Source organism: Enhydra lutris, unplaced genomic scaffold (assembly GCF_002288905.1).
Source record: "Enhydra lutris kenyoni isolate GAN:26980312 unplaced genomic scaffold, ASM228890v2 scaffoldscaffold39, whole genome shotgun sequence".
In the NCBI taxonomy this organism is placed as follows: Eukaryota; Metazoa; Chordata; class Mammalia; order Carnivora; family Mustelidae; genus Enhydra; species Enhydra lutris.
Genome location: NW_019154123.1, coordinates 3464646 through 3608824, shown reverse-complemented (window position 1 = coordinate 3608824; position 144179 = coordinate 3464646).

Genomic DNA, 144179 nt, shown 5'->3' with positions numbered 1-144179 from the left:
CTCATCTTGTTAGCTGAGTTTAAGCCACACTGACCTCTCTGCTGGTTCTTAAATAAACAAGGACTGCCCCTGCCTTTGCCCTAGCTCTTTCCTCTGCCCATAATGAATTTTCTTCCTGGTATCTTCTCTCACTTTTCCTCCAACTCAAAATCCTCTAGTCAGTGGTGCCTTGCCTAAAATTGCTTACATAAAATTCAGCCACCAGTCCAGGAGCTCACGTCTCCCTTCTTGTTAAGGTGTGTCATTATCTCACATCCTTTCTGATACATGTTATTTATGCCCTATTTCTCCCATGAGATGTAAGTGCCACTGGGAAAGTAACTTTCCCTTTTTGCTTTACTATGGCCTCAGGTTTTAGATCCACATTTGTAGGAGTAAAAAGAAACAGGTGAAAATAAGTTTAAAATATATTGTATTTAACCCAATCTACCCAAAACATCATCATTTCATGTAATGTAATTATGTAATCACTATAAAAATTAGTAATGAGGGGGCGCCTGGGTGGCTCAGTCATTAAGTGTCTGCCTTCAGCTTGGGTCATAATACCAGGGTCCTGGAATTGAGCCCCACATTGGTCTCTCTGCTCTGTGGGAAGACTGCTTCTCCCTCTCCCACTCCCCCTGCTTGTGTTCCCTCTCTCACGGTCTCTTTCTGTCAAATAAATAAATAAATAAAAATCTAAAAAAAAAAAAAATAGAAAGTTTAAAAAAAGACTGCAAAATGCATACTTTAAAAAATTAGTAATGAGATAATTTATATTTTTTTACTTGTTTACATTTAATTTTATTTTAATTAAATTCAATTAATTAACATATAGTATATTATTTGTTTCAGGGGTAGAGGTCAGTGATTCATTAGTCCTATATAACACCCAGTGCTTATTATGTCACGGGCCCTCCTTAGCGCCCATCACCCAGTTAACCCATCCTCCCACCCCTCTCCCCTCCAGCATCCCTCAGTTTGTTCCCTATGGTTAAGAGTCTCTTATGGTTTGTCTCCCCTCTGGTTTCATCTTGTTTTATTTTTCTCTTCCTTCCTCTATGTTCCTCTGTTTTGTTCTTTAAATTCCACATATGGGTGAAACCATATGATAATTGTCTTTGTCTGATTGACTTATTTCACTTAGTGTAATACCCTTTATTTCCATCTACATCGCTGCAAATGGCAAGATTCTTTTTTATGGTTTAAGTAGTCAAAGCCTAGGGTGCATTTCACACCGACAGCACACTTAATTTGCACCAGGCCTATTTCAAGGGCTCAATAACCACATGTGGGTAGAGGCTGCTGCACTGGACAGCTCGGTGAGGCCTGTGGGCCATGTTAGGATTGGGACATTTTTCTTAAGAAGTGGGATGTTATTGGGGGGTCTGGGTGGCTCCGTGGGTCAAAGCCTCTGCCTTCAGCTCCGGTCATGATCCCGAGGTCTTGGGATCCAGCCCTGCATCAGGCTCTCTGCTCAGCAGGGAGCCTGCTTCCCCCACCTCTCTCTCTGCCTGCCTCTCTGCCTACTTGTGATCTCTCTCTCTCTCTCTCTGTCAAATAAATAAAGAAATAAAATCTTAAAAAAAAAGAAGTGGGACGTTATTGAAGGGTTTTAGGTAGAGTTTAAGAGTGACACCATCAGTTTTGTATTAACACAAATCACTGCGTCAACAGAGCAGAGAATGAATTGGAGGGAATCAAGAGTGTTTGCAGGGAGATGGGTCTAGAAGCCTGAGAGACAGATCAGCTGAGAAACAGATGTGTTACCTGGACTAGGGTGCTGGCAGTGGGAGCCACACAGAAGATCCAGGAGACTTTTAGAACATTCCACAAGGCTTGACAATTACTGGGTCTAAAACAGTAAGCTAACTTGGTAAGTCAGGTCATAGCTTGAGGATAATAATCTTTTGTCCCCTGTCAGAGATCAGGTTTGACTGAAACTCTGTTTTGAAGAGTTTCCTCTTTATTTCCAGGGATTGGTTATGATTTGTGCGGAGTTGTGGGAATACACTGGTTACGTTGGCACTTACTTTAGTTTTTAATGACTAAATCTAAATGGCCACATGATGGTGCCAAAACCTTGGTAGTTAGTATGGCTTCTCAGACCAGCTTGCAAACTCCTTCTACAGAAATGCTGCCATCTTCCCTTAGTTATTTTATTTTATAAAAAACAAATTCATTGAAGATAAGTGAAATTTTTTCAAAGTGATGTTTTATTCCTCATGTTCTTAGGTCAATAGGTAAAACTGGCCTTCTCTTATTTTATGCTTATAAAATTGGAGTTTTCTGACTTAGAATAGCACATTCTCAGAGAGGTGCACAAGAAAGTTAAAATTCCATATTTATTTAAGAATGAGACCAGTAGGATCTGTGTATAACACCATTCTCATTCCTTTGGAAATGCAGAAATTTCTCCAGAGTACTTTGGAAGATATACCACGTTTCAATAAGAGATATTTATAAAGCTGTGAACCCATATACCTCGATACAACATTTGAAATGATCGGTTAGAGGAAGTAGTATACCCTGTACATGATAGATTCTCAGCTAATATTTTCTAACATGGTGACTGCATGTATGAATTAATGAATACCCATGCCACCTGTTGGCCAAGGTCTGTCACTTTTTCCAAATTAAGTAGCCAGTTTTTGTTGAATACAAAGCATGAAGTAGAGAGATTGTAAATATTAGAGATAGAATTTTTAGCACACCTTGAAGACTCCTGAAGAGGTCATTCATTCAATCAACCAGCATTCTTTGAGTGTTTACTATGTGCTCAGGGCTATGACTTCAGGATTGGCAAATGACCCTTAATGCCATTAGATAACTCTTCTAGAAATGTAAATCCCACTAGCCCTCACAACCACAAGAATCATCAAGCATAAAACCTCAAGTGCTATCAGGGTCTAGAAGCGTAAGTGCCACCAAGTCCCAAGAAGCCTTCCCCATGGGCCGGTATCACAAAGTACCAGAAAGCACCAAAACTGAGATTGTATGTGCCACTGAAGTATTATCAAGTGTTACAAAGTACGAAGATACTGACATGAAGAAGTGCAAGCAAGTTCCATCAGCTTCTAGACCAGCAGTCAGCAAACTATGGCCTGCAGGCCTACCATCTGCTTTGGTAAATGAAGTTTCATTGGGACATAGCCTCACGTATTTGTTTACACTAGTCCGTGGCTGTTTCTGTGCTGTTAACAGCAGAGTGGAGGAGTTGCAACAGAGACCTTTTGCCTGGAAAGGCTAAAACCTTTACTAAATGGCTATATAAGAAAAAATTCTCCTGACACATGTTCTAGACTCACATATGCCCCCATTCCATAACCACAGGTATCCTTAATTCCTGGAACCAGATTTGCCTCAAATACTGTAGATCACAGTTGCTACCCAGTGCAATAAACACCTAGAAGCATGGTTACATCAGTGAGTAAACTTAGAGAAAACTGTCTTGGGAGGTCCGATTAAGAGCTGATAAGAAAAGTTGGTAAAGTCTATCTTTGTGTTTCTTTCAGAATAAGATTATAGAAAATAGAGATTATAGGTTTTGTCAAAATTCTGATGGCAATTATTCTTGCCTCTAATTGTGACCTTTCTTGGGGATATTGTTTTTGTAAAGGAAGAAAGAAAGAGGAAGAAGTATTACATTTATTTTTCATATGAATTCTTCTTGGATATTAATTCTCAGTTTCAGGAGTCCTGATTTCATTAACCTTGAAATATCAGAATGTGGATAAAAGATTATGAATATAAATGAACTCAGAGTTAGAACTTGTTGACATCTCCTTTAAAGCAATCTGAATGCTGTCAGAAAGGAAACTGCTGTGGCAAGTTTAGGGACCAGGCTGATCGGAGGGCCTGAAGGCAGAAACATTATGGTGTGGATATGCTCATCTGTTACTTGTTTAATTTAGGAAATAAAAAGGTAAAAGGTATTGCCTCTGGGTTTGGGTAGCAGATTAGAGATGGACCAGTGGGGTCCAAGAATCTGGAAGGAACAGATTGGCTGATATCTGGGACTTAGAAGTCAGACTGCAAATGAAATGCCCTGGAGAGTGAGCAAGAAATCAAAACTATTTATATACCCAAGTCCCAGGAGATCCTCGGGTGCCATCAAAAGGAAACGGCACATTTGCAACGACGTGGATGGAACTAGAGAGTATCATGCTAAGCGAAATAAGTCAATCAGAGAAAGACGATTATCATATGATCTCTCTGATATGAGAATTTGAGAGGCAGGGCAGGGGGTCGTGGGGGAAGGGAGGGAAAAAATGAAACAAGATGGGACCAGGGAGGTAGACAAACCATAAGAGACTCTTCATCTCAGGAAACAAACTGAGGTTGCTGGAGGGGAGGGGGGTGGGAGTGATGGGATGGCTGGGTGGTGGACATTGGGGAGGAGAGGCTATGTGCTGTGGTACGTGCTGTGAATTGTGTAAGACTGATGTACCACAGACCTGTAGCCCTGAAACAAATAATACAGTATATGTTAATATAAAGCCTGGCAGGGACAAAAAACAAACCAAAAAAAGGAAAAGAGAAAAAAAAAGGCATAAATTTGAGTCTGAAGTGCTCTTTACCAAGTATGTGGCTTTAGGCAAGACACTGGACTCTGAACATCTGTTCTCCCCAGATAAACTGGAGCTCAGCTTCACTGTCCTAACACCCTCATCACCACTGTTACCAATCCCATCATCAGCATCTCACAGCATCTGCACTGGTGTTTGGCAGTTGCTTATTGTGGTTCAACTTTACATATATTTTCTCTTTTCATTCTCGCAGAAGACATAGATTATGTTCCTCTTTTGACAGGTGGCATGATTCAAGCTTTAAGTAGAAGTGACTTCCCAAGGTCACACCAGAGTCTGTGACAGAGCTCGGCTACTCCATGGCCCATTGTTTTAACCCCGTGCTAATGAAAACTTCTTTGGTATAAGTTTTTTGAAAAGAATGCCCAAAGCATATTAATAATCAAGTTAATGTTACTTTATCTGGTGGTACTGTTCTTTATCTGGTAATCTCCTTTCTGGGACTATCAAGGCAATATTCCTATAAAAGTAAAGTGAGTGAAGATATTCATTGCAGCATTCATTATTTATTATGGTAAATAACTGGAAAGTTCCTCAATGTCCAACAAAGAAAGGATTAAATAAATAATGGCATATTACACAGAAGCTTAAATATTCACCATGAGGCTTATTTAGGAATATGCTGTAATGCATAGGTCCACTATGGAAAGAACTGGAACATACCATTTTATGTGCATTATATTTTATCTACCAATTCAGTAAAGAATAGAGAAGTATAAAAAAAGGTCAAATATTTTTTCCTGAGGTGGTGATATTTTGGGCAAATTTTTCTTCTGCTGTTCTTATAACCTGTACAAAAAGTGAACAAATTTGAAATGCAGTATACACATAGACCTGCTCTGTGTGTCCAATAGGATCATCGTGAAGAGCCAACAAGAGAATATGAGTAACTGGGTAAATTTGAACTGTAAGACAGTTCAAATACTACCATTAGAAAGCCAGACCTGTGAGTTGGGAGATCTCTTGTATTCAAATTGGAAGGAGCTCTGGGGTAGCAGGACAAGCAGGATTGGCCACTCTTCTTATCTGCCCTCACCATCTAGATCAGAAATCAGCAAACTATGGCTCCTGGGTCAAATCCTGCCCTCCACCTGTTTTTGTATGGCCCTGGAGCTAAGAATGCTTTTTGCATTTTTAAATGGTCCCCCCCATCCCCTCCCCCACCGCCCCGCAAAAATCCAGGAGTATTGTTTCATGACACAGAATTATATGAAATCCAACTTTCAGCGTCCATAACTAAAGTTTTACTGGAACAGAGTAACACCTCTGTATTTACCTATTGTCTCTAGCTGCTTTCCTGCTACAACAGCGGAGTTGGGTTGTTGCCATAGAGACTGTATGGCCCACAAAGTTCAAAATATTTACTATCTGGCCTTTTACCAAAAGAATTTATTTATCTCTGACAGAGGTCAACTCAGTTCTCTAAATCTTGTCCAGGCCGCATGAGATTTTATTCTAAAGATTTTTCTCAATTGCCCTTACATAGTTATAAATGCTATCTTTTCTTAATATTTAGATTTTTAAACGTGTTTTCCAAATGTTAGGGATGAAGGTCCGTGGGAGGCTATGACACTGACCAGGGTTATATGGCAATGTTTGCTAACCTACAAATATATGTTCTGATAAGCGCTCATTGGAAGGTTAAGACCCATATTGGCATCAGGAGATACAACGTTGATCTGTTCAAAGTTTGACCCACCTGGGCTACTTTTCCTCCAACTGTAATAACAGAGTTGACTGGATGATTTCTGAGGCCCCTTCCAGCTCTACCTTTCTGCAAGGACTTGGGTCATTTTAATACTTGGTGGTTCTTGGCATTGAGTGTTTTGCTCTTTTTATTATCTTCTTGACTCTGGGACAAGTATCCAATCAAGTCTAAGGCCAGGAATCAAGACTAGCCTGGCCTAGACAGTTCAAGTAAATGAGAGAACCCACCTGAGGTAATAAAGAGGTTGTGTCAAGCATGGTGGCAAGCTACAGAGTGAAGGGAATGGCCGTGCCTAGGCTCCAGCAGACTATTATGTTTTGCTAGAGTTCTTCTATTTTCAAGAGCTAATACAATATATGGGTTTTAATATGAATTCTTCTAATGTTTGAATGCATAAAAATACAATGGAGCCCCCACCCCCAGTCCTTAAATACAGAATGGGCCTGTGGGTCACCATTTTAAGAATTCTTACCTCTCTCTGTGTAGGAAATTCTTACATAGCTTCCCACTGAGACAGCACAGCAACGTTTCTTCGGGAACCCTGTCAATCACGGTACCCTATCTTTAGGGTGTGACATCAAGCTGAGGTAGCTGAGTTTCTAATGTAGACTTGGGTGTTATAGTCACTTAGAACTTGAAGGATTTAAAAAGGCTTTTAGTTTTTATGGCTCTGATTCGCTCACGATACGGTTTCCAACATTTTCAGGCCAGTAATTCTGCCCAGACCCTCCTACCACCCCCACCTGTGTACCCACTTTGAAGATGATCTTGTCTTTGTTTGGTTTCATGCAGTTAGCTAGACAGATTGTTTAGCTCAGGTAGAACAGAAGCAGAGAGCCTGAGCCTGCCATGTAAAGCACTTCTAAACACACTGTCCTTTTATTTCTTATTTTCTGGGTTGTGGGCATATGCAGTGGGTTTATTTATTCAACAGATGTCTATTGAGTGTCTGCTGTGAATAATAGGAATTGCTGCAGGTACTGGGGACATGACATTGAAATAAAGTCTTAGTCTCATCGGATTTACATTCTGGAGGGAGAGATAGGCAATGGGTAATTACATATAATGTTGGATATTGACAAGTGTTAGGAAGAAAAAATGAGGTCAAATAAGGGGATGGTACACAATATTTTCAATGATAAGGTCCTGGAGGGCCTCTCTGAGGCAGTGACATTTAAGCAGGGACCCAAAGGAAGTGAGTAAGCCATTAGACTATTTCTAAGCAGAGGAACAGCAAGTACAAAGGCCCTGATATAGGTTTCTTGTTGTGTTTGAGGCATGTCAAGCGTGCAAGTGTAGATGGAGAGCAGTGAGTCAGGGGAAGATGTATAGGAAATGGAATTGAATAGGTAGCCAGATACCAGATCATATCAGTTCCTAGAGATATGGCAAAGACTTTTATTTTAAGGATGTACGAAAGTATTAGAGGAGTGATATCATCTGATTTCCCTTTTAAGAGGCTCCCTCTGGATGCTGTAGGGGCCTGAGTATATAGCTGCGAGACCCGTTAGGAAACTCCTGTGGTGACCCAGGTAAGGGGATGATGGATGTAGCTAGTAGAGGTGGGTTTGTGGAGAAGGAGTTGGATTTGGATATATTCACAGTAGGTGGAAGTAACTTCCGTTCATTGTTTAGGATAACTCAAAGGCCATTTTCTCTGAGAAAACTTCTTGTACTGTTCTTCCATGCTAGTCTAGGTTTCCCTCCTCTGGGATTTCTCCAAACAGCCCATGCACACCTCTATTAGACACATGATATTGTATTGAAGTGCTCTGTGTGTGTTTATATCTGTCCATAAGTTCTGTAGTTTGAGATCCAGGACCAGGCTTTATTTCCTTCTAGTGCCTGGATTGCCTCTGACCTTCTCGTTGTGTGAGAAAAGTAACCTCTACTTGGTTTTCTATTATTATTTCTATTGTGCTTGCACATAATTGGTGTTTCGGGAAAGTCTGTTGAATAGATATGTAAATCAATAAATTAAGAGGAAACATTGTTGGGAATAAGGAAATTTATAGGGAGATAGCTGAATTGAGTGTTATACTGCCAGTGCTTGGCAATTTTGGTGGAAAACATTCGTGAACCTCAGTGAGCCTGGATTTGCTTCATGGATCAGGCTTTTTTTGGTGGCCTTCTTCCATCCCAATCGAACAACTAATTGAAAACTTCCCTTTGGGTAAATAGAATCTCAAGACCCCTTCTGTGTCCAGGACTTTATGATATAACAAATTACCAAAATATACAACTTCTGAAGTTTCATAAAAAATACTTTACTATTTTCTCCACTTTTGAGAGTAGATAGTAATTTGAAGCGTATTGATTGTGCAGGCATAATTATAGGCATGCCATTTATCTCTCAGCTCCCCTGAAACTGTACCATTTTAAGTAATATGCTATATGTTTATACAGCCCCAGCCCATGTGTCAGATTTTCCTCCTCTTTGTATACGAGACATAGAAGAAAAAAGTGTCAAAAATGATCTTACTAGAGAAATGCTTTGCTTGTTGTTCACTTTCATCTGGCAATACTGTAAAAGGAATAACATGAATCTAGTTTTGAAATGAAAAAGGGGAGAATAAAGGGAGCAGACTTGAGGCAAGGAGTGGGCAGTCAGGGACCAGACTACTTTTCAGGGCTCTATTCCTTATTACTGGCTGCATTTCTGGATTTGACCAGGGAATGTTCGGTCACATCATAGTAAGAATGGTCTTTTATTTATTTATTTATTTATTTGTTTATTTATTTATTTGACAGACAGAGATCACAAGTAGGCAGAGAGGCAGGCAGAGAGAGAGAGAGAGGGGGAAGCAGGCTCCCGGCTGAGCAGAGAGCCCAGCGAGGGGCTTGATCCCAGGACCCTGACCTGAGCTGAAGACAGAGGCTTTTTTTTTTTTTAAATATTTTATTTATTTATTTGACAGAGATCACAGATAGGCAGAGAGGCAGGCAGGGGGCGGGGGAAGCAGGCTCCCTGCTGAGCAGAGAGCCCAATGAGGGGCTCTATCCCAGAACCCTGGAATCATGACCTGAGCTGAAGACGGAGGCTTAACCCACCGAGCCACCCAGGTGCCCCAAGAATGGTCTTTCATTCCTCCATTTAGTCCATCAATTAAATTAACAAACAACGGCTGAGGCACCGAATTTGCATCAGGCATAGTGAGTACCATCTGGGGGATTCTCTCAATGAGGGTTGATGTTCCACTGCACATAATAGAAAACCAAGTAGGGGTTACTTTCCTTACACAAGGAGAAGGTCAGGGTTAGGCAATCCAGGACAGTCATGACTGCTCCATGAAGGCTCTTTCTGGCTCTCTTCTGCCATCCCTTGGCTCCTTGCTCTCATTTTCATGCTTCCAAGATGGCTGCTTCACCTCCAGTCCTGATATTTTTCAGGTATACTTTACCAAGCACCGTGCGCAGCTCAGGGCACGCACTCGAATATTTATTGAATAAATGACTAAATGGGGATTCAGTGAAAATATCTGAAGCACAAAAGTGTATAAAAGCAAAAGCTAAGCACTCTAAATTATTTAATAGCCTATCATTGTCAGATGATCGGAGCAATTTATTTTCTCATTGTTGCAGGCTATGTTCTCTGGAAGTAGATGCAGACATGTAGTTTGGGATGCAAGATATTTATCAGGGATTAGTACTTTGAAATGAAGAGGGTTGGAAGCAGTGTTAACCAGGGGACAAAGGTGACATGCACTGGTGGCCCAGCGAAGCTCCAGGGCAAGCTTTGCTTGTTACAGTTGCCTGGCATTGGGTTGAGGGGGCTGGGTCTCCATATTCCTACCCACCCACTCCGGACCCTGCAGGTCTGCTGCTCCGGGAAGGGCATGGGCGTGAGCGAGGTGGTTCTTTGTAGCTGAGATTGTGAAGGAGCTGACAGCTGCCCTCTGATGACTGCGGTCTTCATAGCTGGACAGCCAGTCTTTTCCTGAAGAATAATCTGGGTGGCATATCTCCCTATCTGCTATTGCATGACATTTCACTTTACTTGTCATAACACAAAAATAAAATAACGAGATCCAAGAAATAAAAAGAAAGAAGAAAAAGGCGGGAGGCAGAGAGCTCAGTTCCCTAGCAGAAAGCTCAGCTTGAGGAAAGAAAGTGATGGCTGTGGCTGCTGCAAGGCAGAGGTGACTTTGCCTGTATAGATGCAACATCAGTAATGAGGGGTCCTCAGTGGACAGAACTCTATAGTTGCCTAAAGTCTTTGGTTGGCAGCAAGTCCTATGTAAACCTGAATTGACTGGGGGAGCATGGTCTATGGATGGGGTTTCTCTACTGCAACCTTCCCACTGTTTCAGGTCTAAACATGCAGTCTGAGTTTGCAGATTCTAAGGAGAGCCCCGCCTTGTGGTGAGAACAGGAAGTGGCTCATTTCAGCAAGTGAGTGGTTTGCTTTCTGTGCTTAAGACAATGGGATCCAGGGGATGCTTCCTCGATCTTAAAAGGGCATTGGTTACTTTTCTCTGGAATTTGATGATTATATCCATTATCTGTATATGGATACCTAGCCGTGCTTCCATGATCCTTTCACTTTGCCTTTTGCTCACTGTATGGCTTCCCATATGTATGTCCTTCCTATACAGTCCCCTCACCTTGTATGTTTGTCTTGCTTACTTACTCACAGCTAAATAAGGATTGAGCTGAATTTGGCTCAGAGAATATTTGCTTTCAGGTAATGATTGATTCTTGGTAAATGCCTATAGGACCCCAGGAAATTACTCAGTAATGGTGTATTTTGGCCCCTTTGGCATAAGGTGGCAGAAATACTTGGGAAGGGGAGCAGAACAGGAAGAGAGGGGCCAGACTTGCTTAAACCTAACTCAGTTTCACAGAGGGCAAACTCATAGTCACCAACGGAGAGGTGAGTGGGGAGATGAGTCAGATAGGCGATGGAGATTAAAGAGTATACTTACCATGGTGAAAAAAATAAAATAATTTTCAAAAGCCCCTAATTCAACTTATACTGTCTCTATGAAATAAAAAATACAGTACCTTTTAAAATTAATTACCTGCATATAGTATGTTTTGTTTCATTTTTGAATATTTTACTTTTTTAAAGATTTTATTTACGACGGACAGCAAGAGAGGAATCACAAGCACAGAGGAGCTGGAAAGGGAGAAGAAGGCTCCCTGCTGAGCAGGGAGCACGATGAGGGGCTAGATCCAAGGACACCGGGATCATGACCTAAGCCGAAGGCAGACACTTAATGACTGAGCCACCCAGGCGCCCCCTGTTTTTGAATATTTTAAATAATATGTTCCCTCTTCTACCAGTCATGCTCCTCAACCATGGGAATGCTCTTAGAGCTATCTACACCCGGTCATGAAAGCATTATCAGAGGAAAATGAAGTCACTTTGACACTGGCATTCTCCAATCAAAGCTATTATTACAAAAAATAAAGTCCTTCCAATGAGACCCTGGACATTTTCAACAGTAATCCCTTGTTATTAATGAAATGACCTTGTATTTGATCCTTTTTTATTGTATGTTTATTCTGTTTCTATTATTTGCATTATTGCCTTTGAGGATTCTGAATAATGTCTTAATTTTTTTGGTAGGAATTCATCATCAAAAGCGAATTGCTCTTACTAGAAATGTACGGTTGTGTTTTGCTCTGGGAAGGAATGTTTAAAAAGGCTCCACAAATTTATAGATAGGACAGTTACTTACAGCCACTCAGGATGAGCTGCTGTCTTTGTGACCTCCTCCAGTGGGATCAAAACCTGTTTGAGTCCATTCTGCACATAGACTAGGTGAGCAGAAATTATGCCTTCTCTTTGGAAGATTTGCATTTTTTATTTTACAGTCATCATTTTCTGATTATAAAAAATAATGCAACTTAATTTATGATGGAAGCTGTGATAAAGAGAGAACAACAACTATACGTACAGGGTGAAAATCTCCCATAACCCTATGCAGAAAGAGCTATTGTTAATATTTTGGTGTGTATATGATGAGAACTTTAAATTATTTCTATTACGTGTTATATATAATATATAATGCTTGTACATCTGAAATTGTATACATAAGTAAACATAATCTCATAATTTACCCTTTTCATTTAATTAGAGCATTTCTATTTGTTAGAACGTACTTTCTGGTGGTTGCAAAGAGTTATGACATGGATGGATCAACTTTAAGCAGTTGTTATTCTTGGCTGGCAGGTGTTTTCAGTTTTCCCTGATACTTGGGTATAAACACATTACTGTTTATAGTCTTTGAGATCTTATTTTTGTCTTAGAATACATTCCTAGAAGTGCAAGTGTTAGGTCAAAAGGTAGACAGATGTTCAAATTTTTGATGCTATTGACTAACCTTGTTCCAGAAAATGCATACCATTTATACATTCACTTGCAATATTAAGAAAGCACACTTCCCCATATTGTCCACAAACCCTGGTTATTGTTACTAAAAAAAAGAAAGAGAAAACTTACAGCTGGATAGACAAATCCTAGAATTACTAATAAAGATGGACATTTTTTCATAAGTTCTCTGCCCTTTTGCTATATAGAGGCATTTAATGTTTTCTTATTGTATGGCCTCTTTAGCTATTAAGAATAGTAACTGTCATAAATGTTACACATGATTTCCAATTTAACCTTATTTTTGGTATTACTTGCCTAAAAGTAACTTTCAATTTTTCTGTAATGTGATATATCTTGTTTTTCCCCTTCATTATTTCTTCTTTGCTTTTAGGTTTGAATATTTTCATTTTACTCGACACCAAAGTTTTTCTCTTGGAAATTTCAGGCCCTAGTAAGTGAACAGGGCAGTATTTTGGGGGTACACATGTAGGTGGGTAGACAAAAAATTTTTTTTTTGGTGTCATACTCTGGCTCCAAATGGATTATTGTTTCATCTTTGGACTTCTATGTAGTATTTACAAAAAACCCAGCACCTCATGGCTTTTTACAAGGCTATTTTATATGCTCTAGTGTTTTTGCTAAGAATTTCATGCCAAATCTTGAACACGTGGGGTAATTATGTTGTGGGGAAAACATAGGCTTTGGACTCAGACATACCTGACCTGGAATCCTGGTTCTACTTACTAACTGGTGGTCTTGGGTAGTTTATGGGATCTTGAGTCCAGTTTCCTCATCTGAAAAAAGATTGATAATCCCTGCCTCCTGAAGTATGTATGACATGGTCGGGGAGATTTCCCTTCCTCCCTCTCTGTCTTTCTCATTCCCTTCCTTCTCTTCTTCCTCTCCCTTCCCTCTCACCAATTTTCCCTTACCACCTTTCTTTCCTTGTATATTTCTGTTGCATGAGCGAATGAGTAAATAATACTTGAGACTAAAAGTTACTCAGTAAATAAAAAGTCTCCTTTCATCTTTTAGGTCATGGGAATCTCTCAGGTCTTTATCTGTTTGAAATTCTCTTCAGTGCATCCAAGATTATGCTTCTTTGATTTCTTATACCTAATGGATTTAGATCATTTGTATTTATTTTGCCCTGATTTTATTACTTTTCCCTTACACACACTGAAGTTTATCTGTTGATATTCTATTCCTGTCACCTTGGCTTACTTATATTCCAGAGAATATTTGTCCAGATGCAAATGTGAATTGTTTGTTCTTTCTTCCTTCCTTCCTTTTTTCCTCCCTCCCTCTCTCTCTTTCTTTTTTCTTTCTATCTTCCTTTCTTCTTTCTCTCTCTCTCTCTCCCTCCGTCCCTCCATCCCTCCCTTCCTTCCCTTTCTGAGCACTCACTCTTTACATAATTTAGAAAAGTATTAAGTGCAGAAACTATCATGTAGCCTGGGGAGATGTTTTTTAGACATTGTCATTTATTCAGGGCAGGTATTATTCTTCTCTAAATGAAATAAATGGAATAAAATGAAATAAAAGTATCAGAGCTACTTTCTGGGGCATATTCTCAACTCACAAATGGCTCCTTAACTTCCTCCTTGACCCACAAAGATGGGTCTGTGCAGCCATGCTTGGACTATGTCATTGCTGCCCAATACCACTGCTGGTTGCTCCCAAGCGGGCCAATCATACAGTGTCTCTTGAAGCTAAAGACCTGGAGCTAAGGGACTCTAGCTTTTTCAGAAAGTAAACTCAGGGTTGTGAAGTGCCCCTCATACACAGTTGTGTGACCTGAGAAATAGCAAAATGGGAATGCCAGAGAGAGAGAGAGAGAGAGAGAGAGAGAGATTGACAGAGGCTAACATACAGAGGGAAGGCATAAAGGTTTTTAAGGTTGGGTCTCAGCCCCTTCTGGAGGCCAGACAGCATTTTTGTACTTGGAGTTCATAAGTTTGTCATCATTATGACAAATTCTCATTTTTCTTTCTTTTTTTTTTTTTTTAAAGATTTTATTTATTTATTTGACAGGCAGACAGTAGGCGGAGAGGCAGGCAGAGAGAGAGGAGGAAGCAGGCTCCCTGCTAAGCAGAGAGCCCGATGTGGGGCTTGATCCCAGGACCCGGGATCATGACCTGAGCTGAAGGCAGAGGCTTTAACCCACTGAGCCACCCAGGCGCCCCCAAATTCTCATTTTTCTTAATCTAGCTCTAATTAGCTTCCCTCATATGCAGCTTAAGAGACCTTTTATCTTTTTTCTCCTTTAGCTCAACCATGGACTCTTTGGTTAGGCTTTAGCTAAGTCTTCTGTTACCTTTCCATATCTTGATTCCAGAAAGTACTCCCAAATGGACTTTCTCTTTCTCCCATTCCATATAAACTGCTTTCTTTAATGATGATTCTCTAAAACCAAATAGAATCATTTGCACACAAGAAGAACTTGTCCAACTTGGGTTTGCCTCCCATGAATATTGATCTTAATGACATCCTACCTGGATAAAGTTGAACTGAAGTATCCATGTGTTTATTTTACAAAGAGACTATAGGAGGGATGACAACAATCTTGAAGCCTGATTACATCTAGTTCTCTCTGTGCATATCCCTGTTCATATCTCCTAGGGTCTTGCTTTACATACTTATGCTTTTCATAATTGTAGAACTTGCATTTAGATATATTGTTTGATGACTGGTAAGTCCATGTTCTGTTTTCTGAGAATTGTTAGGCCCATCTTGAAGCACCCTGTGACTTTGTCCCTCTGATCATGGCTTTTTAGACCAATGGTCTCTTGACTCAAGTTTGGCATTTAGATTTTCTCTTCTAAGACTCGAAATGGTAACTCAGGGACATGAGTGAGTTGGAACTGAATATCGAAATGGAATGGTCATATCAAATTGGAACACCGTAGCTGGGACAACTGTGATCAATAAGAATCTGAGCCAGGAATGCCTATGTGCTGAGAAAAAATATTCAAAAAGACTGCACAGAGAGAATCTGAGATGAGCTATGTTGTGTGATAAAGAATTTGGTCTTTGTTCTAGGTTCTGGGCACAGAGCTTCTTGAAATTTTCCAAGTCATAAAGTGCCTTTGTTATTCATGAACCCCTTGGATCACACCTGAGTTTATGCAAATAAGATGTCTCAAGGTTAGCCTCTAAAATAGCTTCAGGACGGGGGCTGGCCAGCAGAAAGACCAACTATATGATTAGGAGGTTAGGACTTTGAGCAGTCTGACCTCTAGGAAGAAATGAAGGACTAGAAATGGAGTTCAGTCATGTGGTTGATGATTTAATCAATCCTGCCTATATAATGAAACCCCAGGAAACACTCTGCACACTGAAGCTCAGTGGAACTTCCTGGATAGATAAGTACATCGATGTACCAGGAGGCTGACATGTCCTGATCCCGTGGGAAGAGGGCATGGATGTTCTGTGTTTAGGAACTCCCCAGACCTTGGCCTTCACGTCTCTTCATTTGACTAGTCCTGATCTGTATCCTTTATAACAGAATCGTAATAATAAGCATAGCACTTTTCTGAGTTCTGCGGGTCAGTCTAGCAAATTAGCAAGGCGGAGGGGTTTGTGGGAACCCCTGAATTTATAGTCAGTCAGTCGGAAGTGCAGGTGGCCCGGGGACCCCTGATGTCTGGCTGGCATTAAAATGACGTTAGTCTTATGGAGGACTTAGTGCTTAACTTGTGGGCTCTGTGCTGATTCCAGATAGTGGCACAATTAATTTTCAGTATATCTGATGTTACGTTTAAGCACCTTCTGAGGCTTGGTTATACTTCTTTCTATTGGATTCTTTGTGATCTGGTGGTAGTTTTCTAACAGACTACAGGTTTTTGCTTGAGATGGCTGGAGTTGGCTACTATTTCCACCATCTCTTACAAAGAGAAAATAGAACTTTGAAGGAATGGGGTATGATGTATGTGAGGCTGTAATTTGCTAATTCTTCTTTAGCTTCATGTATCGAATTTCAAATATTGTAATTCACATTTTCCTTCTGTTTGTGTTACTAAGAAATTAGTTTCCACATTACCCCTGCCCCCCCCATGGAGATTTTTGCAGAAAGCATGATTCTACAACCATACAACCTTGAACTACTACTGCAGTTAAGTTTTATGGGCCTCAGAACTTTCTCCAATTTGGTATTTTGACTTTGAAGTTTTAGTTGCTCCTTGTCTATGTCCAGATTGTCATAAACTCTTAGAATGTGAATGCAGAAGTAGACCTGAGGGATCATCTTTATTATTACAAACAATGACTCTAAAGAGTAGAAAAGTGAGACCTTGGCCTCCAGATCATATTACTTATTTCTGGGCAAGTCTGAATTTGAATGATTTCCTTATTTTCTGAGTCAACAGATTTATTCTGACTTCTCAGTGGTAAACCTGTTTACTAAGAATTTAATTATTATTTCTTCAGTGTTATGTGTGAACATGAATATTTCTGTTATAAGTTTTTCAAAAATGGCTAAGGCTGTGTATTAACACCAGATCTCACCAGGGAAGCTGCTTCCCATGGGAGGCTGCCACATCCATGTCTGCTTTTGGGGACTGGTGTTCACGTAAGTCTTAACTTAAAACATCTGTGAACCCTTAGGATTTGAATCTACTTTTTTCCATTGCTTCGTTTGTTTGAGTTTATTGCTTAGTGAGTCTTGGCACGAATTCTTATTCTTTAAATGAAAATGCCTGTTTTGTTCTGTTTTCTGTCTGTGGAGACCTCAGAAGAGACTGATTTTTTTTTTTTTTTCAAATGTCAGACCCTGAGGTATAATTTACATACAGTATGATTCTCCAGTTTAGGTGCACAGTTCGGTGAGTTTTGACAAAACAGTTTTGTAACCCCACAAGAACGGAGTTATAAAATATTTTCATCACTGCCCCCCACAAATCTCTCATGCTTTTTGTAGTTGATACCCTGTTCTGACCCTCATTTTCAGAGAAACAAAACCAGAGTTTACTACCAACATTACTGAAGGAATGTCTGAAGACATAGTTCAGAAATCAAGAAATAGCTGAGATACTCATTATTCTTTCTATTTTTAATTTCTTTAATAATTTACAGCACAGAGTTTACAAACATTTTTAGGTTGTAAAGTTTTCCATTATTTTTGTATGCTCTCTCTCTTTCTGCCTCATGGTTGTTCATTTCCTTATGTGACTTGCAATTTTTGATTGCGAGTTTATCTTTAACTTGATTTTATCATGCTGTCAAAGTCTGAGTTGCAGTGAGTTGAAACATCACTTCAGTGATTCATGTTTCATCACTTCTAGATCAACTTTCTCGTGTTAATTTCTTTGCTTGAAATTCCTGCAATGTGGGGGAGTCCCTGTAATTCCAGGTACTGACTCCACTACCATATAACAAGCTGCCCCAGAAGCTATGGATGAAAATAACAATTTATTATCACTCACATGGTATTCTCTTGACTTCCCCTGCATGTAGGGCAAGATTGGGTTTTAAAATTTTTTTTAGGAGACTTTCTTTTTTTCCCCAAGTTTCTAGAACACTTTGCCTTCCATGGGGACAGTCTAGTTTCTATTTCATGGACTGGATGCCTGGGTCTGGTTTCTGGTTCTCTGTAGGGGTCCTGGTTCCTGGTCCCTGACTTCATGAAATGCAGTTATCTCCTAGAGCCTACAGTTGTGTCTAATACGACATGGGGCTGCTGGAGTGCCAGAAAGAGCTATCTTCACCCATGTCTTGAATTTTTGTAGTGTGTAATGGGAAGGGGGCCCATCTTAGCCCAATCTACCCTGTGTCTAGTGATGTCCCTGATAACTGTTCTTCAGTGGGTCTTCCTTTCTAAAGGGCTTTGTCCAATTTTTCAGACATCCTACTTCTTCTTTCATATTTATTTGATTATCAGTATGAAACAACCTGCTGTTTTCCCTTGGTTGGAACTGAAGTACAGTTGACACACCATGTTTCAGTTGTACCTCCATAAGATATGCTGTGCACAGCATGTGTAGCTACTATCTGTTACCAGACAATACTGTTGAAATACCACTGGCTATATTCCTTGTGCCGTAACTTTCATTTCCATGACTTTTACATTCCATAACTAGAAGCCTTTATCTCTCTTTCCTCTTCACCCATATTGCCCATTTCCCCTCCCCTTCCCTCTGGTAACCACCACTTTGTTCTCTGTCTTTATGGGTCTGTTTCTGTTTTTTGGTTTGTTTAGATTTCACATATAAGTGAAATCATGTGTTATTTCTCTTTCTGATTTGTTTCACTTAGCATAATACCCTCTAGGTCCTTCCATGTAGTTGCAAATGGCAAGATCTCATTCTTTTATTAAGGCTAAATAATATTCCATTGTATTTATATACACCACATCTTTATCCATTCATCTGTCAATGATACTTGGATGGCTTCCGGATCTTGGCTATTGTAAACAATGCTGCGATAGACATAAGAGTGCATATATATTTTCAGATTAGTGTTTCTATATATTTGGGAGGGGGTATATTCCCAGTAGTGGAATTATTTGATCATATGGTATTTTTATTTTTAATTTTTTTGAGGCATCTCTGTACTTTTTTCCATAGCCGTTGAACCAAATTACATTCCCACCAGCAGTGCACAAGGGTGTCCTTATCTGTATGTCCTCACCATACATACTTGTTATTTCTTGTCTTTATGATAATAGCCATTCTGACAGGTGTGAAGTGATATCCTATTGTGTTTTTGATTTGCATTTCCCTGATGATTAGTGATATTGACCATCTTTTTATGTGTCTGTTGGATATCTGTATGTCTTCTTTGGAAAAATATCTATGTAGGTCCTCTGCTCATTTTAAAATCGGTTTATTTATTTATGGTGTTGAGTTGTATAAGTATGTAAGTATATATATATATATATAAGTATATATATTTATATATTATTGATATTTATTTATATATATATTTAAAGATTTGATTTATTTATTTGGCAGAGAGAAAGAGAGAGAGAGCACAAGCAGGGGAAGAGGCAGGGAGAGGGAGAGGGAAAAGCAGACTCCCACTGAGCAGGGAGCCTATGTGGGACTTGATCGCAGGACCCTGGGATCATGACCTGAGCCCAAGGCAGACACTTGACTAATAGAGCCACCCAGGCACCCTCTTTATATTTTGGATATTAACCCCTTATCAGACATCATTTGTGAATGTCTTCTCCTATTTAGTAGGTTGCCTTTTCACTTTGTTAATTTTTTCCTTCCCTGTACAAAAGGGAAGAGTACCCAATTTTATTTTGGTAGAGTACCCAATAGTTTATTTTTGCTTTTGTTTCATTTACTTAAGGAGATATATCTAGAAAAATTCACTAAGGCTAATGCCCATGAGATTACTCCCTATGTTTTCTTTAAGGAGTTTTATAGTTTCCCACTCTTTATAGGTCTCACTTTTTTTTCCTTTATTTTTAGAGAGGGGAAGGTGGGGTGAGGGGCAGAGGGAGAGAGAGAATCTGAAGCAGGCTCCATACTAGGCACGGAGCTCAATCCCATGACCCTGAGATCATGACCTGAGCTGAGATCAAGAGTCAGATGCTTAACCAACTGAACTACCCAGATGCTCTTCATTTAGGTCTTTAATTCATTTAGAGTTTATTTTTGTGTCTGGTGTGAGACAGTGGTCCAGTTTCATGCTTTTGCATGTAGCTGTCCAATTTTCCCAGCATGGTTTACTGAAGATGCTGTTTTTCCCCACTGCATAATCTTGCCTCCTTTGTCATAAATTAAGATGGGATTATTTCTGGACTCTATTCTGTTCCATTGATCTATATGTCTATTCTGTGTCAGTATCATACTGTTTTGATTATTATATATTTGTAATATATCTTGAAATCTGGAATTGTGGTACCTCCAGCTTTGTTTTCTCTCAAGATTGTTTTGTTGATTCAGGGTCTTTAGTGGTTCCAAACAAATTTTATAATTATTTGCTCCAGTTTTGTGAAAAATGGTATAGGTATTTGGATAAGGATTGTATTGACTCTGTAGATTATTTTGGATAGCATGGACATTTTAACAGTATTAATTCTTCCAATCTATGGATGGGGAATATCTTTCCATTTGTTTATATCATCTTTAATTTCTTTCATCAGTGTTTTATCGTTTTCAGAGTAGAGTTATCTCACCTCCTTGGGTAAGTTTCTGCCTAGGTATTTTATTACTTTTGGAGCAATTGTAAATGGGATTGTCTTCTTAGTTTCTCTTTCTGTTATTTCATTATTAGTGTGTAGGTTTCTGTATATTAGTTTCATATCCTCCAACTTTACTGAATGAATTTTTTTAGTTCTAATAGTTTTTTGGTGACGTCTTTAGGGTTTTCTAGATATAGCATCATGTCATCTACAAATGGTGACAGTTTTAATTTTTCTCTTCCAGTTTGGATGGATTTTACTTCTTTTTCTTGTCAGATTGCTGCAGCTAGAACTTCCAGTGCTATGTCGAAAAAAAGTGGTGAGAGTGGGCATCCTTGCACTCCAAGCATGGGACACCTTGGCAGGGCACTCGGAGCAAGTGGCAGGTGTGGTCTAGGGAGTCCTGGGGTGTTTGGGATGGGGTGCCTTCCCTTGTTTTGTTTTTTTTTAACCTGTCCCTGTGGGTTGATATGCAATTCTAGCTGATTAGTCATTACTTACAGATAACTTTAATTTCTTCACACTTTTATTTAGATTAAAAGAAGTTGGGTCATATATAGTGTTCTTTTACCTTACATTTCAAAAATTTTATATACTTGCTAGAGATTCTGTTTTGATCTTTGTTTTTGTTTCTTCCCCTCCTGCCTGCCTGGGTTAAGATTGATATTACCCCAGTAAAACACATTCCCCAAGGATTACTGCTAATGTTACTTTGTGCATTGTCATTAGTTAATCTTCAGCATGGTCTGTGTGCTCTCTGATTTACAACACTCTGTATTCTATTGTTGCATCTTATGTGATGCCTGCAAATGTTTTTATGATTCCATTATATGAAAGATTGCAGACTAATTTTTTTTTTTAAGATTTTATTTATTTATTTGACAGAGAGAGATCACAAGCAGGCAGAGAGGCAGGCAGAGAGAGAGGAGGAAGCAGGCTCCCCGCTGAGCAGAGAGCCCGACGCGGGGCTCGATCCCAGGACCCTGAGATCATGACCTGAGCCGAAGGCAGCGGCTTAACCCACTGAGCCACCCAGGCGCCCCTGCAGACTAATTTTTAATTTACCTTTTAGTGTTCCCCTAAGATTGTCATACTAAAGAATGAAACTCAATTCTTTGTTTAATTCCAGCTGTCAGCCGGGGACCGGGCAAACAACACAATACTGAAAGAGAATTAGAACCATCTGCCTGGAGTCCCTTAGTAAATGGATAAGTCACCAAGACCAAGTTTTTTAAGAAGTTGTAATTACAAGTTGCATTGCAGACCATTTATACGTCCATCCTGTGTTGCATGTAAAATATGAAGCAATATTGGCAAGAATTTATATCCATGCTAATGGTCTATATTTGTGAAAAAGCCCATCAACTAACCTTTTTTAAAAAAAATATATTATTTTTTATTATGTTATGTTAGTCACCATACAGTACATCATTAGTTTTTGAGGTAGTGTTCCAAGATTCATCGTTTGCATATAACATCCAGTGCTCCATGCAATACGTACTCTCCTTAATACCCATCACTGGCTAACCCATCCCTCTCCCACCCCACCCCACCCCAAAACCCTCGGTTAAGTTTCTTGGAGTCCACAGTGTCTCATGTCAACCAACTTTCAAAAAAAAAATTTATTTACTTATTTTTTTTATTAACATACAATGTATTATTTGCCCCAGGGGTACAGGTCTATGAATCATCAGTCTTACACACTTTACAGCACTCACCATAGCACATACCCTCCCCAATGTCCATAACCCAATCACCCTCTCCCCGCAGCAACCCTCAGTTTGTTTCATGAGATTAAGAGTCTCTTATGGTTTGTCTCCCTCCCGATCTCATCTTACATGTCAACCAACTTTTAAGAGACTATTAGTCTAGGGCTACTTATCCTTTCTAAACAAAGGATGATGGCTTTCCAGATAAAACTCAGGATACAGTGACTGGTAGAATTGTAGTTTCAAAACCAAGGAGAAAACACTATCAAAAAAATTCCTGGGCATGTGGTCATTATACCTTTTAAAATGACATGTCACATTCTTTCCACTTCTTATTCTCTTTTAGTGCATAGTGCTGCTACTATTTGAGCTAAATGCTTGCCTGTTTCCCCACTAAGGCTAGATATTTCCCAGATAGTGAAGATGTGAGTTAAACAAAAGTAGGAGCAGGTCATTTAAGAAAAAATATAGCTTTTCTGAAAGCTAAAGCACAGAGAAAACTGCTGTATATAAAAACAGAGATGAACTTTACATTAGAAAACCAATTCTAATGTTAGCATATCATGATGAAAACAGGATTGATTCCAACCTGTTTGATTCTAGAGTGTATAATTTGAATGTCAAGCAGCAAAATAGGGGGAGGAAGCAAACCGAACTTGACCTCTCTGAGCCTTAGTTTCTTTTTCGTATAGAAGAAAGAGAACAGTACTTCATATAATAACTAGAAGGATTAAATTAAATAATGTATGGGAAAGCAATGTGTATACAAAAGACAATCTATAATTTTTTCCCCCCTCTTTCTGTCTAGCCCAAATTTCATGGGAGGTGATTGGCTATTTAGATTTGAAAGAACTTTGTTGTGATGGTAAAATTATAATTAAACAGATTGGATTATCAGATGTGCCCAAATGTCAATGAAGCCAATATTTAAGCAGAGCTCTGTAATGGACTGAACCGTAGTTCCCTAAGCCTTGGATAATTGAGAATGAGCTGTAAACTGAGAGTCACTTTTATGTGCTGCACTGTGTCCCCGTATTACCAGGGGCAGAGCAACTGAAGGCTTAGAGTTAAGGGAAATAGCCTGGTACCTGTAATATTTCACGAGGAAATGTAACAACATAACAAACAGCCTGGTGCTGGTATTAATTGTTTGAGAGAGGACTGATTTATCTGTCTGGAAAATTTCACCCTGTGAATGGCGATTATTGCCAGAGTACGGATTCTTTAAGGTGTTCTGTAATTGCTCAATTATCTCTAATGCTCATGCTCCAACCCGGCCTTTAATACAGGCCGTTCCACAATTCTCGATTGTTCCAGGCTCTAGCCAAATCTCATATATGTGCAGCAAGAGACATTGCAGAGACACTCTAAGCCAAACTCCCCAGATAGTCCCCAATATCATTTTAACTTTCAGAGTCTTCCTTCACCAAACTTTTTGTTAGAATGGCAATGGCAGTGGATGGGGGAAAACAGTGAATTTCTGAGTCTGCTACAGGCGATAATTGTAAATGCCACGTCCCGAGTATTGCTATCTATAGACAGAGGTAATTTACAAAATCATCCCTCTAACTCCAGGTACTGATTATCTGCTGCTACATAACAAACTACTCCAAAATGTACGGTTCAAATAACTATTTATTTTTTTCTCTCATGGTTTTGTGGATTGACTGGGCTCAGCTTGGGATCTATCAAGCAATTGAAGTCACACAGAGGCCGAGGCTGCATTTATCTGGAGGTTCAGTTGAGTTGGAATGTCACGTGGCTAGCATTGGTGCTAACTGCTGAGAGCTCAAGGGCCTCCCAAGTACCTACCCATGGACTTTCCACAGGGCCTATTGCTTTCTTAGGATAGCAGCAAAATTCTTGGAGGGAGCAGCCCCAGAGTGACCTCTCTCTGAGGCCAAGGTAGAAGCTGCAAGGCTCCTTACAATCCTGTCCCAGAAGACCCAGAGAGTCATTCTGCCACATTCTATAGGTCAAGTAAGTCATGAAGGCCCCGCTCAAGTAGAGTAATGAGACTTCAGTTCTTGAGGGGGAAAAGCAAGATCACATGGCAGAAGAGCACATTTGATGGAACATATGGTGGCAGCCATCTTTGGAAAATAGAATCTGCCAAACTGGGTTCATCTACTCCTGTTTTAACTGCCAATAGAACTCGCTTGTATCAGGAATGCTCCTGAGCTACAGCTACTTTAATGACTTTCTCCATTTACCTGTGAACATGGAATAATTCACAATTAATAAAATGCATAGAGGAAGTCAGAGGGTATTAGTGTCACAAATGCATCATGTTTGTTTCACAGATTGGACTTTTGTATTCTTGTGCTTGGTGTGCAGTGTGTTGATCAATATGCCATTCACAAGTCTTTCTGTATGTCTGCCTTGACCATTGAAACCCTGTTGTCTTCCTCACCTCAGCTTTGATCCTTTTGTGTTTCAAAGTGACTTATTCCCAATCCTTAATATCCACAGGAATCTGTGTATCCACATCAATGGCTCCTGACAGACTCTTAAAACCTCTGTCTTCAATGTTTGGCTTCCAGACCTTTAGATTATACTAGACAACAGCTAGCCTAGGTTCTCTAGCTTCCGCCTTAAGGCAGAAAATACCTCAGGATGGAGGTATACTTATCCATATAATCTGAATGTTTCCTTTCAGTGAAAAACAAAGATTTCTTGCCACACGAGGTTTGGTATCAGTGCCTTAAGACTTCCTAATGCTTCCATCTTTGATGCCTCCTATGTTCTTAGGCTATTATTCTCTCCAGGTATTTGATTTCCTATATTTCAATGACTCAGGAGATACATTTTCTCTAGTCTCAGTATTTAGTGGTTTCAGCAAGGATTCAGCAAAAGCTTCTGTTACTCATATGTTAATATTGATGGAAATACTTTTAGGATTGGAGGTAGAGAAAATCCCAAGGGCTTGAATTAGTGTTTTAATGGACTGAAAATAACAGATGCAATTAGAACATAATTGGATAAATGGTCAGAATCTATAACCTGTACTGACTCTTCATGGGTCTCTAACCTTTGGATGGGATGATTGTTAAAATCCACTGGAGACTAAATTCCTCCCTCCCCTAGCAATTTTCCTTTTGGTAGTATCATATTAAATTTCCTTCTACTTGCATCATCTTAAGTCTCTATTTTACATAGCTAGAAATTATTGTATAGAATGTCTTTTCCAATTTGGGAAAACAGGAAATGTTCTGCTTTATCAGATAACAGTTTTCTTGACTTCCTTTCAACTTCTACATTAAATTTGAAAGTTTTTTATTGATCATCTATCATGTCTTAGTCCACTGTGGGAGTCTGTGAAAATGTAGGTGAGGGACATCATTAAGACAAATAATCCTTGTCCTCGATGGCTTGCAAGGCAATAGAGCAGATAATGTTATCTAGACCCAAATAGTCAAGATACAGGCACTGTGTTGAAGTTTGTTATTGAGAAATATAATTTTTGTTAGGTATTATTTGAAATGTGCTTTGAGAAATAGGCTGTAATTTGCCAGGGGCAATTGGGGAGTAAAAAGGGCATTCCAAGTGGAGAGAACAGCTTGAAGAAAAGTAGAGAGGCAGGTCCACACAGGTTCTTTTAGAAAAATGGTAACTAGATGAGTTTTGACAGGGTAAAATATATATCTAGGGAAGTAATGGGCTGTAAGACTAGAAAGGTAGGTTTGAACCATTTGGGAATGGCTTTGAATGACTTGAGAGTATCTATATTATTCTGTAGGCTATAGTGGCTTGATGCCATGTTAGGCCAGTTGTCCAATTAACTCAAATTGGGAAGCATGTTCACAGTACATTTGTGGTGGGGAGCTTCAGGAGTTCCAGAGAGTAGTGACAGAATTGGCTTGCTGGAATCTTGCAGTGTTATAACATGTATGGTTTGGCCTTTGTGGCACTGAAGGAAGCTAGGAGCTTGGGCAAGTAGCAAAGGATGGGAAGTGAGGAAGCTGAAGTTTAGGTGAACTAGTGTGGAAATAGACTTGGCCTTAAGAGAAGGGTCCACAGCTGACTATCAGAGGCCAAAGGGAAGTGGTCAATGAATAGTCTTGGTCTAAGAAAGCCTTACTGAGTTCATGTAGCAGGAAGACTGGGTCTGTTGGGAGCCACCACCTTGTTCCTGGTAAGTTAATCCATTTTGAAATAAGACCCCAGGCAGAGGTGAAGATACAGACAGACTCAGTCTCCAACTGGAGGTGGAAGGTTCTAGCAAGGATTAGGTCATTAGGTTAGAACCGATAGGGTAGAGTTCAGGGACATATAGCATGGTGGTTAAGTGATAGGATTTTGCAGTCAGGTGATGTGGATTCAAATCTTTTTTTTTTTTTTTAAGATTTTTATTTATTTAACAGAGAGACACACACTGATAGAGGGAACACAAGCAATGGGAATGGGAGAGGGAGAAGCAGGCTTCCCGCTGAGCAGGGAGCCCAATGCGGGGCTCGATCCCAGGATCCTGGAATCATCACCCGAGCTGAAGGCAGACACTTAACCACTGAGCCACCCAGGTGCCCCTAGATTCAAATCTTAATTGAGCCCTTTTTAAGCTGTCTAACCTTGGGCATATTCCTTCACCTTCCTGAGCTTTGTTTCTCTTTCTGTTAATGGGGAAAGTGTCTATGTCATAGATTTATTGTGAGGATTAGATGATATAATTTAGCACAGTGCCTGGCACAGTCCAAGCGTTCAGTAAATGTTTAGTGTGCTGGCTTGTCTGCTGTCAAATCAGCGTCAGTACCACCCCCTTGAAAGTGCTCTGCTCACTGTAGAAGCTGGGGATTGCCCCAGACCCTTCTTTTCTCTAGATCTCAGGGTGTTTCCAAGAGAAATGCTTGGGTGAGATTTGGAAGATAAGAAAAGGAAGCCTTTGGAGGCAGTGCAGAGATTTCCAGAACTTTCCAGAGAGCCTTAAAGAATCAGCCATATCAGTGCTGCAGTCCAAGGTGGGTGGTGGGACCCTTCCTGACCCTCTCTCCCCAGGCTCTTCCAACAGATGTGTAAACTTCTAAATCCCTGTATTAAAACATACATGTACAGAATAGCTTCTGTTTTTCATATTCAACCTTGACAGATGTAAGTAGCAAATATTATTATTAATTTTGCAAGGCAGGGCTTTTACTCCAGAAAGGAAAAGTGGAGTGGAAACCAGAGTGGAAGATTAGTCACATGTCAGAGGCTAGAGTGATGGGCCCAATTTTTGGTGGACAGGGAGGTCCTCAATACTTCCTTCTGGCCCAGGTGCTGCATGAACTGTAACCCTGCCTTAGGGTACTTGCTGAGTGACTAGAGCCTGGGAAGGATGGCAGCATGGTTGTCCCAATGCTGGGAGGCAAGAGAGGGAAGATCACTTAAGACAATGGGAAGCAGGGCACCTGGATGGCTCAGTGGGTTAAAGCCTCTGCCTTCCGCTCAGTTCATGATCCCAGGGTCCTGGGGTCGAGTCCCGCATTGGGCTCTCTGCTCAGCAGGGAGCCTGCTTCCTCCTCTCTCTCTCTCTCTCTCTCTGCCTGCCTCTCTGCCTACTTGTGGTCTCTGTCTGTTAAATAAATAAAATCTTAAAAAAAAAAAAAAGACAATGGGAAGCATTTGAAACAGGACCAGGCTATGAGAAAAGAGCAAGAACTGGAACAGGGGGAAGGGGTCAAATCCTGGAGGGGCCTTCAAGTTTCAATATTGGGGGTAAAGAATCAGAAACATCAGAGTGGGAATAAGAAAATTGGAAGCTTTTGTGCTTAGGAAAGTAGGTCTAGAAAATAGCCAACTGTGCCACCAGCATGTTTGTGATGCTCCTTCTCATGGAGCAGGTGGGGCTGTGATGTGTATATGGAAAAGCTAAACTTGCAGGACCAAGTGTGGAGTAGATTGGAAAGCCAGATTGTTTAGGGCAGTAAGATGAAACTCAAAGCCCACTGAATCATGTGTCTTAGACTGTTAATGCCCCGGAAGTCATGGTTAGAACTGACTCAGGACTGGACAGGGCTCGAAGGGCCCCTGGACCTGGATGGGACGCGTTAAGACAAGGACCTGCACACGGCAGATGTGATGCCACAGGCTCTGTGATGCCAGTAAGATGTTCCTTCTGTGGCTCCACAGACGTTAGAAACTTGGAGAAGAGTGATATCTACTGAGGAAATAGAAAATCAAACTTGAAATGATGTAGGATACTTGTCACTTTTCATAGATAGTTCTACCATTTACTGATTATGTTTCTAAGAAAATAGTATCTCATTTTATGCTTCTCCTCAGCGTTTTCTAGTTTAATGCTCAGAGAATCATCCATAGATGTTTTTCACTGAACACAGACTCTGAATTTATTATAAAATGTCACTCATTTTTATTTTCAAGGTGACACTTTCCCAGAAGCTCTAACAGTTTTTATTGCTACTATTTGTGAATTTAAGAGTTCTGTTTTCTTTCAACCGACTTCCAGTCAATTAGCCTTCTTGGTGAGTTTCCTGATAAAAACTATTGAAAAATATTTTTATTAGAAAATACTCAAATACATTTATAAGTACATAAAAAAGAGACCTGTATAAACAACCCAACTCCAGTATCTTCTACATGTACTTTAGTGCTTTTCTTTTAGAAATAGGTGTTGGGAGCCTGGGTGGCTCAGTTGGTTAAGAGTCTGCCTTCAGTTCAGGTCATGATCCCAGGGTCCTGGGATCAAACCCCACGTGGGGCTCCTTGCTCAGTAGGGAGTCTCTTGTCCCTCTCCCTCTGCTTGCTGTTCTTTCTACTTATGCTCACTCTCTCTCTCAAAACAAACAAACAAACAAACAAACAAACCAAAAACCTTAAGAAAAAAAAGCAAGGTGTGTTGTACCTCCTTAATGCCATTACTCTTTCCCCACTCTCCAGAGATATATACTTTGCTCAAGTTTGTCATTAGCTTTTCTGCAGCTTTCATTAAAATGATACGGATCTGTAGAAAATACTATTTTTTTCTGTTTTGAAACCTATTAGATCAAACTGTATGTATAGTTCTACAACAAGATATTTTCCTCTCCACTTTATTTTCCAGATTTATATATTATACCTTTAGCTCCCATTCATTCATTTGTACTGCTCTCTAGTATTCTGTATTACTAAATAATGACTTATTTGTTCATTTTCCAATTATGGACATTTAGATGGTTTCTGCCTTACATTTTTTTTTATATCATTATGAGTCCTATTGCAATGATAGGCCACATACGTATGTATGGAACAGCTGAACTTCAGGGAGTAAGTGTGTAGTGGGTGGGGAAGTACATGCACACACGTGCACACAGGTGCACACACATACACCTGTCTTTCTCTTCTTGTGCATATGTATGAGAGTTCTGATGCATTTATCTAGGGAATTGCTTGATAAGAGAAATCACATCTGCAGTTCTATTAGATGTTGCCAAATTAGTTTTCAAGTCATTACACCATCTTCTCTACTACCAGCAGTGTATATGAGAATTCCTGTTTTTCCTCCCGTTCTCCAACACCTGGTATTTTCAGACTTGTTACTTCTGCTAGTTTGATGGGTGTGAAATGGTTTCCTGTTGATGTATTCACTTGAATTGCCTTCACTACTAGTGAGGCTGAGCATCCTTTCAAATATGTGGTTCTCTGTAAATTGTCTGTTCATTTCCTTTGCTGCCGGGTGGTTTGTCTCTTACTGATTTAGAGGACTTGATCTGATATTCTGGATACTGATCTTTTCTTGGTTATATGGTATCTTCTCCCAGTCTAGGACTCATGTTTTAAATTTTCTGAAAGATGCTGTTTGAGACACAGGCCTTTAAATTTTAACATGGTGTATTTCTTTTTCTTTTTCTTTTTTTTTAAAAGATTTTATTTATTTATTTAACAGACAGAGATCATAAGTAGGCAGAGAGAGAGGGGAAAGCAGGCTCCCTGTTGAGCAGAGAGCCCGATGTTGGGCTCGATTCCAGGACCCTGGGATTATGACCTGAGCCGAAAGCAGAGGCTTAACCCACTGAGCCACCCAGGTACCCCAATGAATTTTTTTAAATCAATTTTATCCCTAATGATATGTACTCTGTCCAATACCATAAAAATATTTTCCTGTTTTCTGAACGTTTTAGCTTTCAGAGAACTACTTTGTTTTTGTTTTGTTTTGTGGGGTGTTTTTGTTTTTGTTTTTTTTTTTTGAGAGAGAGAGGAAAAGAGAGAAAGAGAGGCAGGTGGGTAGGGGGAGAGGTAGAGGGAAAGGGAGAGAGAGTCTTAAGCAGAGTCCAAGGTGGGGCTTAACCTCAACAGCCTGAGATCACAACCTGAGTTGAAACCATTAGTCAGATGCTTAAGTGACTGTGCCACCCAGGTACCCCTGAGATAGCTAGTTGTTTCCATGGTTATTATCCTCGAACATTTATTAATTAGCCATTTCCAGTTTATAGGGCCATCTCTGTTATACACCAAGTTTCAATATGCAGATATGTCTATTTCTGAGTTACCTTTTCGGTCTCATTGGTACTTCTTTTCATTCCTGCATGAGTTCCACACTATTTTAATTACCAAAGCTTAGTAATAATCTTTATATTAACTTACATTTTATAACAAAGAAGTTATCTGTTCCTTAAAGATGGGGTAAATGTGCCTATAAAATTATGGGGGATTTGGATCCTCTTTTTGTAAAGATTTTAAAATATTAATTCAATTTCTTCAATGGCTGTTTACTTAGGAATTCCATTTTTTTTTTGAGCCAATTTTGATGTTTTCATGCTGTTCTAGAAAATTATCCATGTTATTTAACTTAAATTTATTGGCATAATCTTGTTTGTATTCTTATCAATTCTGGAACATCTGAGCAGTTCTCTTTGAGAATATTACTTCTCCACAGTACCCTTTATTCTATTCTTATGGCACCACTACTGTGTATTTGTTTGAACCTCTCTCTGTCTCCATGTTTCCCTTGTTCCTTTTCTCTATTCACATAGATGGAGGTATCCTTAAAACCACTTTGTCAGGGGCGCCTGGGTGGCTCAGTGGGTTAATAAGCCTCTGCCTTCGGCTCAGGTCATGATCTCAGGGTCCTGGGATCGAGTCCCGCATCGGGCTCTCTACTTGGCAGGGAGCCTGCTTTCTCCTCTCTCTCTCTCTCTCTGTCTGCCTCTCTGCCTACTTGTGATCTCTGTCAAATAAATAAATAAAATATTAAAAAAAAAAATAAAAAAAAAGCCACTTTGTCATTCTGTCCTGCATTCAGAGTTAATTCTTTAGACTGCCTTCCAGCTTGCTATTTCCTTTTTTTCTTTGTGTCCAACTAGGGTGTTATCTTGTCTGTTCATTTTGTTTTAGTGTTTACAATTTCACTTGTACTAATTTTTATTTACCATCATCTGTTCTTTTATTTATGTATTCAACTTTATTTTATTTTATTTTTTATTTTTTTTTAAAGATTTTATTTATTTATTTGACAGAGATCACAAGTAGGCAGAGAGGCAGGCAGAGAGAGAGAGGAGGAAGCAGGCTCCCCGCTGAGCAGAGAGCCTGATGCGGAGCTCGATCCCAGGACCTGAGCCCAAGGCAGAGGCTTAACCCGCTGAGCCACCCAGGGGCTCCACCATCATCTGTTCTTATTTTATTACTAACTGCTTTGGATTTAGGATTTCTTGCTTATTTTTATGAGTGTTACTTTATCTCTTTAAGCATGTCAAACAATTTGTTGGTCATGAATCCACGTTCTGATTTATGGACTGTCTTTCTTTGCTATAGTTTTATTTATGTATTTTGGTCTTAAGGGTTTGCAGGCTCACCATGTATTGAAGGCCATCTCTTGCTCTGTGCTCTGTGTCCCCTGGTTAGCAGTTTTGAGGTTACACCTCCCTGCTTCCCACTTGACTATCCCCAGGCCTCTGACTCAGAACCATGTCTCATATTGGTGGTTCCCAACACTTGTCCCTCAGTGATGATGGAGCTCCTGCAGAATCTGTCACCGAGTCATGGGTAGTTTGGCTCAGCATCTTGTTACAAGTGGTATGTAAACTCATCTGCCTCTTTAGGCATGAGGCTCATTCAGGTAGCAGAATCTAGTCTCCTTCTTTTTAAGAGTGCAGGGATCCAATAGGATCTTATTCCCCAACCTGTTCCTCAACAGAAGCCAAATTCCAAGACTCTTCTGCCTACTTATATATGCAGAGAACCTCATGTCCTGCTCATTATTGAATGTTTCTGTGCAATTTGCTCCTTGGAGTGCTTAGCTCAGTTCATATTATTCACATTTTCAAATACTTTTAAATACTTTAAAAATAGTTTTACTTATCAGTGTTGTATGTTTGAAACACACAAAGTCCTCAAAGCATAAATACAAGGAGACAAGGAGAGCAAACTAATTTTAAAAACTAAAATCCTTTTAAAAATAGTTGAAGATTAACTCAGTTTTTCAGCCTTTTCTTCTCTTTTGTCTTTCTGTGGTGATTAAGGGATTGACTAGTCTTACAGTTACTTACTCATTCTTATCTTTGTGTTTGAATTTCATTTGCCCACATTTTATAATTTTGCTTAGTGTTTCAAACAAGTAATTTAGGCTCAAGAATTGTTTAAGCATTCTACTTCTAGTCTTGAGGGATTTTTTGCTGGTTTTATCAAGAAAAAAATTGTGAGGTTTCTTTGGTAAATTTAAAGTAGTTCTCAGTTCATTCTTAAAGCCACTACTATTTGCATTATTTTTGTCTTAGATTGTATAATGGAAAATTTGAATATTCAGCTTACAGCCCACAAAACAACATATTAATGAGGATTAAATGAGGAAATGTATGTTAAAACACTTTGTAAATTTTAAAGCCCTATGCGAGTGTGAGTTAATTATCAGTTTCATGCAAATTATTCTCTTTTTTCTTTTATGCACAAGCAGGGTTTTAATAGATTTTGTTCCATAGCCGATTTATGCATGAAGGCTGTCTTAATAGATTTTGTTCTGTAGAACAAAAGTTCTGTTTCCAAGTCATAGAAAAGTATATGAATTACCCTGGTTTGCATTTTAATACTATCATTAAAGCTTAATTGACAATTGCTAATGTCTTCCTAAGCAGTCAATCATAAACTCAAGACTGTGAATACTCATAGTCCCCAAATTAACAATCTTTAGATCGAAGAGCTGGGTATTTCAGCAATTTTTGCAATAATAGAATTAAAATATGCTAGAACTATGAGGACCTTGGAGGTTGAGCATTGATCAGATTAATCAGTTTTGTTTTGATCAGGCCAATCACCAGTGGTTATTCCCATTAAAATCTAAGTTGCTAAAACAGAGCCAAAGAAATTGTGACCTTAGTCTTAGCACTGTGGTTTTTTAGGCTTGGCACAGCTCATGTAGTGTTTTGTATACCGTACTTTATTTATCCATTTGTCTGTTTTTTGTTTGTTTGTTTTTTGTTTTTCTAAGACTTTATTTATTTTATTAACAGAGAAAGAGCACAAGCAGGGGGAGCAGCAGGCAGAGGGAGAGGGAGTTGCAAGCTCCCCACTGAGCAAGGAGTCCAGTGTGGGGCTCAATCCCAGGATCTTGGGATCATGACCCGAGCCGAAGGCAGACACTTAACTGAACCACCCAGGTGCTCCTGTCCATTTGTCTGTTGATAGAAACTTGGGTCATGTCTGCCTTTTGGCTATTGTGAATAATACTGCACTGACCATTGTTGAACATGATCTGTTTGAGTCTCTGTTTTCAATTTGGATATAGACTTGAAGTGGCATTGCTGGATCATATGTTAATTCCATACTTAATTCTTGAGAAGCTCCAAACTGGTTTCCACAGTGGTTGCACTATTTCACATTCACACTAGCAATGCAAAAGGGCTCAATTTCTTTACATCCTTGACAATGCTGGTTATTTTCCTAATGGGTGTGAAGTGGTATCTCATTGAGTTTTAATTCATTTCCCTAATAACTAATGAAGCTGAGTATCTCTTCATGAGCTTTTTGGCCATTTCTATATTTTCTTTGGAGAAATAGGTCCCTTTCCCAATTTTCAAATTTAAAAAATTTTAATTATTAATTTGATTTAGATTGTATGTTAGGGTCTTTTTATTTGTAGGATTATCTTATTGACTAAATGATACATGTAGAAATAATGTTCTTATACTAATATTTAATTTCCTACCTGAAATTTGGAAAAAATGCTATTCATTTTTTGGTTCTGATCAAAGGCTTGATTATCAAATATGTTTCTGTCTTGTTGATAATTGTTTTGAGACCATCAGCTTGGACACCATCACTGTTTGGTACAACAGATATGTCCCCAGATAATTGTATATTACTTTTTCTTCTAGAATAATATCTTAAGTATGGAAGAGGAAGTTGCTAATTATCAGCAATCTGCTGCTAATTTTTTATTGTAGTTCTGGAATTTATACATTAATTTTACTCTAAATGGAACATATCTATGGTAAAATTTCCATCTGGGATACAAAAACAATAGCAACAAATATCAAGACTCTTTGAAAATAGAATCATTCCAGGTCCTAATAAAAGCTTCAGAAGAGTATAAGACCTGGTCTCTGGTCTCATGGAAGTTTAGAATTTTGGTTTGTGGTAGATTCTGTGATTAGAGATTATGTAAGAACCTCAGAAGATGGTAACAGTGACAAAGAGATTGGAAGCTTGTGTCTCGAGTCTACAGGATATACTGCTCTTCTTTAGGGTCTCTAGTATCTGACGAATGTGTCTTGCAGAGTTAATTGGTGAATATCTGAGATGAAGAGAGCTTGTTTGTTTATTTTTTTTAATGAGGTAAAACTATCTTTATTCACAGACAGCATGATTCTACCTGTAGAAAATTCTTTTTTTCCAATTAAATAACATTTTATTTCTTTATTTTCTTCTTCCAAGTTTTTATTTAAATTCCAGTTAGTAAACATACAGTATAATATTTGTTTCAGGTGCAGGATTTGGTGATTTAGTGATTACATTCAATACCCAGTGCTCATCACCATTGTCCTCCTTAATCCCCATCACCTGTTTAACCCATCAACCTCTGTTCTCTATATTAAGAGTCTGTTTCATGGTTTGCCTTTCTCTTTAATTTTCACCTGTGTTCATCTATTTTGCTTCTTAAATTCTACATATAAGTGAAATCATATAGTATTTGTCTTTCTCTGACTGACTTATTTCACTTAGTTTATTATTCTCTAGGTCCATTCACATAAGAAAGATTGTTTAAATCTAGAAGAGACAGGACATTATTTGGTCTGCTGGCAGGAGATTCTCTCCTTAATATCTCTGGCCTATATACTCTTTAAAAGAATATTTGAGCCACTCCCAGTCAACAATGCTGCATGATGTACTCAAAAATTTGTTAAGAGGATAGATCTCATGTTAAATGTTATTCCCACAAAGCAAAGAAAACAAAGGGTGCAAGAAAACTCTTGGAAATGATGGATATATCTATTACCTTGGTTGTGACCTTGGTTTTGCAGGTGTAGGCAGATGTCCCAATTCATCACATTGTATACAGTTAAATATGTACAATATCTTGTATATCAAACATAGCTCGACAAAGCTGCTTTTTTTTTTTTAAAGATTTTGTTTATTTATTTGACAGACAGAAATCACAAGTAGGCAGAGAGGCAGGCAGAGAGAGAGAGGGGGAAGCAGGCTCCCCGCTGAGCAGAGAGCCCGATGCGGGGCTCGATCCCAGGACCCTGGGATCATGACCTGAGCTGAAGGCAGAGGCTTTAACCTACTGAGCCACCCAGGCGCCCCGACAAAGCTGCTTTTTTACAGAAAGACAATTTGAACCAACATGTAAAAGCTAAGCTATTCCACATGGAAGCATATTTTTTTGTTTTTTCTTAAACTGGAAGATCTGGGCACACAAGCACCTTTATATCTGTGTTGCCTAATAAGACACTACATGTGTATATTTTAAATTTACATTTAAATGAATGACCATTAATCATAACTAAAAATTCATCCTCTAACTCACACAAGCATGTGTCCAGTACTAAATAGGCACAGGTGGCTGCTTGGTTATCCTCTTAGACAGTGAGGATAGAGAATGTTTCCTTCACTATAGAAAGATCTCTAGCCCAGCACTGGTTTTGATGGTATTTGCATTCTCCGGTGTGCTTCTGTCTTCACCCATCCCCAGCTTCTTATATTCCTGAAATTCTCTCATTTATATCACCTGCTGTCCCAACCATCTGAGTGTCTTACTTCTTATCTAAAGGGATTAGCCATGTAGGATGGTATAAGTAGATAGACTTAAATTATTCTAACTGGAAAGATAGCTGTAGTTCCTTGGGAGTTATTGAAGCAACTTCTATAATGGCCTTCTCAGTTGTTATGACTTTGAATACCAGAGTCTTGTATTAGTTTCCTCTCGCTGCTGTGACAAACTGTTATAATCTGGGTGGGCTAAAACAACAAAAATGTGTTACTGTAAAGTTCTGTAGGTCAGAAGTCTGAAGTGCATCTCAATGGCAAAGATTTGGGTGGTGGCAGAGACACATTCATTCTGGAGACTATAGGGTAGAATCCATTTCCTTTCTTTTTTTTTAGGTTCTAGAGGCTGCCCACATTCATTGCTTGTCATTTCCTTCCATTTTCAAAGCCAGCAGTGATCAGTTGAGTTTTTCTCACATTGCATCACTCTGACACTGACTTTTCTTCTACCTCCCTCTTCCAATCATAAGGACCTTGGTAATTACACTGATAATTCCATAATCCAGGGTAATCTCCCAATCTCAAAATCCTTAACCTAATCACATCTGCAAAGCCCTTTCCAGGTAAGACAATATAGTCACAGGTTCTAAAGATTATGACATGGGCATTTTTGGAGGCTCATTATTTTGCCTACCACAAATTTCTTTGCCTTGATTGCTCTACCACTGTTCCCCACTTTTCCTAAACACTAAACCAGACTACAGAATGAGTCTATTTAATGACTTGAACAAGATTTAAAAAGAAATATGGGGTGCCTGGGTGGCTCAGTGGGTTAAAGCCTCTGCCTTCAGCTCAGGTCGTGATCCCAGGGTCCTGGGATCGAGCCCTGCGTCAGGCTCTCTGCTCAGTGGGGAGCCTGCCTCCTTTCCTCTCTCTCTGCCTGCCTCTCTGCCTACTTGTGATCTCTGTCTGTCAAATAAATAAATAAAATCTTAAAAAAAAAGATTTGAAAAGAAAGGGAAAGAAATACAGCTTCTATCATATTCCTAATGCTATCACATTAAAAATGTTTTCAATGGAACTAGATGGATGGTATGTACATTACCACCGTTTGGAAAGTTGAAGCACGGAAATGCTTACCATGGAGAGCCTATGGTATTTGGGGGTTATTTCCCATCTTAGAGAAGAACCAAACAAAATACTGTTGCTGTGAAATGTGGTGCTAGGGCCATTGCAACACACAAACTATGGAGTCAGGCACTGAGATAAGCAAATGGGAGTCAGAAGGTGATGTTCAAGGTCGAGGTTGTTCAACTATGTGGCTATGTGTGCCTGAAAAGTCATTTATCTTCCTTTTGTCTCTCTGACAGATAAGTAAAGGAGATAACCCTCAAATATGTGAGTGGGCTTCATCCAATCATTGAAGGCCTTAAAAGCAAAAACTGAGGTCTCTTGAAGAAGAAATTCTGTCTCAACCCTGCGTCTTCATGTCCCAAACCTCATGGCTTTCCAGGATTCTGGCTTGCCTATGAATTTGAGACTTGCATCTCCTTGGCCATGTGAGGCAGTCCCTTAAATCTTTCTCTCTCTCTAAATCTGTTTCTCTCTTTTAATCTTTGTCTGTCCTCTATTGTTTTGGTTTCTCTGTGGAACCTTGACTAATACAACTACCAGGAGGTCTGTAGGGAGAATTGGGGACCATGAGGTTTGGGGAAAGCTTTGCTGGGGCTTGTGAAGGTCAGGACTCCTGTAGTCAGATCTGAGTTTCTTTTGTGTAGGAATGGCTTCTGTGCTTTGCATTTTAAGGAGAAGGGATTGGGGTTTGAGTCTCTAAAGTCCTGCTTCAGCAATACTCCTCTTTCTTCTCAGAATGAAGTGAGAACGGAATTTACTCCTACTCAGCCTGGACAATGAGAACAGAAGCCACCACTTAATATCCATACTAACACGACTTTGTTATTCTACTGTCTTAATTATCATGGCTTTATGTCATTAGGAACCTCTTTACAGGCACATGACTTGACTGCTCACTATAACAACACCCCCCAAATCTCACTAAGTCTTCAGTGGAAAGCATCGATGTGGGGGGCACAAAAAATGGGACTTCACCGAGCTTACAATGACAACTGTGCATTGGTCAGGATAGCTGGGAGATGTTGGAGGAAAAAACTACACTTTGAATTTCAGTAGCTGAAAGCAACAAAGGTTTATTTCTTACTCATTCTTCATGTCCACTGAGGGTTTGTTTTCCATGGTTATCATTCTGAGAGTCTGTCTGACAGAGCAACCATGACCTAGAACTTTGCTCATTGTCTTGGAATAAGGAAAAAGTGAGCTTTCTTCTTGAGGGTCTTGTACTGGCAAGTATGAACCTATCTTGTGTCTAGAAGGCAGATAGTTGGAGATGTTTGGGTAACAGTGCTAGGAACACCACAATTTGAATGACTTTGTTGGTTTTGTTAATAAATGTTCATATGAGTGGCAGAATTTAGCCCGAGACTTACTTTGATTGTAACCTATCACCAGGCAGAAAGGGTGGGGGAAGTGGGAACAAAAAGTCTTCACCTATTTTTAGTAAGTGGAAACTATTGGTTTTTATTCACAAAATATTGGGCAATTATTGAATGGACAATTGGGAATAAGTCAATTTGAATCAAGTGGAATACTAAAAGAAGACATGACTTCCCACTGAGGAAAAGGGGCATACTTGTTCTAGTATTTCAGCTCATGTCATGTATAGCCTAAATGCTTGATGATGGGCACTGGAGCACAGAGATAACACTGAAGACAATCTAGCACATTCCTGAGAATATTCTAAAGTCTCTTTCCCTCTTCCTTCCTTCATTTTTTTCTAGCATACTGTTTGCACTTAGTAAACATTTCAGCATCTTGATCATAATTCTATGGGATTTTATGGCACCAAAGACAAAAAGGGAAAATTTCACTTTCTCTCACCGGGGTATACAAGCAGGTGGGCTCTTTAAATGATCCCCTTGACTGTTAATGATTCTGAGGCACTATTTAAAAGTTCCTCTAGTCCCCAAAGCCATGGAATATTTAGAGAAACTTATAAATGAGAGTTAATTTCTAGCACGTAATATCCCTGCTTTGACTGCCAATTAACTGTAGCCTAGAGCTAAGCATATGATTCCGGGATGAAACTTTTTGTAACACAACACACAGAAAGCGATTATAGGTTTGTTTCCCCCCCCTCTTCCCCCTTATAACCAGTTAAGTGGTAGGGGAAATAAAACTGTTACTTAGTAATTATCACACTCTGCCCAACTTCCTCCATAATTTAATAGGCATAAAATCCTTCTCAAATTATTCAGCAATTTAGCTCATTTGTAACCTAGATAAGTTACCTTACATTTCGCTCGGTAAACCAACCAACCAACCAACCAACCAACCAACTAGCTAAAATGTTGAAGTTAAAATACACAACATCTAGAGAGAGCTTTTCTCAGAAATGTTGAAATTTTGTATTTATTCTGAATATAAAATAATTACATTCAAACTCTAAGTCAGCCTTACCTGTATCATGACTGAGTATATGGTCTTATCAACTGCAGCCATCCTTTGGCAAAAAGGAATAGACACCTATGTGTTTTCCTTGGTCTGAATTTAAAAAGAAAATTGCTTGAGAAGTGATTTGTATATTAAGAATCCATTAAATTCTTTTTCTTCTTGACTCTCAAACAAAAGTTTGCCCACTTACAGATTGAGTGATACCTCAGGTGCCTGGGTGGTGCAGCTGTTCAGGCATCTCACTCTTGGTTTCTGATTCTGTGGTGGTCTCAGGGTCCTGAGATTTGAGCCCCATATCTGGCTTGTCACTCTTTGCAGTCTGCCTGGGATTCTCTCCTCCTCCTTGTGCCCCTCCCTTTCCCTGTGCCCCACCATCTCCCTGTGCCCCTTCGGAATGGTGCACTCTCTCTCTAAAAGAAATAAATCTTAAAAAACAAAACAAAAACAAAACTGAGTGACATCCAAAATATTGCTGATTTAAATGCAGTATTTCTGTTGTATTTTCACAAACTAAAGGAACAACTTTTTTTTAAATTAACATATAATGTATTATTAGCCCCAAGGGTACAAGTCTGTCAATTGTCATGCTTACACACTTCACAGCACTCACCATAGCACATACCCTCCCCAATGTCCATAACCCAACCACTCTCTCCCTCCCCGCCCCAGCAACCCTCTGTTTGTTTTGTGAGATTAAGAGTCTCTTATGGTTTGTCTCCCTCCAGATCCCATCTTGTTTTATTTTTTCCTTCCCTACCCCTCAAACCCCCTATGTTGCCTCTCAACTTCCTCATATCAGGGAGATCATATGGTAATTGTCTTTCTCTGATTGACTTATTTTGCTCAGCATAATACCCTCTAGTTCCATCTACATCATTGCAAATGGCAAGATTTCATTTTTGATGGCTGCATAGTATTCCATTGTATGTATATACACATCACTACTACTACTACTACTACTACTACTACTACTACTACTGCTTCTGCTGCTGCTGCTGCTGCTTCTTCTTCTTCTTCTTCTTCTTCTTCTTTTTGCTATTCAGCAATCATTTATTAAGATCCAACACTAATATATCACATCTTCTTTATCCATTCATCTGTTGATGGACATCTACGTTCTTTCCATTGTTTGGCTATTGTGGACACTGTTGCTATAAACATTCTGGTGCACGTGCCCCTTTGGAATACTACATTTGTATCTTTAGGGTAAATACCCAGTGGTGACATTGCTGGGTCATAGGATAGCTCTATTTTCAACTTTTTGAGGAACTTCCATGCTGTTTTCCAGAGTGGCTGCACCAGCTTGCATTCCAACCAACAGTGTAGGAGGGTTCCCCTTTCTCCACATCCTCACCAGCATCTATCATTTTCTGACTTGTTAATTTTATCCATTCTGACTGGTATGAGGTGGTATCTCATTGTTGTTTTGATTTGTATTTCCCTGATGTTGAGTGATGTGGAGCACTTTTTCATGTGTCTGTTGGCCATTTGGATGTCTTCTTTGCAGAAATATCTGTTCATGTCCTCTGCCCATTTCTTGATTGGATTAATTGTTCTTTGGGTGTTGAGTTTGATAAGTTCTTTATAGATTTTGGATATTATCCCTTCATCTGATATGTCATTTGCAAATATCTTCTCCCATTCTGTCAGTTGTCTTTTGGTTTTGTTGACTGTTTCATTTGCTGTGCAAAAGCTTTTGATCTTGATGAAGTCCCAATAGTTCATTTTTGCTCTTGGTTCCCTTGCCTTTGTTGATGTTTCTAGGAAGATGTTGCTGCGGCTGAGTTCGAAGAAATTGATGCCTGTATTCTCCTCAAGGATTTTGATGGATTCCTTTCTCACACTGAAGTCTTTCATCCATTTGGAATCTATTTTTGTGTGTGGTGTAAGGAAATGGTCCAGTTTCATTTTTCTGCATGTGGCTGTCCAATTTTCCCAACACCATTTATTGAAGAGGCTGTCTTTTTTCCATTGGACATTCTTTTCTGCTTTGTCAGAGATTAGTTGACCATAGAGTTGAGGTTCTATTTCTGGGCTCTATTCTGTTTCATTAATCTATGTGTCTGTCTTTGTGCCAGTACCATACTGTCTTGATGATGACAGCTTTGTAATAGAGCTTGAAGTCTGGAATTGTGATGTTTCCAACTCTGGCTTTCTTTTTCAACATTCCTCTGGCTATTTGAGGTCTTTTCTGGTTCCATATACATTTTAGGATTATTTGTTCCATTTCTTTGAAAAAAGTTGATGGTATTTTGAGAGGGATTGCATTAAACATGTAGATTGTTTTAGATAGCATAGACATTTTCACAATATTTCTTCTTCCATGAGCATGGAACATTTTTCCATTTCTTTGTGTCTTCCTCAATTTCTTCCATGAGTACTTTATAGTTTTCTGAGTACAGATTCTTTGCCTCTTTTGTTAGGTTTATTCTTAGGTATCTTATGGATTTGGGTTCAATTGTAAATGGGATTGACTCCTTAATTTCTCTTTCTTCTGTCTTGTTGGTGTATAGAAATGCAACTGATTTCTGTGCATTGATTTTATATCCTGACACTTTACTGAATTCCTGTACAAGTTCTAGCACTTTTGGAGTGGAGTCTTTTGGGTTTTCCACATAAAGTATCGTATCATCTGCAAAGAGTGAGAGTTTTTCTTCTTTGCCAATTTGGATGCCTTTAATTTCCTTTTGTTGTCTGATTGCTGAGGCTAGGACTTCCAGTACTATATTGAATAGCAGTGGTGATAATGGACATCCCTGCCATGTTCCTGACCTTAGCAGAAAAGCTTTCAGTTTTTCTCCATTGAGAATGATATTCGCTGTGGGTTTTTCATAGATGGCTTTGATAATACTGAGGTATGTGCCCTCTATCCCTACACTTTGAAGAGTTTTGATCAGGAAAGGATGCTGTACTTTGTCAAATGCTTTTTCAGCATCTACTGAGAGTATCATATGGTTCTTGTTCTTTCTTTTATTAATGTATTTTATCACATTGATTGATTTGCAGATGTTGAACCAACCTTGTAGCCCTGAAATAAATCCCACTTGGTCATGGTGAATAATCATTTTTATGTGCTGTTGGATCCTATTGGCTAGTATTTTGGTGAGAATTTTTGCATCTGTGTTCATCAAGGATATTGGTCTGTAATAAAGGAACAACTTCTTAACTCTACCAACAGAACAAGTTATAAATTTATATTTGTGATTAAGTTGCCTTCATTAAGAATACATTCAGTATAAATAAATAAAATCTTTAAAAAAAAAGAATACATTCAGTGTTCTCTTTTAAAATATTGACCTGTAAAATAAATAGAAATCCCAGGGGAGATAGGAGAGGGAAATGGAGTAGTGACGAATGTGTAGGGAGAGAGTGACTGTATGTTGAAAGGAGTCAGGCCAACCCGGGTAACCCGTAAGCTTTATCAATTTGCAAACCATCTAGTCAAACCTCCTCAAGCTAGGGAATCTTGTGCATTTGGACAAGTTTGTTTTTAGCTTCCCTTCAAAATTTCCTTTGGTTTTCTTAGGAGCTTCAAGCTCCTGATATTTTTATAGGCTCTGACATCCCTTCTTTTAATAAAACACATGCATCCCTAGTTTTATTCTATTATTCTGCAAGATGGCAATGATGCAAAGAGATTTTGTATAACCTCCTACAAAGTTGATGTGTGGCATAATGCCTCAAACTGGTGAAGATATTCTAGGCCCTACAAAGGCCTCAACAAATCCGATTCACTGACACTCAATTTTATGAGATGATAGAGATGAAAATCTAGGACTAGATCTGGCACATTCAGGGATATTCAATACTGTTAATTAAAATATATACATAGAAGTAAATACATCTGGGAAGATGGATCCTTCTATTTCTGTTTATATAGTATACAAGTGGCTACCTGGACATAGAAAAAAAGTCATTTTATTTCCATTTCTACAGATTATATACTTTTAAGTAAAGTCCATCATTAGGACCTCAGAAGAATATTGGAAAACATATTGTTTACCAAAGGAGGTTGTTAAGAATGCAGATTCTGGGGCTCTAGCTCAAACCTATTGGATTAGGCTCTCAGGCTAGCATGGCCTAAGAATCTGCATTCTACCAAGATTCGCATGGATTTTAAAGGTTAAGACCCTCTATGGGATGTTTGCACAGTGGTTAAAGTTGGTTTGGTCAACTAGGTTACCTTTAGCAGCGGATATGATCATATGAAAAAATGTGGAGAGTCTGAAATTTTTCAGAGATTATAGAATGCTTTTACTGGTCTCCCTCTCTCTTGCTTTTTTTGTACATCATTCTGAGATTAATATTTATTTGGCACTATAACCCAGAGGAGGAGTGCAGGGGCAGAGTTACATTCTGCATTTTCCACATGGGGAAACAGAGGTCAAATAAGCAATAACTAGTGAAGATGGTTATAGAACCCACGCCTGCTGACTTTAAATGTAGTGCTCTTTTCTGACATACCCTTAATTTAAAAGTGTTTTCTTTCTTTTTTAAAATTTTGTTTTGTTTTTATTGTAGTCTCTTTTTAATTACTCCTTTTTTTTTCAGAATCAAACTCTGATAATTACAATTTAAGTTACTTTTAAAGTACCGTCTGTTTTTCAGAGATTTCTGAAAGAAGGAAAATAACCAATATAAAGTACAAGCCAAGGACAGTGAGGATTTGCGCCTTTCAGTCTTACTTCCATTTCCTTGCCTCTTGAACACATCATTAAATACAGAATTAAATAAACAAATGAGTATTTGTCATAAAAATACATATATATAAAATTTACATATATATAAATATATATACATAAATATGTCCAGAACAGTTGCCAAACATGTGATAGGGTTCAAGAAATGCCACCCCAAAATATGGCACCTTGGCATATTGAATATTATGGGGGGAGGAATTTAGGAAAATGGCAGGAATAGGATACTCTGACCTTCTGTCGTCACCCCCCCCCAACTCTTTGCCTTGAAACAGGTCCTAGAACCTTGATTTGAGAGGTGCCTTCACTATATTCAGTGGGAAGGAACTCCATTATCTTTGAAAACAAAGGGATGCCTAGAAGAATCCTAAGTAACAGGCTGAGCTAAGTTTCCCCAGTGGACTACACTTACCTCATACGCCTTTATCTATCATATTCCTCCATGGCTGTCCACTCTTCATCAAACCTAACTAAATATATGGTGGTTTAATGGTTTCTTCAGGTCTTCATTTCCTTATGGAGGTGCCCATGTCAAATAAAACTCATATTTTTTTTAACTTAACTTTTTATTATAGACAATTTCAAACATACACAAAAATAAGGAAAAGAGATTAATGCGCTCATGCAAATTCCACAACCAGCTTCAACTAATATCAATTGATAGCCATAAAACTCATATTTTTTAAAAAATGTATGCTCTTCTCCTGTTGATCTTTGTCAGTTTAACTTTCAGACCTAGCCAGGGACCCTGAGAGAGTGTAGGAAAACTCCCCTCTCCTGCCCCTAATGTGGATAAGTAGGAAACCCAAGTATTCAAGGCCTCAGGCTCCCACTCCTCCCTTAACCAATCCAAAAGCTCACTTTTATGTTTGGTACACTGGGAGTCCATAAAAAGTATATTTAGAGCAACAACAATAAATTCCCAGATTCCAGTCTGATCTCAGGGTTGAAGTACATCTAGGTTTTGTTACGTGCTTAAAAGGATGAAAGAGTCTGCCCCCAAGATAACAGCAGGGAGTCTCCATTTCATTTCTTTTGTTTCAGGGTTGTATAATTCCCATTGGAGTGGAGGGTGGAATTTCACTTGGTGTCACAAAGTTTATAGGGAAAGAGGGTTTCTGTTTTATAAGTTATTCTGATGGAGGCACTTAGTCCCTGAGAAAACCAGACTTCTCCACTCAGAAAGCCATTGAAATAGCCTACTCTATGCATGTGTGTTCTTGGCCAAGTTATTCATTCTATGCATCATGTTGCTAATTTAAAAAATAAATTATTAATATTTATCCTTACCCTTTCACAATGGACTCTGTAATAGTAATTGATTCTAATTACCTGACCATCAGTCCATATTCAAAAGATAGGCACCGTGAGCATAAATGTAATGATTATGATTAGATTGTGATAGTAATGTAGTACCAAATCAACTGTTTTTCAGAAATAAATTTAGGAAACTTAGCAACCCTTTCATGTGACTGAGTTAGATGTCCATTTTTATTTATTATTATTATTTTTTTAAGATTTTATTTATTTGACAGAGAGAAATCACAAGTGGTCAGAGAGGCAAGCAGAGAGAGAGAGAGGAGGAAGCAGGCTCCCTGCAGAGCAGAGAACCCGATGCGGGACTCGGTCCCAGGACCCTGAGATCATGACCTGAGCCGAAGGCAGAGGCTTAACCACTGAGCCACCCAGGTGCCCCTAGATGTCCATTTTTAAAGGCAACCTGGTCTGGACCCAGGTCCAATGCATGAGATTCAACGTGACTATGATCTCTTCAGCTACTCTGGTCTCGTCCTGCACTCCATCTCACCTACCCAATTTCATGGGCATAACTTAAATGTTAATACCAACTATAACTGCAAATCTTTATTATCTCAGTTTCAAATATCTCGTACTCTTATCAATTCTTCAACCCCATCAAGACCTTGAAACCAAGAATGGTAACATATTTTCACTGTCCCTCAGCTCTACCATGGCTTTGCTTTCTTTGTTTCTTCATTTAGATCCCACTCTGTGCATGTGCTCTTGACACTTTTGTCTCTCTTTCCAGTTGTACGTTTGGCAAAACTCCAACTCTGATAAATCTCCTTTCTCTGCACTCAAGCAACTGAGAAAAATATAACTGTGATGACTAAGATCCCTCTAAATATATAACCACATAGCTCTAATTGGCTTGGCACATCCATGGCATTGCCCCTTTCAGCATTCTCATATTCCCATATGACTATTTCACACCATTTATTGTTGGAATTGGATTCAAGCTGTATGTAACAGAAACCCACCGATGGATCTTCTCACATGAAACACAAAAAGGTAGTTCTTGACTGCTTTGGCAGTCACACAAGGTCATGAGAGACCCAAGAAACTTCCTCCTTTTTGCTTCCTTTTCCTTCCTTTCTTTTTGCTCTCCCATGCTTTGTAGTCAACTTCCATCCTCAAGGTGAGTAAGACAGATGGCTTCTGGAATGTCAGTCATCACATTTGAGTTACAGGGAGTAGAAAGGAGGAAGACGAGAAACAAATGAGACACCTCAATAGAGGCACTTTCCTTTAAGGAGCCTTCCTGGCCATCTCATATAGCATTTCTGCGTACTTCTCTCTTGCAGAATTTAGTCAGTTGGTCACGCTTAACTGCAGGGGAGTTGGGAAAATATCGTCTTTCTTCCCTTTGAAGGAAGAGGGAGAAAATGGATATTAGGCAAATCATGATTGCTACATATGTTTTCTTCTCTCAGATTTCAACCTCTCCTCTCCCCACTGCCCTGCTTCCCAGTAAGACCTTGCTTATTTCGCTGAGAAACTAGAAGCAACTGGAAGAGAACATTAACATACTGCTACCAGCAAATTAACCAACTCATCTGTGTTCAACTCCACTTTCTCCTTTAGCTATCGTTCCATTTCCCTGCTCTCCTTGAGAGTAAAATTGTCTGTTGCCTTCTCTACTCCATTGCTTGCCATTCTCACTAGAATCTTGGGCAATAAATCTTTTGTCTTCTGAAACTGTGTGGTCAAGGTTACCAATGACCTCTGTGTTGTCAAATCGAAATCCTCATCTTACTGGTCATAGTCCTCATCTTATTGACATAGTTCCTCATTCTCTCCTCCTTTAAGCTCTTTCATCTCTTGGCATTCAGTAGCACACCATAATCTTTTGGTTCTCTACCGACTTCTCTGGCTACCTGGTCCCCATTCTCTTTGCTGGATTCTTTTCATCTTTATGAACTCAACATTTCCATTTGGATGTCCAAGAGCAACCTCAAATTTAACATGTCCCAAACTAAAACTCTTAATCTAACAGTCACCTTCCAGTCTTTCCTATCTCCATTGGTAGCAACTCTATCGTTACTGTTGCCCAGGCCAAAAAATCTTGAAGTCATTGTTGCCTTTTCCCTTTTTTTATGTTCCACATCCCATCAGAAAATCCTCTTGGTTCCACTTTCAAAACATATCCATAGCCTGATCACTTCTCACCATGTGCTTCTACAGTAAGGGCCTAGGGCAAGCCCCATAATTTCTCAGTGGACCAAAGTAGTTAGACACCATGCTTTTGCCCTCTCCCTAGAATTTTCATCTCCACATTACTACCAGAGTACTGTTTTAAAAATGTTATATCCTACCACTTTTCTGCTGAAAATGTTTAAATAAATTCCCAATTTAGAATGAAACCCAAACTTCTTAGCCTCTTAACACCTCCTACAAGGTCCCAGTGATCTGGCCCCTTGCTACTCATCTAACCTCATCTCCTACCATTTCCCTATACTTCCTTACACTCCAGTCATACAAACCTACTTTCTATTTGTTAAACATGCCAAGAACAATTTCAACTCTGGGCGTGTGCACTTGGCATATCTGCTGTCTGGAATATTCTTCCTCCAGTTCTAAATCCCTTGATGTTACTCATTTTATTCAGTTGTTTACTCAGATGTCACCAGTTTGGAGAGCTCATCCCTACCCACCCTATTTAAATAGCACTTTCTACCCATGCTCTGGTTTCTCTTCAGATGGTATAAATCTCTCGCCTTTTAAATAGCACCTTCTTTCACTTTCTGTCACCTTCTTCTGCTTTGCTTTTTGCGAGACCCTTAGCATCATCTGACACAGTTGCTTGCTTGTTTGTTTCTTGTCTGACTTCCTCTATTATAATGTAAGTTTCAGTAGAGTGGAGAGATCTTATCTCTCTCTCTTTTTTTTTCCCGTTTTCACCTGTATCTTTCCAGCATCTAGAATAGTGCCTACAGTAGTTATTTAATAAATATATATTAAATAATAATGTCTTGGAGACCAACTTGTGTATCTAGAGCTATGTTGGATACCTCCTGAATTCCTTGCTAGATCAGCTGCAGACCAGTTATGTTTGACAATAAATTAATTCCTTTAGTTCTGCTGTCCAAATTGTGCTTTAGCCTGGGTGAATTTGCTAGCTTTATCACTGTCAAGATTCAAGATAGGGATAAAGGAACAGATGTGAGAGTCGGACAATACGGCTCACAGCCATCCAATTGGAATTCTTTTGGAATTTCCATGCTCCTGTTGGAATTTTTGGAGAATAGAAAAAGAGGATGCATTACAAATTGAGAATAGGGTAAGTAAAGTTCATGCCTCCGTCTTCATATTTATTCATTATTCTTTGGTTACAACTATGTGAACATTGTTTTCATCTTATGGGAATCCATCATGCTGTCCATCTTGTTGAATGTAGAGTGCTATCTTACATTCCAGAAGCCCCAGATTTCCAATATTTTCTGTACCTGGAGCAGAGGCTGAAGGTTGGGCATGTGGCTCAGGCTTGGATAATCTAGTGTCTCCTTGACCTTAAATCTCTGCTGAACAGCACAAAATAATGGCACTAGTTTTAATAAAGGCAGCATGAATATTGACATGGCCTAGGGGGTGGGGGCAACGACATGTAGGGCTGAGTAGTTGGGCTACCTTATGGTGGTGTAGTCTCCCGATTGTCCAACATCTGCAGTTACCTTGGTTCCATTCCACTTTATAGGCTTGGTCATCCAAGATTTTGTTGATCCTGTTGTCTCTTCATGTCCTTCCAAGAAAGTATCTTTGGTCAAGACATCCAGAATCAGTTTCTGTTGCTAGAATTTAAGAACTCTTAACTGATACGGCAGGCTAAAACAAAAGCCTAACAAAAAGAAAAACTTTGTATGAAAGCAAGATAACTTTTACATTAACTGTCTATCATGTGAAAATTAATGTGCAAAGTATTAATGGGTCTATGTTAGTGTAGTATCTTTGATGTCTTTTTTTTTTTAAGAATTATTAATTTGACAGGGAGACAGACAGTGAGAGAGGGAACACAAGCCAGGGGAGAGGGAGAAGGAGAAGGAGAAGCAGGCTTCCTTCTGAGCAGGGAGACCAATGAGGAGCTCAATCCCAGAACTTTGGGATCTTGACCCAAGCTGAAGGCAGATGCTTAACAACTAAGCCACCCAGGCACGTCAGTATCTTTAATACATTAATAGTAGTGATGGTTAATTTTCTGTGTCAATTTGGCAAGGCCACAGTACCCAAATATTTGCTCAAACATTATTCTAGATGATTTTGTGATGTGTTTTTCAAGATAAGATTAATATTTAAGTCTGTAAACTTCAGAGTAAGGCAGATGACCTTCCATAGTGTGGGCGGGCCCCATCGAAACAATTGAAGGCCTTAAGAAAAAGACTGACTGGCTCTGATAAAGAGGATAATTGATTAACAGACTGCCTTTGAACTTCAAGTGTCATTTTTCCCTGGGTCTCCAGCCTGCTGCCTACCCCTGCAGATTTTGAAATTGCCAGCCTCCACAATTGCACGAGCCAATTTCTTAAAATAAATCTCTCATATTCTTCCTGTGTGTGCAGCCTGTTGGTTCTGTGTCTCTGAGGAACCCCGGCTAACACAATAGTCAGACATCTAACACTGTAATAGGCACAAGATCTCTGTTCTGTGTGCTAAATAGCTCCCATAATACTTACTCTGTGTTGTAATTTTGCACCCCCCCCTTGTTGGATTTAGGGGAAGATTCTCTGTGGAAGCACTGGATGGCTCTCTGGGGTCCTGTATCATGCAGCTGGGAGCAACAAGCCAGTGTGGTCTGCCTTATTTCTGTTATCTACTTGTGTAGATTTACTGTGAGTATCAAACAAATGAGATGATTCATATGATGGTGCCAGATGAACCCCAGAAAATGGCATAAGTGTGATTTAATAAGCAGTGTGTGTGTGTTCAGGAGAAAAACTTTGAAAATGAAGTTGGCACTTTATGTTTCATTTCACAGGCACGCCCCTTTGCCCAGCTTCCCCTGATTTCAAGTACCAAAAAGTAAAACCAAGGAGAAGAAAAGAAGGGACAGCAAATCTCATCAGCTCTCAGCTATACTATTGCAAAATCCTGTATCACTCCCTCTTCCCTTCCTACTCCCCACCCCCACCCCCTGCCCCGGTAGATATGGAGACATGTCACCTAGATCCTCCATGATTCTCTGCAGCAGAGTGTGGTCAGTGGGCAGTGCTGGCTTTCAGCTCCTTTGGTTTCGGCCTCAGTTGCAGATTCTTCTCACCATCTCTACTCACCTGGAGGCCTACACCCAGCCAGAGTGTTGGAGAGATAAAGGCCTGGTTATTTCTGTTGGAAGCTGGCCAACTCTGAAGAGCCATGCTTGTTCTAGAGCTTCCTACTGGGTTGGCCAAGGCGTGGTTGGGCCTGCAGTTTAGCTTAACTTTACTCTTTACCCAGTCGTGCTTCATCTTTCCTCCTCCCTTTAACATATATTGATCCTTCCTAAATATCTTATAGCCCTTACAGTCTGTTTCAGTACCTGCTTCAGAGAACCCAAACTGTAACACAATCTCTAGTCCTTTACATGGTTGCCCATTTGCCCCCACCTCCCCAAGCTTCTCAGCAAGAGTTCATGGCACTGTGCCAGTTCAAAGAGTGCCTGGCACATAGTAGGGCTCAATAATGACCTATTGGCTATTGGTATACAAAGCCCCAGGATGCATGGGAGAAACCCAGGCCCCCTCCTTTGCCACTTCCTGGATCATTAATTTCTCAATGGAAATTAAAACATTAAAAAAATGTTAAAATAAACATGGATATCTTCTAGACTAGGATATAAATTAGCGTGAATTTTAAAGTTGAAATATGTGAATTTCAAAATATTTTGGCCAAGCTGGAAGTTGTTTTAATCTTCAGCTTTAATTCCTGGGGGAAACATTTCAATTCTGTGTTGTTAGGACATTTATTAATAATCTGAGAGGTTCTGGTCTTCTATATCCTGACCTACATAGTGTAACGTAAAACTTTCTCCATCATCTGCTACCACCATCTTTGCAGCCAGATCTCCTATCCTCCTGGACTCCATGGTTCTCTCTAGCTTCGTACATATGCCTTAAGTCACACCTTGCCCCACCCCATCATCCTTCCCCTGGTGGATACCTTCACTTAAGAATAAGCACAAAAATCACCTCCCATGTGAACCTAAATCTCTTAGGCAGAGACTGAATTGTTGCTTCATTTGGTCTCTTATAGCATCTAGTCTATACAGTTTCAATAGAACATATTTTACTTGCCATGTAGTTTTCATCTGTTTACATTTTATGCTGCTGGAAGGTGATCCCACCTCTTCTTCACCCCCAGAACAGAGACTGTATGTTTTTCATTTTCTTATCCCCAGTGTATCATAGAGTACCTGGCACAGAATACGTGCTCGTTATATTTGCATACATGAATGCAAATAGAGACAAAGGGTGATCTATTATTGAAGTGTAGTAGCTAAAAAAAAATACTGGATAGGGATATTTTTGACTCTATTAGTAGATCTCTGTGTGTTTTCCCTTTGCAGGAAATTTTATATCTTGGAAACTGTTAGAAATATGATTGTACAAAATATAATTTCCAACTGGAATAGATGGTTTCAAGGAGAACATCTTATAATGTCATAAAGAGTATATCATGATGCCCCCATCGCTGTACTTTCTGGAGGGCCACTTCAGATCCCTGTTTTGTAACGATTAGGAAATAATTTTTGTTTCACATTTTTTCTGTGAAAAATAATTAATGTTAGCAACAATACTAGAAGCTTCTTTATCCCAAAGGATTGGAGGTAGACCAGAGAATTCAAATCTGCCTTCTTCAAATGATGCTTGATGTTTTCATACATATTGTGGGAAAACAACTGTTTCTTATTAGCTTAGCCTAAAATAAAAACCAGTTAGTCTTTTGAACATTTTATGAGTTATTTTCTTAGTTGCTTGGGTGGAACATTTCTCTGCAGTTGAGCAAATATATTAGAGGCATGTACAAATCTGTCAAACTTGGTGTGTTGACTTTACTCAGAATTTTGCTATTAATAATTTCTTGATAAGCGGTCCTTTAATCCTTTTGGTTTTGTAGACTGAAGCTTTCTGGTATCAAAGGATGAAGAGAGAGACACAGTAAACCCTTTTATAAACACTGAAGGGAAGTTGGTAGGAGGCTCTTTGGCCCTGATGTGGTTTGTAAAATACATCAAAAGGGAACAATAGGAAATAATAATTATAAGCAAGAAATGGAAAACTGTAGCATGGATATAGTTTTCTTTTGGTAGGAACCACAGGAATAGTTGGGAATGGCAATAAGTAGATTTTATTATTAAGAAGCACCAGGAATAATTTTATCTTCTAATTTTATGACAAATAGGCAGACCCACAAACTATGTCTGTTTCCTCCTTTTTTTCCAGCAATTTTTATTGTAATTTTGCTGTTCTTGGCAATGAACTCATATTCTATAGGTTAATTCGTCTCCTCTATTTGCAATGACTAAATGTGTCACCGTGTCCGATAATGATGAGATGATATGATACTGTAAGTGTCTATCTGCGAGTAGGCAAAGCAAATGAAATTATGGTTGCTTTTGTTAGCAAATACAAAATTTGTTGAGTAAGACTGGGATACTGACAAGATAAAGGATGAAAATAAATACAATTTGAAGTCTTTTTAAATGCACAGTGACATTTCATAAAAAGTACACTTAGCTGCCTACTTTTTGATAAAGCAAAGATCAGAGGAATGAAATGTGGGTGTGATTCTATTAACATTTCTGGTAGAGCTTCCTCTGTTCTTAAGACCTCAAGATTCTTTCAGATACATACACTAATAATTGTATAAAGAGGGCAGAGAAAACAGCAATTTATTATGATGACTGGATTAAGTACTCTGGCACGGAACAGAGAAAAACAAGCATCTCTGCAAATTGGGAACACGGCCACAGAATGTTTTCAGCAACAGATTTCTATGGAGGATTTTTTGGCATGAGAGATGAACATTCATATTGCTGGAATTGCCATATGAGCTCTATTGGTGGCTATTTTCAGATCAACTGGAACCTGTTAATTATTTCTTGGCCTCTACAGTTCCGATTTACGTACTGGCGGAAAAGAAAAATACAAGTTGTTGACGGCTGTCCTTTGTGGTTATTATTAGGCCAGGTGTTCATGGTTGTGAAATAGTTTGAAAATGAAAAATTTTGGGGCGCCTGGTGGCTCAGTTGGTGAAGTGTCTGATTCTCGATTTTGGCTCCGGTTGTGATCTCAGGTTCATGAGATGGAGCTGTGTCAGGCTCTGTACTCAGTAGGGAGTCTATTTCTCTCCCTCTGCTTCTCCCCCTGCTTGCGTGCTCTCTCTTTCCTTCTCTCTCTCTCTCTCTCAAATAAATAAATCTTAAAGAAAAAAACTTGTTTAGGACTTCCAAGTCAGGGGTTTAGAGTGTATTGATTATTCACATGAAGATGTTCTGATTAAATCAATTCTAACTGGAAGAGGTGGACCTGAATGCCCAGTAAGTGAGGTATTATTGTTACCCTTGTCAACTTTTCTGATCTTCAGAACTTCATGAGGAAAATGTGGCAATCATAAGGTCAGTCTCATAATATGTCTATTATGAGAACTCAATGCAACTATGTATGTGAAGGGCTCTTTGTAAATTACAAGGGTCCAAACAGTGTGCGTCATTACTTCTATTTCAAAACCAATCATGTTACTTCTGGTAGATGCTTAGGATGCAAGGGGCTGCCTCGTCTTTGGCCTGATTTTAGTGCCACTGAGGTGGATGGATCCAGGCAAGTTACCAGCACCCCTCATCCAGTGTAAGAAGTGGCATCCTTTTACTTTGCTGTCTTAGCGGGCCTTTCTGAAGCCACAGAAGGACGATCAGGCACTTACAGATGTGACTTGCAAGCGAAGGGAAGTTCATGCCCTGTGGAGCAGTCCTGCCTCGGGGGCTGATGGTAGGCCGGGCCTGAACTTCTTCGGCTTGTCCGCTGGTGAGACAAGTCTCAAGAATGGTCCACATAGTTCCTAGGGGATCCTCAGCAGGAGTGAGCTGTAGTTGTCCTCAGTGGTAACCAGCACGCTAGTGCATAATTTTCCTTTCTTTTCTCTCTTCTCTCCTGGATTGCTTTTCCCACCCCCTCACTTCTGCGTTTAGGCACTGACTCCTGCAAAACCATCCTGCACCCCAGTGCTTGTCGAGAGTTGCGCTTTCTAGAGCTATTACCCTCTGCTAACTTCCTCCAGACATTTTGGCACAGTGCTAATGAAAAAAATAGACATCAAAACGACTGCGAATGGAGATATTTCAGTAAGCACCCTATGGAGAAAATTCCTGGCAGTGGGTTTCACTCCCCTCACTGGAGGGATTAAGGGACCGCTGTGAAAATAGTGGAGGTATTTAGGATTTCTAAAGTTTCAGAGCTGTTGCTTGCGGTGTTTTTCAATCCTTTGTAGAAAAAAAGTTGTGAATGTGGGGAGCAGGAACTCAGTCATTTCTTTTTTGAGTCATTGGCTAATACTGGATAAAGTAGTGCTATGATAAGGCGCTGTGAAATGGGGTGAGTAAGGGAAGGATGAGCAAATATCAAAGGAACAAGAGAGGAGGAGAATGTAGGAACAATGGGGGATTGAGCCCCCACACTTTCCTTTGCCCTGTGTTTCAGGCTTCTTCCTAATCCAGTGTTCATCTTGCAAGAGCTGGGAACTCTGTGTATCATTCCCGCTGTGCTTCTCGGCACCTGGAACACAGCAGCTGCTCAGTGAGCAGTCTTCAAATGAATGAATACAGTAACTGAATTGTCTCCCCTTAGGTGTGTGATAGGAGAGCCCTGGCCTGGAATGTAGCAGGATTGTTTCAAGCCTGGGATTTGTCATATTAATGGACACATATTAATGGACGCAGATTAATGTTAACAGTGCAACCAATCACACTGAGCTGGGTGCCCAGCACTCAAATAGAGGCTTTTTTTTTTTTTTTTTTTTAAAGATTGTATTTATTTATGAGAGAGAGCAGCCACATGAGCTGGGGGAGGGGTAGAGAGACAAGTAGACTCCCTGCTGAGTGGGGCTTGATCCCAGGACCCTAAGATCATGTCCTGAGCCAAAGTCAGACATGCCACCCAGGCACTCCTCAAATGAGGGACTTTCACTGGTCTCAGAGTTCTAAGGGACCATGGGTATCGACTGGGCTTTGAAGTTAGGCAGAAGTGGGTTTGAATCTGGCACATGTAAAAAGTAAGACCTTGTGAGTTAGTTTACTGTTCTAATCCCTAAAGTTTTGACTCTCTTCAAGGGATATAATGCTCCCTTCCTCTCTGGGTGGTTAGGATGCTAACATTGAACATTTATAAAGCTCCTGTTATATAGTAGCCAATAATTTTTATTATCCCCTACTATCTTCTTCCATTAGCATGTTTTGTGAATCTCTATTTACCTGTCCAATGACCTAGGCTGGAGGAAATAGGAAGAGGGAAAACAGTGGGCCAGATAATCCATAACTTGGGAATAAACTCTTTAAATATCAGGGAGCTATTTATGTTGTTGCTGTATATACACGTTATAGATACGCCATCAGGAAATTGGCGTGCATGTTAGTGATTCATTTTCCAGAAAGACTAGTATTTTTGAACTTTGTTAAAACTCAAGTCATTTTATTTTTGGTCTTCCAGATTTCTGTTGCCTCTTTGTTGTTTCTCATTTTCTGTTTTTGGTGTTTATGTGGTTTCTGCTTCCTTCTGTCAGGAGGCCTCCCTCTCCTTCTCTTTTGCCCCCAGGGGTTTGAGCCACCCTGGGAGTTCGTGGTAGGTTGGTAAGCCCTGTGTGGTATGTTTGTTCCTGCACTGACCTTTTCTGCCAGTTCCTCTGTTGTCCAGCCCCCTCCTTGAGAAAGGGTCAAGCATTTATTTGTCCATCAAGTGTTTTATTTTTGTAGCTTCTGAATCTTCCAGCTCAGTGGATGCATTCCAGGCCAGAGGCTGCCTAAATTACTTTTCAACAAACACTGTCCTCCGAACTCCTCCCTGGGTGTGAACTGAGAGATGGGGTGTTGGGAGTGGCGGTGTGCGGCCGCAGAGGTGAGGGGTAAACTGGGGATTTGGATGACCTAGAAGCCTGGCTCCACCTGGATAATGTGCTTAGATTTATGAAGACCCTTTGGTATCACAAAAAGTTCTCCTACGTCCAAATTAAACTCCTAGTAAAGAAACACTTTTTCCGCATAGAAGGAATCTGGTTTCTGTTGCAAAAATAGCCATCATTCTTCACCTGTTCCTAATCCCTTCCTTTTGTCACAGGAAATTTTGTATCTTTTCCCATAAAGAGGCAAAGTCCCTTTCCTCAAAAGGAACGTGGGCCAGACTTATGACTTACTTTGGCAAATAGAATGTGTTGGGTGACTGTGTGTGAATTAAGAGGCTGGACTCAAGAAACCTCAGGGGCTTCCACTTTTTCTTTTGGAAACTGCCAGTCATTGTAGGAATAAGACTGGACAGCCAGATGGAGGATGAGGTCTTATGTGGACTACAATGGAGTCATCTCATTTTCCTAGGCAAAGCTTCAGACGTAAAAGAGCTTAGCCAAGACCAGTCAAATCTTGCCCAGATCAGCAGAATCCTCTAGATGACTATAGACTCGTGAGTCATAATAAAGGGTTGTTCTAAACCACTAAATTTCGGGATGGTTTGTTTTACACCAAATCTAACTGATCTGGGGTTTTATACCCCCCCACACACAATTATGTTAAATTGATTGTTTCAGTTCTAGAGGAATAATGACAAGCAAGCATAATAATGATTAACAGAGCAGAGATGAGGATAGAGGGCAAACATCCAATATGCAATGACGTTTTTTTCCCATGTTGTCTTTACCTGAGGCCATTGATTGGTAAATCTTTGAGGATTCATGTTCTTTAGTGGCTTTCATAGTAAAAAAAATCAGAATGTCTTCAAATACTGTTTCAGCTGAGGAGGTCTTAAACTTGAAACTTCTACTCTACTCTATTCCCTTTTTTAGGGATTCTGTGTATCCTGGGATGCTGTGAAAGATGGGCATGTGGGACACATCAGATGAGGACTGAACTAGTCATAAGGCACTGCTGTGGATGGCCAAGGTCAAAGTCAAGTTTATTGGAGACATTCTGTGTTATATCTTATACATCACATTCAATTGTGTGACTTTCATGAATTATTTTTCAAAAAGTCATCTTTTGCTTCCAAACAACTGAAAGGCATGAGTAAAAGATGAAAATGCATAGTTTAGTTCTTGTTCACTCAGCATTTAATCGTGTGCTCATTGGCCACACATGACCAAAAGGTCTTTAACACTAAAGTCTAAAAACAATTTAAACAAACTTGATGTCGTAATTTCTTTCCTGAAATTTCTTTTTTCACTTAGCAAGTTATTTTCTCTCCACAGAAAATGAGTGCCATAATCGAGGCTCCTTATTCTTCATTAGGTAACAACATCCAGATTTTATTGGATTTATCTAAAAGAGGCAATTTCTCATTGTTAGCCAAACTCAAAACACTCAGAGTAAAATTTGGTAAACTCAAGCAGAAGTAGTCTCCAGATATTAGAAGGCATTTCTGCATTTATATGTTTTTCCTTCTGGAAATTTTAGTACTGATGTAAATTAATCTTTTAAAATTTAAGATGACCAGATTTCTCACTTTTTAGTAGGACTGCAAAATATTCCTCACTTACAAAAGATATTTGAGATTCAAGAGCAGTAAAAGCTAAAGAAAAACACTGTTGTGAATTATGTACTTTCAAAAGGAAAATGTTCAAATTTTCACAGAGTTGCATACTGTTTGGCTGGTCAGCTGTGCCAAGATGAGTTTGGAACTTAGCCCATCAGATTCCTTGGCTTCACTGAGCAGTACCAGTGCTGCAGTAAAATTTTTGCTATTTATTTAAGACACAAATCAACATAGAAGTGTACATTTTAGGCCTGGAGAATCCAAAAGAAAACTAGTTCTGACAAATTGGCAACACTAGAACACTACTTAGAAGTCGATGTTAAAGACTCCTACTGGATAGAGGCATAGAATCACACTGCCCAGGGGCACCTGCGTGGCTTAGTGGGTTAAAGCTTCTGCCTTCGGCTCAGGTCATGATCCCAGGGTCCTGGGATTGAGCCCCGCATCAGGCTCTCTGCTCAGCAGGGAGCCTGATTCTCCCTCTCTCTCTGCCTGCCTCTCTGCCTACTTGTGATCTCTGTCAAATAAATAAATAAAATCTTAAAAAAAAAAAAAAAGAATCACACTGCCCAGTATTACTATAAGTCAAGGGTCTGTGCCCACACTGGGTAAAAGCATCAGCAATCCTTGCTGAATGCCATCTCATGGTGCCTTATTTTTGCCCAGTTGTGCTATGTATTCTAATCTAGATGGAGAAGGTGAAACAATGTAAGGTTTGCCTTTTGGAGGCTGTGTTTGTGTCCAGAGACTCATAATAGCTCCTGATGGAGCAGCTTTTGCTCCCAGATTCTGAGCGAGTAGCACCTGGCATGGAGTTCATCTCAAATGGCCACGGGGTTATCTGGTTACAGAGGATAGTTATCTTCCATTCCCAGACTGGTCATTTCTGATTCTGTTGTCAGTTCCCAATCACTCTTTTCCAGTTCTGACTTTAATATGCCTTCTAAATCAGTCTCAAAGTCACTGGTTCTTTTTTTTTTTTTTTTTTTTTTTAAAGTCATTGGTTTTTAATTTGGACATCCAAGGAATGATTCAGGGGACCCATGAAACTCATGGAAGTATACTGACATCAATGTAAAGTCTATAAGTGTATTTTTCTCAGGAGACACTCCTATTCTCTCATTAGATTCTCCCAGGGATGCACTTCTCTCCCTCAGAGTTATACCATCATCACTTAACCTAGATGTTGTGATTAAAGATTCTCCACTCACTATAACTCATGGTCCTTCCCAGAGAAATTGACATGAAGGAACTCACTGTTTAACAGCTTATAATTACCACCCGTAACACAATCACCGAGAGAGTTCTAAGTAGAACTGTTCTAACGGTATTGATCCTAAGTAGTAGGACTTTGTGGAGGATATCAGACTTTGAGTCTTTAACAATTCCAGTTAATTCTGAGTTGTTAGGAAAATACATTATAAACAAATTCTATATAGCATTTAACTAAAAAAAAAAGATCAGTTAGGAATATTTCTTGACTGTGTGCGTCAACTGCCTGCTTAATAGTGGCTTAAATAATCAATCAATTTTATTCTCTCATATAACATAAAGGGTGGAGGTAGATGTTCCCAGAATTCTATCAGTGGGTTATCAATGTCAGAACTTGTTATGAATTAAATGTTTGTGTTTTCTCAAAATTCATAGGACCTCCAATAGGATGGTGTTTGGTGATGGAACCTTTGGGAGGTAATTAGGATTAGATGAGGTCATGAGGCTGGGACCCTCATGATGGAATTCGGGCTCTTATAAGAAATGATACCAAAGAGTTTGTTTTCTCTGCTGGCATGTACACAAAGAAGAGGTCATGTGAGCACACAGCAAGAAGATGGCTGCCTTCAAGCCAAGAGAAGAGGCTTCAGGATGAAATCTACCTATGGGCATCTTGCCTTGGGTTCTCCAGGCTCTAGCAGAGAGATACATTTCTGTTAAGTCCCCCAGTCTGGTATTTGTTACGGTAGCCTGAGCAGACGGATACAGAACTCTGTGGTTCTTTTGTCCTCATCATGGTTGCCATACTTGTAGGCATCCCAAGCCATAAGTGATTTTAACTAAGGGCACAAAGCTGGGGAATAGCCAGAACAGTGAATATGATATCTCCTCATCCTGTTTTCTTCTTTTAGCAGAGAAGGAAAAAACAACTCTTTCCAGAAAACATTTCTTGCCATCTCCAAGGCCAGAACTGGGTTACATGGCCATTCCTAAAAATAAGGAGTATGTGGAAGTGAGTACCTTGTTTTTCGGCTTTTGAGAAGGGAAGTGAGAGATGGTTATGTGGGTCAGGAATGGCTATTGGGCAGCAACAGTTGGGTCTCTGATGTGGTTGCAGAATTTTAAAAAGATCAAGAGATTTCACGTAAAAATCTGAATTACATCATTTGAAAAGTGAGAAAATCTGAAAATGTTGGAGATGCTTGCATGGAAACAATAAGCCAGCTCTCTGTGGCAGTCGCTCCCTCAGGTTGGAGCATGAGAACTGATTTTGCCAAGGCCTCATTGTTCCCCTTTTCCTTCCCACCACTGAGACTCCATTATTTGCCATTCCTCATTGTGTTTGCCTTGTTGTTTTTACTATATGTAGAATCTTTCATTTGTTCATGTTATCTGGTTTACTCCTGTAGTCATTTCAGTTGAATTGTCTTTAACAGTTGGACTAAGGGGAAGGAAGAATCCCAGAGGGATTTGATTTGGGGTCCTGGATCTATATGTAAAGTTTTGCTTATAAAGAAGAAAAATCTAGTTTTTAAATAGATCTTATAATGGCGTGTAAATCATGTGAAAGTAATGTATTTAACTCAAAATGTCAGCTTGTCATGTCCAGTAGGAGAAGGTAAAGAGGAGAGAGAAATCAATTTGCATCTACCTAGACTAGAAGATAAGATTTGGAGTAAAAATAACACAGCTTTTGGAACAAAATAAATCCCAATCAAATTTCCTTTAAAAAAGAGTTAGCAAGCTTGTTCACATGAGAACAGTAAGGGGAAAACATGACATATGGTGATTTCAGGCGGACTGCAATGGATTCCCTCATGAAAACCTCCTTAAATAATTCAGAAAGCAGCACCATGAAGTTGGGGAGATTTTACTTGCACTATTCTTAGGATGTATCCAACTGATTTTCATCTACTTTGTTTCATTTTGACTTCATGAACCCAGACGATCAAAACTGTACCATTCAATACAGAATGACATGGCAGCACCATTACTTCCTAGCTCTTGATATGTGAAAAATGGGCATAGGTTAAGAATTCCCAGGTATTTACAGATGAAGCCACTGTAAGCATGTGGGTCTCTGCTTCTATCAAATAATTACTCTCCTCATAAGGTTCCAATAGCCTTCTAATTTATAGGCAATAAATCTTTTTAAAATTTTTACTATCACATCACATTTTACTTAATACATTTGATTTTAAAATGCTTCTTGGGGCACCTGGGTGGCTCAGTTGGTGAAGTGTGTGACTTGGTTTCAGCTCAGGTCATAATCTCAGGGTTGTGAGATTGAGCCCTGCATGGGGCTCCAGACTCAATGTGGAGTCCGCTTAAGGCTCTCTGTCTCTTTCCCTCTTCCTTTCCATCTGCTCTCTCTCTAAAATAAATAAATAAATAAATATTAGTAAATTAAAAAAAAAAAAGCTTCTTTAAACCTAATTACTCAGGGAACATCTGAACAATGTATTTCAAAAATTACAATATAAACAAACCAGCATTCAGTGCAATATAAAATCACGAACCTTGGGGTGCCAACTAGCAGAAAGAAGGCCATTTGAAGATTTCAGGCTTTGGGCTGGTCATTTTAAGTGTATAAGAGAATAATAAATTTCATCCCCAACTTACCTTTTTGGATTCCAGGATTCTGATTTTCTTTAATGTTTCTGGAGGAAAGGTAAAAATATTTCCCAAAGTTGTTTAAAATGTCTGCCAACATATGCAAATAATCTGCCTTTATGGGGGGGAAGAGGAAGAGTGTTGAACTATTTGTATCTTCCATGAATAGGAATTTCTGATACTCTGCCATCGGAGGAAGTGCTGCATATTCACTCAGTGTCGATGTTTTACATCTAAGTTTATCCCAACTTGGAATTACAGAAGTTTCCCTTTGAGCAATGTTGTTGCATGGCATATTTCATTTAAAAATTTATATGCATTAAATCTTTTTTTTCCTTTAAAAATGTTTAATCATATTTAATTTTAACTACACGAGTAGTAAACCAAATGCATTAAATCTTATCTGCCCAACTCATAAGGTGTGACTCCAGCAAGCCCACTCACCCTCTTGTTGATTGTCTGCTGAATCCTTTCCCTTCAGGAAGGTCAATTTCCTTACTATTTCAGCCCGTGGGGGCTATACTTTCCCCTGTTCTTTCTCACTCTGTTTCTTTCCTTTGCCCAGAAAGCCAGTTGTTGTACATGCAACTCCTATCCAAATCAAACCAAAATTTCAAGGTCCAATGGGAGGCTTGACCTTCCCCAGGAAGCTTACCTCATCTTCGACATCATTAATATCCCTTTGCACTGAGTTGCAATACTTTATACAGCCTTGCCGAGAACATTATTGCTCTGTGGATGGCGATGATATGCTCATCAAGGACAAGGACAGAACATTTTATTTCTTTTGTAGCCTTCACACTGCCCGTCATAGCACTGAGCACAGACTGGGGACTCAGTAAGGGTTGGTAGATAACATTAACCTGACGTCTTCAAGCAGAGTTGAGTGGTTCCTTTTTTCTTATCCTTTGAAGATGTGTTCAGAGCTCTATTATAGTGGCCTATAAATACTTGTTTATAACCTGTCTTCCATACTCGACTAAATCCTTGGGGACTTGCGAGCATATTCTCTTCATCCTCAAATCTCTTTGTGCCTCTCACATGGCTAAGCTCATAGTAGGCATTTAATAAGTACTATGTATTTTCAGGTTAGAATAAAGGTTCATGAAAGACAATTCAGTTAATAAAGTGGCATCTTCAGTGCTAGACTCTGGTGATATAGATTGTTTATATGAGACTGACTTTAAAAAAACATTTTATTTATTTTTTGACAAAGAGAGAACAAGCAGGGGGAGCATCAGAGGGAGAGGGAGAAGCAGTCTCTCTGCTGAGCAGGGAGCCTGATGTGGGGCTGGATCCCAGGACCTTAGGATCATGACCTGAGCAAAGGCAGACGCTTAACTGACTGACTGAGCCACCCAAGTGCCCTGAGACTGACAATTCTCATCAGGAAGGGAGTTTGCTATATTCAGAAAAAGGGAGAACTTTTGGGATAAAGAATATATTTGGAAAAGTTGTCTTGTAAGAGTTTCTAGGCATGGTTTTTCAAGGTTGGGATTATTTTGCATGTTATGTTTCATTAGAGATAATGAATAAATTTGACATTCAAAACTTGGCCTGTACACCACTTAGAAATAAAGCCATGATCACGACGGAGGTATTACTGAATACTTATCTTTCTGTAGTTAGAAGAGATGAGATGAAATTAGGGGCAGTTTGGGAGGAGAGTATATAGAGGGAAAAAACCCGAGACTGTAAGAGAAAGAGCTGAGTAATAGAGAAAAGAGGATAAAAGGGAATGCCCACCACCCCCCTCCCTGCCCTGTTACTTTATTTGCTGGGGTGATCTTAACCAAAATAAACCAAGAATGGTAGAGTCCACTGGTTGACTACCTTTATCTATGGTCTCCCTACATAGCAACTGGAATTTGTGAGGGTGCAGTGAATGAGTTACACTTCCCAGTCTTGGTAGTACATGTGTCCATGGGACAAAATGCCTTTAATGCCTGCTTACTTGGGGCCAGGGCCTCCTCTACACTGTCTTTTTCTTTATGATAGCAGATATTGATGACGATGAGGCCTCAGGTATTCCAGAACCACAAGATAGAAGGAGCCTGGGTCCCTAAATCATTACATGGTGTCATACCCATTGAGGAACACCTACCTTGGACTGTTTTGTGACCATAAGACAGACTTCATTTTGTTTGTACAAGTTAACATTTTTAGATCTCTTTTTAAAAAAGATTTTATTTATTTATTTGAGAGAGAAATGCAGAGATAGAGAGAGCACAAGCAAGAAGGAGAGGGAGAAGCGGGCTCCCCCTGAGCAGGGAGCCTGATGGGGGCTCAATCCCAGGACCCTGGGATCATGACCTGAGAGGAAGGCAGACACTTAACTGACTAAGCCACCCAGGCGCCCCTCTTTGGATCTATTTGTGACAGCAGTTCAGTGCACCCTGACTAATGTGCCAAATGTTTCTGAATTGACACAGCCTTGCCTGTCTCTTCCATTGGCATATCACCAGAGAAAATCCTATGGCTGCTTTCTTGGGTTGCCTTGGGTAACTAGTGATTGGGATGGCTACTGCCCTATTACTCACACAAGCAGAGAAGAGTGAGGCCTCTGAAGGGTGGTATAGATAGAGGGAGTGGAGTTAAGTTGAATCAACAAAGACACTGAACCTCTAACCTATAGCCTGAGGTATAATGATATAATCTCTGTTTACAATAACTGTCATAGGGTAGTTGAGGAGCTATGATATTCGCAAATGCAAAGTGAATTAATAGGCTACAAATGCAAGCCAAATGAGTGGGTGATATATATGCTTGCAGTTCGTAAATGTATTTCTAATCTAGGCTGCTTTCGGTGGAAACAAATTCTGTGGAAGTGGGAACCTGGAGACAGTGTCGATGCCACAGAAACTTTCAGGAAGGCTTTGGACTTTCATGGGTCATAGCATAGGGTCAGAATATCATATTACCTAAATCTCAAGGGACCAGGAATCCCCAGCTGAGAAGTGCATTGAATTTGTATCTCCTTATCAGTACTCTACATCATTCTCATTCATCTTTATATCTCTAACACCTGGCCTGGAATGCAACATGTGGTAGGAACAGAGTACATTTGTTGAGTAGTTATTTTTACTTCTTGTTTTCTAGCTGTGTTCTTAGTACTCTTAAAGCTACGTTTCAGAGAATTGAAGGATGCCAGAAGTTTCTTCAAGGTGTTGGTTTTTTTTTTTTTTAAAGATTACTTATTTATTTATTTGAGAGAGAGAGAAGGAGAAGGGGGAGTGGGAGGGGCAGAGGCAAAGGGAGAAGCAGGCTCCCCACTGTGCAGGAAGCCTCATGTGGTGCTTGATCCTAGGACCCTGGGATCGTACCCTGAGCCAAAGGCAGAGGCTTAACCGACTGAGCCACCCATGTGCCCCTCAAAGTGTTTTTTGAAGCATAGTAATGACTCCCAAATCCATAGCTGCAACTATGATCTAACTCCTGCTGGATATCACCAAAGGGATGTTCCAGGGTCCCTCAGATACCTCCCAATAGCAGAGTCATGGGGCCACTTTAGAAAAGCAAAGAAGGAGAGAGGATCTCTTCTTTCAAGAAAGTGTAACAGCTTTGAAAAAGGAAACAGTTCCAAACTGTCCTGGGATCCATACCGTGCCTTGGGACTTGGAATAAAATAATTGGCTTACTTGGGTCATGTGAATTTCTCTGGGCAATGGCGAGGTAAGCCTCCTGGATGGACAGCTCCATTAGAAGCTGCAATGAATTATGGGAGATGCAGTTCCCCAGGGGAAGTAAAGCAGATAAAGTAACAGATGCTACCCATGGTAGGAACTCAATAAATGCTTGTTAAATTGAATTGTGTGAGAATCTTCACAACCAAAACTTGTTCAGAACTTTAAAAAGATAATTTTTCTGGCCTAGCTTTCAGTATGAACTTACTTTTTGTTGAGCCAGCTTGCTCATCCTTGAGAAAATTCTTGGTCTAGAAGCTGTCATGCCAAGTTTTAGCTCAGGCTATCTTAAGCAGATTTATAACCTCCTGAGATGCTAGCATTATAATGAAAATGCTGACAGCCCCGGAGTTTTGCTGACAGGAATGGCACAGCTGTGATAAAGCTAGAAGATGAATAGAAATACGGTACCTCATCCTTGTGGAGTTGTAGTGAGTGTAGGTCACAGAGAAACAAGTCCTTAATTAGTTCAAGGCTGGAAGGAAGGCCGTCCATCTGAGTCCCAAGTTGGTTTGAATTCAGTTGACTGGATATTTCTTCAGGCTGTTTTAAAACAAGCCTGAAAGAGTTGAGAGATTGGTCATTATTAAAAAAAAAAATCACTTTTGGTTTCACATTTAAATCAGGGGTCAGCAAGCTAAAACTTGTGGGCCCAATGTAACCCACTATAGGTTTTTGTAAATAAAGGTTTATTACAACACAGCTATGTCCATTCATTTATATATTATCTATGGCTGCTTTTGCACTGTGGCAGAGCTGAGAAGTTATAGCAAAGATGATGTGGCTACAAAGCCTAAAAAGTTTGCTATCTGGTCCTTTAACAGAAAAATTTTGCCAACTTCTAATTTAAATGAATAGTTCTTAAGATCTTTCATTGTTTATTTGGCTTCATGATACCATATATTGCCTCCTTACCTTATACGTGTGTCTTCCTAATTATTTTTAGGACATGCAGTTACATATTAAAGAATAAAGTGAAATAGACTTGTTTAGAAAATTCCATTATAGCCTGTGAGATAGCTGGAGATACTCAGGGTTCCCAACATGGCAATGGCAACTTAAATTTTCTAGTAAGAGTGTTGGATGAATTTTAGCAAGGGTGGGAGAAACAAATAGTTCATTAGAGCTGTCATCTCCTAGAGAATATGAAACCAAACATGAAGGTTGAAGAATTGCAGTCAGATAGATTTGAATCATTTCGCATTGCTGAGCTGCCTAAGAAAGTAGATTAAGGCTTTTTCTTACAGTTTTATTTTTCTTTGTTCATTTCACATGGGAATAATATGACACATAGAAATTCCACCAATGTTTATGAAACTCCTATTGTACATTGGACACCATGGTGGGCATTTTCACTTAATTTGTATGTCATTTAATTCTAGCTTCTGTAGCTGTTAGAATTAATGTATAGCTTGAAGGAGCAGAGGCTCAGAGACGTGAAATAATTTCCCCACAGCTACCTTGCTAGCAAGAATTCTTCTCTCTGCTCTCAGGATTGTAAATAAATTAGCTTCTTATAATTCACGGTTATGGAATGAGATTATCCTAAACTTCAGCTTACTTTTTTTTTTTTTTTTTAGATTTTATTTATTTGTCAGAGAGGGAGAGAGCGAGCGAGCACAGGCAGACAGAATGGCAGGCATAGGCAGAGGGAGAAGCAGGCTCCCCGCCGAGCAAGGAGCCCGATGTGGGACTCGATCCCGGGACGCTAGGATCATGACCTGAGCCGAAGGCAGCTGCTTAACCAACTGAGCCACCCAGGCGTCCCTTCAGCTTACTTTTAAAAGAACTTTCTTTCTGTATGTGTAGAATAAAGTACATTAATCATTTGCTTACAGCTTATTTCTTCCAAAATGAGTCCGTTAACACAACCACCGCTATGTCAAGAAAGGGAACATCGCCGTATCTCAGAAATCCTCTTTCTTCTCTTGTGGTCGATGTTCCTGAACTATTACCCAAGGATAAGCACTATCCTGACTTGTGATATTATAGGCAAGTTTTTGCCTGTTTTTGAACTTCATATAACTGAAGTCATACATATGTATGATTTTGTATCTGGCTTCTTTCACTCATTATTCTGTTTGTAAGACTTGCCTGTGTTGTGAGTAAGTCGTAAGTAGTTCTTTATCACTGTTGACAGTTTTCCATTGTATGAATATACATAATACATGCATCTGTCCTACTCTTGATGGATATTTGGGTTGTTTCCAGATTTTTGCTGTTATGAATAGTGCTGTTATGAACATTCTTGTTCATGCTTGAATAAAAATTTCTGTTGGAGGAATACTTAGGGGTGATATTGTTGGGTTATAGGGATCACAAATTGTTGTGACAAAGAGTGCCTGTTTTTAGGTCACAGAGGGTATATATGTTCATCTTTCTAGTCATCTTCCAAAGGGATTGTATCAATTTATACCCCCACTAGCTGTGTATGAGTATCCAGGTACCAACACTTGATATTCTCTGCATATTTAACTTTGGTTATTAATTAATTTATAACTTTAATAACATTAATAACTTTGGTTATTTGGTTATTTGGAATAACTTTGGTCATTCTTGTTGATGTGTATAGGTATCTTACTGTGTTTTGAAATTTAATTTCCCTGCTGACTAGTGAAGTTGAGTATCTATTCACATGTTATGTGGGCATGTTCAAACCACTTGCACATTTTTTTTCCTCTTTGGGTTCTCTTTTTGTCTTACTGACTTGAAGAATTTATTTATATATCCTACTTGTATGTCCCTTGATAGCTTTAGGATATTTTTAAAGGGTCCTTTAGGGATTCCTTCTAGCATCCTACAACCTCAATTATTTAAAATTTAAAATAACAAAATAGCTTTATTAGTATAGTATCTAGCTTCAAATCTATCATCACAAGCGTTGCTATTCTAGATCGGCAAGTTTAAGTGTTCAGAGGAGGAAAACAAAGGGAATTGTGCTGCTGTAAGTTAACGTTTACATTTCAGAGACTCTGTTCACACACCATTAAATGTACACTCCAGCATGTGGTAGAACAAGAGACAATAATACTGTGCTCAGAACTCATCCACAAGCTATGCTCCAAGACACTTTATAAATGATCAGCAATCAGCTCTGAGCTGGTAGACTCAGAAAATAGTAGACACTACCCTGATTTATAGCTATAAACCTACCATCTGAAAGACTGAGGAATGGCTTATGGAGTAGTGTCTAAATTTACTTCCTCACTTAACACTACAGTCTTTATTATGCAATGCAGTGGCACAGTTCATTCCCAAATGAACTTCCCATTAACTGGTCAAGGACTTGAACATGTAAGAAGAGTAATCAGTTCTTGACATTGGAGATGAGGGGTTTCCCCCAAACTTCTCATCACTGGTGGCTTCACATTAAAAATCATCTGAAGAATTTCTAAACAAGAGTAATGCCCCATTGTGGCCCCTGGAATGAGTTTTTTTTTTTTTTTTTCTTCCCAATTCTAATTGCAGCCAATGGTGAGAAGCGCTGTTCCACCCTATCCAGCATGGTAGCTTTGTGTGTTTTGGGAAAGAATTCAGAAAGAGAGCCTGTAAGCTATTTGTTTTTCCCCTTGCATCTCTCTAAGGGTAGATTCTAATTCTGAGCTTTTAGGAAAAGTCAGCTAAGGATCTTGCAACTCCTGGTTCTCTCTAGGTTCTTCCCCTTTTCTCTCAGCTTTTGGTCTTTTAAAATCTTATTGCTTCCTTTCCCTCTTCCCTTCTTTATATCTCCTGTGCCAGGGACATACCTTTTCTTATGTCTAGCCTGTTTGAACGTTTGGGTCATTATTTCCACATCCATTTCTGCTCTGGAAGGGTCCTAGGGCTTTGGTTACTGGAGGTGGGTGGATTGGAGGTGTGTAGGGAAGATCAGGACTCGGCATGACTCAGTCTTGGGACAGAGTCCTAAGGCCTAAAAAAAAGACCATTCACATGCTGAAATGAGCTTACCACCAATGCATCTTTTGCATATTTTTATTATTTAAAAATTTTTAAGTTCAATTTAGTTAACATATAGTGTATTACTCATTCAACAGTAAAATTAAGTGATTCATCAGTTGCATAAACACCCAGTGCTCATTATATCACATGTCATCCTAATGCCCTTCATTCAATTGCCCCATTCCCGTACCCTCCTCCCCTTCAGCAACCCTCGGTTTGTTCCATAGAGTTAAGAGTCTCTTAATGGTTTGCTTTCCTCTCTGTGTTTATGTTATTTTATTTTTCCTTCCCTTCCTCCACGTTCATCTCTTTTATTTCTTAAATTCCACATATGAAGGAAATCATATGATATTTGTCTTTCTCCAATTGACTTATTTCACTCAGCATAATACCCTCTAGTTCCATCCACATCGTCTCAAATGGCAAGATTTCTTTTGATGGCTGCATAGTATTCCATTATATATATCTATATACCCATATAGATATATAGATATACCACATCTTCTTTATCCATTCATCTGTTGATAGACATCTGGGCTCTTTCCACAGTTTGGCTGTTGTGGACATTGCTGCTATAAACATTTGGTGCATACGCTCCATTTAATCACTGTTTGTATCCTTTGGAAAGTCCCTAGTAGTGTAATTGCTTGATGATAGGGTAGCTCTATTTTTAACTTTTTGAGGAACATCCATACTGTTTTCCAGAGTGGCTGCACCAGTTCGCATTCCCACCAACAGTGTAAGAGTATTCCCTTTTCTCTGCATTCTCTCCAACATCTGTTTTTTCCAAGTTATTAATTTTGGCCATTCTGACCAGTGTGAGGTGATATCTCATTGTGGTTTTGATTTGTATTTCCCTGATGCTGAGTGATGTTTAGCATTTTCTCATGTGTCTGTTGGCCATTTGTATGTCTTCTTTGGAGGGATGTCTGTTCATGTCTTCTGCCCATTGCTTGAGAGAAAATTTTGTTTTTTGGATGTTGAGTTTGGTAAGTTCTTTACAGATTTTGGATACTAACTCTTTATCTGATAAGTCAATTCCAAATATCTTCTCCCATTTCATTTTAGTTTTGTTGATTGTTTCCTTTGCTGTGCAAAAGCTTTTTATCCTGATGAGGTCCCAATAGGTCATTTTTGCTTTTGTTTCCTTTGCCTCTGAAGACATGTCTAGCAAGAAAGTTGTTGTTGCCAAGGTTATAGTGGTTGCTGCCTGTGTTCTCCTCCAGGATTTTGATGGATTCCTGTCTTACATTTAGGTATTTCAACCATTTTGAATTTATTTTTGTGTATGGTGTCAGGAAGTGGTTGAGTTTCATTCTTCTGCATATGGCTGTCCAACTTTCCCAAGACCATTTGTTGAAGAGACTGTGTTTTTTCTATTGGCTATTCTTTCCTGCTTTGTTGACCATAGAGTTGAGGGCCCATTTCTGGGCTCTCTATTCTGTTCCATTCATCTATATGTCTGTACTATGTTGTCTTGATGAATATAGCTTTGTAATAGATCTTTTGTATCTTTTTTTTTTAAATCATTTATAAATGTACAAAGATTCTTTTTTTTTAAGATTTTATTTATTTATTTGACAGGCAGAGATCACAAGTAGGCAGAGCAGCAGGCAGAGAGAGAGAGAGAGAGAGGTGGAAGCAGGCTCCCCTTTGAGCAGAGAGCCCAACGCGGTGCTCGATCCCAGGACCCCGGGATCATGACCTGAGCTGAAGGCAGAGGCTTTAACCCATTGAGCCACCCAGGCACCCCATTTTTTTTTTTTAAGAATAGGTAGTGAGTTTTTTTTTAAGGTTTTATTTATTTATTTGACAGACAGAGATCACAAGTAGACAGAGAGGCAGGCAGAGAGAGAGGGAGGAATCTGTCTCCCCACTGAGAAGAGAGTCCAATGCAGGGCTCAATTCCAGTACCCTGAGATCATGCCCTGAGCTGAAGGCAGAGGCTTTAATCCACTGAGCCACCCAGGTGGCTCAGAAAGGGGTAAAAGATCTGTACTCTGAAAACTATAGAACACTTATCAAAGTGTTCTCAAAAAATTGAGAAAGGCACAAAAAAATGGAAAAACATTCCATGCTCATGGATTGGAAGAACAAATATTGTGAAAATGTCTATGCTACCCAAAGCATCCTACACATTCAATGTAATCCCTATCAAAATATCACCAGCATGTTTCACAGAGCTGGAACAAACAATTCTAAAATGTGTATGGAACCAGAAAAGACCCCAAATAGGCAAAGTAATGTTGAAAAAGAAAACCAAAGCTGGAGGTATCACAATTCTGGACTTCAAGTTCTATTACAAAGATATACAAAAGATCACAGATCTTCTTACCTCAATCAAAGTACTTTGTACTTTGGTTAGATTTATTCCTAGGTATCATGGTTTTGGGTACAATTGTAAACAGGATTGATTCCTTGATTTCTCTTTTTGCTGCTTCATTGTTAGTGTATAGAAATGCAACAGATTTCTGTGTATTGATTTTATCTCCAGCAACTTTGCTGAATTCCTGTATCAGTTCTAGCAATTTTTTTTTTTTTTTGTGGAGTCTTTCAGGTTTTCTATATTCTTCTGTACACTAGGTTCTGGCCTTTTTTCCTACCAGAATTTTATTACCAAAGACCCCTTCTGTAATGCTAGTTTTGGTGTGTCCCTGGTTGACCCAGGAAAGGTTGGAGTGTGCAGGGTATGGAAAGAACTATTCCTTGACCAAAAACAAAACAAAACAAAAAAACTAATCTATGAAAAGCAAACTAAAACAATAACGGAATACTACTCTTTTTCCTATGTTAAATTAGTATTGGGTAATTTCCTATATTAAATTAACAAAATTTCCCTCCTGTGAGAATACCCAATGTTGATTGCTACAATACATTTTTTGAGAAAAGAATTTGGACATTTGTATCTGAAAGGGGCCATGTAATTATTTTTTTCATAATTTATCAGGGGAAATAATATAAAAAATTCAGAAATGACTTCATTTATAAAGGTGTTCAATATGACTTTACCTACTAATACTGAAAAATTGATAATAGCCTAAGAGCACAACATTAGGAGAACGATGAAGCAATTATGGAACATCCGTTGGAAAGAATATTATGCTGTTTTAAAAAAAATGATGTTTACAAACTTCTGGTTTAAAATGGTATCTGGCGAGAAGCCCTTAAAACAACCTTTCTCAATAAAATATCTATAATAACCTGTCCTGAAAGCCAAAACCAACAGACAAGTTAACACTAGAAGTTTTTATTCTTTTCTAATGAGAGAAAACCTGTTCAAACTTGGCTTCATGATATAGAACCCACCTGGAAAAAAAGACATCCTCCACTTCTGCTGTCTGCTTTGACTTGGGGTGGAGTCGGGGTCTTACTAATCAGAGAAAAGGGCATACATCCCTCTCCTGCAGTGGATCTCAGTGCATGGTCCTCAGATCTGCAGCATCATTGTTACTTGGTAACTTGATAGAAATGCAAATTCACGAGCCTCGTTACAGATCCACTGAATCAGAAACTCAGGGTTGGGGATGCACCTAAAATTTCAGAGCCATTGGTCTACTGACTCAGGGCTGATTTTTGAGGCAGGTAGAGCATTTTTCCCCCTCCTCTTTCCCTCATCGACTTTATTTGAGAGCTCAGAAGCAGCCACTCTTAGAGACTAGGGGCAAAGAAGTTCAGGATATCCAGTAGTAGCCAATGGCACCCTAGGAGATGGGGTCTCCAGGAAGAAAGTACGAAAGGTAGCAGAAAAGTAAAAGCACATGGCATTGCATTCTGTAAATGGTAACTTGTCTTCCTTGATTTGGAGAACCAAAGAACCAGCAAGATAGTGAGAAAAGGAACATTATCTCCGTAGGACAGAGAGCACTGTTCCAGGTAAGAAGTAGCAAGAAACTAGCAACTGGACTGGCATTTGGTGACTCTTCAGTGGTCAAAGAGCTGGGCCTACAATGAGCAGTATTTTCTCAGCAAGAATGAAGAAAGAGCATGAACTGAACTCACAACCAACATGGAGCTAATGGGAAAATTGCATAGAATAAGGGAAGAAACAGACTCATGAAGTCTTTGAAGAAGATCACAGCTCTACAACCGACCTACTGTAGATTTAGAATAAGCTATGAAGAAACAAGCATTCTCAATAGAATGCAAGGAGGCATGGACTCTATGGAATTGTAGCCAAAAATTATAAAGAGATAAAAGGCTCTGATGAAAAGACAAGAGGGTGAAATGAAAAGGGAGAAGAGTAATATTAAAAATGATTGCAAGCACATTAAAAATGAAATAGTGGGACTAGAGTTACCTTGGAGGCAAAAAAGTGAAGATGATTTAGCATTCTAGAAAAATCAGTAAAGACACACTCTCCTGGAATGTAGAAATGAAAGATAAATTTGATAAGAAAGAAGATTCAATAAGCAGAAAACAGAAGAAAGTTACAACAAATGGGTAATTTGTGTTCACAAGAGGAATATAAAAACAACAAAAACAATGTAATTATAATAAATGAGCTAAGGAGGCTGGTTTAGGTGTATGAAGATTCCCTTATGATTCTGGACAAATAAGTGAAAAGAGATCCATATTCAAACTTATCCAGATAATAAATTTTGAATTGAAAGACAAGGAAAAATAGTCCTGTGAGCATCCAGCCAGGAAGGAGAGAGATCTACAAGGGTCTACAAATCGGATGGACCTAGAAGTGGAGTGGGGAGCCTACTTCCCCCTCTCTCTCTGCCTGCCTCTCTGCCTACCTGTGATCTCTCTGTCATATAAATAAATAAAACCTTTAAGAAAAAAAAAAAAGCAATCTTTTACTCTTGATTCTGAGAAGTTGAAGAATGTAGGTCCAGGGATGACTTTGGAAAAAAATGCAAGATAACCATTAACAAAATTAGAAGTAGGACATGAGCCTTTTCTGTACTATAGAAAGAAAAGCAGATAAAACAAGAAAAACCAGGAAGGTTTAAAAATTAAGCTAAAAACACATTAACTAAATAAACTAAAAGAATTAGTTAAACCAATAAATAAAGTATATTAAAATCTCTGTGAAATATTTAAAAAACCTTGGGTCAGGATGCTTGGGTGGCTCAGTCAGTTAAGCGTCTGCTTTTGGCTCAGGTCATGATCCTGGGGTCCTGGGATCAAATCCTGAGTGGGCTTCCTGTTCAGTGGAGAACCTGCTTCACCCTTTCTTCTGTCTCTCCCCCTGCTTATGCTTTCTCGCTCTCATGCTCACTCTCGCTCTATCTTAAATAAATAAATAAAATCTTAAAAAAAAATGTTGGGTCCCTAGTACCACATTCCTTCCTGTTTCTGTCACTTGCTGACTTTTGTTCTGTACCTCCATTAAGCTTCTGTTATCCAATCTGCTAAGTGGGGATAATAAGACCTCCATTGTTCAGAAGACTGAGTCTTTATGCAAACAGATAAGTAAATATTATTCACTGTCTGGAATCCTGAGGAATTGGCATAGTCTCCAGGTTCACAGCCTGAATTCTGATGTCCGATAAGATTTAATCCCAGCTCTGTTACTTACTAATCTTACCAAACTGATGCAAGTTATTGGCCTCTCCAAGCTTTAGTTTTCATCCTAAAATAGTGATAAAATAATACTTATCACATCGGACTGTCATGAGGATTAAATGGAATGCTTTGGACAATGCCAGGGACTGAGCCATCAGGTTTTTTTTTTTTTAATATTTAATTTATTTGTCAGAGAGAGAGCACAAGCTGGGGTGCAGCAGGCAGAGGGAGAGGCAGACTCCCCGCTGATCAAGGAGTCTGATCCGGGACACAATGCCAGGTCCCTGACCATCATGACCTGAGCCGAAAGGCAGCCGTTTAACCGACTGAGCCAGCGAGGTGCCCTGAAAAATGCTTAATATAAAATCAAGAGAAAGCGATGAAAAATTTCATGTGCAATATGTTATAAGCCATGTAAAAATATACTTGGAAAAATACTAACAATATTGTTAGCGTTGTTGTTTCTGGGTGGTAGGATTATTATTTAATTTTTCTTCATATTTTGTGTTTATTTTTTGAGTTTTTCTACAGTACTCAGAAATGCTAATATAATTGGAAAGAGAAAAATAAAAGTAGTAAGAATAAAGCAAGTTCTTTGTAAATAAGCCATTAGCTCAGATGTTGTCAGGTAGAGTTTAAAACTGAAAGGAAGGTTGGAGAGCAATGTTCTCAGACTTTCCTTCTGCTGGTGAGGAAGTGAGACCAAGAAACATATAATGGTTTGCTAGAAGTCATAGAATAAGTGACTCAAGACAAGGTAGAGGGACGCCTGGATGGCTCAGTTTTTCAGTATCTGCCTTTGGCTCAGGTCATGATCCCAAGGCCCCGGGATCAAGCCCCATGTTAGGCTCCCTGCTCAGCAGGAAGCCTTCTTCTCCCTCTCCTGCTCCCTTTGCTTGTGTTCCCTCTCTCGTCATCTCTCTCTCTCTATCAAATAAATAAATAAAATCTTAAACAAACGAGCAAACAAAACCAAGGCAAAAAACCCAGGCCAGGCATGTCTGTATGGCTTTTCTACTAAATTTCATGCCCCCTTCGGGTAGTGCAAATTTTGGGCAAAATTTACATTGTTTAATGTGGACAGCTAATTCCAAGCAAGGCACCTGAGCTTCCTCATTTGTCCCCAGCTTCAGGAAGTGTTTAAGTTCAGTAGAGAGATGTCTTTCATCAGAGTAACAGTTTATAGAGAACAGTGGCGAACATAGCAATATCTATTCTTGAATGTGGCCGTAGATACCCTATATGTGTTGGTTTGAAGTTATCTATATGTTCTCCTCCTCTGTACAAATTCATATTTTCTTTAAAGATTATTTATTTGAGAGAGAGAGAGAGAGAGGGAGAGCATGAGCTGGGGGAAAGGGCAGAGGCAGAGGGAGAGGAAGAAGATGCCCCGCTGAGCAGGGAGCCCAAGGCCAGCCTTGATTCCACAACCCCTGAGATCATGATGTGAGAGGAAGGCAGATGCTTGACAAACTGAGCCATCCAGGTGCCCCCAAATTTACATCTTCTCCATGTTCTTCTGGACACCCCGATCCCTGTGAATGGCTGGAAGTCAGCAAAGTAGGCCCTGAGAGCTTTCAGGTTTTTAGCAGTGGATCCAACCCAATTCTGGTGGGGTGTGCTTTGTTGCCCTTGTACCATGAAAAGGCTCTCTGGAGACATACAGCAGTTTCCAAGGGCAAGTCTGCAGAAGCTCAGTGCTGAGCTGAGGTTTTTACCACCTGATTAGAATTTCCCCATTTGAGGCAGTGCAATAAAAATAAGGATATATAACAAGTAATTATAAAGCTAAGTTTATTCACTCTTTTGGTGTCACAATATTCATTGTTGATCCTGACAGGTGTGTGTGTGTGTGTGTGTGTGTGTGTGTGTTTAATGTTTTTACTTGGAAAAATAGAAGATTGCCAGTCTAATGTTGATCTTTGAAAGTTCTTGAAATTTTACTGGTCTATGAAATTTCAAAGTCTGGATCTACTCTGATGTATTAGATATGAGAGTTTGAGCTTAGAAGAATCAGAGTTCGAATTCTGCCTCATACTTTGAGAAATTTTAAAATATCTATGAGTCTTCCTTTCTTCAACTGTGAACTAGTGAAGGTAATATTTCTCTCTGGGAGATTAAATATTCTCATAAAGCATCCAGAGAAATGGCTGGCATGTAGTTTCCTCCAGACATACCTGCTAACATGTGAGGGCATGATAGAAGCTAGTCATGATTTGGACATTGATTGTATAAAATAACTTACAAATCAATATGTGTTGTTTCCATTTCCCTTTGTTCTTTCTTGACAACATATAGTCATTTAAAAAATTTCATTAGCTAGAGCTGAGCTGCCTTGAACAAAATGATGGTTTTTGTCATTTCTATAATTTTTCTCACTGTAATCATATATCTTTAAAAAAGTAGGTTGTAAAGCTTTCACTGTGAGTTTCTAGTAGGAATTTTCTAATAACTTACATTCTGAGAACTTGAGGTTTACTTCAAAAGGATTGTTTAAGTTGTGATCATATTCTACTCTAATAGAGCTTGGCTTTCTGGCAGATGTTTCCGGAGCAAACAAAGGGGGTTATGTTGTCCTGACAGATGAGTATACAGCAGAAGCTAGCAACCGTGTCCACGTGTTTGTGGAATGACAGATGATATTAGAGATCACCTGAACCCAAATTTTTTAATTTAATGCATTATTCATGATGCCTTAACTTCCTTGTCTCTGACATTGCTTTTGTTCTCTCCTTCTCTTCACTGCACTGTCCAGCCTATGCTAGTGTCTTCAGTGGTTCGGTTGCTGGGGTGCCTTGCTGTCTTGATTCCAGACCATTCTCTCATCCTCTAGGTCTTTGAAATACCTAAGTCTTCACCAAACTTTGACTTCTAAAAAAGAAACTCTAAAACCTCATTTACTCAAGAAGTCATCCCTGACAGACTGCGTGTCAAATTAGGACTCCCCCCCAACTTTTTTTGTCCTATTATAAGAAAATTACACCTAGGCCTTTCAACTGGGAACAGATTCTTCTTTATTTTACTATAGTTCAGAAACAGCCATGTTTTTGGAGTTTGTTGCTGATGGTGGCATTATGGTTTTTAGTTTGGTTTATCTCTTTTCCCTATTTATTTTTCTCACTGGGAAAAAGTTGTATAGGAATCAGCATATGCTTGTTTGATATGTAAGTATAACACAAAGATACACTTATTTAATAAGTCCCTCCTATGATGTTAGGAGAGGGTATCTCTTTAATGAAGTGAGTGAGTGTTCAGCAAGTGCTTGTCTCTACTCTCTGTAGGACACCATGGTTGAAAAAGTGGAATTCGGCCATGTCAACCAATAAGTAATACGGTATGGATGGATACTGTCCTCAAAAAGTCATAGTTAAAAGTAACAGAGGTTTTTTTTTTTTTTTTAAATTACTCATTAGAGGATGCCTGGGTAGCTCATTTGGTTAAGCAACTGCCTTCAGCTCAGGTCATGATCACAGGGTCCTGGGTTCAAGTCCCGCATCGGGCTCTCTGCTCAGTGGGAAGCCTGCTTTTCCCTCTTCCACTCTCCCTGCTTGTGCGCTCTCTCTCTCTCTCTCTCTCTGACAAATAAATAAATAAAATCTTTAAAAAATTATTCATTAGGACACAATTTCCACATGATTTGTAACACCAGTCAACTGATTGTAAGTGTAGCCAGTTAATATAGAAGAAGCAGTTTCCAGGTGGGAAAGAGCCCACTCTTAACATGCACTGGGTATAGGTATGGTAGCTAAGGTCATGGGGTCAAAGAGTGCTGACCCCTGGGAGACGGGTGTTCTTGGAAAATATTTGAGGGTGGTCTTTGAAAAAAGGATGCAAGGAAAGGTAGAGAAATTCATCAATTTATTAAGTACCTAGTATGAGTCAGGCATTCTGTTGCATGTTGAGTATATAAGACAAAAATTAAGTTCCATCTCTTAGATGCACTGGTTATTTAGAGATAGAAAGAGATGTGTACAGAAACAGTTGAAGAACTATGAGCACTTCTATAGTCCATCTCTTTATTTATACCATATTCTCATCTAAAAGCTTGATGCGATGTTCTGGGAAGATTTGATTGAAAAGAATCCTTCCTGACATCCATGCGTTTGTTTTCCCTCCTTCCTTCTCTTCCTCTCTCTCCTTTCCTTTTCTTTCTTGCCTCCCTTCCTTCCTTCCTTCCTTCCTTTCTTCCTGGCTTCATTCATTCCTTCAACCTGATACTTTGGGCTTATTTTTGATTTTATTTTTTTTTAATAGGCCTGATAAATCATGTATTTTCCCCTGACATGAGCTTGAAACTATGTCCCTAGGTACAGCATGAAACTTAGCAGTTCCCAAAGTCCAATGGTATGCTCTGATGGAGCCAGTGGACGGAGCCCAGAATGCCCCCAGGCATCACATACTATTTCGTTCTCCGCCAGGTGGTCTAGTGCTTGCACACTGTAGGTGTTACTAATTCCAGATGCCCAAATTGAAGGAGAGGACTGTATTCTTTGATTCAAAATAGGTGGGCAATTTGTTCAATCCCAGAGGCCTTTGGACTTTGAGATGTAGCCTGAGAGAGCCAGTTATCTGAAATCAAGTGGTTGGCACAGGCAGGCTAAGGGCCCAGCAGGGAGGGCAGAGAAGGAGCAGAAAGCCTTCCAAGAAGAAGCTGAAAATTGACCTAGTTATTTTGATGGCATGCTCTGTTGCATTTTCCCTTCAGGCCAAGTCCAGACTCCCTGACATGAAATTGAAGCACTCAATGCCAGGGACTTAAAGTTCGGGGGTTTTTCAAGTTCGTTTTCTTTCTTTCTTTCTTTCTTTCTTTCTTTCTTTCTTTCTTTCGTTCTTTCTTTCTTTCTTTCTTTCTTATCCTGCTCATTTAAGAAATATATCTTTGAGATGAAAATAGCAATGTTAATTAGGATTATTTGTGTCGAGTCAACAAGTCCAGAGAGGAGTGGACAAGCAGAGGGTGAGAGGCAAGGCCATCTGGCTTCTGCGTGCTGCTCCCTTCAGGATCCGGAGAGCCTTTGGGGACATATGGGGAAGAGCGTGGGTAGAGTGTGGGGGCTGAAGAAATGGAGGCGGGTGTAGTTATTCTCTTGGGGTCTCTGCCAAAAGCACACCCCTCTTCCCCTTTAGTGATGAGGACTGTTTTTCCCTAACTCTCTATTTCCATTTCTCTTTGGGGCTCATTCTTGGGCTTATATGTCAAATTATGGTGCAAGATTTATCAGCAGCGGCACTGTGGACATTTTGGATCAGATAATTCTTTATCAAGGGGGTAGGGGATTGTTCTGTGCACTGTAGCATGTTTAGCAGGATCTCTGGCCTCTGTCCATTAGATGAGTAGCCCCTTTTCCTTCTCTCTCCCCTCCTCTGATTTGGGACAACAGAAAATGTCTCCAGACATGAATAAATTTCTCTAAGGGGCAACATTACCCATTTTGAGAACCACTGCTAAAGAGCTATGAAACAGTTCATCCTTCTCAGAGACTCCGGACATGGAACATTACCTGGCAGAGTCTGGAGCACAAAACCCTCCACGGTTTTTCATCAGATTCTTAATGTCATCTATATGCAGAAATTCCCAGAGTGCAAAAATGTTCTAAGGACTCTCTATTATTTAGTATTGTTACTGAGGTCTCAGGAAATAGGCATGCTTAATTTGGAGAGGACATTCTTAATAGCTTACTAATTCTGAATAATTTACCATGTTATTATTTTGATTCTGTAGCATCAAAAATAAATCAAGGAAAATAAGACTGGAAAACCACGTTGGTGCTGGTTTATGAAGGGTCTTAGCTATTAGGCTAAGAGTTAGGACTTCATTCTGTAGACACTGGGAGACAAATCAAAGGATTTCTTAAATCCTTCTTTTGCATTACTCTGCACCAACTTTCTACTTCGGCTAAATGAATCTTCTTAAGGATATTTGACTAAGCTGTGTCTATGTCTATTTTGTAGAGGTTGCCCAACCTATTTGGTTTACTGCTCAAATGCCTTGACTCTTTTGCCTCAGTTTTTTTTTTTTTAAGATTTTATTTATTAATTTGACAGAGAGAGATCACAAATAGGCAGAGCAGCAGGCAGAGAGAGAGAGAGAGAGAAGCAGGTTCCCTGATCAGGTCATGATCCCTGAGCCGAAGGCAGAGGCTTAACCCACTGAGCCACCCAGGTGCCCCACCTCTGTTGTTGTTTTGAAGCCTTCTTCAGATGTAACAAGTTTAGTTGAAAAGGATGATGCTTTTCGAGGCTAGAGGCAAGATCCTTGGAGAACAGTACACAGGTGAGCTCTTCAGAGGTTACAAAATCAGAGACAGATGAAGGAATATTCCCCACTCCCGAGTCTTGGCCCCTCACAGCATCTTCCTGGCTGGATTTCAGGCTTACAATGGACCAGGGACTACTGTGTGCTCCCATTCTTCCTCTTTGTAAATGAAAGGGTTTATTTCTGAATGAACTATTTATTGCAGTTTGGTCATTAATGTTTAATTTCTGTCTGTTAGATGTGTGGTAGTGTGGATAACTTGTCCTTTTACTACCTGGGGCTCTGGATCAAGAAGCGGTGCCACATCTGGAAATCATGCATCAACCAGAGACTCTGGACTTGGAGTTGATACCTTTCTTTCCTCTGTCCCTCCTTTTCTCCTCTTTCTTCTCTCTTCCCTTCCCTTCCTACTTCTCTCCTTCCTTCCATTTACTTCCTCTTGATCCCATTCCCTTTTCCTTCCTCTCTCTTTCCAACTACTCATTCTCCCTATTTCTTTGTACTTTCTTTCCTCTGACTTTTATTTATCTCAAGTCTGTTAATAAGCTTTTCATGATGATTCATCTATCTCCTATTTAGTGTGTGCAACCATAACCAGAATTACTCTTTATTTAGTTATGAATTCTTGTTGACTTTTGTTTTTTGGATCACACACACTTATTTTTCTTGAACTAGATTTTTAGACTCTTATATCGTGTCTCAACCACTTTTTTATGGCTTGAGATTTTGGGGGTTGGGAGATGGGAAGAACAATTTATTGGAAAACTAGGCTTTGTTCTCCTGGTAGTTCTATTAAATATACAAACCACTCCTTGGGGATGCCTATACCAATCATTCTCCAAATTCAGCTTGCAGCTATTTCTACTTTTGAATTTTGTGCCATTCCATCATGGCGTTTTCTAATTGATTTCTGCTGATGAATTTTTTGAGGGAGGCCAGGTTCTATTGTTTGTTGTTCATCTTGTTCATATTAGAGATGGAGCCCAAGTGATTTAGATCAGGTCATCATCTTTACTGAGAAGTTCAAAGCCAGCTTCTAAACTGGCTTCATTTGATATTTTAATGAAATTTTTAAACCGAAGTGTAACATACATTTGGAAGCTCATAATTGAATGGCCCAATGAATTTTGACAACATGAACACATTTATCAGATCAAGAAGCAAGATGTTGGAGCACTCCCAAATTTCATGGCCTCTCTAGTCAGTACCCATTTTCAAGAGAACTGACTTATAACATCATTGGTTTCTTTAGCCTATTTTGAACTTTATAGGAATAGAATCATACTTCATATTTTCTTTTGTTTCTGAAGTTTTCCCATTCAACAGTGTTATGAAATTCATGCATGTTGTTGCATGTTTGTGTTTATGGTTGAGAGACAAGATGATTAAAACTCCATCCAGTTCCTTCAAAAAATATAACTGATAATAAACATTACCTGAAAAAAAATGTTGTTGGAGATTGGTGATAAAAAAAAAAAAAAGGTATAAAATGATGGGTGTCAACCTTGACTTCATCTTTGAATGGTCCAGGAAGCTTATACAATTTGGAGGCCCATGCCCCTGTCCCAAGCCCCTGCAATCTGGTTTAGTTAGAATGTGTCCTGTGGGGGCACCTGGGTGGCTCAGTGGGTTAAAGCCTCTGCCTTCGGCTCAGGTCGTGATCCCAGGGTCCTGGGATTGAGCCCCACATCAGGATCTCTGCTCAGTGGGGAGCCTGCTTCCTCCTCTCTCTCTGCCTGCCTCTCTGCCTACTTGTGATCTCTGTCAAATAAATAAAATCTTAAAAAAAAAAAAGAATGTGTCCTGTGCATTTTGATTTTAGAATCTTTGCAGGTGAGTCTAATTTGCAGCAAAGTTTGAAAAACACTAGTATGAAACACCAAGACAGTCCTTGGAGGCTTATAGTCTGAGGAGACAGTGTTTCATAAAAAGATAAGTAAAGTTCCACAGAACAAACAGTGCAGAGGTGGACAGTATTAAATGTGAACAAGATACAGAAAGGCACATGACCTTTTCCCTCATTTTGATTTTTCTTTATGCTAAAATCATAGTCTGTATTACATGATGTATTTCTTAATTATAATATTTCTGTCATATTTCCATCATTATAAAACATACATGTTTTTCACAATTTAATGTTTTTGGAATTAAGATATAGCTCACAATTATTGTAGACATAAACATATTTCTTTGTTTCTCTAAGAATCTGTTATCCAAGAAATGGATGTGAGCTATAATTAGCGATATATTAGAATGGAAGAAACACAACACAATTTGTTTTCACTTGCTGCTGTTGGATGGGATGTATTACTCTCATCTTGTTTACTAGAATATAAGATCTTGAGGACAAGGGTCAAGTGTTTTGTTATTTTTATATTCCCCCAAACACCTAGTACAATGCTAACATTTAGGCTCATTAAATACTTGCATATGATTGGAAACCCTTTTCTACTTTTTATTACTCAACATATAGAGATTCATAAGGCTGGGAAATATCCACCATCTGCTTGCAAGATCCTAGAGAGACAATTGTAGGGCTTTCCATAATATACCTTTTTTGGTTGTTGTTGCCTAATTAACCCATTTACTATAGGTTAGCAATGTTTCAAATGGTGGAGCTTCTACTGGTCTTTCAACTCCTTCAGTCTTCTGATGACCAACTTTACTGGGATGGCAGAAGTGGTCTTGTCTGTCCAACAGCTACAGTTTTTATGCAGGAACCACAATGCCTGATCTCCACCGTTCATCTTTTCCATCTTGGTTTTGTCACAGGAGGAGCAAGTGTACTTGGTGTATAGGCTTATGTCAATCTTCTTCACCATTTTCCTGAGGGAGGCACCATAATGGGTTCCATATTTACCCACAATTCTGATCTTCTTGGTGTGGTTAGTCTTGTCGCCGTGAGCTAGGTCTGAGCCCAGTGAGCACAATATACAGTTTCATCCATTTTGGTGTTTAATACCTTGGAACTTGTGTGCAACTAAACTAAAATCATTTTACACTTTCATTACAAGATGTTTCTTGTATTCTGATGTTTTTTAGGCTGGAGCAGGAAGCATCTAGATTATGCTTTCCCGTACAAATACTGTGTATATACCTGGAGCACATAAATATTGCCACTGCATAGCATGTCCGTCTGAAGGATTAGGATTTTTATAAATCCTCTTTATTTAGTATGCTTTATAGCTGGAACCCACTAAATCAAGTGCTGCTCTTTCCCTAAACATGTTTCTTATGAGTACTACTGGCACAGAATTATATTAATAAATTTAATCAAAAAGCTTTCAATATTCCACACTCAGTCAGTGGTTGGAGCATGAAACTGATAAATTCTCTTTCTCCTTCCTGCATGCCACAAAACTGTTGCTTTCTGATTATATTTGCTTTACTTAGGGTGGTTAAAGAAATGGAAAGTTTTTCCATTAAGTCTTCCTTAACTTTGACCTGCCTTTTTTTTTTTTTTAAACACCCTGAATGGATCCCACTTCCTTAGACTCTATGGCGCATTTCTCACCTGATTATTTAGGCTCATGGGAGCTAGACCTGCTCTACAGAACTAGAAGGATGCATGCTAACTGCATCATACAGGTGGGGTCAGTGCCTTCTTTTCCTTTAGTATTGTTATATTCTTTTCTTTTTCCTTCTATACCATTTTATTTACAGGCCAGAGGTAATTTCTCGTTGCTCTCCCAGTCTCTCCCATTCCCCCCAAGCATCCCCCACAGTCCAATTTCATAAATACAGGACTCATAGTTCATTCTATTCTCCACCAGTGGTTCATGGCCTGGGGTGCTTATTAGGCTTATATCCATGGAACGTAAAAATGCAGGTAGTGGAGATTTGCCCCCAAGAGATTCTAAATCAAAATATTTAGGTATTTGGCTCAGGCATCTGTGGTTTTGAAGACATGTGGTTATGAAGACATGTTATATACAAGCCCCTTTGAAGGACACTGTCTGAGACATTCTGAAAATGTAATCTTGGATTAAGCTTTATCTACTTTGTACAGATGGTCCCTGAGTTATGATTTTTCAACTTTACGACGGTGTGAAAGGAATAGGCTTTTAGTAGAAACCGTACTTCGAATTTTGAATTTTGATCTTTTCCCGGGCTGACTTGATATAATTTGTCCTCTCTTGTGCTCCTGGGCAATGTCAGTCACAGTGGCCGGTCAGCCTACAGTCAGGAGGAGAAATAACCAAGACACCAACAAGCACTCTGTGCCCATGCAGCCATTTTGGTTTTCACTTTCAGTACAGTCTTCAACCAATTACATGAGCTATTTGACACATTATTGTCAAATAGACTTTGTGTTGGATGTTTTTGCCCAACTGTGGGCTTAGTTGAGTCTTCTGAGCATGTTTGAGCCAGGTTAGGCTAAACTCTGATGTTCTGGAGGTCAGGTGTGTTACCTGTATTTTCAACTTGTGGTATTTTCAACTTATGTGTTTATTGAGATGTAACCCCATTGTAAGCTGAGGAACATCTGTAACTTCATAGGCCTTTGACTTGACTTAAAGGCTAATATTGTCCATTCCTTTGTTATGTAATAAAAATTTTAAGTATTGGGCTTTGCTCAAGTGTTTACTTCCTAATGCATGAATTTTATTTAGGATTTTTCTTTCCCAAGTTGCTTTCTTTCTGAACCAAGAACTGTTCATTTTCTGGTGTGAGTTTCATCTGATCTGTGTACTAGGAGATGACTAATTCTTTCAAATACAAAGATTCAAAGATAAAAGTGCTGTCCACCCCCCCTCCAACCCCCATTTAAATAACAGACTATTTGTAAAAGGCAGTTGCCTGGGATTCTTGCTGTCACCCTTTTCCCGTTCCCTTTTCCCTCTTCTCACTCAGGCTATTTTTCTCCACCAGTTCACAGTGCATTGTTTAAGGAATCTGAAATGCCATCCCTCACAAAGTCTTTACCGACTGTAGCAGTGTTGGCTCTGCTTGTATCTCCCTGACATTCACCTTTCCAGTCCTGCAGATGGCATCCTACCGCAATCACAGGCAGTCCTCGACCTGGGGGCTTCTTCCCACCCCTGTGCAAGGTAGGCTGAAAGTGCTGGGGAATTAACACCTCCTCCCTTCCTCAGCCAAAGATGGATAGGTGCTGAGTAAGACAGCTGGGTATGTTTTGTGATGTCTTCCTGAGTTCTCAAGCAGGAGAGAGCATGTCAGTTGCCCTCAGTGGTCAGCTTTGATAGCGCCTTTCCATTACTCATACTTCCTGATTTATGTCGGGTACTTCCTGGGATTGCTGTTCAGATAAACTCCCTGCACTCAAAACTTTGTCTCCAGTTCTATTTTCCAAGAAACCATTTAAGACACTGATCATTTTCTGTTCTCTGGCAAATCAGTTGAGTAACTGGATTCTCTGTGGTTTCTTAGATGTGCATCTTGTTTTCCCAGTGCGATCATGATGACATTCAGAGCTGGAGCTGAGCCGGATGACTCCTGAGTCAGTCTTCAGGGCTTCCCATTTTGCTGGCCCCACAGACTTACCTCTGAGTGTGCAGTACATGTGACGTTAGGGTAAAAGTACAGAGTGGGCATACCTCATTATTAAACTCTTGATAAATGGATCCTGAAAAGAAAACCAGAATAGAAAATGAAATTTTTTAAGGATTGTTTTTAAAAAGTGGTTGAAGAATTCGAGGAGAAAAAATAGTCCTAATAGGTCTTGCATCGTTCCATAGGAGCAGGGGGGAAGAAACAGGAAGGAGGAGGGTATAGGAAGAGGTGGGGAGGCATCCTTCACTATGCATTTCAAAATAATCTGTAGTATATTTCATGAAGAAAGAGCTCATCTGAGTACAACAAAAAGGAAATGTTCTAATAATTCTGGAGCAGGAATATGTGAGAAATTGCTCTGGGGTTTCAAGGGAAAGAACTTGTGCAGTTATCCTAGTCTTGAGTGCAAGTCCCAAAATTACTTAGAAAACTCGGTAATTTTCAGCAAGTTACCATATATGATATATTACAGTGATATCACTGAATGTGACCTTTGTAAGAGGGTGACCTCAGGAAAGAATGCTAATTTGCCTTATTCTACTGGTAAGAAGAAGAAAAATAAACATTGTTTGGAATAAGTGGACAAGTGTTATACCTGGTTTGTCCAAAGACATTATGATAAGGGTGGGCAACCTAGCTTATGTGCCAATATCAGCATAGTGAGCAGAGTTTTACCAGCATGCTGCCTTACTACAGTGGCTAATCACTTTTCCAGTATATTGAAGACATGCTCCTGATCAATTCAATTAATTTTGTCGGTGGATATGAACAAATTCCACATCCTTCACAGTCAATCTTTAAGAAAAAGACTGATCTGGAGTCACATGATTTTCTCCCTATTTTTCACAAAACATATTTATATACAATAAAAGCCAGCATTTATAAGTGTACAACTGAATTTTTTTTTAGTAAATTTATAGAATTACACAATCATCATTATAGTACCAATTTGGAACATTTCCATCACTCCAGGAAATTCTGTTAAGCTCATTTGTAGTCAATCTTTGTGACCACTCCTAGCTCTAGGCAACTACCAATCTGCTTCTTGTCTCTATAAATTTGTATTTTCTGAACATTTCTTAAAAATGGAATCATATATCTTTCTCTTACTTACTTCACTTAGCATAATACCCTTTAGAGTCATCCATGATTTTATAAATGGCAGGGTATCATTCTTTTTTATGGCTGTGTAATAATTTTCTATATATATATATGCATATATATGGAATTTTATATCTACCTATCTAATCTATCTTTTTTTTAAAAAAGATTTTATTTATTTATTTGACAAAGATGACAAGTAGGCAGAGAAACAGGCAGAGAGGGAGAAGCAGGCTCCCCGCTGAGCAGAGAGCCTGATGTGGGGCTCAATCCCAGGACCCTGAGATCATGACCAGAGCTGAAGGCATAGGCTTTAACCCACTGAGCCACCCAAGCGCCCCTAATCTATCTATCCATCTATCTGTCATCTGTCATCTTTATCCATTCAAGTATTGATAGACACTTAGGTTATTTTCATATCTTGGCTATTACAAATAATGATCCAATAAACATGGGTGTATATAACTTTTGGAATTAGTGTTTTTACTTTCTCTGGATAAATACCCAGTGGTGGAATTACTGAACCATATGACATTTCTATTTTTAATTATTCAAGGAAACTCCATACTGTTTTCCACAATGGCTACACCAATTTACATTCCCACAGATGCATGGGGGTTTCTTATTCTCCATATCCTCACCAACACTTGTTATTTCTTGTATTTTTGATACTAGATATTCTGGCTGGTATAAGGTGATATCTTATTGTGGTTTTGATTTGTATTTCTCTGATGACTAGTTATGCTGAGAATCTTTTCATGTGTGTTGGCAGTCTGTGTGTCTTCCTTGGCAAATTGTCTATTTGGTTCCTCTGACCATTTTTTAATTGGGTTATTTGCTTTTTTTGGTGTTGAGTTATATAAAGTTCTGTATATATTTTGGATACTAACTCCTTATTTGATATATCATTTGTAAGCAGCTTCTCTCATACAATAGGTTGCCTTTTTAAGAATTGACTATTTCCTTTGGTATTCAAAGTTTTCTATTTTGATGTAATCCTAACAATTTATTTTTGCTTTTGTTGCCCTTGCCTTAGAAGACCTATCTAGAAAAGTGTTGCTATGGCTGATACCATATAATTTCATTTACATGTGATTCTAACAAACAAAACAAGTGAATAAACATGCAAACATAAAGCTGAATCAGACCTATAAAAGCACAGAACAAACTGATGGTTGCCAGGGGGAGAGGGATGAGCAGAATGGGTGAAGGGGAATGAGAGATACAGGTTTCCAATTATGAAATGAATTAATCACAGGAATAAAAGGTACAGCACAGGGAATATAGTCAATGGTTTTGTAACACTATTGTGTGGTGACAGATGGTAGCTGCACTTGTGGTGAGTCCATGATGTTGAATCACTATGTTGTACATCTAAAACTAATGTAACATTGTGTGTCAACTATAGTCATATATAAAAAAGGAATCATATACAATATGTAGTTTTTTGCATTGGCTTCTTTCACTTAGCATATTGTTTCTGTTTTTTTCTTTTATTTTCTAATGTATTAGAATTTGCTTTTGATCTTTTTCATTTTTTTAGTTTCAGTGAGGTATGATTGATAGAATTGTTTATATTTAGGGTATACAGTGTGATGTTTTGATATATGTATACATTGTGAAATGATTGCTGCAATTAAACTAATTAATACATCGGGTACTTTGCATAGTTACTATTTGCGTGTGTGTGTGTGTGTGTGTGTGTGTGTGTGTGTGTGGTGAGAACACTTGAGATCTATTCTCTTAGCAAAGTTTAAGTATGTAATACATTATTAACTATATTCACTATATTTTTTTATTGATTTATCTATGGATGGACACTTAGATTGTTTCCATATGCTGTGAATAATGCTGAAATAAACATGGGAGTACAGGGACGCCTGGGTGGCTCAGTGGGTTAAAGCCTCTGCCTTTGGCTCAGGTCATGGTCTCAGGGTCCTGGGATCGAGCCTTACATCGGGCTCTCCGCTCGGCAGGGAGCCTGCTTCCTCCCCTCTCTCTCTGCCTGCCTCTCTGCCTACTTGTGATCTCTGTCAAATAAATAAATAAATAAAATCTTAAAAAAAAGAAAATATGTTTTAAAAAACAACAACATGGGAGTACATTATCTCTTTGAGATAATGATTTTATTTCTTTTGGATATATACACCAGAAGTAGGATTTTTGGATCATGTGGTAGTTCTATTTTTACTCTTCTAAAGAACCTTCATATTGTTTTCTATAGTGGCTGCAACAACTTACATTCCCTCTGACATTACACAAGAGTTCTCATTTTTCCATATCCTCACCAATACTTATCTCTTATCTTTATTTTTTATCTCTTAAATTAAATTAAATTTTATTTTATTTTTCCAGTGCTCTAAAATTCATTGTTTATGCACCACACCCAGTGCTCCATGCAATACATGCCCTCCTTAATACCCGCCACCAGGCTCACCCAACCCCCTCCCCCCTCCCCTCCAAACCCTCAGTTTGTTTCTCAGAGTCCTTGGTCTCTCATGTTTTGTCTCCCCCTCCAATTTCCCCCAAATCACTTCTCCTTTCATCCCAATGTCCTTCATGTTATTCCTTATGTTCCACAAGTAAGTGAAACCATATGATAATTGACTCTTTCTGCTTGACTTAGTTCACTCAGCATAATCTCTTCCAGTCCTGTCCATGTTGATACAGAAGTTGGGTATTCATCCTTTCTGATGGAGGCATAATTATCCATCGTATATATGATCATATCTTCCTTATCCCTTCATCTGTTGAAGGGCATCTTGGTTCTTTCCACAGTTTGGCAACTGTGGTAATTGCTGCTATGAACATTGGGGTACAGATGGCCCTTCTTTCCATGACATCTGTATCTTTGGGGTAAATACTCAGTAGTGCAATTGCAGGGTCATAAGGTAGCTCTATTTTTCATTTCTTAAAGAATCTTCACACTGTTTTCCAGTGTGGCTGCACGAACTTGCATTCCCACCAAGAGTGTCAGAGGGTTCCCCTTTCTCCACATCCTCTCCAACACATTGTTGTTTACTGTCTTGTTAATTTTGGCTATTCTAAGTGGTGTAAGGTGGTATCTCAATGTGGTTTTGATTTGAATCTCCCTGATGGCTAATGATGATGAACATTTTTTCATGTGTCTATTAGTCATTTGTATATCTTCTTTGGAGAAGTATCTGTTCATGTCTTCTGCCCATTTTTGGATGTGATTATCTGTTTTATGGGGGTTGAGTTTGAGGAGTTCTTTATAGATCTTGGATATCAGCGCTTTGTCTGTAGTGTCATTTGCAAATATCTTCTCCCATTCCATGGGTTGCCTCTTTGTTTTGTTGACTGTTTCCTTTGCTGTACAGAAACTTTTGATTTTGATGAAGTCCCAGAAGTTCATTTTTGCTTTTGTTTCCTTTGCCTTTGGAGACATGACTTGAAAGAAGTTGCTGTGGCTGATGTCGAAGAGGTTACTGCCTATGTTCTCTAGGATTTTGATAGATTCCTGCCTCACATTGAGGTCTTTTATCCATTTCAAGTTTTATCTTTGTTTATGGTGTAAGAGAATGGCTGAGTTTCATTTTTCTATACATAGCTGTCTAATGTTCCCAGCACCATTTATTGAAGAAACTGTCTTTTTTCCACTGAATATTTTATCCTGCTTTATCAAAGATTATTTGACCATAGCATTGAGGGTCCACATCAGGGCTCTCCACTCTGTAGAGAAGTCAGTTGTTTTCTTATACATTAACAATGAAAATATAAAAAGGGAAATTAGAGAATTGATTCCATTTACTATAGCACCAAGAACCATAAGATATCTGGGAATAAACCTAACCAAAGAGGTAAAGGATCTGTACTCAAGGAACTACAGAACACTCATGAAAGAAACTGAAGAAGACACAAAAAGATGAAAGAGCATTCCATGCTCATGGATTGGAAGAATAAACTTTGTTAAAATGTCTATACTGCTTAGAGCAATCTATACTTTTGGTGCCATCCCAATCAAAATTCCACTGGCATTTTTCAAGGAGCTGGAACAAACAATCCTAAAATTTGTACAGAACCAGAAGAGACCCCAAATCGCTAAGGAAATGTTGAAAAAGAAGAAGAAAACTGGGGGCATCACATTGCCTGATTTCAAGCTTTACTACAAAGCTGTGATCACCAAGGCAGCATGGTACTGGCACAAAAACAGACACATAGACCAGTCTTTTTATTTTTTTTTGAGGTTCTATTTATTTGAGAGAGAGAGAGAGTGCAAGCCAAAGCAGGGGGAGGGAGAGGCAGAGGGAGAAGCAGACTCCCCATTGATCAGGGAGCCAATGTGGGGCTCTATCCCAGGACCCTGAGATCATGACCTGAGCTGAAGGCAGACACTAAACTGACTGAGCCCCCCAGGCGCCCCTCTCATCTTTTTGATAAGTCATCCTAACAGGCGTGAAGTGCTATGTCATTGTGATTTTGATTGCATTTCCCTGATGATTCAGAAATGTTGAGCATCTTTTTGTGTATATGTTGGCTGTATGTCTCCTTGAAGCATATTGTTTTTAAGATATATCTATCTTGCAGCATGGGTCAGTACATTTTTTTTGGATCAGTACATTTTTTTGATGAATAATATTCCAATATATGAATATGTTACATTTTATTTACCCATTCATTAGTTAATGGACATTTGGGTGGTTTCCAATTTTAATATTGCTATCAATGTTCCCTTATAAATCTTCATGTGGCTACAGTTTTTCACTTAATTTGGGTGGGTTTTTAGAAGTGGGATTGCTGAATTATATGGTACATTTATGTTTAACTTCATAAGAAACTGCTAGACTGTATGCCACAGAGACTGCATCATTTTATCTTTTCATCAGCGATGAATGAGGGTTTCAGTTCCACTTTCTTGCCAATAATTCAGATTGTTTCTTTTTGATTATAGTCATCCTAGTAGGTGTGTGGTGGTATCACACTGTGATTTTAATTTGCATTTCTCTCATGATCAATTTGCATGAATCATTTATACATTGCTCATTTGCATTCATATGTCTTTTGGTGAAATATCTATTTGAATCTTCTGTACATTTTTTAAAAAATATATTTTGGGTACATATCATTTTTTCAGGTGTATTATTTGAAAATGTTTTCTCCTATTCTCTTGACTTTACACCTTTTAGTTGATGTCCTTTAAAGAAAAAAAAAAAGAATTACGAAGTTCAATTTATCTATCTTGACTTAAAAAACCTGTATTATTTTCCTTGCCTTGTTCTCAATCTTAGAGGGAAACTACTCAGTTTTTCACCATTAAATATGATGGTATTTCTAGGTTTTTCTTAAATGACCTTTATGAAGTTCAAGCAGTATTCTCTTGGTCCCAGTGTGTTGAAATTTTTAAAAATCAGGAATGGCATTGACTTCAGTTTTAAGATGATCATAGAGTTTTTAGTCTTTACCACATTAATAGTGCGTGTTACTCTAATTTTTAGATGTTAACCTTACAGTCCCAGAATGAATCTTATTTGGTTGTGGTCTATAATCATTTTTTTAAAGATTTCATTTATTTATTTTAGAGAGAGAAAGTGAGCAGGAGGCTGGACAGAGGGAGAGGGAAAGGGAGAATGAGAATCTTTTTAAAAAATTTTATTATTTATTATTATTTTTTGGAGCCTTAAATGGAACTTTTTAATTTTAATTTTTATTTTTTGGAATCTTAAGCAGACTCCCTGGTGAGCATGGAGCCCAATGTAGAGCTCAATTCCAGGACTCCGAGATCATGACCTGAGAAGAGTCAGATGCCCAACTGACTGAGCCATCCAAGTACCCCTATAGTCATTTTTATATATTGCTGAATTTGACTTGCTATTATTTTACTAATGATATTTGTGTTTATGTTCATGAGAACTACTGATTTATGGTTTATTCTCATAATACCTTGGCTGGTGTTCACCTCATAGAATGAGCTGAGAAGTGTTTCCTCCTCTGTTTTCTGAGTTTATGAAATATTGGTATTATTGATTTCTTACATAGTTGATAGAATTCACAAGTGAAACCATCTGACTCTGATCTTTTCTTTGTGGTAATATTTGAAAACGTCAGTTCAATTCCTTTACTTACAAATCAATTAAGATTTTCTATTTCTTCTTCAATCAATTTTGTTTTTTGGTGGCTTCTTAGGAGTATTTCCATTTCATCAAAGTTGTCTAATTTGTTTCTAATTGTAATCTTATAATTTCTGTAGTATAAGGATCATTCTTAATTTTATAGGTTGTATTTCCTCTCCTATTTTCTTGGTTAGTTTAGAAAAATGTTTGTCAATCTTTTTCAAAGAACAAATTCTCGGTTTTATTGATGTTTTCTATTATTTTGCTTTCTTTGTTATTGTTTTCCACTCTAATCATTACTAGATCCTTTGCTTACTTGCATTAGTTTGGCTGACTGTTCTGTTTCTAGTTTATTAAAGTGGACTGTTAGGTTATTAAATTGAGATCTTTTTCTTTGATAAGTACGTTAAGATATAAATTTCCCTCAAAACACTACATTAGCTGCATTCTATAAATTTAGTTCTTATTTTCATTCATTATTTTATTTCTGGGGTATTTTACATTTTTTGGGTTCTTATTTTCATTCATTATTTTATTTCTAGGGTATTTTACATTTTTGGGAGCTCATGAATTATCTAGAAGAATTTTGTTTAATTTCCAAACATTTTAGATTTTCCTAGATTTCTTTACATTATAGACTTTTAAATTAATCCTGTTATGGTGAGAGGACACCATAATAAAATTTCAATCCTTTGAAATTTCAATTCCTTGAAATTTATTAAGACTTTTTAAATGACAGATATGGAGATTATTCCATATAGTCTTGTTGATGTGTTTTGCTCTTTTTTTGTTTTTGTGTTGTGTACCAGTTCCAGTTCTGACAAGAAAAAGGTACATTCTCCATATGGGTGGAGTGCATAAAGAAGAATTTATAAAGATGTGGACAGGGTAAAGAGAAACCAATGAAAGATAGTATAGCCTCCTAGAACTAACAACAGTTAACATGTTAAGAGTCATGTACTTGAAGAGGTAAGGAATGGAAGCAATTACTGGAATCTAGAGTGAGAGCTATAATGTAAGCAAGGGCTGCATACAGGGGCCATGGCTTTTGATAAATGTAGCGAAGTTGCCGGATAAATGCTGGAAGAATAAACACTTGACTTGACTTGACTCTTCTTCCCTTCTAATTTTTCTGCCACTGTCTCCTGTTGGTCAAACTTAATGGGAAGGCAGAGGACAAGTGATCCCATTAAGGCTGTAATAATAGATGTCTCTCCTGCAGTACAGGATAGGGTGGGGAAGAGTAAAGAGTAGATTTGAGAGGACACAGAGTAGGTAAGTATCTAGTTTTTGACCCTAATCATCTACCACTATTCTTTGAGTTAAAAAAAATGTATTTCTTACATGGGGGCACACAAAGTGCTATCAAATACCTATTATCACAAGATAATACCAAGTCAGCTGCATTTCCACCTAAAATCTAAAATACTAGCCATTAAAAATATTTACATAAGGTAGCAGGGAAAGAACATAAACACTGCTGCCAAATCTCCTGGACCTGGTCATGAGGTGTAATTTGGTGATCATAGATTTCATTTCCTATAACCCCTTTCTTGTTCTCTTAATCCTCTGCCAGTATCTTGGCTAGTCTCTGTTCTTTCCTGGGGGGTGATCTAGCTTTTATTCCCAAAGAATTTGAGTCCCCGGTGCTTCTCTTTTTATTTGGTTGTTAAAGTTTTCTATTGAGAAGAAACATTGGTCAAGAGAATACTAAGGGGCCCCCTCAGGAATCACCTGGGTTCCAAACATAATCACCTTTGCTTCATTATGTAGTGACAACCTAACTTCACCTTAGTAATTGGAATCAACCATAGAGTCACCCCCTTCTCTGCCAGTTGATTCAGGACTATTCAGCTTTTCAGTGCTGGGGGTGTTAATAGAATAACCCCCCAGAATATGGATGAAAATAGTCAAGTGTCACTGGTTAGTTGGCTTTATGGACAGTCACCATTAATAAAGGAGTCCAGAGAAGAAGGACATAGATCGGTGGTAAGCCTTTGTGAGATACCTCTTGGAAACCAAATGACACTCTTACGGGGAGTTCTGCAGGAGTGTGCAATACTGCATTAGGTGGGTGGGAGAAAGACCCTAGCAAATTAATTTCCTTATTGTTACTGTGAACCACATTTATACCAACAGTATGGCAAGTTCTTGGCAATTCAAGGGTAAAGTGACTTCAAGATACAGGAAATAATTCTGTTCCATCTAATTTATAAATTAAGGGAGAATTAGGTAGGTGTGGCAATGAGTTAATAAATCAGCTCTCAGAAAGAACCTAACCATGAAATTAATGCTGTATGAAGTCAGACATTCAATTCAGAGTGCCTTGTCAATTTATGATGCTGAAAACCCACCTGGGACAGGTATTGAAAAGGATGTTTTGATCAATTTCTTTGCCCTCAGATTTACTCTTCTTGACTGGATTCATTATGCCATGCAAGTGTAGGTGTAAAATCAAGAGACACCGTACCACCACAATACTATTTTAGGGCATGACTTTAAAAAATGGACTAACCGTTGCCACTGCTTAGGAGAGATTTGAATGAAATTGCAGTAGTCATTTTCAGCTCTTCCTACTTTATCACTATTAGAGTGGATTGTTGGTTGCTGATTATTTAGCATGTATTAAATTAGCTATAGGCCTATCTTTATTTTTAAAGAGAGATTAAAATTCTAGTCTTGGTGCCACATATCCTGAATTTGATGGCATAAAGTTTGAGCACTGATAAAACATCTCATAGTAATTGCCCCATCTTCATGCAGCATGAATGATGCTAATGGCAGCTAAAGTCTGTGAATTTCTCTGGCTTTGTTGTTGACTTGACAGGCAGATTTTTCTATGGCTGAATACTCTATGTCTGTCATTTAGTTGGGTTATGGTGGTTTGGGTTATGCTCACAGTGATCACCATTCATTTAAGTGATAGTTACTTGTGTGTAGCTGAGGCAGGCTTGAATAATTTTAACAAAGCTGTATGTCGCCCTGAAATAATTATGTGTTTCTTAGGACAAAACAAGATTCTTTATCTTCTCTTTGATCCCTATATTATTGGTCATGCTTCTGCTGCTGCCATACTTGTCACCCTGCGTTCATTTTGAAGAGCTTTAGCACCTGAGTAAGGTTGAAAATAATTGTAGATGAGTGTTACTGAAGTAATATGTAACTTCCTTCTGAATTATTCATATCAACACCTATTTCCATAGCACTTACTGGTGCTGTATAAAATATTACATGGTATGTATATAAACATCTTTATCATATTTTATTTCTATGTACTATTTAGAAGTTATTTGGCAAGAACAAAAATCCCATCCTAAACCAAACAAAAGCCTCTTTATTCTTATATAAAGATTTTTCACTCTCAAAAGTATTAGTCATTTGAATAGCAGCACATCTATTTTTCATGCTTCTTTTATAATTTTTCCATTTTAAGTCATTATTAAATGTGTTAAAACCAAATTTATTTTCTTCCTGCCTATTTTTTCCTCAATGAATTATTGAAAGATTATTGCTGCTGCTTCCAACTGAGACACCGCATTTATTATTGAATTCCTTATGAAAACTGTGTTAGATATCCAGAGTAGATGATCCATGAGACTTTACTAACTTTATTTAATTGTAAGAGGACCAGATTATTACATCTATTTTCTCTGTATCACCTGTGCAGCTCTTGGGCTATAATGGGAGGAACAAGACTCTTGAGTCAAGAATTGTGAGTTTGGATCCAGGAACTGCCTTTTACTAGCTTTGTATCCTGAAGTCCCAGTATTTCATTCTCTTTTAACAGCCAATGCCAGTTTTTACTGCTGCTTTAGGACAAAAACCCATAATGGCCAATAGCAGAGGAAATGGAATAAGGAAGTTGGTTAGAAAGAGCACAACTACTTCCAGTGCCTCGAGTCAAGATTTCTATGTTTTCAGTCCCAGATCCTGGTATGACCAGCTCCAAGGGAGTCTGAGTTTGCTGACTGCTTCAGCTGTACGGGTACAAGGCTAAGAAGAGGAAGAAGAAAAGAGGAAAGATTTATGATCTCATGTAGCAACCTGTACTTCCATTTGAACTACTTAGAAAATATAGCAGTGGATGCCTCAGAATCCAGACAACTAAGACCAGTCTTCCTCTTTGGTGGGACATCATTTCTTGCTTTGACTCTGACCTTTGATATAGTGATGGGGTGGGAAGTGGTGGTAGAATAGTATTGAGAAGCTTTGAACTCCTCTGGAAGCCAGTTTCTATTTTGCAGAGTTATGACATCTGGACAATATTAATTTCATTGTTAGAATACTAACATTTATATTTTTGTTACCAGAAAGCAGAATTTCTTTCTTTGAAATGGAGCAACTAATTTTTAAGTAATTTTATAATGGTCTTGCTGGAAGGGAAATCAAGAATTTATTTAGTCTATCCATGCATCTCCTCCTTTTTAAATTTTTATTTTTATTGACAGAGACACACACAGAAAGAAAGCTCAAGTAGGCAGAGCAGCAGGCAGAGAGAGAGGGGGAAGCAGGCTCTCCACTGAGCAGGGAGCCTGATGTGGGGCTCGATCCCAGGACTCCAGGATCATGACCTGAGCCAAAGGCAGTTGCCCAACTGACTGAGCCACCTAGGTGCCCATCTCCTCCTTTTTAAATACCAGCTAATTAAGTCCTAGAATATTTATGTGGCTTTTCAAACGTTACATAGCTATTCAGTGATTCTGATATTTGTATGTAAAACCATTGTTGAAACTTTTAAAATAGCACCATTTAGCAAACTCAATATCAAATTAAACTCAAATATCAAATATATAGAATAAAATGTAGTAATGTTTATTTGTAACACATGTTAAATGAAAACTACATAAGATTTGATTATCTCTTTTTTTGGCTGTTGAGTTTGAGAAGTTCTTTATAGATCTTGGATACCAGCCCTTTATCTGTAGTGTCATTTGCAAATATCTTCTCTTAGAAAATGGGCAGAAGACATGAACAGACACTTCTCCAAAGAAGACATACAAATGGCTAACACACACATGAAAAATGTTCAACATCATTAGCCATCAAGGAAATTCAAATCAAAACCATAATAAGATACCACCTTATACCAGTTAGAATGGCAAAAATTGACAAGACAAGAAACAACAAATGTTGGAGAAGATGCAGAAAAAGGGGAACCCTCTTACACTATTGATGGGAATGCAAACTGGTACAGCTACTTTGGAAACTGTGGAGGTTCCTCAAAAAGTTAAAAATAGAGCAACCCTGTGACCCAGGAGTTGCGCCACTGGGTATTTACCCCAAAGATGTAGTAAAAAGAAGGGGCATATGCACCCCAATGTTCATAGCAGCAATGTCCACCATAGCCAAACTGAGGAGGGAGCTGAGATGCCCTTCGACAGATGAATGGATAAAGAAGATGTGGTCCATATATACAATGGAATATTACTCAGCCATCAGAAAGGATGAATACCCACCATTTGTGTTGATGTGGATGGAACTGGAGGGTATTATGCTGAGTGAAATAAGTCAAGCAGAGAGAGTCAATTATCATATGGTTTCACTTATATGTGGAGCATAAAGAAAATGGAGCATAAAGAATGTCCTCCATGTAGGAGAAGGAAGAGAAAAATGAAAGTGGGAGTCAGAGGGGAAGATGAACCATGAGAGACCATGGACTCCAGAAATAAACTGAGGGTTTTAGAGGGAGAGGGGTAGGGGGATGGGTTAGCCCAGTGATGGGTATTAAGGAGGGCATGGATTGCATGGAGCACTGAGTGTTATATACAAACAATGAATCGTGGGACACTACATCAAAACCAAGATGGGATCAGGAGGGAGACAAACCATAGGAGACTCTTAATCTCACAAAACAAACTGAGGATTGCCAGGGGAAGAGGGGTAGGGAGAGGATGGTGGGGTTGTGAACATTGGGGAGGGTATATGCTGTGGTGAGTGCTGTGAAGTATATAAACCTGGCGATTCACAGACCTGTACCCCTGGGGCTAATAATACATTATATGTTAATTAAAAAGAAACCAGTGATGTACTACCATATGGTGACAAACATAACCAAAAATATGTCAGTGAAAATATGGTTAAACACATTTATTGTTTTCGAGGTTTGATATATTTTGTGATTCTTTTTTTCTCTTATAGACTTGTAATGATGTTTGTTAACTCTAATGGGTGGTTAGCTCTGGAAGCCCAGTTCAATTCTGTGGGGTACAAAGTTGCATGTGGTTCTGGAACTATCACATTGTACTTCAGTTATAGACATGTGTTGAAGTGACATCATTGGTGAAAATAATAGGAAAACAGTGAGATATGGTGTTTTCTTGGCAGCGTGAGTGAAAGCAATAGCAAAGTATTAAAATAGCTTGAAAGCACATCTACTGGTAGCCCATTAAATTTTATTTTATATTTTATTATAAGTTTTCATTTTTAATCAAAGTTATAAATGTGCATAAATTAAAGAGTCAGTTTGTTAAGACAGTTTTTCTTATGCTCATTTCCCCATTTCTGGTTTTCCAGAAACAACCACTTTCATCTCTTTTAACTGAGATGTATAAAATTCTGTATATGTATATGTGTGTTTTTACCTCAGTAGCAATAAATATTTTACTTTTATTGCTTTTATTTTATTTTCTTTGTTTGGACAACACCCATAACCTTATTTCAGAAGGTGAGAATTTAGTTCTTTTTCCTTCTCCCACTCCACCATGCCCATGCACACTTTTATTTTGTTAATTCCTAACAAAAGTGGTAAAAATTAGACACATCAATTCTTCAGAATTTAAATTTTAAACTGTGATAAGGAATATATAACATTATGAAACATATTACTATAACAACATTAAATATAGAATTTAATCTACCTAATTGGGGGATATGCAGCCGCCTTTAGAGGATATCATTGTGGAGTCATGTGATGTCAATGTAAGTGAGGAATTATTATCAGAAGGGTAATATTAGGATCAAAATTTCAAGTAAGGGGCAGGAATTAGGAAACCACTAGCAGTGCTGGTGTTAGGGATGAACTGGTATTTGTCAAACACCTATTATGTATTAAATACTGTGTTGTAAGATTTTAATATACCTGGGGTGGGACTTCTTTAGTATTGGACTAAACTCAAACCAGCTTAAGTAAAAGGTAATTTAATAGGAATTTTCTGAGATAAAGTGCACTTTAGCCAGGAAGCGACAAGGCACTCAAAAAATGGTGCCAGGGCTCTGGTTCTCTCTTCTGTGTCAGCTTGGTTTCTTTGCAGGTAGGCTGTCCCCATGTGTCTGCTAAGATGCAGCTGGCCTGTGCATAACTTCATCCTGTCATTCTAGCAAAGCAGTAGATGAGAAATTTCCTTTTCCAGACTCATTATTTTAACCTCAGGAGAAATTCTAGTTGGCACTTCTGAAGTCACCTGCTCACCCCTGTTGGGGGCTGACCAACCGTTATGGTAGATAGTTACCCTATGGACACATAGAGTGAAGAAGGGCTAATTTCTCAAAGAAAGAAATACTTCAAAGATTAAGAATATGTCTCTATTGCCAATCCATGAGGCAAATGTCATCATTTCTATTTTCTACATAATGGAACAGGGGGAGAGAGGTTAAGCTAATTGTCCTCGATCATATAGCTCAATAGAACTGGTTTTAAAATGTCACTCGTATTTTTTCTTCTGTGTAAAACTGTTCATGCATTGAATAATTTTATGGAAGTTCACTTTACTGCTATCTTTACTATAACCCTGGCAAAATTTTACTAATGCAATATAACGTCCAGAATACTTTGTATTTGACTATGTGATATATTTTCTAGAGAGCTTTGATACTGAGGTTGTATGATTTAAACAAGTGGTAAAGTAGTATTAAGTTTATAGAATTACAGTTCTATATAATTATAGCTGTCTTTGTGGGAAACCATTTATCCATGGAAGTGAGAGCCAGACACCTCAAGATGTATAAGGATACTTCTGATGCCTTGCCCACACTCTCTGAGTTCTCAGTATTTGTGTGACTACTGACCCCAGGGTCCCCAACTGTAAGCATGTGCTACTCTTTGCCCAAGGGTTCTCTCTGACTGCCAGAGAAGTGTCAGGTATTAGAAGGTAATAAAAGACAAACCATGAGAGACTGTGGACCCTAAGAAAGAAAATGAGGGTTTTGGAGGAGTGGGGTGTGTGGGGTTGGGTGAGCCTGGTGGTGGGTATTAAGGAGGGCACGTATTGCATGGAGCACTGGGTGTGGCGCATAAACAACGAATTCTGGAACACTGAGAAGAAATAAAATAAAATGAAAAACAAAACAAAAGGTAATAACAGTCCCCAGAAGTAGCCCTCCACCAATGACCAGAGTTGGAAGATAAATATCCCAGCTCCCTCATGCCCTGGGGAGGCATGCTGCACATGGCTACCCAGATTTCCTTGGTGAGATTCAGCCACAATTTCCCATTGGAGTCACGTGTTCAAAAATGCACTGTCTTTAGCTTCTCTCTCTTTCATGTTGCATGTACCTGCATCCCTTCCAGTGCTTCCTGGGATCACTCCCAAATGGTTTCCTCTCACATCCTTGCCTCAGTATCTACTTCTGGGGGGAGCCATCTTTTTTTTTTTTTTTTAAATATTTTATTTATTTGACAGACAGAGATCACAAATAGGCAGAGAGGCAGGCAGAGAGAGGGGGAAGCAGGCTCCCCACTGAGCAGAGAGCCTGATGCAGGGCTCAATCCCAGGATCATTACCTGAGCGGAAGGCAGAGGCTATAACCCACTGAGCCACCCAGGAGCCGCTGGGGGAAGCCATCTTAACCAGCTGAGCCACCCAGGTGCCCCTGGGGGAAGACATCTTAAGATAAGAGACACTCAAACATCAGACATATAGGCAACTCTGGTTACTTCTGTCATCTCGTCTTCCATATATGTTTCTTTTAATATGTTCATTAGCCATAATGGTGAAATGCCACAAACTGACTTCAGTTATCTGTTTTCAGATAAAAATTAAAGTTATTGAAAGTATTTCCAATGTTATGGCAACTAATTTGCCTTAACATGGATCCGGGGATAGATGGCTTGGGTTTGAATCTTTTCTAGCTGTGCTCCCGGGGCAAGGTCCATAGCCTCACGATGCCTCTGTTTCTCCTCAGAAATAGATGGTATAGACCATAGCATTTGATAAGATTCCTAAATGAATTAAAATTTGTAATGTGTGGGGCGCCTGGGTGGCTCAGTGGGTTAAGCCGCTGCCTTCGGCTCAGGTCATGATCCCAGGTCCTGGGTTCAAGCCCCACATCGGGCTTTCTGCTCAGCAGGGAGCCTGCTTCCTCCTCTCTCTCTGCCTGCCTCTCTGCCTACTTGTGATTTCTCTCTGTCAAATAAATAAATAAAAATAAAAAAAAAAATTTGTAATGTGTTTAGAAGGGTGCCTGATACTTAACATAACTGTTGGTTACATACTCGAATAAAAAATTAGGTTGGTCTTAGTTAAAGTTAAGACTATACTTTTCCAAGTAGGCCACAGATTAACCATTGCATTAACACATTATTTTATTTTAATAATACATTTTCTTTCATATTAATTATACATCTTAAACCAGAACACAATTATGTTTTAGCCTCATGAGCTGCTCATCTTTAATGAGTACTGAGTTAATTAGCAAGACCTGTCTTTTTGGGCACTGCATCTGTTCTGCAACATTCAGTTCAGTATTCATTATTTTAAGACAGCAATTCTCTTTTTCAAAAATATTTGGAGAAGGAAATGAATAATTACTCTGCTATTCTATATCACTAAGCTTCAACACACAAAATATATATATAAAAGGAAAATATGCATGTGGAGCATGGATATACCTGAGAAATTACTCCATATTTTATTATACATAAAAAATACTTGCTTATTGAGTTGGTGCAATTCATTATTTTTCCTCCCAGGAAGAGGAGGAATGTTTTCAGAATGTGTATTTGGACCTTCTTTTTGTCCCTCAAATGCCAATCTAATTCTCCTCTAGTAAAGCTGTAAATCATCCAGATTTTCTTCCATTCTTAGAGGTGCCAATTCCCCATATATGAATTAGGTCATTGGTTTAAAGAATTATAACTTCCCCAACAATTACTCCTCATCTTCTTTTTAGTTCTGTATTTTCAGCTGTCAATAACAGTGATTCCAAATGATGGTCCGTGGATTGACTGTAAAAGAGCTACGTAAGATCAAGGGAATTTTTTTGGTTTTCATTTTATTTGCTAAATTCATGTTTCAGGGTTTGGGCACAATTTGTACCACTTCTGATCCGTACTTCAGGCAAAAATACAGTAACTTGAAATATTGTGTTTAAAGAAATTCTAGAGCTCTATCATCATGAAATTATTCTCCTAAAAAAATGCACACACACAATCGTGCATATATCACATCAATGCCCACAAGCATATATGCAAAATACACATGTACCAATCTGCACTACTCTTAGAGATTCCTATAAAGTAGTTGTTTACTGGGACTTAAGAGTTAGTATTTTTTTTTTTTTTTAGAATTCCTCAGGCAGTTCAATCCCAAGAACAACCTGGTTTGGAGCTCCTGGACCATGGCTCACCCAGTGGTCCACTGTTCCTTCAAACTGATCCTGTAACTTTGCCAGACCGATTCTCCTCATTTCTGGGCCTGTACTTACAATCCTTCTAGAGCTTTAGGCTTAAAGTTTTAGAATCATATTTGATTGCACCTGCTGCTTCATTTCCACTAGCAGTCATCGTTACCACCCCATAGCCATTTTCTTCTCACTTTTTTTTCCTTTCCAACACCTCACACTATACCTTGTATTAGAGCTATTTAAGCATATGTTTTATTTGCTATATTTGATTATGAACACCTGGAGACAGGAACCTGTCTCACTCATGTTTAAATGTGCCTCAGTCTTGGCACCTAGCACAGTACCTTGCATGGAGTAAGCATTTAATAAATGTTTGATGAATATTATTTCACAGTTAGTTCCCCTGTATCTGAGTTTACCTTCCAACATGGCCCTGTTTCCCAAACAGTCCATCAGAGCCTATACCTTCTGCCATAGTTTTCTCCCTCACTTTTTATTCACCCCAGCTGGAACAGATTGTCTTTTTTCTTCCTTAAGGAACATTGTATACTTTAAGAACTGGTTTTCCAAGCTTGTTATGGAGTAATGTGTTACATATTAACTTAAGAAGAAGCAAGATAAAGCTCTCCACTGGCTGATTTTACAAGAGTTTAAAGTTGACCATGTAGTACATGAGTATTTAATGATGGCTGTGCATGCTATGATAACCAAGTCAAACAGGTCTTCAGGGTCTCCCATTCTTCTAGTGATATGAATGTAGATCATGATAACAATTATGGTTTATTCCAATACTTATTCAACCATTCATTTGAAATATATGTATGGAGTGACTGCTGTGGGTTACATGCTCTGTCAGGCACTGGGAATATAGCAATAAATGAAAACAGATCCTTACTCTCATAGAATTTAAGAGGTGATAGAAAATAAATACATGAATATGGATTATGTCAGATGGTGATAAGTGCTATGTGACAAAACAGCTGAGGAAAGGGAATAGGAAAATCCCTCTATTATATTGGATGACAGGCGACGTCTCCACTGAGTTGGGGGACAACTTATGTGGTTGAAAAACTATAATAAGTCAAGAGAGATGCTGGTTTAGATGAGGAGAGTAATGTGGAGATGGTGAGAAAAGGTGAGATTTTGATTAGATGCTGAAGGTGCCGCCAACAGGATTGGCTGATGGATAAGGTATAGGAGGTGCAAAGAGACAAGAGTCCAAGATGGCTCAGGAGCTGGAAGAATGGAGTTGCCACATTCTGAGATGGAAACGTTTAGGGAAAATAGTTTGAGAGGTGGGTGGGGAGGGTTTAGTAGTTTGATTTTGGAAATGCTAAATTTGAGGAGTCTGTATGCCTTAAAATTTGTTGACTAGACAGGTATATTAGACACCTTATAGCTTGCAGGAGAGGTTTGGGTAGAGAAAAATGGAATTTAAAGACAGGAGGTGGGATGAAGTTGCTTAAATCAACAAATGAGGAAGCCTGTGAACTGAGTCTCAGGGGATTCCAACATTAGATGGGTGGGGGCAACCAGTAAAATCTACTGGAAAGGAGTGGGCAGTGAGGTAGCAAATAACCAAGAGAAAGTGTTGTCATGGAGCCAAGGGAAGAAGGTGGTTCAAGAAGGAGGGAGTGATTACATGTGTCAAATACTGTTGATGGGTCCTTGAAGGTGATGACTGATTAGTAGCCATTGGACTTACCAATGGGGAGGTCATTGGTAACTAGATGACGGTTGTTTTTGTTAAGTATTAGAGAAAGAAGCTTGTTTGGAGTGAGATCTGTGGAGAATGTGAGGGAGGCATGGGAGATAGAATAGACCACACATTGGAAGGTTTTGCTTTAAAGTGGAGCAAAGAAATGAGGCAGCTGCTGGAAGGAGATATGAGGAAGTGGGAGGATGTGGGCTCTTTCAGCATGTTTGCATTCTGACTGGTATGATCCAGTAAAGAGGAAAAAGTAGGATGAAGCAGGAGCAAAAGTGATTCATTGCTAGAGGACTATCCTTTCATCAGTGAGAGAGTCTGGGGACAAGTGTAAGGGTTCACCTCAGAGAAGAGCCAGACAGTTCATCCTTATAACAAGAGGGCTGGCAGAGAGCAAGGCACAAATGGAGGTAGATGGGAATATGTCAGAAGGACCATGACAAGGAGTTGAGAGCATATTTGAATGTGGCAATGGATGAGAGGTTAATAAATTAACTACTTGCAAAGAAATGGACCACTTTGGGGCATCTAATAAGAGCTGGTGAAGCATCTTATGTGAACAAAGCTATCACTGCCACAGGCCTGAAGAGTCAAGTGGAAGGACTGTTACTGGAATCTGGTGGAGCTCTAGGCATACCTATAAACTAGAGGACAGGGTCACATGACAGGAGCTGGGGACTTTAATAAAAGAAATGTGGCAACTGTCAATCCATAGACTAGAAGGGAGAGAGCAAGGAAATAAAGCCCTGGATTTCACTCTCCTCTTGCCTTCAATTCTCTGATCCTCTCATTGGCTGAACCAGCTGGTATCCAGAGGGTAACAAAGCTGATGCAATCCATAGAGGTCACCCTCTCAGGTGCAGAGCAGCCTGGAGAAAAGTGGAGTGTTCATCTGAAGGGAAAAATGGAAAACATCCAGCAGGATGGTGGTGAAATATTATCCCCTTCTATTTTCTCATGAAATAGGAGGGATCATTCCCAGTTGAAAATAGGGATTATAGGGGACACTTTGGAAGTTGAGGAGAGAGAAGATGTATTCAACAGCTAATGAATAACATAGGAGAGTTAATGGAGTAGAGAAAAAGATGCTTAATGGGCCCAAATGAGCTTTCTTAGGTTAGTGATTATGACTGTAAAGTGAGATAAGTCAGCATGATTTTGAAATCTTCTCTAGCCATATTAGGCTCCGTGGGATAAAGTACAGAGCTGTCAAGAGTTGGATTTAACCAGGGTTGGGTTTTTCAGGTGAGTCTAATGAAGGGTAATGGCACAAGGGAGTTGAGGATGTATGAAAAGAAGGGACTGTGATAACAAACTGTGCACTAAAAGTTTAATAATATGTAGGGAAATCTGGACATGAGTGAATAGGTGGTAGAATCAGTGTGCCAAGAGAACAGGGAAGGCAAATCATTGTTGGAATCAGGAGTGGCAAAGGAAATGAGGTAAAAGATAAGAGACAATGGTCAGGGAATGAAAGTGATTTATTGACAATGGCAAGGTCTATGTAGGGTATAACCAGGGGAGTGAGTTGTTCAAGTTAAGGAGAAAATCATGGGAGTTGAAGTAATGAGGAAGGTAGAAAATGAGGGAGTTGAAAGGATCATCCCATTGGCAGTGAAAGCATGACAACAGTAAAGCTGGACTAGCAAGGATGCAGGAGTTGAGATCCTCATGGAATGAGAGAGGTGATTTGCCACTCCATAAAAGATGCTACAAGAAGTAACGCTGGGTAGTGTTTGGTGCACGAACTTCAGTGTTGGAGAGGACCATTGGAAGGAGAGAAAGATAATTGTCTGAAAGGGGAAATGGGAGGCAAGAAAGACTTCTATTCAACCCTCAGTCACCTTAATATGAGGGATCCGGGGAAGAAAACAGATACCACTTGGTAGAGCTTTAGGGAAAGCAGAATCTCAGGGGACAGACAGGGCTCTTGGGAGCATAAAGGTGAAAGAAAGAGAGAGAGAGGGAGAAAGAGAGAGGAAGGAAGAAAAGGGAGAAAGGAAGGGAAAGAGAAAGAAAAGACCTAAAAAGTACTTACTATATGCCAGAAAATCTTCTATGACTTTTATATGTTAATTATTTAATCCTCAAAACAAGGTCTCTGGGGAAGGTATTATTTTTAGCCCTGTTTTATAGATGGGGAAATTAGAGCATAGACAGGTTAAGTAAATTACTCATGATCAATAGTAGTAAGTGACAGAGCTGGGACTTGAGCTCACATGGGCCACCTCAGAATTTCGGCATACAAAATCACTGTGCTGTATCACCTAGCAGCAAGCTCTTGGAGAATAACATTTTATTGATGTTATATCATGAGCTCCAAAGAGATTAATGGAAGGATTTTGGGGTAGGGGAGGGTAGATAGGTCAGAGCTATATGGACAGAGCACATATGGAGATGAGAGATGGTCTGAGATTTGGGACTTTGTGATTCAGAGGCATATAGAGCTAGTGCTGATGGTCTCCAAGACAGATAGGAGTGGTGAAGTTGTGAGTGTTGAATGATGGTGTCCAGGGTAGGGTAGAGGCCTTCCCAGGAACCCAGTTCATCCTCCTCCTTTTCACTCATGCTGTTGGTGGGTAGAAGCTGGGAAGAGACAGTATTACTTGGAGCACAAGATTTGGGGCCCTCTCTGCACTTAGCCCACTGTGGTTACCTAGTTTTGTTTTGTTTTTTAATAACTACTGCAGGTATCCAGAAATCTTCTGAAAATGAATTATATTAAAATAATCCCTATTTTACATTTTTATGATTTTCTTTGAAATATGTATCTGCTCATCAGTTTATTAAAGGAATCCTATCACCTTCACAAGACGGCAACAAATCTTTTTACATTTACTGATGCTTCCACATTCATGATTTCGCTCCTCCACTTTGCCAATTACCTGGTTTCTTGAATATTTTGGTACCTAAAAATTTACGTATCTGAAGGATGGACAAAATGAATTATTGAGTTTTGTATAAGAGCAGGGGAGCTATCTGAAAATACTTATACTTGATTTTTATTAATCCCTTTTTTTCTTGAGTTTTTAAAAAATATTCTCTTCTTCAGAAGGTAGAACAGAGAAAATTAGCATGAAACTTTGCTGGCAGCTTTCCAACTGGCATTTATTACCCTGATCTACTGTATTTTAAGCGGAATTGCTGAGACACTCAGCTTTGCTTTTGGAAAGCATACGGTAATAACAGAAAGCATTTTAAGTGTCCAATCTGGTCAAACTGGTTTTCACTATTATTGATGAATCAGCAAAAAGATCATTTTATACATCAAAGGCATTTATTAAATTTTGAATTGTTTGTGCAATGGGTTTTTGCTGTTAATAGAAACCATCAGGAAGTTGGGAGATGACTCTCAGAACAATTTTTCTTTTGTTGTTAAGGAGAACAGCAGGTTAAGAAAAAAATTAGTTAGAGAAGGAAGTAATGGCTTTTTCTTTTGTAAATAAGCTCCCTTTGTCTTACCATTCATTATGATTTCTTCCAAGTGGAAGAAATTCTGTTGATGCAACACTTCTGATCTTTCTCTGCTTTTTGATGTTGTTGTTGTTCATGAGTGGTTTGCTTTGCTTGGTTGGTAAAATTGAAAATAATAACTGGGCATGCATAGACCAACTCTGCCTTTCTTACTTAATTGGGTCCAGCACAACCTGGTCTGGGTGGGTGCATAAATATGTTTAATTCAGGTCTCTTTGGCTTTCATGCTAAGTTATGTCCTTTAATTAAGGACATAGCAATAAAACGATGATTATTTTGGCCTCTTCTGCCACTTCATTGCTTTATACCTTAATTTGTACAAAGGCTGGGACGTTATGGTGCTGTTTATTGGGATCAAGTTGTACGATATATGGTCAGCCTTCTCAGACCTTTTACACTGTATTAAATTCCACTCCTATGTGCTTGCATAGTTCTTGTATTTTCTCCATTTAGCTCTTAACATACCTACTATTGGTTGAATGTGTGCTTCTTCGCTAGAATATGAACTCCATGGTAGTGACCAAGTAGGTCTTGTTTACCATGGTATTGCTAGGACCTAACACAGTGCCTAATAAATAATATAGCACCCAATTTGTTGAATGAATGAATGAATCAACCAATCAGTGAGCTACTGCTTGAGAAAAGATTAAATTCCTCATTTGTGAAATGAATGAGAAAAATGGACAACTCATTCGTAACACTTCACTTAGAAAGTAAGAATAGATTGTAGAAGCTATTGTCCTTCTATACTTTAGTTGTGAACAAGTTTAATTAAAGCTGTTAAAAATGTGTATCTTTAATGAGTCATGGCTGAACTGAGCTGGGAAACTGGTTAACCTGGAAAACTTCATGATTTTTTGCTTTTTTTTTTTTTTTAAATAAGGATCAGCATTTCACTGATATCCAATCCTCATCTCAATACACTGTCAACTCAGCCTTCTAGACAATGTTTGTTTTCCTCCTCTAGAATTTTGCATATGAAAATACAAAGTTGAAAGCCTGTAATTTAGAAAGTGCTTGATGTGCTCCATTGCTCCTTAATAATAATATTAAAGCATATTTTAACTATGCTTTTAAGGACTAATAAGTAGATATAACTGTTCTAGGAAAATTTAGCTATTTCTGCATGAAGAAAATTGGGGGATAGTAAAAGTGTAGATCACTGTGATTATTTTTTTAAAAGTAAGAGAATCAGATATGGACCCACAAATCTATGGTCAAATAATCTTTGAGGGGCGCCTGGGTGGCTCAGTGGGTTAAAGCCTCTGCCTTCGGCTTGGGTCATGATCCCAGGGTCCTGCATCGCCTGCAGGACGGGCCCTGCATCGGGCTCTCTGCTCTGCGGGGAGCCTGCTTCCTCCTCTCTCTCTGCCTGCCTCTCTGCCTACTTGTGATCTCTGTCTGTCAAATTAAAAAAAAAAATTAAAAAAAAATAATCTTTGACAAAGCAGGAAAAAATATCCAGTGGAAAAAAGACAGTCTCTTCAATAAATGTGCTGGGAAAATTAGACAGCTATGTATAGAAGAATGAAACTCGACCATTCTCTTAATTCTCTTACACCATACACAAAGATAAACTCAAAATGGATAAAAGCAACAATGTGAAGCTGGAATCTGCCAAAATCCTAGAGAAGAACATAGGCAGTAACCTCTCTGACATCGGCCACAGCAACTTCTTTCAAGACATGTCTCCAAAGGCAAAGGAAACAAAAGCAAAAATGAACTTTTGGGATTTCATCAAGATAAAAGCTTCTGCACAGCAAAGGAAACAGTCAACAAAACAGGCAACCCACAGAATGGGAGGAGATAGTCGCAAAGGACAGTACACACAAAGGGCTGATATCCAAGATCTATAAAGAACTCCTCAAACTCAACACACACAAAACAGATAATCATGTCAGAAAAATGGGCAGAAGACTGAACAGACAATTTTCCAAAGAGGACTTACAAATGGCTAACAGACACATGAAAAAATGTTCATCATCATTAGCCATCAGGGAGATTCAAATCAAAATCACATTGAGATACCACCTTACTTACACCAGTTAGAATGGCCAAAATCAAGAAGACAGTAAACAGCATATGTTGGAGAGGAAGTGAAGAAAGGGGAACCCTTCTTACACTGTTGGTGGGAACCCAAGTTGGTGCAGCCACTTTGGAAAACAATGTGGGGACTTTTTAAGAAATGAAAAATAGAGCTACCCTATGACCCTGCAATTACACTACTGGGTATTTACCCCAAAGATACAGATGTAGTGATAAGAAGGGCCATCTGTACCCCAGTGTTCATAACAGCAATGGCCACAGTCACCAAACCGTGGAAAGAGCCAAGATGTCCTTCAACAGATGAATGAATAAAGAAGATATGGTCTATGTATACAATGGAGTATTATGCCTCCATCAGAAAGGATGAATACCCAACTTTTGTATCAACATGGACAGGTTTGGAGGAGATTATGCTGAGTGAAGTAAGCCAAGCAGAGAGAGTCAATTATCATATGGTTTCACTTACTTGTGGAGCATAAGGAATAACATGGAAGACATTGGAAGAAGGAAAGGAAAACTGAATTGGGGGAAATTGGAGGGGGAGACAAGCATGAGAGACTGTGGACTCCGAGAAACAAACTGAGGATTTTGGAGGAGAGGTGGGTAGAGGGATAGGTGAGACTGGTGGTGGGTATTAAGGAGGGCAGGTATTACATGGAGCACTGGGTGTGGTGCATAAACAATGAATCTTGGAATACCGAAAAAATAGTCAAAAGAAAAAAAAAAGAGAACCAGGGCACCTTGGTGGCTCAGTTAGTTAAGCATCTGCCTTCGGCTCAGGTCCTGATCCTAGGGTTCTGGGATTGAGCCCAGCAGCAAGCTCCCTGCTCGGTGCAGAGTTTGCTTCTCCTTCTCCCCTTGCCATTCACCCTGCTTGTGCTCTCAAGCTCTGTCAAATAAATAAATGAAATCTTAAAAAAAAAAAAAAAAAGTAAGAGAACCGATTTCTAATTGGGAAACATTGGATTGAGAATCTGAAATAAAGCTGTCGAATTGGAATCCTCATTCTAGGTCCATCATTATATAATACATAAAATAGGAGTAGAAAGAAAGCCTATCTTCCAGTTAACAACTATCAATAAATGAAAGATTATACTATTCAGATTATCCAGAGTGTAATAATAAATTCTTGACGATCTGGACGTGGAGGGATTCAGATGGGTGATTCTTGCTTAGGTTTCCTCATATGGTTTCAGTCAGATGGTGGCTCAGTCTGGAGTCACTTAAAGGCTTGTTATCCATATACTTCATGCCTGGAATAGCTGCAGGCTGGTTTGTTGTGTGTATCTGTCCCCTTGTGAACTATCCTTGTGGCTAATTTGGATTTATTCACTGTATGGTAGTCTCAGGGGGAGCTGGAACTCTTATACGGAGCCTGGCTTCTGTTGGGGGAGTTCATCAAGAGGATGTGACCTCTTGTTGACCAGCAAGCTGGACCTGGGCATCAGAAGCTCCTGACTCTCTCCCCCAACCTTGGAATGTAGATTCTACCCACTGTTCCCATAGTGGGAGTCATTTTCAAGGATGCAGCCTTGGGAGAGTAAGGTGCTACTAAGATTTTCTGAACTGAGTATGTTTCTGAACTCAGATAAGACCTCTATATAAACATTTAAGATTCTGGTGGGTGAGTGGATGAGTGAGAGATCTACTCATCTTGTGGCAACGCAAGATAAGCCTTGTAAGTAAAAACTTACTTATTATTACTTATTATTAAAACCTGCTTATTAATACTGCCGCCTACTGACCAGGAGGGGCCTGCTTCTTCCTTCAGCTTCTTTTTGTCCTCCACGTACAGGGGACAGTTCCATATTTCACCCAGGAAGCTCTTGAGTTTGCAAACCAGCAGATTCTGCTGGAGACAGTGTTCCAAGAGAAAGGAGTTGGAGGCTGCCAGTCTCTTACTTCCTGGGCTCAGACGTTGGAAACAGTGTCTCTTCTGCCATGTTCTCTGTCTGAAACTGTCATGGAGTATACCCTCTTCCTTCCTTCCTTCCTTCCTTCCTTCATTCCTTCCTTCCTCTCTTCCTTCCTTCCTTCCTTCCTCTTTCTTCCTTCCTTCCTTCCTTCCTTCCTTCCTTCCTTCCTTCCTTCCTTCCTTCTTTCCTTCCTCCCTCCTCCTTCTTCCTCCTTCTTCCTTCCTTCCTTCCTTTCTTCTTTCTTTCTTGGATTTTATTTTATTTTTGTTACTTTTAAATTTTATTAATGCCTTAAGTTTGTGCGTCTTTTAAAACAAGATATGTACTGGGGTGCCTGGCCAGCTCAGTCAGAAGAGCATGTGATCCTGAATCTCAGGGTTGTGAGTTTGAGCCCCACATGGGGTATAGAGATTCCTTAAATAAATAAATATTAAAGAAAGCAAGGTAAGTGCTTTAAAAAACATTCTTAAACATAAATAGACCAATGGAGGTTTAAGTAATATATTTCTAAAGCATGCACATCATTTTTATTCATGAGTCTATCAGAAAAGAAAATGAGCTTTAATAATGAATTCTGGAACACTGAAAAGAAAAAAAAAATAAAAAAATTTTTAAAAAGAACATTACACAACCTTAAAAAAAAGAAAATGAGCTTTAAGTCTTTTTCTTTGGGTTAAAGACATTTGGAAATTATTATTCAGGAATGCCTAATGTTTTCTTGGAACAAATGTGTTTTCCAGTAGGAAATGCTGATGGAATTAAAAGGCATTAGTGTTGATAAGAAGACCAAGAAACAGTTGTGCTATGTGTCAACACCAAGAAGAGTTCCAATGGACCTAATATATATGTCAAATAAATGAATGAGGTAGCGTGAATTAAAAAGGTTTAGTTGGAAGAACAGGTAGCTTGAGCCGGGTTAGGCAACACATACATATTCAACGCCCATGACTAGGATTACACAGGTGGCTAGCTTTTATAGACTACTCTGTTCTTTCCTTTGGAAAATAGTCAGGTGTAATAGAATTTCTGTTTACTGGCATTTATTGATAAATAAATGCAATTAGGTTTAGGACAGCACATGTCCTTTTAGATACACACCAAAGTACGTAGTGGCTAACTGATATCAGTGTAGGCTAGCAGTAGGATTATAGGCCATTTTCCCTGAACTGCAATTAAATTGTTGTTAGACTGTCTGGTATGGTTTCTTTATATCATATTGTCTCCTCTCAAGTGTCACTGAAGAATTCTTCGAAACCAGGGAGATTAAAGGATTTATTAATCTGTAAAGGATACTGAAACTATTCACCAGCAGTCAAACCCAAACCCTAGAGTTGACTGTTGACTACGGTATATGAAGGGGAGATAGTTTGGGAAATTTTTAATATTTTAATTGAAATATAGTTGACATACAATGTCATATTAGTTCCAGGAATAGAACATAGTGATTTAACAATTATGCACATTATGAAATTCTCACCTTGATAAGCATAGTCACCATCTGTGACCACAGAAAATTATTGCAATCTTATTGACTATATTTCCTATGCTGTACTTTTCATTCTTGTGACTTATTTATTTTATAACTGGAAGCTTGTACCTTTTAACCTCTTTTCCAGCTGAGGAGACATTAACATATGCTATAGGCAAAGGAAAGCCACAAGGGCTTTGACATTTTTCCCATTAAGAGGTGGAGCCTATATCCCTGCCCTTTGAAAGTGGGTGAACTCTTAAATATACATTTCCCCCATTTCCCCATGCCTCTTTTCTCTAGCAAATACCAGTTTGTTTTCTGTATTTATGAGCCCATTTTTATTTTTTGTTTTTTTTCAGATTCCACATATAACTGAAATTATATAGTAATTGCTTTTCTCTGCCTTACTTTCTTCACTTAGCATAATGCCCTCTAGGTCCATTCATGATGTTGCAAATGGCAAAATCTCACTTTTTTTTTAAGATTTCATTTATTTATTTGAGAGAGAGAGAGAGCACACATGGAGGGGGAGTGAGAGGGAGAAGCAGACTCCCTGTTGAGCAGGGAGCGTGACATGGGGCTTGATTCCGGGTCCTTGAGATCATGACCTGAGACGAAGGCAGACACTTCACCAACTAAGCCACCCAAGATCTCACTTTTTAATGGTTGATTAGTATCCCATTGTGTATATATACCATATCTTCTTCATCCACTTATCAATGGACACTAAGGTTGTTTCCATGTCTTGGTCATTGTAAATAATGCTGCAATAAATATAGGGGTATAACTTTTCAAAATCATATTTTCATTTCCTTTGGCTACAAGTTCAGAAGGAATTACTAGATATGATAGCCTTTTAAAAAATTTTGTGGGGCGCCCGGGTGGCTCAGTGGGTTAAGCCTCTGCCTTCGGCTCAGGTCATGATCTCAGGGTCCTGAGATTGGACCACATGTCGGGCTCTCTGCTAGGCGGGGAGCCTGCTTCCCCCCACCCCGTGCCTGCCTCTCTGCCTGCTTGTGATCTGTCAAATGGGTAAATAAAATCCTTAAAATTTTTTTTTTTTAAATTAACCTCCATACTGGTTTCCACAGTGACTGCACCAGTTTACCTTCCCACCAGCAGTGTTTGAGTGTTCCCTTTTCTCTACATCCTTGCCAACACTTGTGATTTCTTCTTGTCTTTTCGATACTAGCAATCTGACTGGTGTGAGGCGATAACTCATTTTGTTTTGATTCACATTTCTCTGATGCTTAGGGATGTTGAGCATCTTTTCATGTGTGTATTGGTCATCTGTGTGTCTTCTTTGGAAAATGTATATTTAAGAGCTCACCCATTTTCAAAGGGTGGGGATGTAGGCTCCACCTCTTAATGGGAAGAATGTCAAAGCCCTTGTGGCTTTCCTTTGCCTATAGCATATATTAATGTCTCCTCAGCTGGAAGTTGTTTTCACCAGCATAACTTGGTTGTAATAGAATAAGTGGAAGGTGTTAGCCTAAAATTAGTTCTTAAAACTTATGTACTCATTATATCAAGAAATACTAAATTTGAAATACTTGTCTGCATTATATGTACACTGTTCATTGATTGTTGTGGTCTTTTTAAAATTACAACTTCAAAAGGTAAGAAAAAAAATCAAAGGTAGAATGGATGAGATACCATTTTTTACTAGTTTAGGAAATTAATATATATCTTAAGGCCATCACGGCTAGTGAAGGGATTGCATATAAAGTCTTTGAAGATTTATTTTCCTCATTTAGGTCTTTATATTATGCACTAGCAAATGATTTTGGTACCCTCATTTTTTGTGTGTGTGTGTGTGTGTCTTTGGAGGAAATAAACTTACATACACAGTTCTCTCAATTGCAGATGTTTAGACAATTAAAGGAGGGATTTGCAAAGCCCAAAGCAAAATTAATTTTTGACCTTGGGAAAACATGTTAAAATGAACTTTTGCTTTTTGAAAAATCTTCCCATTTAAAATCTAAGAAACCAATATTTGGTGTATGTTTTCCCCTATGGGCATAACCTGGATTCTGTAGCTGTATAAAATCTTTCTTGGTGATATGATTTTGTTGGGTATATTTTGTTAAACATAATAATTTAATGATAACTAATATTTGTTGAATACAAAGTATGTTCCAGGTACTGTGCTAGTTGCACAGATAAGTGCAGTGTCTCAATTAATCTTCTCAGTAGCTATATAAAGTAGGTACTAATATTATCTTCATTTTCCAGGTGGGGAAGTGGAGATGTTGAGAGGTTACATCATTTGCCCAAGTTTATATGACAGTGATTTGGGAATTCATACCTAAGTGTGACTGATTCTGGGGACTGAGGTTTTTTTTTTAACGTTTTGTTTATTTAGGTAATCTCTACACCCGACATGGGGTTCCAACTCACAATCAAGAGTCACACACTCCTCTGACTGAGCCAGCTAGGCATACCTGGAGACTGACTGTTTTATCATCTGATAATACATTCTCCAAACACAGTCAGTGACCTTATGATCAGTGAATCTCATCTAGTTTTGGATGTGGTTCATATAGGCTGGGAGAAACTATAGAGGCTGAATCATTAGACCTACTTTTCTGTTGAAAAAGTCTTTATAATAAAGAATTAGAGAGAAACAGAAATTAAAAAATAGTGGCTTACTTGCTATTACAGTAATGTGTCATCTATGAGAGAAATTTAAACCTATATATATGATTTTTAAATTATATATCAGTACCTTGTAAACTGAAATACAACTTGGTATTTTTACATTTTGGTAATTTTACATTTACCTTGAAATATGTTATTCAGATGACCCAGGGACACTTGGGTGGCTCAGTTGGTTAAGGTCTTGACTCTTGATTTCGGCTCAGGTCATGATCTCAGGGTCCTGAGATTGAGCCTGGCATCGGGCTCCCTGCTCAGTGGGGAGTCTGCTTGAGATTTGTCTCCCTCTTCTTCTGCTCCCCATACCCTCTAAAAATAAATAAATAAATCTTTAAAATAAATAAATGAGTAATAAGCAAACAACCCAAATTTATAGGCAGTGTATCACCTAATAAAATATCTCCTACCATAAAAGCAAAATTGTGGGGATTTTGTATGTATCTGCTTCAGCCATAAGCTATGGCCAACTCATACTTGCAACTTGATGCAAAGCCCTTAAAGTGTATTTACTGAGAGATTATGGATCAAAAAAATGTTGCTAAATATAGTTTTTGCAAGACGTGTCAGTTAATCAAATAAAAAAAGTTAAACAATGATGATGTAGCTAAACTGACTGTAATGATAAATAAAAAGCAAGAGTCATAATTGAAGACTATGACCAATTCAAGGCAACACATATATTTTATGAAAGAGGACTTTCTGAATACTGGAGTATTAATTAATTAGGCAAAAGTACTTATTGAGAGGCCTCCTGGGTGGCTCAGCTAGTTAAGGTCTGACCTTGGATTTTAGCTCAGGTCATGAGCTCTGAGATCATGGTTGTGAGATGGAAATTTGGGGGCTCCACGCTTAGCTTGTAGTCTTGAGATTCTCTCTCTCCCTATCCTTCTACCACTTCCCTGCTCACGTGTTCTCTTTCTCTCAATAAATAAAATATTTTTTAGAAGAGTACTTATTGAGAGCCTATTATTTGCCAGTTTTTGTAGAAAAAGATATTGGAAAATATGAATAAAAAAGAAAAAAGGCTTTCCTTTTAGTGCTTACATTCTAGTGGGAGATTCAGATAATAAAGACTAAATAATTGGGGTGCCTGGGTGGATTGTTTGGGTAAGCGTCTCTTTATTTTGGCTTGGGTCATGATCTCAGGGGTGTGGGATCCAGCCCTATATTGAGTCCCAGATCCAGCCAGCACTCAGCGTGGGGTCTACTTGTCCCTCTCCCTTTGCTCCTCCCTGCCCCGCCCCTCTCGATATCTCTAAAACAAATAAATAAAAAAAACTTTTAAAAAATTGAAAAAAGAATATTTAAAAAATAAAATAAGTACATTGTATCCCCTGCCAGTAGTTGACAGTTACTATCTAAGAAGAAAAATGGAGAGCCAAGTAAAGAGATTGGGAGTGTTAAGTATAGGAGATTAGTTAAAATTTAACTACAGGGAGATAAGAGCAAGAGTCATCAAGGAGGAGACATTTAAGAACAGACTTCAGGTGAGGGCATTTGCCAAATGGATTTCTAATAGAAGGATATCTAGGGAGAGGGCACATCCAATATACAGGCTCTTAGGCAGGGGAGTGTCCATGGGGGAAAAGACCGCCACTGTGGCTGGAGTGGGGTGAGCAAGGGGAAAGATGATATCAGACGAGTAAGGGTGCTGGGAGGCATTCTTCATGTCCGAGTGAGATGGGAAGCTGTTGAAGCGTTTTGTGCAGAGCAATATAATATAGCTTATAATCTATTAGGCTGCTCTGTTGAGAATAGATTGGAGGAAGGTGAGAATGTAAGCAAGGACCCCAGTTAGGAGTCTGTTGCAGTCATCCTGGTCAAAGTTGATGCTGGCTCATGTGGGGGTCCTAAAGTGTTGAGAAGCGGCTGTAATGTGACTAGGTTTTAGAGTAGAGCCTATATGAACTTTATGCAGCATGTAAAAATAAGAGAAAAGTTAAGAGTGACTCCAAGGTATTTTGCCTTGGAGAAGTAGATGGTTGAAGTTGCCATCATTTGAAGATGGAGAAGGCTGTAGGAGGAGCAAGTTTTGGGGAAAAGATCAGGAGTTCTGCTCAAGTCATATGAAGGTGCAGTGTTTATTAGCTATCTAAGTGAAGACATTAAAGTAGGCACTTGGTAAAGAGTTTGGAGTTCAGGAAGGAGAAAGAAGCCTGGGCTGGGGTTATACATTTAGGAGTTTTTGGTGTGGAAATAGATGGTATTTAGGTTGTGAGAATGGATTGTTTAGCCAAAAACGGTATGTGCGATTACATGCGGGAAAGCAGGATGAAAGACTGTGCTCTGGTGCCATCCAGCACTATCAGGTCTGTGAAAGGAGAAAGTAGCCAAGAAGACCAAGAAGCAATGGCCAAAGATGCCCCTTTTAAGAGAGACTGGTACTCTGGAAGAAGAGAAGAGAAAGCACACCGTAGAGCAGGGAGCCTGAGTCAGATGCCACCGATAGATCAGGTACAGTCAGGACTGAGAATTAACCATTGAACTTAGCAATTTAGAATCAAGTACTGCTTATGCTTATGCTTGATAGGAGATTTGCTATGTTACATCTTAGATAACAAGCCTATTAAAATACTGAATGAGAGGTTATAGACACTGGGGATGGTATGTGATATGGTGAGTGCTGTGAAGTGTGTAAGCCTGACGATTCACAGACCTGTACCCCTGAGGCAAATAATACATTATATGTTAATAAAAAAATACTGAATGAGAGTCCTTAGTAAGCACTAGTAAACAGCTAACTTTAGTTTGTAAATGACAAATTTCAATAGTGCTCCGTAGCTCACACAAAACGGTAGCACAGCTTTCTAGCCAGAATGCCTGGGTTCAGACTGGTTCCACTGGCTAAATGACTCTGTGATCTTGGGCAATGAATTGTACTCTCTGTGGGCTTCTGTTTTGCTGCCTGTAAATAGGGATGACAAAGAATCTATCCCTTAGGTTTGGCATGAAGAATAAATGAGTAAATCCATGTAAAGAGAGCATTTCTGAGAATACCTGGCACATTTATAAATCCTCAACAAAGGCTAGCTATTATTAGTTCTATTATTAACCTATTGCTAGAATATGATGAAAATAATAAGTTCTGTGGAATACACACCCTATAGTGCATCACCCAACTGTAACAAGCACAGAACTTGTAGATGTGATCATTTGGGGGTCTCTCAGGGAAATCTCTAGCTCACTGATTGCATGTGGATCCACACTGTGGATTTCCTCTGTTCAAGTGAATAGACTGGGGAAATTATTAGAGTTCACTTTTGTTTGGGGCTTAAGTTTAAACAAACTTAAAACTTTGTTTAAAGTTTTCCCCTTAAAAGGGGAAAAATATTGCTGAAATCACTTTCTTAAATATTGATCATTTTTTCCTGCTCTCTCCTTCCACACTGGCTTTCTACTCTTCTAGTCTGGACTTTTGGGAAAGAATGGGAGAAGAAAAAACTAAAGAAAGGGAAAAGGTAATAAGAAGGAAAAAAAGAAGGAAATATGGGAGGAGCATGTTGGAGACACACCCGTCTATTTTTTTGTGTGCAAGAAAGATAAAAAGAAATTAGATGTTTGGTTTGACTCCTTTGTTGCTGAAGAATAAAAAGAAACAGAGTGGTGGTGGTATGAATTGAATTTTTTTATCTTAATAAATTTAGATGTACGCATGCCTAGATGTTTGAGGTCAGACAATTTGCTTTGGAGTGGAAATGACTCAAATGTGAACTTCTGCGACCTCCAATGCTTGGGTAAACATCTGGTTTTCCTCCCAATCTCCATTCAGAGACATGGGGCGTAAAGAATGCCTGACGTTATAATCTGCTACAGCTGCCAGTATTCACAAAATCAACCTTTTGTCTTTGGAAGCAAGTAGAAGGGAAACTATCAGCAGAAAATTTATCTTTTCCACCTTTTGTGCTCCCAACGGGCTTAATGGCTTCTCTACTCAATAATGTGTAGGATGGATGAATTAATGTGGAAAAATACATTGCAGGCGCATTAGATATGAGGTGACTGGGCAGCAATTCATTGATTGCTAAGATTTGATTAATCAGATCTAGCTTGTTAATGTTTCTTATGTATGTGAAGTGGGTGAGGATATCCCAGACCACAGAAAGCAGCTGGGCAGGAAGTGTAGCTTTCTAAATCTTTCTGTAACCCAGTCTAATCTCTTTTTCAAATCCCTATTCTATCGATTGCAGAAAAATAATAATCTTAATAAATTCTGAAAAACCTAACAGATAAGATGCTCTTATGCCCCCAAGCACATCATCTTGGCCAGACTTCTGATTTAAGTCTTAGCTGGGTGCACAATCCTGTATGGGCTTTGACTTATATCCAACTGTCAGCCTCCAGGCTGAAGTGTATCTGCTGAGTCTCTGCTTTTTGTGCTCATGGGTTTGTTCAGTCTCACAAATGTTGGCAGCCGCTAGCTTGGCTTGCAGTGTTCAGGCAACTTGGAAGTATGGAAGAATGAACACTTCTGAGAGTGTGATGGTTAATTTTATGTGCCAACTTGACCGGGAGGCAGGGTGCCCCAGATATTAAACATTGTTCTGAGTGTTTCCATGAGGGAGTCTTTGGATGAGATTAATGTTTAAATTGGTATCTACCTGCCTGGGACACTGTGGGTGGGCCCCATCCAATCAGTTGAAGGCCTAAATAGAACAAAATGGCTGACTATCCCTCAAGTAAGAGAAAATTCTTCCTGCCTGATGGCCGGTGGACTGGAACATTGTCTTTTTCCTGCTTTCAGACTCAAACTGAAACAATGGCTTTTCCTGAGCCTTGAGCCTGCCCTTCTGACTGGAACTAAATAGTCAGCATTCCTAGGTCTCCAGTTTGCCAACTCACTCTGCAGATCTTGTGACTTGTCAGTTTCTATGATCATGTGAGTCAGTTCCTTATAGTACATTTCTACACACACACACACACACACACACACACACACACACACACACCCTACTGTTTCTGTTTTTCTGGAGAACCAGAGTAGTATGAATAGCATCCCTTGATCATTTGCGAATGGGTGATAACTGGATAAATGCTTCAGCCTCCCATCCTTCAGGTGGACAGTTCTCTCTATGATTCTCAGGAAGTCCCACAGGAAATGAGTTCCCATTGCTCACAAGGTCTTCCTCAATAACACTCCCTTACACTGGCTTTGCTGTTTTCCCAGTTTTCCTCTTTCAGTCCCTCATTCTTGTTCTCTGGAATCACCCTAAAAAAGGCACCTACACTCAGATTCAGGCTCTTCTTTTAGGGAAACCCAAACCAAGACATAGAGTCATTTTATATTTAACCTCTGCCAATTTGGACATTTTCCCTTCCCACTTCCTCCCTGAAACAGCATCTAAGATTTCAGGGAATTTATAAAGTGTCATGGTTTTGGAGGGAGGAATCTGGAATGTTTTTGGTCTCTGGTTTTTTGCTCCCTCTGCTACAATGGTCTCAGCTCATTCTTAACCATCACTACCCATCACCCTGCCTTTGCTGAAACATTCGTGTTCCCCTTGACCTTGCTTATTAGCTCATGAATTCTGTTTCTTTTTCATGACTTAGAGCCTTTTATGATCGACTTCTCTCACCTTCTTCTATTTCTGTGCTTTCTGAGATTACCCTCGGTGACATCATTTGTACTCTGTTGCTGTTCTAAGCTAGTGCGGTGTGGGGGACCCCAAAGACCTTGCTTTCTTTCAAGGGCCCTTCCAGGAACTTGAACTCAGGTTCTTATTGCCTTTAGACTCTAAAACTTTTGTGGGGGTTCAATCAGTCTTCCCCACACTGGATTTGATCAGCGGAGCATGAGGGACAGAAGGGACAGAGCCCCTCTCAAAGAGTCCATGGTATCTCATGGCCTTACTTCTCCCCACCTCTGTCTCTTATTGACTTCTCTTCAACCCTCAAGCACAGTAAAGCAGACACTGTTGATGCCTTGCCCCATTTGCTCTTATTTCCTCCCTCACCTAAGCTGTAGCTATAGACCTTCTAACACCCTGTGAGTTTCCCACTCAAAGTTCCTTCACCTGTCTCTTTCTATTTTCTCTGCTTGAGAGCTTTCTCAGCTATCATGGGAGCTTGCTCGCCTGAGCAGGTACAGCTCAGAATTATACAGTACTGACATCTCTGTGGGCAGCTCTTGGCCAGCAGGTGAGGGGATTTGGGAGATAAAGACCTCAATCTGCTTGTCTTTCAGTGGCAAGATGCTGAGGGGGTGCTTTCCACAATTTCTCAGAGGGTCCCTAAGCAGTTTTAGCTCCAACTGCCCACACTTGCAAACCAACTCATCAACACACCATTTATTTACTGTCCTCCTTTCTCTGTCTCGCATCTCACTTGTGTATCCTGAAACCACCTCCCAAAGAAACTACCCACACCCAAGTCATTGTCTCAGGCAAAGAAAAATTTCTTAGATGGGTGGGACAAAATTCTCTTGGTGTGTATTCTTTGAACATTTCCTGTGACAGGTAGACTGTGGCTTTTCAACTTAAAAATCAAAGATGTTCCATTTTTCTGCTCTTTTCTCTCTAGACAATTCAAATTGCTCCAAATGGTCAAGGGCCACAGGTTAAAAGGAAGAAAAGAAGACCAAAAACAAACATTCCCCTTACCATGTATATCTGTCCACTAAGACAACCTTCCTGCACAAAGGAAAGCTGTTCATGGTTAAAAGTGTTTGTGTAGTCATCTACAACCTGGGATTGCCATTCCTGGCATAGCAACGGAACCGTCTGGAGGTCTTTAGCCCATCTGTCATCCCTTGCCATGAGGCGCAATTCTCCGGTTGTATCTGCCTATGCAAATAGGCCAACAGCTGGTATTCCCGAGGAATAGGGAAACCATTTCCCTGGACAGCTGCTGCTGAATACAGATGTGGGTACTCCAACCTCCAACAGGTTGCTATAAGCGGGTGCCAGACATAAGAACTCAGAGAAGATTGATTTTATTGTCTGCTAGGTTTATGACTGAGGAATATGCTTCACCGACCAGCTTTTGATTAAATCACAGAGAAGTGCTAAAGATGTTTTCTTGTTGAGTGCACCGGCCCTTCTGATAAACAATAAACATCCCACTGGAGAAACCAGCACTTTCTGCAAACAGTTTGCACCTTACAGGCATTAGCATATGCCAAGGTCATGCATGACTATTTCAAACAACTGGTTCAGTTAGGGAAAAAAAAAGTGTAAATTGCAAAGGAAGGGGGGGCAATTTAGCCTAGGGATATAGGTCATTCCTTTTAAAAAATGTCTATTTCTTTCATGAAGAGAAAATGATTAAAGAAGCTTTTTGGAGATGTTTTTGGTTGGTTTATCCACAAAGCATCCCTGAGATAAGGATTTAAATGCACATAGTTTATTTAGGAAGCATAGGTGAAGAGTGGGGAAGTGAGATGGAGAAGGGAAGAAATCCAGTCAATGGTGTGCTATCAAACCGGTTATCACTTTGGGTAACTAGGGCTCAACTCAACTGGGGGGAAATTCTGGAGACAGTGTGGCATGTGTCCCAACCCTGAGAGATGAAGTTGGTCCCAATCCCGAGAGATGAGGAAGTGGGGGTACTTATTCTCCAACCCTTGTCAGTCACTGGCTGAGAGCTACTTGCTGGGGGACTTTGTGAGGACCATCATGAGGTGCCACCCAGATTCTCCTTTAGGGAAGGACTTGTTGCCCAGCTTCAGGGGGTGCTGTCAATGGACAACCTTCCACTATCCACCCATTCAGTAATTGCCTTAGGTGCAGGAAGTGACCTTGCCAAGGTCTCATCCTTCCACGGTGGCCCATATCCAATGACTGATTAAAAAGCCTGGCCATCTAAACTCAACTTGGGACAATTCTAATTTGCTTCCAGAACTCCCCACAAGGTTGGCTGAGGCTGTTGGTGGGACTGTGCACGGGGCCAATTTGAATTTTCCTTCTGCCCACTCCTATTCATTTACCTATCTCTGTGGATGTTAATCCCAAGAGAACTCTTGAACAAACATCCTGCACACTAAAGTCCATCTCATAGTGCTTCCTGGAGAACCTAGCCAGGGGTGGGCTTTCATTCCCTGCCACTCAGGCAGAGTCCCAGGGGATTTCAGTGGGAGGCTATATGTGTGTGCCGTGTTGTTGAATGGTGAGGACAGGGTACATGATGTCTGCTGAAGAAGTGGGAATGTGGTGGTTATTTCTTTGTTTCCCTTGATCAGGGGAGGTGAGATCACATGAGGGCAATGGGAACTAAGAGGTTTAATGAATGGCTGGAGAGCTAGGGAGGGGAGCCACTGAGGAGTGATTTGGTGTCCAGTATGTTGGTGGTGAATTCAGAGCCCCAGGATGTGAGTAGGAGGGCAGATGGGCTAGCAGATGGATAGCTGAGGGTAGAGAGGGGAGGTGGAAGAAGAAACAAAGGTAGTCCAGAAGGGTGAAAAGCGAAATAATAGAACCAGTAGGCACTCTAGGTATTAGCTATTACTATTATTATTACTACATTATGGGCTGAATTGTGCATCCCCCAAATTATTATGTTGAAGCCCTAACCTTTAGCACTCACAGTATGACTGTTTTTGGAGTTAGGGCCTTTGAAGCTGAAATTCAAGTAAAATGAAGCTGTTAGCTTGGGTCGTAATTCAGTCTGGCTGGAGTCCTTACAAAAAGAGATTAGGGCCCATAGAGATACTAGGAAAGCACACACACAGATACAACCATGTGAAGACACAGTGAGAAGGCAGTCATCTAAAAGCCAAGGAGAGACACTTCAGAGGCTCCCAAGCCTGCTGACCCCTGTCTTCTGGACCTCTAGCATCCAGAACTATGAGGAAATAAATCTCTCTCATTTAAGCCACCCCGTGGTGTTATTTTCTTATGGCAGTCCTAGCAAACTAATATAACCACTGCTCCCATTTTTATTTCTCCCTCACTATTAAATTTCTTAGTAAATCCTGCCAGTTATTGCTTCTAAGTATCTTGAAACCTGTCTAGTTCTTTTTCTCTGGAGTCAGCCTCTTCCATGTTTTTTTCCAACGTTGCTTCTTTGCAGTAGATGGGCTCTGAGCTTGTCCCTACCAGATTCTCCCTTAGTAAATCAGACCATCTCACTGAAGTGTGTATTTGACTATGAGAGTTCTGCTTGATCTGCTTGATCACTGTGCTTGCTTATGAGGTTTTCAATGGTTCCCTGTCATTCCCAGAATAAGGTCCAACATGGCCTTCAAAAGGCTCTACCCAGCCTTGTCCTCTCTGCCTGTCTGCATCACTGACCTTTAGCCACACCGTGTTGCATTCACTTCCATCTCTTCTCCAACCTCCAGGCTTTTGCACACACAATTCTTCCTTCAAAATACTGCTCCTGGAGTATTCATGGTTTATATTGCTATCTGCAGACTACAACAGGGTCCCCATTGTCTCTGACCTGGAATAAACATCATGGTTTAGAATTCATGGACGCCTGAAAACTGCTCTGTGTTACCCTTCCATCTTATTAATGAAGACACCAAAACCAGAAGGGCAAAATGATGCATGGCAGCCCACAGCATTAGTGACACAGTTGACTTTGGAACACCCTTGACTTTGGGACATGACTCCGTACACCTTCTTTCTTCTAGGCTGCCTTAGCGATGCCATTTCTTCCATCTCCAGGCTTTTCTTCATGTGGAGTCTAGTCACTTCTTTCTTTCTTTTTTTTTTTTTTTAAAGATTTTATCCATTTATTTGACAGACAGAGATCACAAGTAGGCAGAGAGGCAGACAGATAGAGAGAGAGGCAGAAGCAGGCTCCCTGCAGAGCACAGAGCCCGATGTGGGGCTCGATCCCAGGATACTGGGACCATGACCTGAGCCGAAGGCAGAGGCTTTAACCCACTGAGCCACCCAGGTGCCCCTAGTCACTTCTTTCTTAAACTCTGTTTCAGTGATGTTACTCCTCTGCCCAGAAAGTCACTGTGGTTTCCTATTATTTTTCATAACAAGCTTCCAATAAGACTGGCTGCCAGGACACTCCATGGTGTGTTTTTGCCCTCCACATTCATTTCCTAACAGCCATTGTCTATAGGTGGCAGACAATCCATTTTTACATCAATACTTTATTTCATTGATCTAAGATGTCATCAGTTATAAAATGGACTATCATTTTAATTTATCACTTAAGGTAGGAAAAATGATGCCAATTAAGCTGAACATACCATTGATTAAAAGTGGGTTCTAATTTCAGTGTCACTCATTTCACATGGAAAATATGTAAATCTTAGAATTGATGCAATATAATATAATTAAACATTGTTGCTTGGCTCAGATTCTACTGACCATACGGAGCTCTCCTTGACCAGTCTTAGACAGGTTTCTTGAATTCCTGCAGAATTTATCAACTCCTTACTCATTTCCTAACTTTTCCAATTTCCTGTCTTTTCCTTTCTCTGGTTCATTGGTGATGACTGGTTGTCTTCTGTGTGCCTGACACTGGGCATGCAATGATGAAGAGAATCTGCCTTCAGATCCCTGCCTTCATGGTCTTTTTATAAGGAAGTAAGGAAATACACAGGGGAATAATTATAGACCACAAACTGATGTGAAGGAAATAATGCCAAAGATATAGAATAAAGGCAGTATGGTGGGGAGAGGGTAGAATGTTTTTTACTTAAGCCTCACCCTCCTTTCACACGTCCATCTGATTTCCAAAAACCAGTTCAAAAGTTTTATCTTCCCCCAAAACTTAATTTTTTCCCACATAATCTTCTACTTTACAGCCTCAAGAAAATCACTCCCCCCTCTAGCTTTGAATCTGTGTTTTTCCTTTGAGAATGACAGCCCAGGAAGGTGTTGATAGCATGGATTCTTGGAGGTGAATCTCCCCGTCTCCCTGTGTTCAAATCCCAGCATGGTCATTTATTGGTTGCGTGAATTTTTGGCAAATCTCTCTGTGCCTCAGTTTTCCTATTCTTAAAATGGAGATAATACTACCGGTATGGTGATTAAGTGAATTAAAACATGTAAGTGCTTAGAAAAATGTTGGGCATGTAGAAAGCATAAGGATCATTTTATCTACCCTGATTTTCTGCTTTTATCCATGTTTTCTCTCCCCCTTTAGACTCTGAGGTAGGCATGGCTAAGGGCAAGGGATTTGGGAACAGAATAGAAGGAAATCAAATCCTGGTTGAATAAATTTTCTAGATGCATCAGCTTGGATGCATATTTCTTGACCATTCTAAATCGCATTCTCTTTATCATTTATTTATTTATTTATTTTTTATTTATCTCCTTATCATTTAAATAATGATAGCAAATGTGTACATTTTGGTGTTTTCAGAGGGATAAATAAGACAAATATGCGAGGGGTGCCTGGGTGGCTCAGTGGGTTAAAGCCTCTGCCTTCAGCTCAGGTCATGATCTCAGGGTCCTGGGATCGAGTCCCACATCAGGCTCTCTACTTGGCGGGGAGCCTGATATCCTCTTTCTCTCTCCCTGCCTGCCTCTCTGCCTACTTGTGATCTCTGTCTGTGAAATAAATAAATAAAATCTTTAAAAAAAATCTTAAAAAAAAGATAAATATGCAAAACGCCTGCTACATAGATCTCGGTGAAGACTGCTGCCATTCGTACCTCAACACAGGAAGGGCAGAGTCCATCCTATTCCTCTTTGTATTTTCAGATCACTCAGAAGAACTCACTATCCATGTCAGTGATATTAGTTAAGTGTTGGATAACAGCTCATTGGATGAAAGAGCAAGTGAGAAAGCAAATGGTGGTGTCCACTAGAGACCTTGTCATGAGGACTGATATAATACAGTTCTGCTTCTGCTGCTTTATTTTGGAGGGAGACCAGTGATGGAGTGTATGGTTTTCTCTGGAGAGGGAATCTTACCCTTCTTCCTATCTCCTTCCAGGTATCCTAGAACAGCGCCTCCTCCAATGTATCGATTATGCTTCCCCTGTGGTTTTCCAGGTCAGGCTGTCATTTCTTATTTTCCTATTCTTGAAATTAGCAGGGTTTGGTTAAGGGCATGGGAAACTGGCATCCTTTTCTTTTAGAATGCATTTTGAAATTTCCACTGGAGAATGCAATCCTCAAAACCCAGCAAAAGAGCTACTTCCAGCTTTGGTTTTCAAGCTGGAACGTCTGCATTTGAAGGCTGAATGAACCCTCTGGAATACCATATTCCCTGCCAATAAGCCTTGGAAATTTTCACTCTCAATAAAGCAGGTGTCTATAGCCCTGCTGACAATGCATGAATCTTGGATCAGCAAATGCAATGTTTGATTCACAGACCCCCTCAGCTCTTATGTGTCGCTGATGTCATGCTACTTTTTGACTCCCCATTAAAACCGGCATCTGGCTTTCTGGCTGACATTAAGTACTAATTTGTTTTGGACAATTTTCAGGGCTAATCAACCAAACGCCATATCCGTATGGCTCCAGGAAAACACTTTTATTCTCACCTCACCCACGGTATATCGTTTGGAATAAAATGCCTCATTAAGCTAGATCATAGTGATAGACATGTGTCACAAGTTATTGTACTTTGCAACACTCCCAAGGGATCAGTGGGAAACATACTGAAGCCATAATAGAAGTGGGTCAGTTTTGGCAATAAGTATAATTCAAATGTATGTCATAGTGTTCCTTACCTATGCTATTTTCTCTCTTGTCATTCTCTTTGATAACAAAAATAACTGATGACTTAGAGTCCTGCTGAAGAGCAAAAAGAGGACATATTACATCGAGTACTTGGCTGCTCCTTGCCCCTTACCTGTTCTCTCCCTGTGATTTAATCAACCCCAAGTCTTCTTCCCTCACCCCTAGATGTCTCTGAAGTTGGTCTGGCTCTCTCAGCTCTGGTTACCATTTTCTCCCTTGGGTTACTGAAATAGTCTCACTTGTTTTTACTTAAGTCTAGCTCATTCACTTACCCCACTTCCCTAGTCTGATGGTGATTGTGTTGTATGTTAGACTGACTGCTTTCCAGTCTCCAAAGCTTCATGCCTGCCTGTATACACATAGCTGACATGAGATTGCAATTCTCATTAAAGAGAGGAATCAATCTAATTCTTGACTTCTTGAGTCCAGTCTGGCTTCATGACTTGCATTGGACCACAGAGTGTGGCAGAATTGGAAGAATGTCATCTCCTAGCCTAAGCTTTAAGAGGCCTTGTTTACCTTGCTCTCTTATACCTCTGCCATCACCAGGTGAGCAAAGCCAGGCTAGCCTGCTGGAGGATGAGGGACACATTGGGTAGAGCTGAGTTATCACAGTAAGCCCACGGAAACCAGCCCAGATCCATCAAGCCAGCCCACTCTTCAGCATGTGAGACAGAGAGACAGAGAGCCAGCCAAGATTAGCAGAGCTGCCCAGCCAAAGCTCAGCTGACTCTGGGCTCATGGGCAATAAACATTCATTCATTGTATATGCTACAAGGGTTTTTTGCTTGTTATTATGAAGCATTATGGTGGTGATAGAAAAACCAACAGACTTTCTTAAAGTAGAATCTGATCATCTTGCTTAAGGGTCTATGACAACACTAACTGCCTTCCAAATGGTTGTTCTGTCATTTTTTGTCCTTTTTGTAACAGAACCTGATTACACTGAGGGCAAATTTTGTTAGAGTCAAACTCCCTTACCACTAAGATTGGTTATGTGGTTTGGTTTTGGTCAGTGATGTCTGGGCAGAAATCACTAGGGAGGAACTTTCTTCTTAAATAAAAAGGTAAAACTTCACTAGAAAGATCCATGAAAGAGGGAAGAGGTAAATTGAACTTCATTAAAGGTTTAAAATGTTGTGCTTCAAGAGACATCATTAAAAAAATGAAAAGATAAGCCACAGGCCCAGGGAAAATATTTTTTAAATCACATATCTGGTAAGGGACGTCTATCCAGAATAAAATAAAGAGCTTTTAAAGCTTAAAAGCAAAACAAATAACCCAATTTAAAAAAATGGGCAGAAGGTCTGAATAGGCACTTCACCAAGAAGATATATAAATACCCAATAAGCCTGTGAAAAGATGCTCTACATCATTAGTGATTAGGAAGATGTGAACTCAAACTGTAATGAGATACCACTTTATCCCCACTAGAATGGTTATCACTAAGACCAAAAAATAAAAAGTGTTGCCAAGGAAGTAGAGATTTTGGAATCCTTATATCACAGGTGAAGTGTAAAATAGTGCAGCCACTTTGGAAGAGTTTGGAAGTTCCTTTAAAAAAAAAAAAGATTTGTTTTCTAGCTTTATTGACATATAGTTGACAGATAACATTGTGTAAGTTTAAGATGTACACATGATGATCTGATATTCATGTCTATTGCAAAATGTCTACAACAATATGGTTAGTTAACACCTCCATTTCTTCACGTAATTAATTACCTTGTGTCTGTGTGTTGAAAATGTTTAAGATCTACTGCCTTAGCAATGGTGTGAGAGGGTTCCCTGTTCTCTGCGTCCTCGCCAACATTTGATGTTTCCTCTCATTTTAATTTTAGCCATTCTGACTGGTGTGAGCTGATTCTCATCTTTGATTTGTATTTCCCTGATGCCAAGGGATGTGGAGCACTTTTTCATGTGTCTATTGGTCTTTTGTATGTTTTTTTGGAGAAATGTCTGTTTATGTCTTCTGCCCATTTCTTGACTGATTTATTATTATTTTTTTGGGGGGGGTGTTGAGTTTGATATACTCTTTATAGATCTTGGATTCTAGCCCTTTATCTGATATGTCATTTACAAATGTCTTCTCCCATTCCAGAGGTTGCCTTTTAGTATTATTGACTGTTTCCTTTGTTGTGCAGAAGCCTTATATCTTGATGAAATCCCAATAGTTCATTTTTGCTTTTGTTTCCCTTGTCTTTGGAGATGTGTCTGGCAAGAAGTTGCTGTAGCTGAGGTTGAAGAAGTTGCTGCCTTTGCTGTCCTCTAGGATTTTTTTCTTATTTTATTTTATTTTATTTCTTTTCAGTGTTCCAAGATTCATTGTTTTTGCACCACACCCAGTGCTCCATGCAATATGTGCCCTCCTTAATACCCACCATCAGGCTCACCCAAACCCCCTCCAAAACCCTCAGTTTGTTTTTCAGAGTCCACAGTCTCGTGGTTTGTCTCCCCCTCCTGATGGATTCCTGTCTCACATTTAGGTCTTTCAACTATTTTGACCATTTTCTTACACCATACACAAAGATAAACTCAAAATGGATGATCTGTCACCTCCTTGGTTAAATTTATATTTAAGTATTTTATTGTTTATTGTATTTATGTGTTTATTGTTTTTTAAGTATTGTGCTTATTGTTTTTGATGCTATTGTAAATGAAATTGCTTTCTTTATTTCTTTTTCAGAGATATAGAAATTCAACTGATTTCTGCACATTGATTTTATATCCTGGAACTTTATTAAATTCACTGAACAGTTCTAACAATTTTTGGTGAAAGAGTTTTTAATATTTAATATCATGCCATCTGCAAACAGAGACAATGTTACTTCTTCCTTTCTGCTTTGAATGATTTTTATTTATTTTTCTTGCTTAATTGCTCCAAGATTTCTAATATTATATTGAATAAGAGTGGTGGGGAGAGTGGGTCCTTGTCTTGTTCCTGATCTTAATGGAAAAACTTTTAATCTTTCATTGTTCAGTATGATGTTAGCTGTGGGCTTGTCACATATGACCTTTATCATGTTGAAGTGTGTTCCTTCTATATTCAGTTTTTTGAGTTTTAATCATGAAATCATGTTGTATATTGTCAAATGTTTTTCATTCATCTATTGAGATGGTCGTATGATTTTTATCATTCATTCTATTAATGTTGTTATCACATTTATTGATTTGCATAGGTTAACCCTCTTTGCATGTCAGGGATAAATCTCATTTGATCATGTTCTATGATCCTTTTAATGTGCAGTTCAATTTAGTTTGCTAGTATTATGAGAATTTTTGCCTGTATACAGATCAAGGGTATTGGCCTATAGTTTTATTTTCTTATAGTTTCCCTATCTGGTTTTGGGAAAGTGTAATTAATACTGGCCTTACAAAATGAATTTGGGAGTGTTCCTTCCTTTTTGGGTAAAGAGTTTGAGAAGAATTAGTATTAATTCTTTTTGTTGTTGTTAACATACAGTGTTAGATTAATTTCAGGTGTACAATATAATGATTAAAGAATTCTGTACATTACTCAGTGCTCATCAGGTATAGTATATTCTTAATCCTCATCACATATTTCACTAATAACCCTACAATGTCCCCTCTGGTAATCATCAATTTCTTCTCTATAATTAAGAATATTTCTTGGTTTGTCTATCTTTTTCTTTCCTTTGCTCACTTGTTTTGTTTCTTAAATTCCACATATGACTGAAATCATGTGGTATTTGTCTCTCTCTGACTGACTTACTTCACTTAGTATTTACTCTCTAGCCCCACCCATGTTGTTGCAAATGGCAAAATTTTATTCTTTATGGTGCAATAATATTCTGTTGTATATAAATACCACATCTTCTTTATCCATTCATCTACTGATGGACACTTGGGCTGCTTTCATAATTTAGCTTGTGTAAATAATGCTGCAGTAAATGTAAGTGTGCATGTTTATCCTTTCAAATTACTGTTTTTGTGTTTTTTGAGTAAATACCCAGTGGCACAATCATAAGGCAGTTCTATTTTTAATTTTTTAAGGAACTTCCATACTGTCTTCCACTGTGGCTGCACAAGTTTGCATTCTTACAAACAGTGCAAGAGGGTTCCTTTTTTCCCACATCCTCACCAATACTTGTTGTTTCTTAAGTTTTTTATTTCAGCCACTCTGACAGGTGTGACATGATATCTCATTATAATTTTGATTTGCATATTTTCATTTGTTATGTCTTCTTGTTGGATTGTTCCTTTTATCATTATATAATGTCTTTCTTTGTTTCTTGTTATAGTTTTGCTTTGAAGTCTATTTGCTTTGAAGTCTATTGCTTTGAAGTCTATTTGTTTGATGTAAGTACTTCTATCCCAGTTTTCTTTTGACATCCATTTGCATGTTTCTCCATTCCCTTTCTTTTATTTTTTCACTTTAGGAGAGGGAGAAAGAGAGAGAGAAGGGGAAAGGCAGAGGGAGAAAGAGAATTCCAAGCAGGCTCCATACCCAGCATGGAGCCTGACATGGGGCTCAATTTCACAACCCTGAGATCCTAATCTGAGCTGAAATCAGGAGTCAAACATTTAATTGACTGAGTCACCCAGGTACACCTCTCCATCCTCTTTCAATCTAAATGTGTATTTAGGTCTAAAATGAGTCTCTTGTAGGCAGCATATTTTTTACTCATTTTGTCACCCTGGGTCTTTTGATTAGAGCATTTAGTCCATTTACATTCAAAGTAATTATTGCTAGATTATATTTATTGATATTTGGTAATTGTTCTTTGGTTATTTTTATGGTTCTTCTCTGATCCTTTCTTCTCTTGCTCTCTTTCACGGTTTGCTGGCTTTCTTTAGTGATATACTTGGATTCCTTTCTCTTTATGTTTTGCATATCTATTACTGATTTTTGATTTGTGGTTACCATTAGTTTGTATATAACATCTTCCGCATATAACAGTTATATTAAGTTGATGATCACTTAAATTTGAACTCATTCTTTACTCCCTCTATCCCATGTTTTAGGTATATGGTATCATATTTTACATCCTTTTTTTTTACAGATATTTTACAGGTATTTTCACAGATATACATATTTTCACTACCTTTGTGTTTCCTACTTTTCTTACTTATGTTCTTACATATCCATTCAAAAAATCCCCTTTAACATTTCTTATAGGGCTAGTTTAGTGGTCATGAACTCCTTTAGCTTTAGTTTATCTGAGTAACTCTTTATTTCTCCTTCTATTCTGAATGATAGACTTGCCGGGTAGACTATTCTTGGTTGCAGATTTTTTTTTACCCTTTCAGCAGTTTGAATGTATCATGCCACACTCTTCTGGCCTGAAAAGTTTCTGCTGAAAAATCCACTATTGCCTTATGGATTTCCCCCATAGCCTTACAGGGTTTCTTTCGCTGCTTTTAAAATTATCTCTTTATCACTACTTTTTGCCATTTTACTTACCATGTGTGTTGGTGTGGAGCTTCTTGGGCTTTTATTTTGGGTATCTCGGCTTCCTGGATTTAGATATGTTTTTTTCCCTAGGTTAGCGAAATTTTCAGCTATTATTTCTTCAAACAGATTTTCTTCCCCCCTTTCTCTCTATTCTTTGAAGATTCCTATAATGTGAGTGTTGTTATGCTTGATGGGGTTGCTGAGTTTTTTCTCATTTTATTCTCATTTTTGTGTATTTTTTTTCCTCTCACTTGCTTAGTTTGATTACTTTCCATTATTCTGTCCTCCAGGTCTTTAATTCATTCCTCAGCTTCTTCTAGCTTGCTACTTATTCCATCTAGTGTATTTTAAATTTCATTTATTTGGTTTTTGTCTGTGATTGGTTATTTTTTATATTTTCCATCTCTTTGTTAAGGATCTCACTGATGTTTTTTACTCTTTTCTCAAGTCCAGTAAATATCTTTATGACCATTACTTTAAATTCTCAATCAGGCCTATTAGTCATATCCATTTCACTTAGGTCTCTTGCTGTGGTTTTGTCCTGTTCTTTCATTTGTAACACATTCCTCTGTCTCCTCATTTTACTTAACTCCGCATGTCTGGAAAGTCAGCTAGGTCTCTTGCTGTCAAAAGCAATGGCATTATGAAGAGGAGGTCTTCTAGTGCCCTGCAGTGCAGTATCCCCTGTTCACCAGAACCCAGAGCTTTAAGGGCTGTCTCCTATGTGTGTATGCACCCTGCTGTTGTATCCTGGCCACTTTTTCCTCTGATCTAGTCATTTTCAGAGACTCTGCCTGCTGTGAGCTGTGTTTGTTCCCTGGCCAGGAGGGAGCATGCAGTTTTAACAAGATGCATATTGGTCTGCTTTTGAAGTGAAACTGCTGCTTCAGCCACTGGGATAGATCCCCCTCCCCGCCAGGGAGAGTACCCTAGGGGATCCACAAAGCTTGCAAAGTGGGTGGAGCCCACAATTTTAATAAGGTAAAATCAGTCTTCCACAGGGCCCACTGGATCCTCAGGCACTGCTGTCAGGAAAATGTGTGGGTTCGGAGAGGTGTGGGCAAGGTTTGTACCAGCCTTCTGGGGGTGGGGACCTGCAGTGCTGGGACTGACTGAGAAGGTGGATCTGAGGAAGCGTGTGGAGGCAGGCCTTGGTGTAAATTTGCAGGAGACCCTGTCTTTATGATGAGGAGCAGGGGAGGGAGATGGTGTCTGCTGGCTCCTTTGTTCCTGGAGGAGTCTTTCAGTGATCCCTGTCCTTCTAGGACCTGCTCCAAAATGAGTAAACTAATCTCCTTCTCATATGTCCCAGACATTTTTTAAATTGCTGTTTCTATGCCATATTTCAGCAGGCTGTTTATCATGTTATCTTTTTAAGGGTGGGGACTCAGATTCTTCTTGCCCTCTGGGGTTTCCCAGAGCCAATCATGCTGATCTTTAAAATTCCAGGCTTTAAGTCCCACCCATTGTTGGAACCCACAAAATTCAGATTTTCCCACTTTCAAAGCCAAATATTATGGAGATTCATTTTCCTGGGGTGCTCCCTAGTACAATAGTCTGTTTCTTGCCCTTGTCCAGGCCATGGTTCTCTCCTTCTCCCTCCACTCAGGATAGCCACAGCTCTCCACTGAGTCTCTACCCTTCCTACCCTCCCTGATGTTCCTTTTTCTCTATCTTTGCTTGCTGAGTTTGTTGTACCAATCTGTGAGCTATATACACTGATGTGAGTATTATCTTGCTGTATCCTTGCAAAGAGGTGAGTTTAGAGTTCTCCTACTTGACCATATTACCAGCCTCAGCTATAGTTATTTTTAATTCTTTTTTTCTTTAACCTTTATTTAGGCAATTTCTTAAAAATGAAACTGTTTATCATAAATTAATCATATGGCCCAACTATTTCATTCCTTGTAATCTACCTATAAGAAATTAAAACATGCCTACCAATGACTTGTACATAAATGTTCATAGCAGTATTATTCATAATAGCTCAATACTGAAAAATCCAAATGCCCACCACCTGATGAATAGATAACTAAAATATGATATTTCCAAAGAATAGAATACCAATCACCAATAAAAAGGAATGGGCTAGTAACACATGTATATATGGATGAATCCCAAACACAAAATGCCATGTATTATATAATTTCATTTATATGAAATGTCCAGGAAAGGCAAATCTACAGAGACAGAAAGTAGTTGCCTGTGGCTGGAGATGGGAATTGACAGTGACTTCAGATAGGCATAAAGAATCTTTTTGGGGTGATGGAAATGGTCCAAAATTGGATTGTAGTGACAGTTGCACAATTCTGTGAAGTTTCTAAAACTTATTGAATCATACACCAAAAGAGGTAAATGTAATTGTGTATAACTAGTATCCCAGTAAAACTGTCAAAAATAATAAAAGAAAAATGAAATAGTTAAGACATTTCTCCAATTCTTCAGTAGAAGGGTATAAGAAAATACACCATGATTGTAATGACAGTAAAAATAAAACAAAATAAAACATTTTACCAGGATAAAACTCTTTTGTCTTCTACCCTTTGGCCTTCTACCTTCTTTGTGGCTGGAATGCAGGCTTGATTACTGGACGTATTGCAAGGATCTTTACTCATGAGGATGAAAGCCACATACTAAGGAGAGCATGGCAGGAAGATTGAAAAATCCTGAGTGTTCGATGACATGTTTGAGTTGCTGCACCAGCCCAGAATCATCTTCCTCCAGACTTCTGGATATTGAGAATAAGAGACATCTGTCTGTTTATGCTAATATTAGTTGAAGTTTTGTCACTTGTAGAAAAAATTATATGTTCAAAAGCTTTTCATTGCACATAAGCTAAGTGAAAACTCTAACCAGATCTTAATGATCTGGACTTTGACTGTATCTCCCTGAGGTTTAAAAGGCCACTGAGCCATTGGTGGAAATATCTCTTTCTTCCTTTGTCTCCATCTCTTTCATTCTTTTGCTGGCTTCCTGCTCTATTTAGAGCCCATCCAGTCTGGGCTCTAAAGAAGGTCTCCAGGCCGACCTTCTTTTACAAGGTGTCAGTAAGACAGAGAAATAATCTCATAGAGGATTTAAGTGTCTAGTTTTCCATGGTCTCTAGTCATCAGGTCAACATAGGCTACCTGGCTTCCTTCTTATTCCAAACACCAAGGTTTGTTTAGGTCAGTATTGTTTTGTTTTGCAGGTTGGGGAAGAAAGAGGGCATGTTCTATTAGACCTTGCTTGGCTCTGATTTGCTATTTTCAAGAGCATAAGGAAATTCCAACCATTTTCCTGTGTGGGCACCCATGAAAAAGCCTGGGTTCCCACCCTGACATGGACACCCTTCCCAACTATCCCTGCTGTGTTAATCTTATGCCATTGTTTCATGAGGGATATCAGCAAGGCAGCCAACTTACCATATTTCAGGAAAGACATAAGAAGCACAGGTTTCTTGCTTTGGTTTTCCTCAAATCTATCTGAAGACTCCATCACTTCTCATTTCTACCAACTCTAGGACTTGGGAATAGCAGCAGCTATGGTGCAGAGATGGACCACCATCTGAACTTCTTCTCCTTCTTCTGTTTTTTCTTCTTCTTCTTTTTTAAGATTTTATTTATTTATTTGAGAGAGAGAGAGAGAGAATGAGAGAGAGTGCATGAGAGTGGGGAGAGTCAGAGGGAGAAGCAGAGGAAGAAGCAGACACCCTGCTGAGCTGGGAGCCTGATACTGGACTTGATCCTGGGACTTCAGGATCATGACCTGAGCCGAAGGCAGTTGCTTAACCAACTGAGCCACCCAGGCACCCCTGTGTTTCTCCTTCTGCTTCTCCTTCTCCTTCCTCTTCCCCTTTTCCTCCTCCTCCTCATCCGCCCCCTCCTTCTTCCTCCTTCTTCCTCCTATTCTCCTTCTCCTCCCTCTTCTTGGTTGTCCCCTACTCAAGTACTTGGGGAGCAAGGATCCATTCTGTTTGATTACATATCTACTATATATTCATTTTGGTCTTGCATTGGCTTTTAAATATTTGAAGAGAAAGCATTATGTATACTGTTAACCGACCTAATTTGAGAACTTATTATTCCTGGGACATGAGAAGGGGATGGTAAGGTTACTACTAAGGGGAGTAAAACTGTGTCCTGTTTTCAGGACACAGGCTTTTCTGTGTTCTGTTTTAATGGAACTCTTGGAAAGACCCAACCCAACAATTGGCTATGAAAAGATCTCTACTCTGCATTCCCAAATGGCATATTCCATTCCTACTGATCCTCAATGATAAATCTAGTTTGATTTTGCTATGTCTCTGTTCAAATTTGGATTTTTTTTGGATCATCTCCTTCTTGGAGCTGCATTTTTGTTTATTCCAGAAACTCCATGATCCCTTCAGTTTTTCCCTCCTCTTAGTCCCAGCATGCCATGCAGCTGGTGCAGCTGGGACATCTATACCATTTCCCTGCTGAGGGATAATTACAGCAATTAAAGCCTAGACTAGTATTTCAAAGAAACAGTATTTCCACATCATTGTTAAAATTGGTTCAATTTGCCATGTGATTTGAGTGGTAAACACTTTTTTCCAATATTGTGAATTTCAAAACATTCTACTGTCAGTGCTACAGAAATCTGGAAAATGTATAGCTTATGATAATTCATTCAGCCAGAGTACAACCAACCAGAAAGGCTCTAGTTTACTATATAAGATGTTATGGAATGATTCAGCTATCTTAGGAAGGAGATTTGGCAATTTGAGCACAGAAATAAGAAATGCTTTCAAACTAAATATGTGTAATGGGATAAAAATTGGAAAAAAAAATAGAACATGCAAACCATAGTAATTTCTTTCAAGTAACTTAAAGATAATTAAGTTCGAATGGGAGTCTGGTTCCGATACAATTCAGTCCACCAAAGGTTGAATTTTCTTAAACAACATGTAAAACACTCATGGACTAAATTTCCCTTCAACTGACCACTTTTTCTTCCCTATGTTCACAATTTTAATGGAAAAAAAAACTGTGAAAAATGAAATTCACTCTACATTCTTATGGCCTCCAGCTAGGTATGATCCCAAAGAGCTAATGAGTTCTTCAAAAGAGTCAGATTTATGAATCATGGTAATGTAAAAGTGAGAATTAAGTAAAGTGTTTTTCCTATTGACCTTATTATACTAACCAGAACAGTGGAAACCCTAGTAAAAGTAATTTTATGTAAGAGAAGTGGATTTTCTTTTCTTTTCTTTTAAAGACTTTATTTATTTATTAGAGAGAGAGCACAAGTAGGCAGAGTAGCAGGCAGAGGGAGAGGGAGAAGCAGGTTCTCCGCAGAGCAGGGAGCCTGATATGGGGCTCAATCTTAAGACCCTGGGATCATGACCTGAGCTAAAGACAGCTGATTAACCAACTGAGCCATCCGGGCACCCAAGGATTTTCTTTTAAATAGTTTCATATATTTCTGTAACTCATTAAGATAAGTGATAAACTTGAATCCACTTTTTCTTCCACAACTTGCTGAGAGTGTTTGCAAGCCACAAATAATAATAGGATCTAGAAGTTTCAGAAATTGCTTAAATTACTTCCTATTATCTGAAAGTTTAGCTATGTATCCTTCTTTTCTTTTTATTTGATCCCATGTTTAGATTCCAGGTTTACTTAATCTGACCAGTTCTTCAGCAGGAGATTTCTCATCCCTCTTTTCTGAGCACAGTATGTACAGGTCAACTAGGGGCATAATAGTGTAACCACCACCACAACAAAATCATAAATCTCAATAGCACATACAGCCAAGCATCTATCCAGCTCATGATTCAGTGGATGGTCTGGGAGTCAGCTGACCTGTACCAGGCTCAACCATGTGGCGCAGTTCCACATTCTGCTCATCTTCCTTATGGGATACACGGACTAGTAGGAGTGCATTCTTCTTGTAACAACAGAAGAATTGTAAGAAAATTGGAATGAAAACATTCAAGGTCTCTTAAACTTAGACTCATAGCTGATACTCTGTGTCTTCTGCCTTCCTCTGCTAGCTAAAACAAGTTATATAGCTAAAACCAATGTCAAAAGATAGGAAAATATATTTCACTTCTTTAATGTGAAAAATGGCAGTCACATGGGAAAGGGTAAGAAAATAGAAAAAGGTGAAAATTTTGGAATAATAATATTATCAAATGCACCATTCTTTTGTCATTCAAGTATAAAAGAGGAAGGACAAAGACTTGATAAGTATCAAGGCCATAATAGAGAAAAAACGCCATGTATTGATTGATTCATCTATTATTTATTGTACCAGTAATCTATTGCTGCATAGCCAATTAACCCAAAACTTAGCAGCTGAAAAAAACAAAACAAATAAACAAAAAAACACATTTTGTTATCTCACAGTTTCTGTAATTAGGAATCACACTTGGCTGGGTCCCCTGGCTCTGGATCTCTTATAAGTCTATGGTCATATCAAGGTTTGACTTAACTGAGAAGACTCCGTTTCCATGGTTGTTGATAGGATTTCATTTCTGCAGTCTTAAACTGAGGTTTCAGTTCCCCATGAGTTGGTGGCCGGAGGTCTCTCTTAGCTCCCTGCCATGACAGCCTTTTGGTAGAACATATTAGAACATTTTGCCAGCAAGAGTGCAAGAGTGAATTCCAGCAAGAGAGAGTGGAAAGTAAGATGGGAGTCACAGTCTTCGGCCACCTAAACACAGAAGTGGCATCCAATGTTGTATTCTGTTTGTTAGAAGGAAGTCACTAGGTCTGACACAACTCAAGTGGAGGGGATTAGAGAAAGGCCATGGAGGCCAAAAGAGCAGGGGTTGCTGTGAATCATTTCAGAAGTGTCTAAAGTGTCCAATCACTCTTCAACTTGTGGAAATTCTGCTGTGTGTAGAGTCCTGGGTTTGGAATGCATGCATGCATATGTGAAGAAACTATGAACTCTGACTTTGAACAAATGGTCTGATTCAGACCTGAATTCAGCCATATGAAAAATAAGAATTAAAAAAAATATTCAGTCCCTAATAACCCCATGGCTGGATTACCATATTCCATAGCATCTTCAAATTTTTACTTTATTTAGAAAGCTTTACTGTACCTATAACATTCAGGATAAAATTCTAGTTCCTTAGATTATACCCTTTTTGATCCAATACCCATCTAGTCCCAGATTTTCTTCATTCCCTAGATTACCCATTTTATGTACTTTTAATAAGATTTAACATTGAGTTTGGTAAATACTAGTCAAAAAAGGCCAAGTTGCTTTGGATACCATAAGGTTGCTCAGAACTTTCAGGATGCTAAAATGTGCATATAATCTGCTCTATTGCCCAGACATTTTATACATTTAAGTATTGAGTCCCTTCATCACACAGTATTTCAGGAGACTCATAACTCTCATGAATACTGGACTCAACTTCACTTCCGTGATTGTGTATCTTCTATTGCTTAATCCACCTTGTCTCTGAAATCATCATGCTCTTACTGTTTTCTAAGTGTCTTCACATCCTGGCTTTTCTGCCTGGAATGTTTTTCTCCCTTCCATAATCTTCTTAATTTAAACTAGATCCTTGGGGTACCTGCGTGGCCCCATCAGTTAAGTGTCTGACTCTTGATTTCCACTTAGGTCATGATCTCAGGGTCCTGGGATAGAGCCCCATGTCAGGCTCCATGCTCAGTGGGGCTCCATGCTCTTGAGATTCTGTCC